The sequence below is a fragment of the Perca flavescens genome, chromosome 7 (assembly GCF_004354835.1).
Source record: "Perca flavescens isolate YP-PL-M2 chromosome 7, PFLA_1.0, whole genome shotgun sequence".
NCBI lineage: Eukaryota > Metazoa > Chordata > Actinopteri > Perciformes > Percidae > Perca > Perca flavescens.
In genome coordinates this window covers 33,873,918-34,018,096 of record NC_041337.1, presented here as the reverse complement: position 1 = coordinate 34,018,096, position 144,179 = coordinate 33,873,918, and the positions used below count along the sequence as shown (strand labels likewise).

Genomic DNA, 144,179 nt, shown 5'->3' with positions numbered 1-144,179 from the left:
CTTCAGATACAGTATTAGGGGACCACTAAGGCCTATATAAAAGAGACTTCAGATACAGTATTAGGGGACCACTAAGGCCTATATAAAAGAGACTTCAGATACAGTATTAGGGGACCACTAAGGTCTATATAAAAGAGACTTCAGATACAGTATTAGGGGACCACTAAGGTCTATATAAAAGAGACTTCAGATATAGTATTAGGGGACCACTAAGGTCTATATAAAAGAGACTTCAGATACAGTATTAGGGGACCACTAAGGTCTATATAAAAGAGACTTCAGATACAGTATTAGGGGACCACTAAGGCCTATATAAAAGAGACTTCAGATACAGTATTAGGGGACCACTAAGGTCTATATAAAAGAGACTTCAGATACAGTATTAGGGGACCACTAAGGTCTATATAAAAGACACTTCAGATACAGTATTAGGGGACCACTAAGGTCTATATAAAAGAGACTTCAGATACAGTATTAGGGGACCACTAAGGTATATATAAAAGAGACTTCAGATACAGTATTAGTGGACCACTAAGGTCTATATAAAAGCATCCAAAGAGCACCATGTCATGGGACCTTTAATTACTGAAATCTGGGATTGCAGCAAAGAAGAGGCAAAAAGCACGATCAAAACCAGACAGACACAATGATCAGAAAATGTGTTTGGTAGAGCAGAAGTAGGCAAACGGTGAAATGACAACCTGGCCTACTGTACTACTTACTGTAGTTGTTAGCCCACACAATATGCTCACTTTCAGTTTTTAGATAATCTGGATAAACTGTTGGCTTGGTTATAATCTGACTCAATGGATGCACACTGCTGGGATAAAACCTGACATCTGGCGATTCTTTCACATGCCAGATGTGCCCTCCCCGTCCGCTGTGTCCGCCGTCAGGGCTCAGCTCCGCTCAGCGGTTTTGATTGGTTTAAAGTAATACACGGTTTGCAGCACGAAACCTTCCTGTAAAACTGAAAACTAACTAAGATAAAACAAAAACTAAACTAAAATTCAAAACTATTAGCCTGATACAATTTGGCTGCCTTTGTTATTGTGATGACATCAAACCCTGTCGCTCTCTTAAAACTGATGTACTAATGTGCAAATACATTGTGGGAGAAACAGGATTACATTTCATACCACAAAATAAAGAAGCATATTCACTAAACAGAGAATATGTTCATATTGACCCTAGCCACACTGTTCACTGACGATGCATTTCAGTGGGGTTTTTTTTCTACAGTATCTCCCCTTGTCAACTGATTGAATTTGATAAAGCGAATGCTGACTTTAAGCATCAGACAGAAACGCTTATTCAACGTTTACATGCATTAAAGCTAGTTCTTAATGATAAGAAAACTAAATATATATTTTTTTTTAACAGAACCCGTAAGCCTGGACCTTCCCTGCCTCAGCTCCACACATTACAAGTCAGGCCAATAGAATTAGTTTCCTCGTACAAATATCTGGGATTTATATTGGCGAAAGACATGTCTTTTAAATTTCATATTGAGCAGTTACTCACTAAATTGAAATTAAAGTTGGGCTTTTACCGCTTCACACAGAAAGTCAAGAAAAAGTTGGTTCAATCTACCTTTTTGCCAATTTTAGACTATGGAGATGTGTTTTACAGACACTCCACAAAGACCCTGTTGAAATGAGGAAAAAAGGGAAGTTCTCTGCGCTTCTGCAGACCACAACAATCCAATGCAACAACAGTATAAAATAGCAAAGAATTGCCGGTGCAACACAAATGTCTTCTTACTTGATGGTTTTATTTCTTAAGGTACATAACGGTGACTAACGTTTTGATGTAAGATTACATCTTCATCAGAGTCCTTGAAACGTTAGTCACTGTTATGTACCTCAAGAAATAAAACTATCAAGTAAGAAGACATCTGTGTTGCACCGGCAATGTTTTGCTATTTTACCCTGTTGAAATCTTTGGATTCTGTGTATCATTCGGCACTGAGATTTATAACCCATGCAAAGTACTACCCATCACTTTGCATTATATGAAATGGTAGGTTGGCCCTCACTCAACACAAGAAGGCTCAAACATTGGTTGTCCTTTGTGTACAAATCAATAACTGGACAAACTCCTTCATATTTAACTACACTTTTAACATCTAGTAGATCTGAACACAATCTAAAATCAAGTAGGTACATACTTTATGATGTTCCACAAACTAAAACAGAGTTTGGTAAAACTGCTTGTAGTTACATGCTACTTCATGGAATGAGTTGCGAAATCACCTAAAACTGCAGGTTTTTATTTCACATACTGAATTCAAGTCCTACCTACATCAAATATACCAACATGTCTGCGCTTGTTTTTAAAATGTGATTTTCTGTTTTTTATTTCTTATTGCTGTCCATCCCTGTTTGTCTGTTACTTGTTGTCTGTTAAAGTGTATTCTTCTTGGCCAGGGCTCACTTGTAAAAGAGATTTTAATCTCAATGTAATTTTAAAATCTTTGTAACCCTTAACGTGTAAAACTGAACAGAGTTTGGAAGGTGATGGGCCAGAAACTTGGGCCAAAAGATGAAATTGTACAAAAGTGAGATACTGTATCCCTTGAGGTCTCTCTTTGCTGCTTCCCTTTTTCAGCTGAGTAATGTGGCCTGCCTCAGAGCTTTTGGTGTTGCTATCTGTTAACGCACAGAGCAGCACAGGGCCAATTAACGTGTGGCTGCTGGAGCTGGGGGATTACAGAGAGGAACGTAAATGCAGTCTGGCTTGTGTATAAAAAGGATTGTCAGCATTGAGGAGTCATTAAGACAATATATCACGTTCCGCTGTAGTAATAAGGACAGTGGGTCTACTTAGGGTAGCAGCATAGGAGCAGAGGTCGACAAATGTGATATATCTGTTCATTTTAAGTCGGTTTGAAGATGTGAGAGCAGCAGCAGGTTCACAGGAAACAGTTTGCAACGCTAATTCAAATTAAACCGTCCTCTGCAGAACTCCTGCTCTGGATGGAGTTGAAGAGTGAAGCAAATTACCTATGAGCCAGCAGAGATTTGTTTAATCATTTCAAAGCCCAGGACAAATGAGCTAGCATCGGTAGCCATGCTGGGGGGAGAGGGGGTTGAAGTGTCAACACAGAACAACAAATGCAAATCAGCTGCGTGATGGCTCCTGTAGTTTGCGGACTGCGGTCTGTTCCCCGGCTCAGAGCAACCTGACAGCTCAGCTTGAGGCAACGGGAGCCATTGGAAATAACATGGCTGTGTCTTGCCACTAGAGTTTAACAGTTTGTATCTGTTGAATGCTTAATTATTAGGATTACATTATTACAATGGGTTCAAGTTAAGGGCTGAAAGTGAAAATTACGGGTGCATTGGGTAGCTCACCTGCGGTCCTTTGCTGCATGTCGTTCCCCCTCTCTCTCCCCTTTCGTGTCTAAGCTGTCCTGTCAAAAATAAAGGCCTAAAATCATCATCCATACGATCAAATCTCCATCCAGCTCTGCCCCTGCTGATAGTGAATATGACCAATATCAGGTTGATGTATTGCTTACTGAGATAATGAGTGTGTTTTAGTGATGAGCTCAGAGAGACGTGGTCAGACACATCACTGCTCGCAGTGTATGCAATGTGTCATTATGAGAGCATTAAACAAACTCCCACCCTAATGATGTGCCTTCATCATCATCATCGGGTATGTGCTTTTCATATGCACGCATCTCTTACCTCCCATTCGCTCTTCCGGCACATTATGTAAATCGCTTATCTGTTTACTTCACAGCAGACAAACACATTTAGTTCACTGGCAGAACAAAAGGAACAAAAAGTGATTACGGGACGAAGAAGGATTCCAAAATATCTGAATATTCCTTTGATGTTTAATGCGGCGGAGAGTGCATCGTCACGCCTAAGAAGGTATCTGCATCTTGCCTCTGAATGTTTCAAGTTTTCTAAAGAAGTCTTGACAAAAGGCCGGTGAAATAAGGGGGGGAAAGGGAGCAGCAGCATCCTGAGCACCATTCAGGCATCTGTGATGTCTCTGTCTGAGAGCTTTGTGTTCGACACACAGCAACGACTGAATAAATAATGTAACTCTTCCAGGAGTCGTATTGTACGTAACGATCACAATAACGACATCCAGAGTTATAAAATGCTGAACGTGGCGTTTGCGCTCGCTGGGCAAAGTGTGCAGGAATCAAATTGTTCAAATATTAAACAGCACCGGGAAAGTGGGGTTTAGTAAGTGTTTAGTAAAACATTAAGGCAGGATGAGGCAGTCGGTGAAAGAAAACAAGAATCTAATCGAGCGAATGCATCATGAAGAGAGATTCAACGGATGATACCATCCTGCTCTCAGGTAGGACCTGAAGATGTCAGGGTTAGGGTTAGGGTTAGGGTTAGAGGGTAGTCTATAGTGATGATGTTTTATTTCCAGGGTTGTTCAGGTGCCGTGGGAAATTGCGCCAGATGTCCCTCATTTCGGCCAGATGTCCGTCACCTTCCTCTTTCTTTGTGTTGGCGTTCTAACCTGCGGTGGATTTGTGAGGACTATGGTTAACTGCTCCTCAGATCTCTGCAGGGTAAATCCAGACAGCTAGCTTGACTATCTGTCCAATCAGAGTTTTCTGTTGCGATACTAAAACAACTTTTGAATGTACACATGTTCGTCCTGCGCTAAGCACCGCCCATGACAATTGTGATTGGTTTAAAGAAAAGCCAATAAACCAGAGCACGTTCTTCTGCCATGCTGGAATGCTGTGTGGACTAGCCAGACCCTCCTCCGCAGCGCTGCGGAGGAAGGTCTGCCAATGCGAGACTACTCTGAAGCTTATCCCCGTCGCTCTCCTACTCGCGCTACCACACGCATGCATAAATCCTCACAACGGCATAGGCCACTTGCGTAGGCCACTTACGTTAGCTACGGCGTAGGCTCTGCGTATAGGCGCCTGTCTCTTTCAGCTCCTAATGTAATAATCCCATCCAATCCAATCTGAGTTTTCTGTTAAGATGACTAAAACTTTTGAATGTACATATGTTCCACCAAAACAAGTTCCTTCCCGAGGCTATTTAAAGTTTTTGTTTTCTTCCCATGTGGCCCAAAATAGTCCCGAATACTTGTATTTCCATTAACATGCTTGGACAATTGGTAGTTTGGAGTAACTCGTATCGCAGGCAGCTTGAGTGAAACTGTAATGTGATTTTGCTCCTGAAATTGACATTACTGTCATAGTGAGGGGATGCAATTGCTGAGCTGTTATAACTGAACAGAGCTCCACGCCATTATAAAGGCTCATTTTATCCTCCTACTTCCTCCTAATTAAATTTCCAGGAACATTTAGGGTTCCACTGCAATAACACTAATTTCTTCACTTGCTGTTTCTGTCTTTCTTTCCTTTGCTTTCCACCTCTCGTCACACGCGCGCGCGCACACACACACACACACCCATAAACCATTAAAATCCATAAACACACTAATGCTGTCTACCGTTAGTTAATAATTAGTGGGGCACGTCTGAAGCCCGTGGTGGAATCAGCTGCTAATCTGTTCCCATTGACTGAGCTGAGAAAGCAAATTAAGCAGCTAATGAGCACCAGGACATCATTCAAATGACTGTGATCAATCTCGGCGGACCAACAGCAGTCAGCACGCTGCACGCACACTCACACTCAACAGTGATGGACAAAAACAGAAGCATCGTGGATGGTATTGTGACGAAGCTCAAACATTAAGGGGCATTAAGGGACGACCCAGTCTCACTGCAGTTGGTGAAATGGTCACGATATTTTTATCGTGACCATGATTATCGTGATTTTTATTTTTATTTTGATTTAATCTATTGATTAAATAGATTTAATGCAAATTTTTTTAGGGGTGGCCAGCATGAAAATGTAAAGTAATGTATTTCAATGGGAAGCATAGTTCGTGATCACAGCAGGACTAGGGTAGCGAGTAATATGAAATGCCGAAAATCCACGGAGGTTGGTCGGGGTGGTGGGTGGGTCAGACAAGACAGGGTTTTCACCCCGGAGACCGGGGATATTGGGGCCCGCGTGTGGCGTTTTGTTTCCCCGTTGTTGTATTCCCAATCACAACCAGTAATGTTATTGTCGCGCGTCCCCCACAGCCGTCTCCCGGCATGTGAGGTGTCCTTTCCCCGTTCTTCTTTTCCTAAACCCAACCTACGTATTGATGGTTCCCATTTCGTGCTGGCAACCACGAAAACCCCCCCCGAGATAAATGTGTTCTTGTACACAAATCAATAGATTACACAAATCAATAGATTAAAAATAACGTGACAATTTCACAAACTGCCGTGAGGGCATGTTGGAAAAGAGGGTAAATTAATGTTTTGACTGCCCATTTTCTGAATGAGAATGATTTTCTGTTTGCTTTTACATGACCGAAATACATTTTAAAGAAAGAACTAAGAAAGTGACAGGGTAGTGTTGTCTCAAATCTATTTATAAAAAAAAAATTGTGTGCATTACATTTCAATCAGGAATAGTCTCGGATTGCCAGACCTTCTTTCACAGCGCTGCGGAGGAGGGTCTGGCTAGTCCACACACTATTCCAGGATGGGAAAAAAACGTGCTCTAGTTTATTGGCATTTCTTTAAACCAATAGCAATCTTTTATTGGGCGGCGCTTAGCATCGGTCGGAGCCACGGTACTGCAAAATAGCCTCGGGAAGGAACTTGTTTTGGTGGAACATCAAAATTCAAAAGTTGTTTTAGTCGTGCAACAGAAAACTCAGATTGGACAGATGAAGGACAATGCACAGCTCCTTAGCAGTACCGGAGTTAGCTATGAGCTAATTTTCATAGATAGTCTAGCTAGCTGTCTGGATTTACCCTGCAGAGATCTGAGGAGCAGTTAACCATAGTCCTCAGAAATCCACCGGAGTTTATTGTAAAATGCCAACACAAAGAAAGCGGAAGGTGACGGACATCTGGGCAAAATGAGGGACATCTGGCGCAATTTTCAGAGCAGGATGGTATCATCCGTGGAATCTCTCGTCATGATGCCCAGAGCAATCCTGGAAGTGGAATGTCGTCGATTTAGAATAAATCAGGAGAGACCTTATAGTTAACAATCATTTTATTACAAGGGTCTGTGGCGATTGGACCCCATCATGACGTGGTATATTTAGGGGGTTAGTGATGTCGTGATTAAATAAGAATATCCCACCCCCCTCGGGTTCTAGACACTGGTGGGTGTGGTGGTGAAGAGAGACCTGGATGATGGGATGTGGAGCAGTACTGGGCACTGACATGATGCTGACTGGAGGTGAAGGGGGGGGTTGGAAGGTCACATCCGCTCAGACTGAAATGATAACTGACGGCAGCAGACAGGAGAACGGATTTGAAGTTTAACGGAGACGATATGATAGGCTAAGGGAGATCGTGGCAAATCTGGTTGGACTCGTGATCGCCCACAGATTAGAAGCTGGAGAGAGAGAGAGAGAGAGAGAGAGGGAGGCAGAGAGAAGGAGGCAGAGAGAGATGAGAAGAAACGAGTGTGGACAAAATGTAAATTTTGTCAGAATTTCAACCGGATTATGCAAACTGAAGATTCCATTTTCCTCACTTCTCCGGAGCACCTATGCACATAACTCATCCCTCCAGTATCTCTCTTTAGCACACACACACGCACACGCACACATGCACACACACACACACACACACACGCACATGCACACATGCACACACACACAAACACACACACACACACACACACACACACACACACACAAATATAGACTCTCATTTTCACGCTCATCTACTCCAAACTTCCGGAACTATAAGTGGAGTTGTTGTCTCACTAATAGAGAGGATTTATTTAAAACTCACTGCACGCACACACACACACACACACACACACACACACACACACACACACACACACACACACACACACACACACACACACAGATACAGAGGAATTCATATCAGGTGCTTGTCATGTCAGTGGAAAACACAGCTGACAGTATCTGACCTCACATGCACGGACGAGAAAAACAAAAAGCTAGAGAGGAAGAAGTCAGTTTGAGTCTGATGGATGGACCCTTGTGAAAGTAAAAGCATCTTTTCATATCTTCTTTTCCCGGCACATACACTGTTGAAATGTGAATTGCTACTACATCTAAAAAAAAGATGAGAGTGGAAGAAGAGTTAGACCAGATATTAAAACAATAAGTCCAAGTAGATTCACTGTATTTCAGACAGCTGACGTAAGTTGTAGTTTCCAGTTTGCGGCTACATGAGCAGGCAGGTGGGGAAGATTTTCTGATGGGTACAATCTGGATGGAGACCTTTTATAATTCCACTTTATGAACTTTACTTTGTACGTTTTAGAACTACTGCGTCAGACATGTTGGAGCGCTTGCCACAGCATCAGAGCAGTGCCAGAGATCAGAGAATCAATAATCCATTTGGTGTTTGTCCGCAATTCTGTTGCATTTGCTCTAAAAAATGAAATATTAAACTTTTTAATTATGTGTCTTACTCTAAGGTTAAGTTTGTACTTAGAGCTGTTGAAAAAAAGGTCTGAGGGCATTTTCCCACATCTTCTTAAATTGACCTTTTCAAGGTATTTGTATATAACTGATCCCTGTGTGTTCCATATCAAAATGTTCAGAACAAACTCAGCTTTCCATATAGTATAGTTTCCACATTTTTTTCTAGAGGAATGTGTAAAGAGTTAATTTGGTGCTAAAGCTGAAACGTTGATATGGCTTTTTGAAATGTCCTCAAATCTCTTTTGAAAACAAACCGTTTTGGTGCTTGAAATGAGTTTACCAAAGTCTTAGGTTATATGTGATTGAATTAGTAAATAAATCTCTGAAATGAAATTTTGTAATACCGCTTTTTGAGTAGTTTTGTCAAACATTGTTTGGATGCGCCGTTGCGTCTTTCGTCCTCAGAGGGTTAACGTACCTGAAACATGAAGTAGGAAGAGCCAGTGTCGGTGGTGAACGTCCAGCTCATTTTGTAAAATGTTGGCTGACAGTTGGAGCACTTCCAAGGTATTGGATCGACATAAAAGTCTCCTGAATTACCATTAGAAAAGCAACAACAGGAAACAACTGGAAAATATGTGCTTCTTTTGTACAAAACAACATATTTCCAGTAGACAACTGACAGCAGGCACATCCGGACACTAATGAGCAGGCCTATGTGCCGGGGCTGAGCCCCGGAGAGCCCCGACCCAATTTAACCACTGATTATAATAATATATGAATATGTTCTTTTGCTACCGTTAGATATTTACACAGATAAAAGACATATTTAGCATCACTGAGACTAGTTTTGTTAGGGTGTTGGTGAATGTTAGCTGACGTTAGCTTCTCTGTGTTGCCAGATCTTGCGAGAGTTTGTTCCCGAGACAGAAACAGGTCTCAAACTAAGTCACAAACTTAATTTTCTCCTGATGTGTCCATCTGAAAAATGCCTTGTGCCTCTGTCTGTGTCAGAATGTTCTGGAGATATGTGGCTTGTGACAAATGGGTCCAATATTTACTTTGGTGACCATGTGGCGAAAGAATTGCTCATAATCTGTGTTCACGTTCATTTCTCCCGATTGAATCAATACACTCAGGACCTGCCGCTAGTCTCCTAAAGAGGCATGGCGGTGGAGAAACCCACGGGACACACAGACAGGGGGCCCTATCTTACACCCGGCGCAGCGCAGTGCAAAGGCTGACACAAGTATTTAAAATATAGCAAATGCACCTGTGCTAATCTGTGCACCCATGGGCGTGCTGGTCTTACAGGGAGTTGTGTTCAGGTGCATTCTGGGCGTGCTGGTCTTACAGGGAGGTGTGTTCAGGTGCATTCTGGCTGTGCTGGTCTTACAGGGAGGTGTGTTCAGGTGCATTCTGGCTGTGCTGGTCTTACAGGGAGGTGTGTTCAGGTGCATTCTGGGCGTGCTGGTCTTACAGGGAGGTGTGTTCAGGTGAATTGTGGGCGTATTGCTATCTTGAGGCAGCGGGAAGTGATCGCACCATTGACCAACAAAAACCTGGTCTAAAGTCAAAACCTTTCATTCCTTTTAACAAATCCTCCATCATAATATGCTTGTTACACACACAGGGACGCACAGCAGCACACACACATGCAGAAGCTTACAAATAAAAATATTACGGTGCAAATCCTCCATCATAATAGCAATGCGCCAAGGTCCAAACAACATTTTTTTTCTGCCGTCAAACTAGCAAAAGTGAATTTGGACACGCCCTAAACGCACCTGCGCCATGGGCTTCACGCCGTGCGCTTAGATCGTTAAAATAGGTCCCAGGAAGTTACTCTGAGTTGGGGTGTCTCGCTTCTAAACCGTCACTGCTCTTTCTACACTTTGCTATTAATCTGTTTTACGCCTCAAACTGGCTTCTTTTCCACAGCAGCTAAGACTCATGGGTACTGTAGTATTTGGGGCCATCTGGCATGCCAAACTGAAACAAAAAACATGATTTCTCAGAAGACAGGCTTCCATTTCTTTTTTGTCACTTATCCAGGGTCTGGATCCCGTTGGCAGCAGGATTCATTACCCATACATTAGTCTCATTTTTCATCCAAACAAACACACACATTAGCATATGCCAGAGCTAGTTTTAGAAGCTGTTAGATAAGATAACCCCATGGAATCAGCTATTTGGGGAATAAAGAGCTATTTAAATTTGCAGCCTGTGTAGCTTCAGATGTCAGACAGCAGTATGAGGCCTTTCTGGGACACTGTTGGAAAAAAAAAAGTCTGTCCCCGAAGAGAACATACTCATTATTTCCCCCAGAATTACCCTTAGATTGAATCACATGCATGATCAAAATTCACCGCCACACTCTCGGTGTGTGTGTGTGTGTGTGTGTGTGTGTGTGTGTGTGTGTGACACCATGCAGAAGAAGGATGTAGAATCTACATCAAGTCAGTGATACTTGTGCTCAGTGGTGGAATGTAACCAAGTACATTTACCCAAGTACTGTACTGTACAAGTACTGTACAAATTTGTACTTTACCTGAGTCTTTTCTTTTCATGCCACTTTCTAGTTCTACTCCGCTACATTTCAGAGAGAGAAATATTGTTCTTTTTACTACAGCTTAGTTACTAGTTACTTTACTAATTAAGATTGTTGGTCACAAAACACATGTAGTTAATAAAATATGATGCTTTATTATAAATTAAACCACCGTACAATATAACGGCCTACAAGTCCAGCTGAACTGATTAAACCATTAAACACACAGCTGTTTGGATCCTTTACACTTTCTAAAATTGGAGGATTTTTCTGCATCGAGTACTTTCACTTTCTTGCTTATGGAACACAGCAGATTTCTACTACATGTTTACTCAATGAATAACAGACTTTAAACATGTTTGACATAAGCATGTTGTACCAGTGTTTAAGCCATGCTAACTGAAGCTTTTGAAAGCGTTAACAGTTCTAATTTCCAGACTTTATTTCTGTAGGACACACAGACGGACACAGCTGGCAGTGTGTACTCAGCAGAGGGCACTGTGTGATACGGAGAAGAGCTCTGGAGTTCAGCAGACTGTCAGGCAGCACATTTCCTTCCATCAGCGTTCGCCCTCCATTCTCAGCAGTCTCATTTGGAGCAGTTTCTGTATTTGTTGGTCCAGTGTTTGGTTCCCTGCAGTTGATACCAGTAATAGAAGTATTTTAGTAGTTCAGGGATTCTACAGCTTATACCAAGTCAAATAAAATTTTCTTTTTTTATCTATTTTACTTTATTTATTTCTTCAGTTTCAAAATCAGTGCTGACAGTTTTGTTGTCATTACTCAGTCCCTCCAGAAAACGCGATTATGCGATCGCATAATTCAACGCATAATCAGCCAAAGTCTGCATATTTATTTATATAAATTGTCGATTTCCGCGCAAAATATGTGGGCCTTGCATGATTTCATAATCCCCGCATTTGCGTTGCAAAAAAGTCCCATAATATATCTTAGCAGAAAGTTGAAAAATGTTGCGTTTACTTCACACAAAAGCAGCCGTTTTCCCCTGTTGCCATGGGAACGTTATGAAGTGATGTAATTACGCGACGTGAACATCATTGAAAAGCAGGGTGTTGGGGGGGAATCAGTTTTTTTTTTCTTTTTCATCAAGTTTATGCAGTTTTTGCAAGTTCCTGCAATTTCATCGCATAAAATTGCATAAATATCCCGCATATTCCATTGCATTTTTTAAGAAAACGTGCCACATAATCAAGGATTTTTGCTCGCAATAATCACAAAAAAACTATGCACTATAGCTATAATGTGCAACTCAATTTATAGTGTGTATGTGTGTGTGTGTGTGTGTGTGTGTGTGTGTGTGTGTGAGGTAGAGCGACGGCAGATAACTGTCGGGGACCGTGCGGCCCTCAAATGTCTGCCTTGTCTGCCTTTTTTTTTATTTGGTCTGGCTGAATAATAGCTGTTCCTCCCTTTTTATTATCCAATTCACTGCACACTACAAATTCACTCACTGCATGAAAACACAAGCTGCATCTCATTGCTCTTAAATTGCCTCCTTGAGTCCTCCACTTGCCTCCCTTCCTCACGTCTTAGTCCCCTCCCACCGAGGAGGTACGGGAGAGACGCGAGGAAAGAGGAAACGAGCAAATGTGTTTTTAGAGGGATGGGACGTCCTTTCCTCTGAAGCGTATCACATGAATACGTCAGCTGTTTGGGCGGAGTTAGCAACTCCATCAGCTGCACGGCTTCTGGGGAATGCCGTTCTCGTGTATCCTCGGCTATATCTCCTCGGTGATCCCTCCTCGATGCTCGGCCCTTCACCGAGGAGCGACAGAACAACTTCCGGTTGGGCCGAGGACAGAGGAGTCAAGGAGCTATTAAATAAGGGCCATGAGATGCAGACAGAGTCACCAGGGCAGCGTTTTGAGTGATGGGCTGCACTTATCACTGACACTTTCCAGAGACTGACCAATCATCGCAGAGGAGGTGACAGTTAAAACCTGCCTGACATTATTTTCCTTCGTCACTCAAACTGTTAAGCACTGACAAGAACCAAAAAGGGAGCAAGATGTTTAACTCCACAATAATGTAACAACGCATGTTTCACTAAGTCAAATTTAAGACTTTTTTAAGACCTTTTTAAGACCATTATGAATGAAATTTAAGACCTATATCAAAAAAAAAAAAAAATTTTATATAGATAAAAACAAAAACAAAGTCAGAGTCCGGAAACAATGTCTGAAAGAATTCCCCGATATCCTCATTGGCATTATAGGTGTCTAGAGTGGCTGCAATATAAGTTGCATATTGGTCTCATTTGTAGTCGTAATACAGATAATTATAATTGGACTAGCAAAAGAAACAACTACAACACCACAGCATGAAAAAAGAACATTGTAAAGCGCTGCAGGACCATTTCAATGAGCATCAGAGGTAGGGAAATTAAGACACAATACAGCAGGGGCGCATCTACCAGGGTGGCATAGGGTGGCAAATGCTTTGCTACCCCTGTTGCGACACCCGTTGGCAGCAACAAATTTTTTAGTTTACGAGCACGAATCTTCAATGTCCGTTTGCTTCCCCTCTCACACATCTGCCACTCATCACCTGTGTCTCACCTTAATTCCTTTCCTGTGATAATGCCCCTTACATACTTCTATCTCCTATATTAAGTGAGATCACATTGTATGGTCACTTATTCCTAATATGAACTGTTTCACATGAAACCTCAAATGCAGGACATTGATTGAAGTTTGTCTGGATGAGTTTGCAAATGGCAGCCTGTGCCCTTTTGTAGTGTGTACATACCATTTCTCATCACACTGTGATAACTGATTAAATTCAGTATATATATCGTCTGCAATATGTTGACACCCCTCAAAAATTTCTGCCCCCCTCTCGCCACCCCATAAATATTTTTCTAGACATGCCCCTGCAATAAAGAGAATTTAAGACTTTTCAAGACCCCGCGGAAACCGTGTAATATAAAACAATGCATCACAAGACATCTGCTGACACGGCAGCCAGTCACTTACGCTGCCACTTCGACAAACACTTACCTAAAGAGAACAGCTTAGCCCAAAGATTCATAAATAACCATCCACGCTAATGTGAATTTACATAGGACACACTTAGGGGCAGCGTATGTTTAGCTAGCTGTCCAACAGCATTAGAACTGCGCGCATGAAATTAATTTGACAGTTTTGCTTATCAGCCAGTTATCAGGCCTCAGTAGCCACGCATACACAAACACACACTCCAGTGCATAAATACTTCAAGGGGGAGGAACGGTTCGTTCCCGAGGCCCCGAGGTCATGTTCTATGAAGACTGGTGAAGATTTTTCCAGGGCGCTCACACGAGCGCACGCCCACATGCACACATGAAGGGATGCATATGGATTGGAGCACTGCCAATACATTGTAATTATCTAATAGTGTTTTCCAGTAATATCCTCAAAGTGTTTTATTTTTACACGACATATAGGGAAACCTTTGATGTAATTGATCCGAGAAACAGAACCGATCTGAGGGAACGTTGCATCGCAGTGAAGGGAATCCGTTTATGGATAACGATCTCAACAGCGAAACCAAAGAATCTAAAAAAAAACAAAAACATATTTAAAGCTAACTGTCAGCTGGTGGAAATGGCAGAGTTTGAGACGGAGGCTCAACCAGCGCCCGCGAGCATGGTAATATGGCGGAGCGAGCTAGAGAGTGACGGAAGAGAGGGCGGAATGGAATATCTGCATGAAGTGAGTCGGTTCCTACAGAATAAGCCTGTTACATTAGCAGAGTGTTACGTTTTGGGGGTTTATGTTGCTAATATAGTTTACGCTTTCATGTGTATTTAAGGTGTGCCATTTAGGGTTAGCCGACCCTGAACGTGTTTAGGAAGCTTTCTTCGTTCTGGACAATCCAGTTCTCCCCGTTCCCTCATAGGCTGTAAAATTTCAGCATTCAAAATTTTACACGACGTTTACTTAGGATGAAGTATTTTTACTTTGTGCTACTGCTACTCTTAAGTAAGTAGCTTAAGTAAAGGATCTGGATACATATACTATCCAATCACTCATCTTATCCTAAGCGTGCAGCTTGCTGCATCATTAAGCCGAAACAGAAGACTGAATCATTTATGAATTGTTTTTTGATGGAATCCTCCCAGCCGACATACAACATGCTAATTCTACATGATACGGGGGACCTCGTTTGCATCCTGCTGTATGTGATGTGTGTGTCTTGTCGCTTGTCAGTGCTTCTGTCTTACAGCACATATTCAATCGCCTGACATTTTTTCCGTAATGAAAGTGTTTGTGTTCGATCAATTTGACCCTCAATCTAACCCTGGAAAATGTGCTTTTCCATTTGCTTTAGGCCACCTGCTCTTTACACACACACACACACACACACACACACACACACACACACACACACACACACACACACACATTTTATAAGTTACGGAGGACACAGCTGGCCCCACCACTCATTCAGCTGAGGTTATTAACTTCCACTCTCTCTTCCGTCCCCACTCGTAACAGACAGTTTGCTGAACAGGTCAAACCCTCTCCCAAAAAGACATTTTTAGATTAAAGGGCTAGGTCTCCATCCCCAGCCAGGAATGTTTTTATGCAAATTATAATTTAGGCCTAGAAATAGAAAGACTTAACGGAAATGGCAAATTTCACTGACATTTCCTCAGACTTGCCAATTAATTTCACACTAGATGAATAAAGATAGAGGTTTTCCTGAGGGCGAGTTTTTCCTCGCCACTTTTGCACTGAATGCTTGCTCTTGGGGGAATTACTGGAATTGTTGGGTCTTTGTAAATTATGGAGTGTGGTCTAGACATACTCTATCTGTAAAGTGTCTTGAGATAACTCTTGTTATGAATTTATACTATAAATATAATTGAATTTAATTGAATTAAAGCAACACTAACTTTTAGCTGCAGTTGTAGTTCCAATGAGACGACCTCGTCTCATTGGAACTACAACTCGCGTTGGGTAGCGCGAGTTGTAGGTCCAATGACAGAACCTGTAGGGCTAAAAGTTACAGAGTGTTGCTTTAACATTGGTAAGAAAAACAAGAAAAGATTATCTGAGCTGCCGCTCTTATTATTAATATTCTTATGTGGAGCTGTAACAATTCCAAATTTCACTGTCCAATTAATTGTCTCCGAAATAATTGCGATTGACGATATAATTGTCTATTTCAGTCAAATTTAAAAATATTAATTTATTTATTACTAGGATACATCTTTTGTTATAGACCTAATGCAATAACATGGATACACAGCCTATGAAGTAAACAACGCCTCTTTATTATCATAAAACATTTTTTTCAAACTGTATCCCCCCTTATCATTTTTGTTGTTATGAACGTATATAGGGCCAAATACCAACAACTAACAATTGAAATAATAATAAAAATACATAGTCCGACCAATAATCACTTATATAATTACAATTAAGCGTATCTAAACAAAATCAACAAGTACCAGTCATACGCATTAAGACCTTATCTAATGTAAGTAATTGCAGTTAAACAGAAGAAGCTGCTATTATGTAAAAAATTAAATAAAATCACAATTAGACAATTATGTAGTAATTGTTACAGGCCTTTTCTCATGCCATTTCGAAAATCCACTCACATTTGAGTGAGTCTTTGACGGGAACTGAGCCATCAGTGGTGTTTTCGGTTTGTGTGCGACCTCCCCATGTGAGTCAATCAGTCAATATTCTGCTCGGTTTCACTTGTAGAAGAAAACGTGGGCTCAAAAGAAATAGAAACAGGCTCTCTGGTGACCTAACAGTGGGTTGTTAGTTTCTGCGAGTGTCTCGAATTTCTCATCAGGCTTCACCAGTGGCTTTTTGTTCTCCCACACCTCTAGAAACCAGTGGCTATAGATCGTTGTTGTTCCCTCTGTTGTTGCTCTGCGGCGATGTTATCAATCCAATGCTTTTACAAGAGTTCAGGAGATAACCTGCTGCACTGCCAGATAATGGACAAGGTGGCACAGGTGACCCAGAAGTGATACAAATAGTTGCCATGAGGCTCACGGGCTCACATTGTTGGTTTCTAACCTTTCTTGTTCCTGCACATGACCATGTTTCCACAGCCTTCAACTTGCAACAGTGGCTGCAACGCATTGTAATGAATGAATGTAGGATATTGTACGAAAACGTATGCACACAAATTCTTCTGAAATCGGACGAAATTAGGCGACTGCCGGCTGGTCACGTGACGTCGGCTACAGAGCTCTGTAAGCTGTCGGTCGCATCAGTGGCAGTTGGTAGTTGAGTTTAGCCGCCAATAGGTTACTTTTAGCCGGGTACAGAGCTCCGCGAGATGGTCCTTTAAGGGGCCGGGGCAGTTGAGTTTAGCCGACAAAAGGTGAGAGTCATGCGGAGACGACTTTAGGAACCAAAAGGACTCTTAAGTTTAGGAAAAAGATTGTGGTTTGGATTTAAAAGGGTCAGGGGTAGAGGTGAAAGTTTCTCGGGTTAGTCCTTTGTTTTCCCCGGGAAGCGAACTCTGCTACCCTGCTCGAAAGGGCTGTGTTTTATGACCCACCCATCCTGACCTCATCCCTACATGGTCCACAGTGTTCTTATACAGAGTCATTGTGGTGCTGACAGAAAAACTATGTTGAATACAAAAAAAAATGACAGTGCTTTTCGTAGCTATACATACGAATTGTTCATGAGAAAAGTCTCAAACAAGATCCAACTAGAAATGATAATTTCCATTTGTACTCGGAAGTCAGATTTCCGAGCTCGGAACTCGGACAACCTCTGAGTGCCCCGAGCTCAAAATCCAACATGGCTGCTCCATGCATCAACAGTAGTGAAAGCTGTAGTAACATACAGTTACTAGCACTTCTGTCTCACTATCAGTCGTACACACAGTCCGGTCTATTTGTGGACATGTTGCTATAGTGTTCGTATGCACAAAAAACTGCATAATTCAATTCAATTCAATTCAATTTTATTTATAGTATCAAATCATAACAGAGTTATCTCGAGACACTTTACAGATAAAGTAGGTCTAGACCACACTCTATAATTTACAAAGCCCCAACAATTAAAGTAATTCCCTCAAGAGCAAGCATTAGCAGTGACTATTGCGACAGTGGCAAGGAAAAACTCCCTTTTAGTAGGCGGTGTCTGACGGGGCTGGTTGGGGGTGTGATGGCGATAATAGTCGCATTAAAGATAGTGGAACAGTGACTTTCAAGGTAGTCGTTGTAGTTCATGTCACAGCAGGACGTTGCGGGATGAAACGTGGCCCTGCAGAGCATGGGTGGGTGCAGCAGACGCAGCAGGACGCGGCCGGGCGTTTGAAGGGAATGAAGAAGAAACAAAAGGACTCCGGGGAGTAAACTCCCCAGAGCTAGGTTAGTAACAAGCAGTTCTGGGACAGGATGCATATAAAAGGAAATGAATGAAAACATGGATGAGAGGCTGTACTGGCCTGCCTCCCTCTACTCACACTATATTATTGATTATATGATCAATAAATCTGATGACTACGAAGAGAAGCAGGTGGGCCGGGTTAGGCGGACGCTGCAACTCCTCACTTCTTAACTATAAGCTTTATCAAAGAGGAGAGTTTTCAGTTTATTCTTAAATGAGGTGATGGTGTCTGCCCCCCTAAACCAGATTGGGAGCTGGTTCCACAGGAAAGGAGCCTGGTAGCTGAAGGCTCTGGCCCCCAGTCCACTTTTGGAGACTCTAGGAACCACAAGTAACTCTGCATTCTGGGAGCGCAGTGCTCTAGTGGGACAATAAGGTACTAAGAGCTATTCTAGATAGGATGGTGCTTGACCATTTAGGGCTTTGTAGGTCAGGAGAAGGACTTTAAAGTCAATCCTGAGTTTCACAGGAAGCCAATGCAGAGTAGCTAAAACAGGAGAAATATGATCTCTTTTCTTAGTTCTCGTCAGAACACGTGCTGCAGCATTCTGGATCAGCTGGAGAGTCTTAAGGGACTTATTTGAGCAACCTGACAGTAGGGATTTACAATAGTCCAGCCTGGAAGTAACGAATGCATGGACTAGTTTTTCAGCATCATTTTGAGACAGGATATTCCTAATTTTGGCAATGTTATGAAGATGAAAAAAGGCTGTTCTCGATGATTGTTTGAGATGGGCGTTAAAGGATATATCCTGATCAAAAATAACTCCTAGATTTCTGACAGTAGTGCTGGAGGCCAGGACAACACCATCCAGAGTAGCTATATCTTTAGATAATGAAGTTCGGAGGTGTTTAGGGTCCAGCACAATAACTTCAGTTTTGTTACAGTTTAGCATCAGAAAATTATAGGTCATCCAGGATTTTATATCTTTAATACATGCTTGAAGTTTAGCTAACTGACTTGTTTCGTCTGGTTTGATTGATAAGTATAATTGGGTGTCGTCCGCATAGCAGTGATAGTTAATTGAGTGTTTCCTAATGATATTACCAAGAGGAAGCATATATAAGGAGAATAAAATTGGTCCAAGCACTGAGCCTTGTGGAACGCCATGTTTAACTTTTGCGTACTTAGAGGATTTATCATTAACATTAACAAATTGAGATCGATCAGAGAATTAAGACTTAAACCAGCTTAGTGCGATTCCTTTAATTCCGACTAAGTGTTCTAATCTCTGTAACAGGATTGTATGGTCAATAGTGTCAAAAGCAGCACTAAGATCTAATAAAACAAGTATGGAGACAAGTCTGCAGCAGTTAGAACGTTGTTAGTAATTTTCACCAGTGCCGTCTCTGTGCTATGATTCTTTCTAAATCCTGATTGAAAGTCTTCAAATAAGCTGTTGCTATGGAGAAAATCACATAACTGATTAGCAACTACTTTCTCAAGGATCTTGGAGAGAAAGGGAAGGTTAGATATAGGTCTATAGTTTGCTAAGACCTCAGGATCGAAGGTGGGTTTTTTCAGAAGAGGTTTTATCACAGCTACTTTAAATGACTGCGGTACATGACCTGTTAATAGAGACATATTGATCATATCTAGTAGAGAGGTGTTAACCACGGGTAATGCTTCTTTGAGTAGGCTAGTTGGGATGGGGTCTAAGAGACAGGTAGATGGCTTTGCTGAAGATACCTTTACCATTAGTTGTTGAAGGTCTATAGGATAAAAACAGTCTAAGTATATGTCAGGTCTAGTCGTTCTTTCTAGCAGTCCTGCGTTGAAAGGTGAACCATTAGAGGTTGAGGGCAAAAGGTGATGAATTTTATCTCTAATTGTTATAATTTTATCATTAAAGAAGCTTATGAAGTCATCACTACTCAGAGCTAGAGGAATAGATGGCTCAGTAAAGCTGTGACTATCTGTCAGCCCGGCTACAGTGCTGAAAAGAAACCTTGGGTTGTTCTTGTTTTCTTCTATTAATGATGAGTAATAGTCTGATCTGGCATGTCTGAGGGCCGTCCTATAGGTTTTCAGACTGTCTTGCCAGTCCAAACGAGACTCTCGCCATTTACTTTCAAGTTTTTGCGAGTTTTGCTTTAATTTACGAGTTTGTTATACCAAGGTGCTTGTTTCCTTTGCTTCATCTATGCGTTGTTATCAACTGGTATTGCTAAAAATAGCTAACCTGGCTAGAGCTAACCCCACAATGAAAAAGCCAACTTGTAAATGGGACGCATTTAACTCGGGGGTGACGTCCTTCCCAGTTCCGGCTTCCGAGTTCCGAGGTAAATGGAACGATTAAAACACTCCCATAGAAAAAAAAGCATGTGTTTCCTGAGTGAAAGTCTTTTATTTTCCCGGAAAAAGTGAACTCCACTCCCCCACTTGAAAGTGCTGTGTTTTATGACCCAACATCCACCCAAACCTCCTACCTATGCTCTCCACAGCGTTCTTATACAGCAGCAGTCACTGTGGTGCATATAGAAAAAGTAAGTTGAATACATACAAATTACAGTGCTTTACTTTTCGTAGCTATATGTACAAATGGTTCATGAGAACAGACTGCTTGTGGCTGAAACAAGATCCAAAGAGAAGAGAAAAAAAATCATCACCTTAGCTCACGTGTCAATTTCAAGGCCCGTGGGCCAAATCCGGCCCCTGGCAGATTTAGATCCGGCCCTCATAACAATTTAGGTTCATAATAAATTGTGGCCCACCTAGTTTTTGTCGCTTTTTATGAATTTTTTGTCACTTTTGTCAACGCTTTTGGCTCTTTTTTTCCAATGTTTCTGCAACTTTTGCCAAAGTTTTTGGCGCGTTGTCCAAATTTTTTCCCTCGCTTTTTTTCGACCTTTTTTTCTTTGATGGCTAAGTTACTTTTTTGGGGCTTTATGTCGACCAAGCTGTAAGTAAGAAGAGTATATGAGACATGCAGGAATACAGTCAAAGATGTTTGACTTTTTCGATTAAATAAAAATGTCAATAAAGTTTAAATTAAACATGTCTGGCCCTTGATGTGATTCTTATTTTCCAGTGGGGCCCTCTGGGAAACTGAGTTTTACACCCCTGCCTTAGCTTTTGTACTAAAAGTTCCCGTCAGTATCATTATCATATCCCCAGTATCAGTATGAATAATTTTTCTACTGTAAAGAAAATGCTGTACAGACAACTATTACCTTTGTGAAATACTTAATTAACCCGTGTAGATATATACGGTACAGAACTTCCAGCTATGGAAAATCTGCATCACTAGCAGTTCTCTTTGTGAGAACTTTCAGATGGAGATTTCCATACCATCAAAGTAATATGGTGACTCTGCAGTTGTGTGCATGTGCAGTTTCTCCATACCTCAGGAACATGTAAGGGGATATACAGATCTGGTGGAGCTCCGTGTTGCAACCCTGTCTCTTACAAAATACACTAATACCCTACTAATTTGCTTTGCTAAATACATTTTGGAAGTAATGGAGGTTGGAAGTTTGTAATTGCTGCGCAGATTACGTCGCTAGCAATGCTTTTTTCAGTTCAGAAAGTCAATGAGAGTGTATGATAAGCTATATTTCTTCTTTAAAAGAGTGAAATGTTGGATGGAGTCTCAAAAAACTTGTAACAGACGTTCATGTTCCCCACAGGATGAACAGTAAAGGGCCATAATCAGGTCAAAATGTTATTTACTATTAATAAAAATCATTCCAATTTCCAATACTGTAGTACTTGAGCGTGACGTTTTTCTACTGTCTTGGACTTGTTGGTATTTGGACTCTGACTTGTCTCGGACTCGGCCATTGGACTCGCCAAAGATTTTAGTTGGTCTCAACTAAGTCCAGAACTTTATACTTTTTTTCTAAAGTAATTTCCTCTTTCAAAACAAAACCATCGATCAAGTGTGCTTGTTCACAAAAACAGTATTGGTTTAATTCAAAATCCATCTAGAACAGGCATTGGTATTGGTCCTCGGTATACGCCTGGCTACGTCATATGCCTCAATCATCGGGCATCAATTATTTTCATTTTGGCCACAGACACAATGTCAGCGAGCACATTGTAATATGGATTCTTCAAGACAAGTAATCAGTTCAAGAATGGGAACATTTCAGTGTTTTTTAGTGACACCTGTGTTGCTTGTCATTTGTTACATTTTCCATCGGCAGTCCAGAATGTTCTTGTTACACCAAAATAAAAATATCAAATATTTAAAGTTGCCCTTCAGCTTGACGTGACTTAAGTGAAAGTGAAATTGTTATACTTAAAGTTAATGATGTGGCCTAATTTGATCCTTTCTTTCTCTGCCTTGACTGTGTCTCATTTGTACTCGGTCTTGACTTGGACTCAAACCTTTTTGGACTCTGTCTTGACTCAGTCTTGACTAGTCCTAGTCTTGGACATAGCTTGGACTTGACAAATGTGGACTTGACTACAGCCCTGCCATTCTCATTAACCTCATTCCTTTGTGTTTAATGCTAGCAAATGTTGGCATGCAACCATGATAAATATGGTAAACGCTACACATCAACATGATACCATTGCCATTATTACCAAGCGGACATGCTGAGGCGATAGCATGGCCGCAAGCTTGTTAAAGATTTATTGTATATCTTTAAGAGGAACCACTGGGCTTGGGGTCAAGTGCCACAGACACATCTTCGCCAATTGTTTTCATCAATGCATTGATGCTGATGCAACATGCACTTGCTCCCTTTCCCCAGCCATGGCCATATTTTTCATAATCTATCTGTCTTACTTCAGTGATAGAGAAAGCTACATGGTACAGGGCCCAGCCCCCAATTACAGCCTTTTAAAGTCCCTCAGGGCCTTAATGCCCAACCCCCACTACCAACCCAAACACATGCAACACACTAAGAGACCATTACACTAGTCCTTACGGACTGCTTCCATGCTCCTCCCATGCAGCTTCTACCGTCAGGGAGTAGTGGTGGTGTCTGTGATGACCCGAGGGTCTGTGCGACACAGGTCCTGTTGCTATACTATACTGTGACTCAGTGGATAGCCACTGTAGCATGCCCGAAGCTCACTCAAGCAGCAGGAGGTGTTGCACGCTACAAAGAAGACACTGTTGGATAAATGAAGCTTGACTTTTGGTTGAAATGCAGGTTGGATTCACCTCTTCTCCTGGGGAGAGATGGGTTATGATTTTGTGGCTTTGTGAAAATCCATGTACAAAGGAGCGGAGCTTTGTTGTTCCCACCTCATGAAACATGCATGAAGTGAGACAATTCTCAATGTATAATAATATCAGGCATTAGATGAACGTTGCTGAAAATATTGTGAATTGTGTTTTGTATTTGAAGTTGATGTATCACGACTGCCATGACACTGTGTGTTTTGTACTGTTGCCACCCCCACGGTTCAGCCAGTATGGGTCATTGTACACACTGTGGGGAGTACCAAGAGATTTAGACTGAAGCTAGTGACAACAGTTACTGACAATTCAGTGTTTCCATCAGAGGTGCATTCTTTGTATGGAAAATCTCTATTAAAACACTGGATATAACCATCCATCCATCATCGTCCGCTTATCAGGGGTCAGGTCGCGGGGGCAGCAGTTCCAACAGGGGACCCCAAACTTCCGTTTCCTTTCCCGAGCCACATTAACCAGCTCTGACTGGGGGATCCCATGGCGTTCCCTGGCCAGGGTGGAGATATAATCCCTCCACCTAGTCCTGGGTCTTCCCAGGCCTCCTCCCAGCTGGAAGTGCCTGGAACACCTACCTAGGGAGGCGCCCAGGGGGCATCCTTACCTGATGCCCAGACCACCTCAACTGGCTCCTTTCAACGCAAAAGACCAGCGGCTTTACTTTCCATGTTTCTGTGTGGTGATCTTGTTTTTAAGTCAAAGTTGAGTTTTGCATTACCCTAGGGTTTAGGACTGCGCAATTAATCCAAGATTAACCAAAACCAACATATGAATTTATAGAAAAGGTTTGAACACATACGGCAAAAACCACAATTTGGCGTTTTTAGTTTGTGTAGCGTTTAAAATGATATCTAGTGGGCTTGACAGTTGTGTAGGTGTGTTTTTGAAGTTAAGACGGAGGCAGGCTAGCTGTTTCCCCCTGATTCCAGCCTTTATGCTAAGCTAGGCTAACCATGGCCTGACGGCAGCTCTGTACTTGAACGTATCTCCCAAACTGTTGCCTTAAAAAGAATATGTATATATAAATGTCAGAGTCATAAATCCACAATTTACGGTTTATTGTTCAGTACAACTTGACAAGCGCTCCACTTGAACTTGCAGAGGTTTATTTAAATTTAAAGTTAAAAAAATAAAAACGACCTCACGTTGTGTCAATCATGCTTTCATGCAGCACAGAAAGATGCTTGCCAAGTGCAACGTATCATTTCATAACTCAGACAGTCTGCTTTCAAGACGGTAGGCTAATATACAGTAGGATGATAATGATGATGAGGAGAATGGAAGATGGGACTTATGAGAACGCAGGCAGAAAAAGAAGTGCAACAGTGTAGTAATGGAGAAGGAGAGCGAGGGCAGCGCAACTCTATCAGGCAGCCGCGGTGCCAAAACACAAGAAGACGCAGGCAGAGAGGACAGGCAGAGAGGTAATATTACTGCCAGCGTAGAGAAGCGAGGGATGAAGTGAGGGAGAAGATCAGAGAGGCAGAGCAACAGCAGAGTCAACATTTTGTATTGTTTTTGTAAAAAATGTCGCAACAGATTAATACGCATCGGACTCAGTGTGGAAGGTTTCTGTGCGTGACACATTTTTAGGAAGACAGACACGAAACAAGGACCTTAACTGTAACGTTTCAATAGTTAAACGCAGAGGTTTAACGTCTCTGCTGTGCTTACTTTCTGTCCTGTGTTTCTTTGCTAGTGTCTCTGATTAACCAAATCTACCAAATTTAGTCTGTGGTCCAACAGGTAAACAAGGTCTCCAACTTAACTTCAGTGAAAGCGTTGACATTTGAACAGGCTCGTAGCCAGGAAATGGGAGGGGGTTCTGTTTTTCAAAAAGGTGGACCTTTTTGCAGTTTTTCCCTAATTTTGTATTTAATTATGAGGTTCAAATACTTCATTTTGTTGTCCTTGGCACAGATTTAACTAAGTTAGTTTTACATTAGACGTTACTTACTGTTATTAACTATGGACCTATGGCAGTCTATTGCCTGTGAAAGCACCAAACATGCATTTAAAGCAACACTAGAGAACTTTTCCCACATATGTCCCCCTACAGGTTGGAAGCGGAATTGTCCATTACATTACATTATGCAAGTTTGCCAGATCGGGTAGCGGATCTGTAGTTCGAATATACTGAACAATGTAATGTAATGTAATGGACAATTCCGCTTCCAGCCTGTAGGGGGACATATGTGGGAAAAGTTCTCTAGTGTTGCTTTAAATGCATGTTTTTGTGCTTTCACAGGCAATAGACTGCCAAAGGTCCATAGTTTAAGTCTGTTTTTCTTTTCTTTTTTGTATAACTGTAAGTATGTGAGTGTCTTTTTACTACCAATAATTTGAATCCCACCCCCTTGCTTTAAGATGAATGCGATGAGTGTGTATCCAGTTGTTCCCTGACCCCGTTTTCTGAGCGCCGCTAAATTGTATGTCCGTGAGTTTTTCTATCCGGAAGTTACTGTAAACAAACACTGTGATTGGGTCTAACTAATTTGAGTATATTTCCAGCCCTACTCTAGAGGCAGACTTTCCTAGAAGTTTTTCTATCATACGTTGAAGGCTGCTTGCTCTCCCGCTGGCCTCAGATCCTTTTTGTTATTTTCTGTCCCTCCCTGTGTTGGCCGACTGCTGGGACAAACCCATCCTGGCTGGTCCTCTCTCTCAAAAAAGCTGTGTTGAATAAAACATGCGCACCCCACGCTGCTGCTCTCTGCTACTTGCAAATCACAGCCACCTTGCCTCCTTCGTGCCGCTCGCATCCCTCTCCTCCTCTCTCTACGCTCTTCTCCTCCTTATCTCAGCAGATGCGTTTCACTCCATTTCCTCTCCGTGCTCCTCCTCCCTTCCAGTTTGCCCTCCCCCCCTTTCTTTCTCTCTCTCTCTCTCTCTCTCTCTCTCTTTTTTTCCCACTTCTCCCTCCCTTCCTCCTCCATCTAATAGCGCTCCTTCTCCCAGGTGATCGGCTTTGAACCGTGGGCGCTTCCCCCTCACTCGTACGAGAGCCGTGAGTGGTTGACTGCACTCAGCGTGCTCCCAAAGCTCTCTGGGCAACACTCAACACTCCCCCCCCCCCCCTCCTCCCCTCCCCTCCTGTCAGTACAGTAGAGGCAGAAGAAGAGGAAGAAGAAGAAGTGTGCCATAACGCACTATTGTCTTTGCTGCTACCCGCCACACTACTGTAGCACATAGAGACAGAGAGGATGGGCTTTCCTGGAGAGACAGGAAGCGAATAGAGGAAGGAAGCGAAGAGGTGGAATAGAAAGAGGAGAGAAGAGCTTAGGTAAGTTTCCTGTCACACCTCGGATGATGACAGCCACAAGGCGAGGCATGCCTGTGACAGTAGCAGCCCTCCAGACAGTAGTTTGGGTGAAGCCAGCCTCTCCGTCCTTGTTTTAGCAGCACATGAAGCTCTTTTTTGGGAATACACCAATGGACGATTCCAGCAATATTCACAGGCTGAGCCCGGAGCAAGGTAAGAAAAAAAGCAAGCGGTCGAGGAATTCACACTTTACTTGCATGCAGTAAAGCTTTGGAAAAAGTAGGCCAGAGGAATTCCTACTCGCTTCAGCCTCCCAACTCGTCTTCTCCATCCCCGAAAAAAAAACCAAATTCAGCCTTCAGTCTGACTTCAGCTCTGTCTTTTGCGTCTGTTCACTTAATCTCCGTTTGGCTGGCTCCTTGGCTTTGTCACCAGCTACACATGCTCTCATTCACTGCTCTCTATGGTGCCTGCGGATACATCTTTCAAAAGAGGCTCCTGCTGCTGAAAAAAATGAATAAAAAATGTGGCTCATGTGTTCACTGAAGCTCTGAGTTTTGTGCTGGGTGTGACTCTTTCGAATGAAACGTGGGTCTTTTAAAGACATCCCATCAAAGACATATTTGTTTTTCACTTGCTCTTAGCTTTTATCTGCTTTTTACTTATCTTGTCTTTTATTTCCCTATACTGCTTTTTAATCTGTTGTTGGTTTAATTCCCTCTCCAAACTTCCACCTTTCTAACTTGACTTTGGGGTTATCGTGTCAGTCGTTTTGTATTAAGTTGAACTGTCGTTTTGTGATTTACTTTTTACTTGTGTAATGTTGTGTTTATCTGTGTCGAGGCAGAATTCAAACCATCTGCCTTTGTAGTAAAGCACTTTGGGTCAACTTATGCTCTTTTAAATGTGCTATATATATATATAAATAAATAAAGTTGACTTGATATCAGCAACCCAAACCTGTTTTAAAGGGGATCACCTGGAAAGGCAGTGGCGCTAATAAGCTCACACCAAAGTACAGTTGCCAAAGTCCCGTTTTATCTTTGTCAGCCACGGCAACGAAGAAAGGATGAGCAGAGATGGCCAGGAGAGAGAACAGAAGGGAAAAGCAGTCAAAAGGCAGTCATCTATCTTTGACAACTCCCCATCAAGGCTTACCAACTCCTCTCCTCCACGCCCTCTCATCCTCCCTCTCATCCTCCCTCCCTCCCATCCTTTGCCAGCATTCCCCCAAGCCCCAGTAACCATAGAGCGAGTCATTAGTGTTAGATCACCTCCGCTAACAGGAGCAGAGCAGCCGAAGAAGAGGCAGTGCCGAGCGCTATAATCACACTTTCACAGAGCCGTACAATACACTGCCGCTCCATGCTGAATGCAGGCTTGTAGCAGTGTCGGCTTTACTTGCATGCACCACTGGCCTGGACCACGGCTATTAATAATAATAATAATAATAATATAATAAGTGTTTTCCCTCTAGTAGTTGGAAGACTTAGGTGCACACATTGTGCACACACCCTCAATTTCTTTTTGACTTTCATAATTAAAAAACGCAATTTCACATCATTTTGGACCATTATTGTTACCAGATCTGTGTCTGAAAAGCTAGAGCAGGTACTACATAAATTACACTCAGAAAGCTTAAAAACTAAACTTGCTAAAGAAGACCACTGGAGACAAGCTACAACCTGATCTGAGACTTTTAGACACATTCATTCGGCTTAAAGGACAATTCCGGAGCAAAATGAACCTAGGGGTTAATAACACACGTGTACCTAGTCGACCGTTCTCTGGGACATGTTTTCATGCTAATCGAATGTGTCTCTAGCTTGAAACAAGCTTGAAACAAGACCTGTATTACAGACTGATCTCATGAAGTGGCGTATGTATGACACGCCAATTCCTATGCCATTATTGGCGTGATCAAGACGCATACTCTCTTTTAAGCGTGTTTATCAACGGCGTTTGGCCTCCATTGACTTACATTACCTTGCGATTGTGTGTGAATTGACGCCGAATCGCGTAGTATGAAAGGGCGAAAAACGGCGTAGGGAGGTTGGTTGGGGTGGAGGAGGATGGGTCAAACACGGGACATTCACCCAGGAGAGTGGAGATTGTGTCCCGCGTGTCACGTTTTCTTCGTGTCCCGCGTGTCCCGTTTCCTTTACACATGTGTTCTTTTCCTAAACCCAACCCTCGTGTGACGTTTCCTAAACGCAACCGTAGCCTCGCGATAACACGCCACGTGGCTTTAGAAAGTGGCGTGTATGTTTACGTTGTAAATGTAAATGTGACGTTGCAGACTGCCGGCGCTGTCTACAGCGTAGACATACACGCGGATAGCTCAAAATGCGTACAGATAACGCGCCACTTGAAAGTGGGCGTGTATGTTTACGCAAAGTCATGGTATCACGTTGTGTATTACCACAGGTAACAAATTGTGCATTTTAAATAAATATAGAATATATCATAGATATATAAATATAGAATATTAGCAGATGTTAAATGATTATTAGTGGGGACTAAAGTATTGCTGTTAATACATTATTAGTGGAGTAAAGGAGACAGTATCATTACAGTTTCCCCCAGTGCATTGCCAGGTTGGTGGCCTTGTAATGTATTTTTAAGATGTTTTTAAACTACAGTTACGGTGGGGCGGCTCGGTTTGAAATACTTTCTAATCTCCATTTAGCTTTTAGCACTGACTTAACGTCCGGCCCTATGGAATCTGCCTTATAGCTTTTTTTAAATTCTAAATTTTGCGATTCTGTCCATGATTCTGTTATCACAGAAACTATTGGCCTTTACTTTAATGCTGCCATCAGGCTGTGACTGGCCCCAGCCGGTCCCTCGTCGAAAAAAAAAGACACTTGCCACCGGGCTAAACTGTTTTTCGGTGGTAAACCCTGCACTAAGGAGCCATTGGGGAACTTAACTGACTTTACGAGGAACCCTCCACAGGCCATTGGCCAGCTCGCCTGCAGGAATATTGATCAGCTATAGGGCCAATATGAGAAAATTCACTTCCCACCTTCCCAGCTTCCCTCCATGCCCTCAGTACACGCTTCATTACCATTACATTTATGGCTGTAAGCCTCTTAGCAGAGTATAAAGCTAGGCCCAATCTGTAAACCGTGTTACGGATCATAAAGAAGATATTACGTGTTATATCTTACTGACAGACCACATGAGATGTGTGATGAGCATGCTTTCATGCCTCCCCCCCCCAGAATTCTCTTAAAATAAGGCTCGCTGCAGGTGGAGGCTGTTTTGACAGGAATTATAATTACTTTTTCTTTGGATGCATGCGAAGGATTTTGCCAAAAGCTTTAGGGGGCAGGAGTTGAATCACTGCCGCTGTCAAGGAAATCTGCTGCTGTTTGATATTAAAGCTACAGCAAAGAAGGCGGGTAGGAACGCAAAGTCAACTTGGTATCACTGGGAACTGGCTGCATAACAACAGACTGAGTCATGTTTCAATATTCTAAGTCACTCTGACCTTCTATTTAACTTTGATGATTACCATGTCTTAAAACATTCAGTCTATCTTCTGATTAATGGATGCTTGTGAGACAACAATTCATGTCGCAAGGTATTTCAAATTAAAAGTGTTTACCACCATGTAAACAAGGATAGACATAGACATATATGCAAAGACAAATATGATCCAGGTTTGTAAGATTTTGAGATAGCTAGACTCCAAAATGTAGATTTATACTAGTTCAATCAGGAGAGACTTGATTGAAGAGTGAAATAAGTTAAGTGAACATGGTGCATCATAGTATGTGAGTCTTTGGCGATTAGACTCCATCGCAATGTTAAATTCTAAGGGGTATAGAGGCCGTGGATTTGTATAGGAATATCCCCCCGATGGAGTCTAGACACTGGTGGAGGTGATAAAGGGATAAAAGAAGCTGGAAGATCCGGATGGATGTGATGTGAAACGGAGCCTCTGATGGAGGAACCCTGGGCGCTGGGAATAATGAGAACTGGAGGTGAACGGGGTGGAGGAGGGTCGCATTGATTTTGCCTGAAATGACAACTGACAGCAGCAGAGAGGAGAACAGATTGGGACCCTATTTTAATGGTCTAAGTGCACATCTGGCGCAGATGCGTTCAGGGCGTGTACGAATCCACTTTTGCTAGTTTAACAGCTAAAAAAAGGGTCTGTTCACCAGGTGCGCATGGTTCAAAAGGGTTGTACTTAGTGTCTTCATTAATTCATAGGTGTGTTTTGGGTGTAACTTGCAATAAACCAATCAGAGTGTCATCTGTCATTCCCTTTAAGAGCCAGGTGTGTTTGGACCTTGGCGCATTGCATGTTTGTGTGCTGCTGTGCACGTCCTTGTGTGTGTGACAAGCATAGTGTGCGAGCGCTGTGCCTAGGCGCAATTTACTCATGCGCTGTTAAAATAACAATGAAATGCTGCGCTATTGACTTTAGACCAGGTTTTTGTTGGTCAATGACGCGATCACTTTCCGTTGCCTCAAGATAGCAATGCGCCCGGAATGCACCTGAACACACCTTCCTGTAAGACCAGCACGCCCATGGGTGCACAGATGGACGCAGGCGCATTTGCTATTTAAATGACGCGGGCGCTAGACGGGAAATTGACAACTGCGTCGGTGTTAAACTAGCAAAGACACTTGTGTTGGACTTTGCGCTGCAAGATAGGGCCTTTAAAGTTTGAATGCAACAATGCGATGGCTCGCAGAGATTGTGGCCAAATCTGGTTGGTTCAACTGAAAGAGTAAACGCCCACATTCAGCTGATGACAATCCAGCTGATTAGGTTGGGGAGAGGAATGTGACGCATAGAAATCTTCCTGAATGAACTTACGCTGAGTTCATAAGGGGGAGTTAAAGCTCATATGAGAGTCCATAATGAACTGGTTCATTTCATTATTAATTACATGGCAAGCTGTACTCTTTAATCAATATTATTGATGAAGTGGAGATTTAATGGTGGAGCTACATACTGTAGCAGGTCAGAGGGTCACCGGAACAATTACGATTGATCCTCTGGGGAGTAAGAATGTCTACAGCATGTCATGGAAATGCAGCAGTTAACAATTTTGCCTTTTGCAAGGCAATGTGTCTGTGTCACATTCTCATTAGGGGCTAAGCCCCCCCTAAAGGTCTGATCCTAGAATTGCCCCTGAGAGAGGATTAGGGCCATGTGAAAAAAGTATTTGAGTTCTGAGTTGAAAGTCAGAATTCTGAGGATAAAGTCATTTTAATTCAGACTTTTTTCTCACAATTCTGACTTTAAACTCAGAACTCAAATACATTCCAATCCTCTTCCGTAATCAAAGAGGGGAATGTTACATTTTAAAAATGTCTTCGCTGGACATAACTAAAATCAACAGTCACCTGCTATTATATTTACATTTCAGGCGTCAGGTACTGGCTAAATTGTGATCACTGCTCATTAACCCTTGTGTTGTCTTCCCGTCGACCATACAACTTTTAGTTTTTCTGGGTTAAAATTTAACGTTTTGGTGCCGATGGTTTTGTCACTTTTTTCGAAATTATTTAATCACAGTTTCCCGATGTTTTTGAAGCTTTTTTTCCAATTTCTATTTCATTTTTTCCGATGTTTTTGTGTGTACTTACTGTGCATTTTTATGGGACATTCTTGTTGTTGTTTTTTTGACATTTTTGTGACTTTTTTCAATTTTCTTTTATAAAAAAAAATCTCAGATGCTATGAAATTGAATAAAACACCCAAATTCTATGAAAGTAGCTGATAATTTATTTTACAAATTTATTTAGAATTTTTTTTTGACAATTTGGTTGAAAGAAACCCACATTTCTGATATAGAAACTTTTAAAAAAAAAGGGTCAAATTTGACCGGAGGACAACAGGAAGGTTAAGACAAACTTCTTTGCTAGGAAGAAAAAACTAATTGGGACATCAGGTCTTTTTTGAAGAAGAAGAAAAAGAAGAAGAACCGTGTAGTGAAGTAACAGCTGTTCTTAAATAATCTGCATTAGCAATACGTTGGATTAATATTGATGGAACACTATCCCTACCCCTCCTTTCAGGAGTTGAGTGTGTATGTGTTATCATATTTTTGTCCAACTGATTGGCTGTGAATGTCATTTAATCATTTTTTTCAAACTCAGAATGTTAACACATCTCCATCCCAAGCAAAAAAAAACAGTCCCCTAAATCCCGCAGATATTTTGTGTGGATCACCGCTGAAAACTGAAGAAAAAAAATCTGCAGATTCCATTTGGGTCTAGAAATGACTTATTTTGTTGCTTACTTTTGAAAGAACATGTTGTGTTGGATAGATGGACATACAGTTAGACACATAATGGATGGAGTGACACACAACTGTCAGTGCAGAAAATTTGATTTAATGGAGAGAAACAGGGCATCAAGGAACCCCAGTCATATCAGAGGTGGATGACAGAAAAACTGAGCCAATCATCTCCATTATTTCTTGTTTACATATTGAGAATAAAAGAGAGTTTGTTTAGCTGTGTCTCATCCCTCTTTCTCTCTCTCTCTCAGCAGATGAGAGTAGGCTTTTAGTTTGGGTCCAAATTATTGAAAAGAACACTTTGTGCATCCGTCTGCATGCATCCTCATGAAATATGGACTGGCAGGACACACTTTTAGATATAAATAAGCTTTTGCTTACAGCTTTATTCCGAGGATTTGTATGTGACAGACGTAATGAGTTAACAATATAACTGGAGAAAATGAAATGAAATCAAAAGCATTCGACATATCCATATCTCCGAAGCTGTGATAGACGTTGTTTGGCGCAGTTAACTTAACATTTTTCCCAAAAAATGAAGACTTACAGAAACCTGTAAAGCTGCGTCCATTTAGTACATGCTTGTCCCCATATCGTAGCTATTTTTTTGCTTCTATTTTCCCAGTTAGCTATATCTGGCTATGTGGGAACATAATGTCCCCATTGTTAATCCTGCCTCCAAAGCTGATTGGTTGATTTGTTCTCCAACCAGTAGAAACAGACAAAATAGATATTCTGAATAAGGCCTTTTACCGCATTTAGCATTTTCTGATTAAGACGTGTGATATGCTGGTATTATTATGGTTTTAGAGGCATCATTGTGATTATGTATACAAAACATTCGGAATCTGTGTCCTTCACCTTCCGCTTTCTTTGTGTTGGTGTTCTAAACTCTGGTTGATTTATGTGGACTATGAGTTTTCTGTTGCACGACTAAAACTACTTTTGAACGTACACATGTTCCATCAAAACAAGTTCCTTCCCGAGGCTATTTTGCAGAGGCACCGCGGCTCTGTCCGGCACTTAGCCCGAGGCGATTTGGATTGGTTTAAAAAAAATGCCAATAAACCAGAGCAGGTTTTTCTCCCATGCCGTAATACTCTGGGGACTAGCCAGACCCTCCTCCGCAGTGCTGTGGAGGTAGGTAAATCCAGACAGCAAGCTAGACTATCTGTCCAATCTGACTTTTCTGTTGCACGACTAAAACAACTTTTGAACGTACGCATGTTACACCAAAACAAGTTCCTTCCCGAGGCTATTTTGCAGAGGCACCTGTCCGCCGCCCAAGACGATTGTGTTTGGTTTAAAGAAATGCCAATAAACCAGAGCACGTTTTTCTGCCATCCCGGAATGCTGTGTGGACTAGCCAGACTCTCCTCCGCTCCGTGGTGTGTGGATGGTCTGGCAAAGCGAGACTAAGCCGACACGTACTCTGTGGAAAAAAAATAACGTGAGAATTTCTGAGATTAAAGTGGTGAATTTGGGAATTGGAATGAATTACTTCTCTGCAATTTTCACACAAGTCATCCAGTGGGCCTGATTGGACCCTTTGGTGGGCCGGTTCTGGCCCACGGGCCGTATGTGTGACACTCCTGGTCTAATAATTTCAGCCGTTATATTGTTGGCTAGTTTAATTTATAATGAAACATGTAAACTACGTGTGTTTTGTGTGCAACAATCTTAATTTGTAAAGTAACTAAAGCTGTCAGATGAATGTAGTGGAGTAAAAAGTCCAATATTTCTTTCTGAAATGTAGCGGAGTAGAAGTAGAAAGTGGCTTGAAAAGAAAAGACTTAAGTAAAGTACAAGTACCTCAACATTTGAACTTAAGTGCAGTACTTGAGTTAATGTACTTACTTACATTCCACCACTGAATTTGAGGTTACATTCAGAGATTCCTGCAGGTAATTAGATAGAAAGTGATCCCAGGTGGCAGCAGATGGGTCTCACCTCGCTGCGTAGGTCAGGGCCGAGTTGTTTCCCGTCAAGCCTCTAGTACACACACTGTTGTTTCATTAGCAGCTATGTGAGAAGAATGCCACGGCAGAATATGAGACGTCTTCCGTGGCCTCAGGGCGCAGCCCCTGCTGAAAGGGATGATGACAAAACCACAGCACAAGGGCTATTATTTAAACTTGGCCTTTCAGCAGGGACTTGTGCATGGCAGCGTTCAGAGGCCTTTGCTTCTTTTTGGTCTTTGATCACAGATGTTGACCCAGAAAGATTAGATTAGAAAGAGATTCCGCCAAAAGGAACAACAAGAGCTCGGGATTAGAATGGAAGCTGCTGTTACGGTGTGGAAACAGTGTCAATATTGGAAGGATTACAAGATGGCAAACGGCCCTCGTTCAGGTACCACTTGAGAGCTTAGATATATAGATAGATAGATAGATAGATATATAGATAGATAGATAGATAGATAGATAGATAGATAGATAGATAGATAGATAGATAGATAGATAGATAGATAGATAGATAGATAAAAAAAGAAAGATGTGATTTATAAAATTGTGATTTCTGACTCAGGTCTGTCTGGAGCAAAGGTTGCACAATTGTTGATACTCATTCGTGGCCCCGTCTCGGTTTAGATGTATCAGATGCGGCTACATTTATAATATGATTTATAGTTATTTAACCAAGATTATTCACATTTTACAAGCATAAATATAGGGACATTTTTTTTATTCATGAATGTAGATATATATATATTTTTTTTTAACCAATGATTCACCTAAATATTTTCTGTTTATACGGCGACTACAATATCAAATGCTTCTGTTTAGATTTAACCCTCTGAGGTAGAGAGACGCACCGGCGCGTCAAAACGTTTGACAAAACTCGTTTGACAAAACTCCTACTCAAAAAGCAATATTATCAAAAATTTCATTTCAGATATTTATTTACTATTTCAATCACATATGTATAACCTAAGACTTTGGTTAAGGCATTTCAAGCACCGAAACAATTCGTACAGCACATCATAAGTTAAAGGTGCACTATGAGTTCCTGCATGACGTCACTTCTGTTGACTTTCAAACAGAGCAAGCTTGCCCCTCCCCCCATGTTTCCGTAACTGTCATCACTAACTATCACTAACCCCCACCCCCTCCCCCAACCATCTTTTCGGTGATCCGCTGGAACGTGGTTCTTTGTATTTTGGTGCACAGCCTGTGCCCCTAGTGTTTGTTTGACGTTTACAACCCCTGTGTTGTCTCCCGAGACCGGGCTGTTTTACGGTGTGTTCAGGGGGCAGGCAGCTAGCGGATCAAGGAGACATGCCTACGATTTGAGACAAAAATTAAATTGCGCTGAAACCATGCAGGAACTCATAGGGCACCTTTAAGGTTTGTTTTCAAAAGACATTTGAGGACTCTAAAAAAGTGAACATCAACGTTTCAGCTTTAGCACCAAATTAGCTCTTTACTCAATCTTCTTTTTTTTTTTACTTATCTTTCTCAGATGAGACATTTCTTCAAAAATCTCAGAGTAATTATTTCAAATGAAAGTTTTCAACATCACAGTGTCGTATAATCTCTACTTAACCCTGTAGCTTTGCCTCAGCCGTACAGCTGCTCCACTGCAGAAAGCCTGTAAATGCCGTTGAGCCACCCAGCGGGCACCAAACGGAATAATTAGAGATTTGAAAAGGCAGCATATGGATAATGCATTTTGGACTGGAACTCTTCATCTGGAACACGTTCCTTCAGCCTTCGGCCATACACATTATTGTAATATTGCAAGTTAATTATTTTCTTTGTGTGATAGTGTTACATGCTGTAGGTGAACGCATGCACAAACAGCTACAAATACATCTTTCATACATTCGGATACACGTCATGCAGTGCCACAGCTGTTGCCTCACAGCTGTGAGTCCAGCCCGTCCTCACACAGAAAACCACCATAAGGGTTTATTATGCAAGCCGCTCATAATTGCTTTTTTGTGGGGCGCCCCGGTAGGTCACCGGGTAGGGTGTGTACCATAAATGCTCAGTCCTAACTGCAGTGGCCAGGTTTTGATTCCGGCCCTGTGGCCTTTGCTGCATGTCTTTCTCTATCCTCTCTGTTTCTGTCTAAGCATAAAAGTAAGTAAGTAACACCTTATCGTAATTTGTTACTTTCCACACCTGATTACGGTCACATATTAAACCGCCACCGTGCGGCAGTAAATACAACGGTCGTACTGTACGGTATGAGGCGTTTTGGAAGTCTTTGGAAATCAACCTTTAATGGCGTTCAGGTTTGAGGATGTGTTGGTGTGTCCGATAATGCGCTGAGGCTCTAGTCTTGGATATTTGTGCAGGGGGAGTCATAACCACTGGTTATTGGTTGTTGCACTGATGCTTCTCTGAGAGCACCTTATCTAGCTGATAAGGAGGCCTTCATAAGTGCAGCCCACGCTCTCTTAATCTGGAGCGGCACTTCAACATGAGGGGGAAAGACAGCTTCTTCTCCGTGTGTGTGGGAAATTCAGTATTGTGTTTCGAGGGTGTCTCAAATTATTTAAAATGTGGATTCATGCATGAAGAGCAGGAGTATTAGAGCGTGCACACTCTTGAGTTCTGTGTGTGTGTGTGTGTGTGAGCATCATCTGTGGTTTTCCCACGTCTCTTTATAGATTCAGCTGCAACAGCAACAAAGAGGTGTCAAATAGTGGGTGTGCTCTTTTTTTGATTTCTTGAGAAAACAATTCCCAGCCTCCACTTCCGAACATCATGAGGCCCCTATGAAAAGCTAATGTCAAAACATTTATTTTGCCATTAGGCGGGGGACTGCCTCCAATGCTTAAAGGCAACAGAAAGCAACGCCTGCTGGTAAAGAACTGCAAATTGATTGATGCATTTGTGAATTGAAATTGCCAAGGCACGTCATTAGCCCTGTGAGTGTATGAAAGCTATCAGAACACAGGGACACTTCTCACAGATGACGGACTGTTTTCCCAGAGCCTCACACACCACAGTGGCTCTGCAGCTCTCATATTCTGTCTTGGTTACTTCCGTACAGTTATTGCACTGCCGTGTGTAGGAGCTGTGAATTTATACTGAGCTGTGCGCTGTTAAGGAACAAGCTGAAATAAACCTTTTTGATTGCTAATGCCTACCATACACTAGAAAACTCTAAAAAGACTAAAGTCTGACACCATCTCACATCTAAAGATGATTTGTCATAATGTGACTGAGTTTTTAGCCACAGACTATAGGATTTGGCACCAGAGCCCCCACGATACAATATTATGTCCCCAGAGGAAAACTTCAGTCGGTGTACAAGTTTGTTCATCTCACTTCTGAAGTGCTGGTCTTACAGGGAGGTGTGTTCAGGTGCATTCTGGGCATATTGCTATCTGGAGACAGCGGGAAGTGATCGCACCATTGACCAACAAAAACCTGGTCTAAAGTCAATAACTCAGCATTTCATTGTTATTTTAACAGAGCATTAGTAAAATGCGCCTAGGCTTATGCACAGTGCGCGCACACTATGCTTGTTACACACACAGGGATGCTCAGCAGCACACACACATGCAAAAGATTACAAATACAAATATTACGGTGCAAATCCTCCATCATAACAGCAATGCTCCGAGGTCCAAACATGCCTGGCTTTTAAAGGGAATGGGAGATGACTCTCTGATTGGTTTATTGCATGTTAAGCCCAAAACACACCTATGAATTAATGAAGACACTAGCAAAAGTGGATTTGTACATGCCCTAAACGCACCTGCACCAGGCGCTTCAAACCGTGCGCTCAGATTGTTAAAATAGGGCCTTTTATATCTTTGGGCTTTTAGCTGATGCATTTATTGATTTCAGTTCTTAGATTATGTCTTTTGGCCTTTAGAAAGTAGACTTCAATATGACAGTTAATAGGTCGGATGTTTTTCATCTGTCTGCAGATCTGAGGCGTCGTGATAACTGAGCTGTGTAAAGCTAAATGAGGTGGGATGAAAAGGGGAATAGAAGTATGTTCATATTTATGATAATGCGTCCTCTGTAGAGCCTTCAAACTGTCTCTACCTGGTCTGACAGCAATAAACAAGAACAGCAACACAAGAAGAGCATGCTCGGACTTGCTAACAGCATCTCTTTTTAGACTCCATGCATGTTTTAAATTATGAAAACCAACTTGTGCCTCCTAATGGCGTTTTTCCATTACACGGTACCTGCTCGACTCGCCTCGACTCTACTCGTCTTTTTTGATTTTCCATTATGAAAAAAAATCTCCCTGGTACCTCTCAAGAGGTACTTTTTTTAGTATCACCTCCGTCAAGGTTCCAAGCGAGCTGAGGCGATACCAAAAGGTGATGTGAAAACTTGCAGACTCCTGATTGGTCGGAGAGAATCGTCTTTAATCACTTCGTCATCATTGCTATAGCGACAGAGGCGGGTGTCCTGAACAAACCCGCCATTTTTAAAAAGTTTAGCAAACAAAATTTGTCTTCTGGCAAACAGCCACATGCCAAGAATCAAAAACAACCCACCTTCGACGTTCTGTGTGTGTGTGTGTGTGTGTCGCGTTAGGTCACGGCAGTTTACTGCGGCGTCGCTAAGACGACTAGCCACGCTCGCCTCACACATGAGGCGGTGCAAAATCTGCAATGGAAAATGGAGAATGCGGCACCACGGCCGAGCCAAGCCGAGTAGAGCTGGTACTAGCAGTGGGTAAGCGCCAGAACAAGCGATTAGGGGTCCCTTGGTTTGGATACAACAGGCTTCAGAACTCTCTTATACATCAGTCTATCTTGTCGATAACCAAATTCAGTTTGCTGCCAATTAAGAATGGATCCGAGCATATCTTGAAACATGTTTCTTTGCCACGGCTTTTGATACGTCTTCATCTTTGTACTATATGTGTAATTGTTATCTAGCTCTGTGTGTGTTTTTTTTTTTTTGGAGCGGAGCTGGTAGGGAACGCAAAATGAATTTCAGTCTGACCTGACAATGGAGTTGTATCGTATTGGGTCGTAAACATCAATGTTCAGCTGAATTTCGCCAAATGTGCTACAGCTGTCAAAGGTTGAAAGAGATTGACTATAAAGGAAGTCTTTCTGCTGCGTCCTGTTAATAGACATCGGGGATCTTGTCAGCTGCCGAGCATGTTTTGGCTTCCCGTTCCTCTCTGACAGTGAAACATATTCTTCAATGCTCGGGTGTGTTTTGCTGTGTGAGGGTGACGAATGTTTCTTCAGCAGACAAAGTGAGCCTCTTGCCTCAGGAGGTTGTAGTGCTTCTTTAGTTCATCTCTCTTTTTTTTTTCTATTTACAGCGAAAATAATACTAAGACTTCATCTGCATCACAGAAAAAAAATGATAACATCCAAATGTATCTAGTCGTTTGGCCTTCTCTGGCAGTGATTATGTGACACCAACCCACAGCTCTTAGTGCGTCAGGTGCTAATGGTATTAGTATTAATGCAAAGGCGGACCAGAAATCATCTAGCTATCACAGAGTTTAGTTTGAACATGGGTTAAACATTGACCATGGCCCATTATTTAAAGCTTTAGTGCGTAACTTTTTGATATTTATGAACGTCAAGCCATTGCCAAATTAGTTGCTTCAAAGCTAATTAAGACTATCAGCTCCACACAACTCTCTCTGGATTTCTCAGTAGGACTACGTTCAGAAGATTGTGTCATCCGATGTGATAATGACCTCTTCTGAAGAGTCCATTATGTTTGTTTTTAATCCTCCGTGTCCTCCTTGGCTACTAGCGTGGAGGAGGGGTGGTGGGGGATCACGGAAGGCTTGCATCATGTGGACGCGCCGACAGTTTTGTTGTCGTTACTTAGAATTCCTCATGGCGGCGACAGCAACGACACACTACAGCTTTAAGTTTGTATCCAAACCCAAAAGGTGCTTTCACACCTCAGCTGTTGGGTCTGTTAAAATAAGGAGTCAAGTCCAACAAAAAGTTGCACTACTGTGCTGAAAATTGTAGCCGAGACAGACATTTGTGAAGCAAATAAACATGAATGGACGGTTGCTAAGTCCATTTCTCTTTGGTGTGTCACTGTAATGAGACAGTCAACAGTACAACTGAACCGCCTCTGGGCATTAGCCATGTTTTATAGGTTTGAAATAAAAAGCTGAATGGAGCCTGACAACACCGTCAGTGAATGCTCTCCCTTTTCTTTCTGAGAACAACGCAACGTTTTATTCAGTGTGTTGTTGACTGCAGATATAATTGGCCACTGAGACGAGTGCTGTTGACTTCTGTTGAATCGCTTCATCTCGCAGAGCACAGCCCATTTGAATACAGCGATGACAGGTTTTTGCAGGCATGAGATGGAAGGAAGGAAAAGCTCTAAAAAAAATGACAAGCAAGAGGGAGGTATATCCGAAAGTCGATTGAAACAGATAAACGTCAAAAGGAAAATCTGTTGGAGTTGTTTACGCCGACGTCTCTTTCCTCTCTTGTTCCTCACCTGTTTCCTCCTTTCTCAGCCTGAGAAAGTGATCTCTGGCTTTTCACAATCCCCTCCCCCGAGGAACCTGATAGATCTGTTAAATCCTCACCTCTTTGATAACCCTGCAGCTCAGATCTTCATCACCTGCTGGATGCTCCTCTCTCTGTTTTATTCTCCCTCCCTTTCCCTTTCCCTTTCACCTGTACAGACTAGAGACGGTGCAATACCATTTTTTCCTTCCCAATACCAATACTGATACCTGAACTTGCATATCGGCCGATACAGAGTACTGGTCCGACACCAGTGTGTTAAAAAATACAAATATTGTATTATGTTTTAGATATAAAGCACTCTTTGTAATACTTAGACAAGCAGAGCCTGTGCCTTTTGTGCGTGTGTGTGTGTGTGCATGTGTGTGTGTGTGTGTGTGTGTGTGTACACTCAGCAGCAAAGGCATTTTCCAGATTGACAACAGGTTTTCAAAGAGAAACCATCCGTGCATGAGCGTGTGCAGGTTATTGTGTGTTTGCGTGCACATTCGATGGTTTTAGGGATTTTGCAGCAGCTAATCTTCTGTATCGACTCCACACCAACACACACTCACACACACACACGCTGCGATGGTTGTCGAGCCCACGCAGAGCTAATCAGCAGGCCTCAGCTTCCTCTGTGCCACTATGCCATCTGGCAGCTTCAGACACACCGGGGTCCTGCTCTTTCATCCAGCGGGACCAAGTCAGCTGAGCCAACAGACACAAATGGTTCCTAGTCACAGTCCCACAGTACAGATGTAGCTATAGAGGGACTACTTCTCCTTACATAGCATTTATTGTTGCGTCTTGCTCAGAAATGTAGGACTTTCTCGCTGAGTGTGAAATTGTCCTTATGATTGCTACTAAGACAATGTAATTTACAGTATGGCCAAGAAGGAACGTATATATATTACTGTAAATATTGGTCCTGGACCAAATATGAACACATAAAATGGAGTATATGCTGTATTTTCTTTTACACATATGGACAAAACAGTATCTTCATCAAATATCTGTTTTTTTTTACATATTTAACATAAACTAAACTAAACTATATGCCAATATATAGCAGAAATATTTGTGTTGTTCATATATGATGTTTATAGGAACACATGTATTTCTCCTGTGAATGTATGGTAAATATGTTTTGTCTTCATATGAATCTGGCAGAGAGGATACAAAGTGAAGGAGGAGGCAAGACAGAGCTTCTCTCTCTCCTTTCTTGTTAAAGTGTGGGCAGCAGAAGAAGTGTCCCCTTTTGTTTTTGTATAATGCACATTTGCTTTAAGAAGACCTAATCCACACTGAGGGAATGTGGGTGGAGACACATGTGCTTGGTGTGTTTACACACACACACACACACACACACACACACACACACACACACACACACACACACACACACACCCCCCACACACACACACACACTAAACACATTCCCCTGCAACTGCAACTCTTTCTAAACACAGCCTCCTCTCTGCAGCCCGTCCTCGTGTGTGTGCAGCTCACGGTGTGATAATTTGGACATTCTGGAGTGTGAATGTGTGTTTTTATTATTATTTCTGGTGGAGGATGAATCCTGATGGCTTTGATCTCCTCCCAACATCTCCTCTCTCACTGTCTTCTGTGTTCTATTACTGTCATCACGTTCATACTTGGGAACTGAGATTTATTGCAAAACTGATTTAAAAATGAAACGGAAACACCTGCGAACCTTGTAAGACATATTTTACGTTTCCATTATTGGGTGACATTATAAAATGGTGAATGGTGCACCCTGTGCATGAACTTTATACAGAAACTGACTGCTGAAACCTTTCATGCAACAAGCAGTAATAATGATAAATGCACAGGGGCATTATAAACTCTGCAGACGGAGCAAGTCTGGACTTAATATGTTCTGCGCCCATGCCGAGGTTGATGTAATATCCCGATCCTGTTATTTATAGCTGGCAAGAGGGAGCTGATCGCTCTCTCCCTCCCGCTCTCTCTCCCTCTCTCTCACACACACATACACACACACACATACACACACACAACAAACTTCTCTTGCTTTATTTCTATTTCTCTTTTTGCTCCGGGAACTTTTGAGACTGAGCATGTTTGCTTTAGAGCTAAATCTCATCTGACTATTGGTGCATCATCTGGGCTGGCTTTCACCTTGAATTGGAATCTCCGTATGAAGTGAGGCTCTTGCCTGGTTCCACCCCTCATAATTATCCCTCACGGCAACGGTCAAGGAGGTGTCTGTGCTGTATCACTTTGGATTCAAAGACAGGGGGCTGTAACCCCTGCAGGTGGTCTTCCATTGTTACATTTCATTATTTCTCCTTCCTGCTGGTTTTGATACAGACTTTCCATCTACCAGGAGGGATTTCATAATTTTTTTAGCCAGCAGAATCCCAAATATCAGACCAAATGATGGAAGGAAAGCAGGTCATTGCAGAGGTATAAAGTGATGTATCATTAAGTAGATATTCCTATATATACTCTGTAGCCCCTGTGGCTACTTAATAAAGTTAGCAGTTCCATAATTTGCACAAAACAAACCATGTTTTCATCGCCATTATCTCATCATATTATTGTCGCTCATTAGCCTTCCTATTTTGGACAACTGCCCAGGCATTTAAATAACTTGGATAACGCTAGTGAATAAACAACTTCTTTGTCTTTGTGGGACATGCTGCTTTTGAATTTATTTAAGGCCAACCTTACTATGATGCTCTTAAGGTGCTTTCAGACAGCGAGCGATTGCACCTTAAAGTACCTTTAAGGGCAGCATTTTACACAAAAAACAAGTTTGGTGTTGTTGAAGCTTTTCAGCACCACGGACAGAGCACTTCACTCAAATCAGCCTAAAGCAGACGCTAACACGCAGCAACAGGTTTCTTTCTGTAAGGGAATAGTAAGTAGGTGACAAAATCCTGAACTGAGATCCCTGAACCCCTCAGAGAGCGTTTCCACTGTACTTCTATGGAGTTATATTAGTATCTTTATTCAAGAGCGCATTCTTTCAATTTGAGAGCATTTTTCACTGATATTACGTTCAGATTTTGTAATAATTTCCCTCAAAACCTTGCTCTCACACTCAAATGGTCATGCTCGCGCTTGGATTTGCTCTGCTTGTGCTCAAACTTTGTGCTCGGACTCAGATATGTTGTTCTGTGGACAGATTTCCTGCTCTCAGCTTTGAACCTTCTCCTCGCACTCAGCCTGATTCTGCGCGCTTGCAAATCTGCTGCTCTCGGATCTCTCCTGCGCGTTTGGATTTTTCTGTGTTACAACAGTATTAAAATTCCACAACCAATAGAATGCCAGGTGTAGTGTTGACCAATGAAATGATCCCTGCCCCGTTGAGGGTGCTTCGTTTTATGTGAGAACATCTGTTGCGGCCCGGCTCCTCTGTAACCATGGGTCTGTAACCCAAGTTTATTTAACCCCGCCGTCCATCGCTTTATTATTAGTATATGTCAATAATGTGCACAGAATGGTCGACGGTCTTTCACCTGCACCCATCAGGAAACGGGAGAAAGCTTTGAAGTGGGACATATCAAGTTACGTAGCTACACAACTATGAGGGTGAGTAACATAAATTAAGCACATAGCATATGGCGCTAGCCTAGCTTGATGTCTGTAAACAAATAGCTTTTCTTTAAATCAGTAGTTTAGCTAGCTAGATTGAACGACATATGACGGACAGTATGTGTGTATTTACAACTGGTATTTAATGACCCCACTTTGTAATTTGTCCTCGTTTGGTTAACCATGTTCCTGGGGATTTGGCTAATTTCAGACATGCTAACATACAGCCTAGCTTGATGTCCGTAAACAAATAGATTTTCTTCATAGTTTAGCTAGATTGAACAACATATGACCGACAGTATGTGTATTTTTCCTCGTTTGGTTAACCTCTCCTTCCTGGAGATTTTGCTAATTTAATGTTAGAGCCAATAGTAAAACCTAAACTGTAATATAACTGAAAGAACACCAGAAACTGGATTGTTTGTGTTCGTTTTTGCATCACTGCTGTGTGTTGTTCATCAGAATTTAGTCTTCATTTCTTCATATAACATTAGTTTGAAAATGATGGATTCATATCAGTCTGTATAAAACGTTGTAATGTTAAGTACAATGTTATCACTATAATAAAAACAGATCTAGAATAATTTGCTCCTTAAATAGCAGTTTTTTTTAATGAATACAAAGCAAACTGAACAGAAAAAACAAGCATTTTCTTTTCTTTTCTTCCAGTTGAGAATGAAGGGCTCGACCAATGCTGCATCATAGCAGCTTAGTCTTATCACCAGCCCATGAAAGCTAGAAGTCACCCTGCTGCTCCAGATCTACCTACTGTATGACTGGCTACAGACTACAACCATCTGCAACATCATCAACAGCTGGAATTAAAGTCTCTTGGGGTCGTATGGGATTCGGTTGTTCTCCATACTGCATCGTACACTATATTATTTTTCGGTTTTGTTATATTAGTAGTCTACAGACAACACTAAGTATCATTACTTAATCACAGTATATATTATTCTGGTGTACACTGTTGATGTGACTCACTGCTATTGATTATACGTCACTTTAGCTTGCTACTACCTCATAACTTTGCCTTAATTGCTCTTGTTTAGTTAATTTATTTTCTACTAGTTATATATACCTCCTATTTAATTCATTTATTCTATAACTTGTGTTGCAATACCTGAATTATCCCTCTTGTGAACACTAGGCTTATCTTATCTTTATTTTAGTTCATATCATAACCCTGCTCACAAACTCACCTGTACCTGGGTCATCAGTTTGCCAATATCAATGTTCCTGCTACAGTAAATCCTACAGGCAAAGTGTACTGCTTCACAGGAGTATGAACCATACGCTTTTTAGGTTATGTGTCAAATATTGTGCAGTTGGTTATGAATTACTTATTGTTTTGACAAGGTAAATTAAAGCTGTTTAACAACCTGCAAGTGTCCACTCTGGTAAATTTAATTATACTGTTTTTAGATTTAGATTACAGAAAATGAAAAACCTATTTGCCTTGATAAGGGTTTTAATTTGTTGCAAGTATGAACATGGCTTTAATAATCTTATTGCTCTGAAAAACCACAATGATTTAAGAAATATCAGTGATACTTAACATTTATTAATTGATTGTTTATATGTGCAGACATTACAGGCACCTATTCATGTAAGCAGAGAACAAAATAGTTTGTTCTCTCTTTTATCACTTGGATTATGCAGGTGATGGTGCAGAAACGGGTGAAGTCCTTGTAGATCTCTGGCACTTTGAGGACAGACCGAACCAGCAACTCTCCACTGTTGTCTTTGTATAGTGTGCTCCTATTTAAAACAAATTGATAGACATCAACACATAAGGTATTAGGTGTACATAGCTTTCTTTAACATCATTACTATCTTACCTTACCTTCTCTTCTCTGCTTTGGATTTGTGGACATCACAGTAATTGTCTCTCCTGGACCTTGTTCTGCACCCTGTGAATTTAAGCAAGAAAGAAATGATAAGTGTATGTAACAGATTTTACAATTAAATTATTATCAGACTTGCCAACGTACTTGGTTTGTGCCACTAATGCCTGCCCTCTGCACACAGGTGAGTACAGGGGGAACCAAACGGGATTTTGGGTTTGGAGTAATGTACTGACTGGAACAACACAGTAGTGTGGTTGTACAACACTGGTCCATGCACACGGTGCAGCTCAACAGGGGTACTTCAGCCCCACCTGGAAGAAGGGAAACTGAAACAAAATACTTGTTTTTTTCTGTTCAATTTGCTTTGTATTGATTTCATAAGGGTAAAAATAAATAACTGCTATTTTAAATAGTGTTTTATTATAGGAGTGGAATTGTACTTACAACTTTCTATACAGATATATATATAATGTTATAAGAATTTAGAACATCTGAAAAACATGCAACAGTGATGTAAAAACTGATACAAACAATCCAGTTTCTTTTGTTTTTCAGTTATATTACAGTTTAGGTTTTACAATTGCCTCTAACATGTCTGAAATTAGCCAAATCCCCAGGAACATGGTTAACCAAACGAGGACAAATTACAAGGTGGGGTCATTAAATACCAGTTGTAAATACACACATACTGTCCGTCATATGTCGTTCAATCTAGCTAGCTAAACTACTGATTTAAAGAAAAGCTATTTGTTTACAGACATCAAGCTAGGCTAGCGCCATATGCTATGTGCTTAATTTATGTTACTCACCCTCATAGTTGTGTAGCTACGTAACTTGATATGTCCCACTTCAAAGCTTTCTCCCGTTTCCTGATGGGTGCAGGTGAAAGACCGTCGACCATTCTGTGCACATTATTGACATATACTAATAATAAAGCGATGGATGGCGGGGTTAAATAAACTTGGGTTACAGACCCATGGTTACAGAGGAGCCGGGCCGCAACAGATGTTCTCACATAAAACGAACGCACCCTCGATCATTTCATTGGTCAACACTACACCTGGCATTCTATTGGTTGTGGAATTTTAATACTGTTGTAACACAGAAAAATCCAAGCGCAGGAGAGATCCCAGAGCAGCAGATTTGCAAGCGCGCAGAATCAGGCTGAGTGCGAGGAGAAGGTTCAAAGCTGAGAGCAGGAAATCTGTCCACAGAACAACATATCTGAGTCCGAGCACAAAGTTTGAGCACAAGCAGAGCAAATCCAAGCGCGAGCATGACCATTTGAGTGTGAGAGCAAGGTTTTGAGGGAAATTATTACAAAATCTGAACGTAATATCAGTGAAAAATGCTCTCAAATTGAAAGAATGCGCTCTTGAATAAAGATACTAATATTTGTTTATTTATTTGTTTATTTAAAAGGATCCCCATTAGCCGCTGCCGAGACGACAGCTAGTCTTCCTGGGGTCCAAACAATACATACAAAACGTATATGTGAATAATTGCAATCACAATTACTCACAAAAATATCATATATTAATACACATAAAAGAACAAGAAAAAATAACAATACAAAAAGTACTGATTAGAATAATAGTAAAATAATACAAACAACATAGCACGTTATACAACAACTCTCAGCCAATCAGACAATATTATGATGTTGAAAACAAATATAGTCTTAGTCTTTTTTTAAAACCAGTTTTTCCCTTGATATCCCGAACCCCAACTGGAAGATTGTTCCAAAACACAATTGACCTATAAAACACAATATAACTCCATATACTTCCACTTCAACAGTAATCAGACTGGGAGGTCACCAGTGTGTCCAATTTAATGGTCAAGAGCCTATGCCCTCTCACTGATTGAATGATATCTTTATCTTTATTTTGGACAATCTAAAAAAACAAAAACATAAACAAAATAAACACAACAAAAGTAAAAAGAAATAATTATTGAAGAAAAAAACCTTCAATGTAACACTTTTCAAGTATCCCCAGTTTTCACCATAAAGAAATCACAATCAATAAAATAAACCAAACAGACCTGTCTCCAAATAATACATATATTCCACTCTAATTCACGTCCTACTTTACAAGCCAACAAGAAAAAAAAAGAACAAAAAGCAATCACCATTAAAATCAGTGAGGTCTTCACTCTCCTTCCGCACTTCTATACTTTTCAAAAATTCTTTTAAACATACTTACACTTTGTTTCAAAATCTCCAGAATATTCCACAAAACCACCCCACAAATTCAAAATACACATATTTTTGAGTTTGGTAGAAGCGTACTGCTGTTTCAAATTGAATCCCCACTTAAGTTATAAATGTGAACAGTTGATTGCATGACTGCAGAAGCAGTTATTACTTTCACAAACCAAACACAATGTAACGGGAAATTTCTGCGTGTAAAATTAGCCACCTTTTTTTCTACTTTTCACTGGCCTTTCTATACCTAATGGTCATACAGTCTTCTTTGCCGTGTGGGGTTATAACTTGGTATTTTGTCTTGAGGTCCAGTGGTCTTGTGGGTCACTGGTGAGGTCAGCCATTTTAAATTGTGAGAAGCCTGGCTGCTGTGTTGTGGACTAGCTGAAGGCAGGAGATTGATTTGTGGTTGATGCCACTTAGAAGAGAGTTTCAGTAGTCTAGGTGGGAAAATGGATTTAGGTAATTTGGCCAAGTGGAAGTATGTAAATAGAAAATAAAACTGGCCCTAAAATAGAACCCTGCAGTACACCATAGGCTATTTGAGTTGTACAGGAAGAGAAGTTGCATATGGTGACTGGACAGGTTCTGTTAAAAAGGTAAGAATAGGGGTTTTATGGGCAAAATTACATTCTAAAAAGAAAAACTAATTTGACCGCTGACATTTTCCTCCGCATTTCTCCACCAACATGTAATTCATGGCAGTGGAAAAGGCTTTAAACAAGCATTTAGACTATGTTGGGATATACAATTCATATGGCAAATCCAAATAAATACAACAGTTTCATGATGATTTTTGACCTCATGATCTCAGTTTATGTAAAGTCTTCTTGACAACAGATCTGGGACATCAACATTACATTCATGCATTTATTTTTAAATATCAAACATGACAACATAACCCATGAGTTTTTTAATGAGAGTCCAGATAGTTGAGTTGTTATGCAACAGATTGCGAGTTTCTACGACTCATCTCATCTTTGGTATCTCAATGACAAGTCGTTGAAAATTCATATTTATGCCAATTGGTCCAATTTGCAAAAACGACACAGTAAACCCAACTTAGTGTTTAAAACAAGCGTTTGAAAATGTCGGCCATATTGAGTTAGCTAACTAGCTTTTTGGTAGCCTGCTCTTTCTCTTTGATGTCTCTACTCATCGAATTAACGCTAGCTATGTCTCTTGGTTGTAATCTGTATGTTGTTGCATATGACCAAACTCCTTGAAGAATCATGTCAGTTTTATGTTTCCTTGCTTATGTTCATATATGTCTGAGAGAAAATGACTTTAGGAAACTCAATTTGGGGACTGAAATGTCTCGTCCATGACTCGACTGGTCCATCAAGCAGCATTTTGTCAATTACAAAATGAAACATTTGGCCGGCTCACGTTCCTCACTTAGTGCTAGGTCTTATTGTAGAATATTGTGAGTTAGCATGCACGCTATTAAATCTGATGAATGTGTAAGAGGTATACCGAATATAAGAGAGCACCCCAACAGTTCAATTATTGCCTTCAGCAAATGGCTACACAGCAGTGGTGACAAGCAAAGCAAATTGGTGTAATGAATGCATGGGGCCAGAGCAGAGGCTGGTTTGCTGACACAGAATGGGGTCCACGCGGCTCTAGTTTGGATCACTCTACATAATTCTAGGTCAGGCACTTAATTATAGATAACACAGTTGGAAGGTAATGCCGGATTTAATAGTTTTGCTGACAACAACATCCCAAATTGGAAGTTCTTTAAGCTTCAGCGGTGGGCTGATCACATTTGTGTTTGTGGTGATCTGAGACTATTTAAAGTTACAGGCAACTTTTAGGATCATTGCTGTGGCAGGGTGAAATAAAAATAGAATAAGTAATTTTGCTGACCGATTTAGTGACCCCTATTTGTATTACATGTGGTTATTGATGAATCTGTTTGCTCACATAGGCCAACCTGTTGTGTATGGAAGTCAGTGGCTGCCAATGGTAAAATTAAATAATCATCTTATATTTGTCAAAGCACGCACGTACTGCCTGAAAGATCCATTGGCAAATAATTAGCATAGATTTTGTATACTCCTAAGCATAACACTACCATAGGGAAAATGAAATTGAATGTGAAGTGGTCTTATTTTCATTTTCAAATTGGCAGGCAGAGTGTAACGTACACTTGAAAATGAAATGACAAAATGGACTTATCTTTTTGAATTATGTCCTGGTTTAAATTGATGAAATGGAAATAGCCTTTCTTGTGGTCATTTCCATAATGGTTCATTTCCCTAAGAATGAACCTGGCCAGGAATTATTGTAACATGTCATAGCCGTCTCTCTCTCTCCCAACACGTGTCTGTATTTCAACTGTCGCTGTCCAACACCAGCAAATTGACCCTCCTCTTCTAATATATTAGGGCGGGCACTGAATATAGTGGGAAAACGGTAAAATGTCAGGGTTTCCTGCAGAAAATTTGGTGGTAGGGTGTGGGTTGCCATCAGACTGACTTTAAAAAAAAAAAAAAAAAAAAAACATGTGCTATAAAAGTGTTCCTCGCATGGCTCCCATTATCCTCCGTGACACGCTCTCTTCCACTTCGCCTGACAAATCTTCTCCAAAACTAACTATCTCTGAGATAACAGAGCTCAGCCCATAGCTTCACTCACTCAAAGCAGAAAGTGTGCGTGAAATAAAAACAGGACAGATAATTTCACTGTGTTTAGTGTTTAACTAAGCTAACTAACCGTAATAGCGTGTAATGATGAAAAAAACAGAATGGACACAATGGCTGTGTCTCAAAGCCCGGGCAACAGCCGGGACGTTGAGAATCCATGCGCGAGAGGTGATGAGTAGTTCCAGTCACTGCGTCATGTATTCACTTCATTGAAACAAGAGAAGAAAGACTCACTGATGTGAAGGACAGGACAGAGATACATATATAAATGCTCGCTGCTTGCCATATGGCAACAACATAAACTACATATTGCTCCTCATAACCACTGAAAACTCTCAAAAGATCTATCCTAAAGTCCAATTATTATGGACGCTATCTGACATTAAGTGTTTCGGCTTCACATTTTCAGCAGTGCAGCGGAGCAGCTGTGGGTTGACTCTCCACGATTCTCATGGGCTTTATAAGTCGTGAAAAAGCTTAACGTGGTTTAATGTGCCTAAACAACTATCAGTGATCAACAAATTTCTCTCTCATATTGCTCCTCATAATCACTGAAAACTGTCAAAAGATCTAACCCAAAGTCCAATTATAATGGCTGACATTAAGCGTTTTCTGCTTCCTTTGAGATTTCTTTTTGACGACTTAGTTAAGGCGGCAGGCGTGTGTTGCTTAGGCGGCCGCCTTAACTGCAAAGTGCTGCGGGAAACCCTGAATTTAAAGATGTTTCGTGTCGGCTTCAGCATTCCCTGTCCAACAATGTTCATGTTTTACCAGTCATAAAAAAACTCATAAATGTCCAGTGTTAGTGCTGCAGAATTGGTGTTTCACTCCATCTTACATGAAGCTGGTTCAGGGGTTGCTCAGACTGCAGTCTCATTTCACAGAGATGATACAGTTTCTGTAGAGCAGAAATTCCACTGATTGTGATTGTGCATGTGAAGCCTACCCTGGTTTCTGCTGCTGCCTTGCTTTTAACTCTGAGCTTATCACTGACCGCATCTCTTTCCCCATTTGGCTCCCTGAAACCACAGGTAGAGAAGAGTACTAGAACACTGTACTCAAGTAAAAGTACTGTTACTTAAAGGTGCTCTATGCGTTGTCACGCGTCACATACAGCAAACATCTCCTCACTATGCGCTAGCTGCCTGTCCCCTGAACACACTGTAAAAAAACCCGGTCTCTGTAGACAGCCCAGGCTCCACAAACGGCAACCAAAACAAACTGCGCCAACCTGCACCACCAAACATAACAAACAGTGTTCCAGCCAATAACCGACAAGAAGGATTTGGGGGTGGGGGTTGGGGGGTTAGTGCACGGAAGGGAGGGGGAGGGTACAGGATGAGGAGGAGGGAGGGGCCAGCTAGCCTTTGTTTTGTTTGACAATAAAAAAAACGTCAACAAGAAGTGACATCACCCAACATCACTTGCACCTTTAATATACTTTTTTATGATTATTTTTTGGGCATTTTAGGCCTTTATTATATAGGACAGCTGAAGATGTGAAAGAGGAGAGAGAGGGGGAAGGACATGCAGCAGAAGGCCGCAGTTGAACCTGAGGCTGCTGCGACAAGGACTGAGCCTTTGTTCATGGGGCGCACGCTGTACGAGGTGAGCTATCCAGGCGCCCCCCTTAAAATACATTTTAAGCAGGGCTGCACATTATGAGGAAAATATGCAATAACGTTGTTGTAAATCGCGATAACAATATTGCATGCGATAAACAGATATTAGAGTGTACTCAGTTCTGCCTTTCTGTTGCTTTCAGTATTCTGTTAAAATACAACAAATTGTTTGTTGAATTTAAAACAAATGAGCGGTACAGGGTCAGGGATGATACCATGGTAAGCCCTCTGTAGATTATCCCCATTTTCAGCCTATTAGCCATCAGTCCTCTGAAGGCATTACCTACAGTGTGTAGTGTAGGGACACAGCTTGCATTGTCTTTTAATACATTTTAATACTAAAACATTTAGATTCTTTGTTCATTACTGGTGTATGTGTCTGGATTCATCACTAAACTGTGATTTGCTTTCACATTTAAAAAGAATAAAAAACAAAACTTAAAAAAACAGCTAACAATTTGTTATTAAAAAAAAACTATATCTCCCATATTATATATTAATAAAGCTGTCAGCAAATGTACTTACTGTGCTAAATGCAACATACTGTTTTTCAATATTACTTTTACAATTTAAACTGTTTAGCTGTAATCTTTCTAATCTGTCTAAAGAAATATTAAATAAATGATCAGGTTATGTCCCACGGCTGGATTTTCAGGGCTTTTTATGTTGTATTATTGTCAGAATGTGTCAGCTCTGAAAGAGAAACCGTTCCATATTCAGTACCTGGCACCTGGTTGTCAGCAGAGATCCAGGTCCTGAGGCCTGACACTGTTTGGCACCGCTCGACGTGCTCAGTCAGCTTGAAACTTGACCTATTTCAGTCCACAGTTTTACATTTCTTTGGAGGTGGTGTCGTGATGGAGTTTTAGCATCCAGAACAACTTTGGTGAACGTATTGAAGCACAGGCATGATATAATGGTATTGACATTTGAGCCCACAGCAAACTACTGAAAACTGCTCTCTTTGCTCAAGTATGTGTGGTTAAATGATTAACATGCACACTGAGAGAATGAACTATATTTTTCAATCTCTACTGATGATGCTGAGCATCAGTAAAGCAGCCAGAGATCTAGAGTGAGTGCAAGGTAGGGTTAGGCATCGCTTGAGTGTTTTTCTGATACCGGTGCTAAAACGGTGCCTGAAGAATGGCTTGTTTATTGCTAAGGCCATGTGGTCAAATTTAAATGATTTATTAAAAATGTAATTACAGAAACTTATTTCACCAGTCAAATGCTGTTAAACGACAAAAAGAAGAATCACTAGATGGCAGAAGGGTACTTTACAACAACATTGAATGCACCATGAGCTTACGAGGTGCAATTGAACGCACCATGAAGTCCCATGGGCGTTGTTTGTCCGACAACTCAGACTCCGGCAGTGTCCATTGTGTCTCAAAGTGCAGCTAGTCTCCTCTGTGTCTTTAGCTGCAGACTGTTGTACGTCCTGGTGTTGGAATCCTTTTGAGTGAAATACAGCCACTTTTTAGCTGTCAGCATTTTAACTGTGTTTAAGCCAGCTACTAGCTAACGGTAGGCTAATGTTACACGCTGCCAAGTGTAATGTTAACTAGCGTCACATGCAGTGATGCTTCTGTTGTCTGTTACGTCCGTTTTGGAGCACCAGAGGGCAGCAAAGGCAATTAAGTGGCACCGAAATCCACGTTGTCATTCAGTCTGGTAGATGCCTGACATTTTCGGTACCCAACCCTAGTGCAGGGTAATTGATAAAAGGATTGTCTCATGTGGAGCTCGGCTGCGCAGTTGTGGCAATGTTAGAGCTCAGTCTGTCCGGAACCCTCAGAGGAAACACCTTGTGAAATCCAACTAACTCTTCAATCGGCCCTGGAACATAAAAGAAGCTACATCTTTATTAGGCCTTTATCGTGTCCTATCTATGTGCCTCTCGGTCTTTATCTGTGGGTCATTGTATTTCACTCCACACATTTAGCAAATCTCCTAGACCAGGATTACTGCTTCCTAAGGATTTAGGATTTATGTCCGCCCAACACATGTTGCACAGTTACCGTTTGAGTGTTGTGCTTCCGTGTCTTTCCTGCTTTCCATTGACGCTGCCACGATCTCTCTTTCGTGAGAGGCCAGCCGTTTGCAGCACTGCTGATGAATGCTGGCTGAGGGAAGAAATAAAGAAATGACGGCACAGCATGAAGACAAATTGTAGCTTTGGAAACATACCGCTGCATCTTTTTGGTCCTTGAGATGGAAGAATATTGAAGAGCTGGCGGTGCAATAAGCAGGTTTACTGGGGCAATAACATTACAAGATTATTGACCAACTGTTGATACCATTCAGTGACTGAGAGGAATTCTTCTGTTGGCATTTTTTCTGCGGATTTTGCTTTGAAGAAAGGAAACTTCCAATCAAGGGATGCTATTGGTGATACTATATGTGAGTTTTTGTAAGAGTTAGAACAACGGAGGTTAAAGAACATTACCCAAAAATAACTTTTACTCAAAAGTACTTGAGGTAGATGTCTATTTTGCATCCCTTATTTACCCAAAGCTAAATTTTTTTTTTTCTCAAAGGAACTCTTCGTGGGAAGGTCCCCTTGTTTTTTAGGCAGAAACTTGTAATCTTGGGTATGAAATGAACACATCCAAGAGGAGCAGCTTTTTCCCCATCGGCCCAGTGTCTTCGGCCCTGATGTGTTCCACTGCCACGGCCGCTACCGGAGACAAGCCCGGACCTCCAGCTAAAGGGGCTTTCTCCTCAGACGGGGACATGGACAAACAGAAGGAGGGGGCTCAGTGTAAGAGCCAGCAGCAGGCCTCTGTGTCCCACGTAGTGGACGAGTTCTTCTGGATAGGCAGCAGCATTGTGGCATTCTCCAAGTGGAGGCTCGGCTACATGGGTAAGCTTTGTCAGATAACACTGAGTAGAGCTATACTGGTTGGATATCAGAACTATCAGCCTTTTGTGGATGTCAAACAAATAATGAGATGAACTGTATTATCGTCTCCAAACCTGTCTTGCAGTAATGACACCAAGTCCGGGATGCATTTTTACACTTCTTTGTGGTCTGCTTTGTTGTCGTTTTGTGCTACTGGTCAGCAATGGAGACTTAGTTTGCCTGATGGCAGTGTTTGAGGTGAGACAATATTGTTTGTATTTGTTTACAGGGACATGTAATCTTTGTTGTTTATAAGTGAAATGATCTGTCATTCACCTTTATCTGACTGTAGTCTCGCATTGCCAGACCTATCTCCACAGCGCCGCGGAGTAAGGTCTGGCTACACCACAGATACATTCTGGGTTAGAAAAAAATAAACAAAAAACTCTAGGTGGTGCCAAGCTCCGGACGCAGCAACGGGGGCTCTGCAGAATAGTCTCGGGAAGGAACTTGTTTTGGTGGAACATTTGCACCCCGCAAAAGTAAACGCCACACACAATAATAAATGAAGTTAACTGTTGACACAATACAGTAACGTGAGCTATTTAAAATTAGCTGATACATGGTTAAACCGAATTGGCTCTTACCAGGGTATCTCCTTGTGTACTTGGTCCACAACAATCCCACCAATCGCTCCCAAAACATCCCAAAACACCCTAAACATATTCTTTGTAAATCTTTACAATCATTCCCTGAAAGAACCAAGCAGGCCTGACTTGTTGCACAATACAAAATTTCTTCAAAACTTGCCATTTTCAGCGTGTAGCTTGCTAGCTCGAAGACTGTCGTTTCCCGTAGCAAAAGGATTTTGAGAACGGCAACGCACAGAGAGCGAAAGCGGACAGGCAAGGCCTGACATCAGATCATTCGCTAAATAAAATATGAACTAGAGAGGTTGAGAAACCAGTTCTTCTGCCCAAACAGACACCGATTTTTATTGGTCAAATGGTCATTTCTGAAAGTTAAAAGAAAACAACAAAACTTTTTTCATGCATGCGTGCGTGTGTGTAACATATGGCCTGCAGACAATCCCTCTGGGCTTAACCTGGTGCCTTGACCGTAGCTTGCTTGGCCCATAATGTGACGGTGGCAGCAGGACAGCTGCCAGGTTGACACACTCTTATCTTACCTGACCTCAGCCTCGGCTGTGTTTTGGTGAAAGACTGCTTTGTACCTTTGTACCGTCAGCTGTTGTCTGCTTCCAGCTTCAACCCCATTAACCAACCACAGTAGCCGTGGCCTCCAGCAGGGCTAGTAATGCCTGTTCTGTTCTGTACTGGAGTGCAGCATTTCCACATGTTTCCACAAGTTTGTCTTCCAAATTATTTCAAAAAGTGCAAATAGGTCAAAACACACAAGTATAGTGACAATGTGAATAAAGTCTAGTGTAACATCTTTATTGTGAGACCACAGCATTTTGGGTTGTGGCACCCTTTATCAGGGTTATACCAAACTGTCATCTTCTGACTTTTTCCCTTGCCCATGCACCTTGGAAGTAGGTGAAGTTGCCAGAAATAACTACTCTGCAGAGTACAAGTATCCAGATTCCCCAAGTTCAGGACAGGGATATTATTACTCAGATGATCTAGTCACTGTAGTCTAAAACAATTCCAAAATGTACATTTTCATGTGTCTTCCTAATTGTATGTGCATTTTTTTCTAAAGCTTTGGTGGAGTAACAGGCCAAATTATCTCCAGAAACAAGCACTTTTGTTTAGTCATTATCTCTTGATCTTTATCTCGTTAACCAAGCTTGCAGATGGGATCGGAGCTCGTTTTCAGCCATTGGAACATCCAGTTAACATTCAGCGTTCCTCCGCAATGGGCGGCTTCTCCGCATCCACACACACATTTTAAATCTGATGGTGTAACCACGGCAACGAGCCCAGACCCCCACTAGTAAAGAGTGTAGTGTCTTTCAGTGTGTCTCGTGCTCCACTTTTATCTCTCCCTCCCCATCTCTTCAATGTGTTGTACATGTTTATGCTGCAGTTGTGGTCTCTCAGAAACTGTGTGTAAGCAGCATCTGGTTGCTTTATATTTTCCTCTCTCTATTTGTACCTGTCTACTATTTCTACTGCTTACCTGTCTCATAGTTTAGTGTCCTTTTCCCTCTTTTTGTTTGAAATCAAGACGAGTCCATCTTATTTTATATAGCGTTAGGGCTGCACAATTGTGGCCAAAATGATTATCACTATTTACTTTTGATCAATTTTGACATCATGATTATTTATCATGACGATTCATTGGTTTTGGGGACAAAATATTTGCTTCTTCTGCTTTCACTTTCATTTTGTTCTACATTCCTGTCCACATCTTTGCATCAAAATAATTATGTACAGTAGGCTGGGCCCAAATATTCAGCTATTTAGATATTCTTCCGTTGGGTAGGTGTTCGGTTTTTCATTTTAGGAATCAGATATTCTTCCCCCCACCCCCACAATACTGTAGAATAACAGGGCCCTTAGAAATATATGACTTTAATTAAACCGAAAGACACGTGTGGCAGCGCAGTATTTAATTTCAACTCAGCATAAGTCTTTACTGCGTTATGGTGTTATTTACTGTCACGTTTCTAACTTCTTCTCTCTCTCTCTCACACACACACACACACACACACTCACACACATACGCACATGTTAAAACAATTTATGTTCACGTAGAAAATATTCTGTACAAGGACACAAATACTAAATGTGTTGTAGAGTACATTGACAAATTCATGGAGCTGTGACATTTTCACAATACAAAACATAATAGGCCTGCTCAGTTCTTAGAGATATAAGAAGCAGCATCTCCGCCAATGATAGAGACACCACAGTACTTTGCAAGCCTTTCAGCCTCCTTTTTTTCAGCCATCTGAAGTTGTTGAAGCCCTCTTAGACACGACCGAGCTGCGAGTGTGCCCTAGGCTACCGAATAAGAGAACAAGTAGCCTGCAACCTATAACCAGCTCAAAGATGGCACTTAGGAGTGGTTTGTCTTTAATGACCCTGGTCATAAAGGCTTCCTCTAGGCTAAAATCTAAGGTGCGGGCTACTTTTAGAACAAACACTTTTTTTGACTCTTCATTGACCACCACTACATCTGGTGTATTAGCCGAAAGATGGTAACCCAGGTACCTGGGTTACAATTGCAGAGATGAAACATGAAAGGTTTGACACTGGACTGCTTGTACATTCTCACTGAGGGTGGAAAACGGTTTGATATGTCCTTTTACCATGAGGTCCACTATTCTGTCATGATGTGCTATGTAGATTCCTTTGTAAGCATAAAAAGCCATTCAAAATGTGTGACATGTTTTCAGTGATCTGTTCTGTGGTGTGACGCAAACAAGGAGGAGCCTGAGTAGCAGGCAACCACATACAGTAGAAATAGAAAGGTTTAGTCTGGATGGAAGGGCCTGTAGTCTATTAAGGAATGAAGTGGAGACAGAATGTTAACTATAATAACTGTAACCATAACGATCCACACTGCTGAGCGATAACGTTCTGCGACGTCGAGCATGCACTGCAGCTCCAGCTGATAATAATTCATAATATACAGCAGACGTTGCGACGTAAGATTACAGGAACGTCTGTAGTAATATCCTATTGCTCGACTAAGGGGTCGTCGTCTGATGATTCGAATAGTCGACTTTTCAGGGGGCAGCCCAAGTGGAGTGTACCACCTCCTGAGGCCTAAGCATCAACTGTGTGTCCCAAACTACTGGACTATAGGTTAATTGATTACACCGGCCTTTATTATCCAGGCTTAATCAGCCTTCCATAGGCTATGCCTATCCTTTCCAATGATCCACATGCATTTCTTCTAGCACTTAGCCTACTGCTAAATGGGTGCTGGTCTTCGTTTGTGTGTAGAATCTCCCTGAGTTATTGGTTCATGGCTTGCATTGACATTTAATATTTGAAAAATTATTTTTTGCAGTTAGAGTATCGTGCAGCAGTGGATATTTATTCAATATATTCAAAACATTTTCAGTTGCTCTACGCAGTTTTATTGTTTGGCTGATTGACCTGCACTGTAAAAGTGGGCTACAGTGTTCGGTAGCCAGTAGTTGATAAGGCGAAAGTCCGCGTAGGGAGGTTGGTCGGGGTGGTGGATGGGTCAGAAAACACAGGACTTTCACCCCGGAGACCGGGGATCGCGCCCCCCGTGTGGCAGTACCTTTGTCCCGCGTGTTGCAGTTCCTTTGTCGGCGTGTCCCGCGTGTGACGGTTCCTTTCCTCGTTCTTTTTTTTTCCTAACCCCAACCGTCTCGTTATAGTGGCGTTTCATTTCCCCGTTGTGGTGTTTCCTTTCCCCGTTGTTGTGTGCCCCTGCGCGGGTGGATCGCGAATGGCGGCCCGTCCCCTTGTTTTGGCCGGCGTGTGGCGCCTCATTTCCCCGTTGTCGCGTCCCCCAGAGCAGGTTCGAAAAGCGTGACCTGTACACGCTCAAAAGTCGTTGCATATACACGAAAAAAACGTCAAAATCGTAACACACGAATTTATGAATCAAAATAACGTGACTATTACACGACCTGGCGTGAGACCGGCATCCGTGAGTAAATTGTGTTCAAGGCAACCACAAACCGGAGTGTGTTCCATGTTGAAACAAGTTTCTTCGGTTGCAGTTCGATTCATCTCGCTGTTCTAGTGAAGTCAAATGTGTGTGCAACACGGAAAAAGGGCCATGCTGCTTTGTTCTAAACTTATCTCCACTTAGTCAAAGAATCGGATATCCTGATCGTTTCCTTGTCAGTAGAGATGTTGGATTGACAGTGGAGCTCTCTGGCTCCATGTTGAACTCTGGACATAGACAGCGATGGCAGCAGATGTAAATATTGGCCAGGAGACAGTTTTGTGTGTGTGCACCTTACTGTATATTTGACAGGAGGAGAAGGATGACATACGTTTTCAGCAGTGTGCCATCCTGACCAGAGAGCCTGCAGAGTCTGGATGCTCTCATTCCAACCAAACTTGACAGCAGCTCATTTCATGGATAACTGCCTACTGTCTGGCTGAAGGAGTGCTGATCCATAACTCTGCCGCTGAGCATCAGGCGCTGCAATCAGCCAGCAGCTACAGAAATAACTCTTGCACTTAAAATCAACAAAAAGCTGGTCCCCTGTTGCATTTATGTTACGTCCAAGAGTTCTAGCTGTAAAATCATTAAGGTTTAATTGGTTATGGATGATATCCCTTTACCCACATTGAAACCAATCTTAAATAGAATTGATTATTGGTTTGTTCAGGTTTTTTTGTGTTATGGCTCATGTACAAATTCACTGAATGATTTTACAAACCATATTTAATTTACAGTTATGGATGTAATTGACGTTTTGAAATTTGGTGCTACAATATTAATCGCAGGACGTTGTATCTAGGCTAATCAGTGCCGTGTAGGACTGGGTATTTGAAATGTTTCAATACTCGTACGGTTAGTAATTTTATTTTTATATACCTTGTTACAGAGGAATATAAACATATTCTTTAAATGTAGTAATGCACACATGCAGGAGCATTATATTGCACATGGTTTAGCATGTGTTTGTGCAATGACTGTTTGTGTTTCCAGACCAATTTTGGTTGTATAATGTCAGCACACAGTTTGGTACAGCCCAATTTGGCACTTTTGTTCGCTGTCTCTGCAACCTGGAAACATAGCGCTCCCAAACGATGAATCTAAACAACATCTTATACTCTTCCAACTCTTAATTTTAATACCTAATTTGTGTTCACCATACCCACAGCGCTTGCTATAAAATCAACTAAAGTGAAACCAACTAGCATGATTTAGCTCCCAGACAACACTTGAAGCTTCCCAGGTGGACATTGTAATTTTTAGAATTTACCGTAGGTTCAGCATGTGATAATCCAAAGACCTAATTAGAGTGTATTCGGTCAGAGGTTTTCAAACTGTAAGGCTTTTTAGGTAGGCTTTTTAGGGCGTTGCGGGTGAATTGCAGAAGAGGCAGGGAGAGACGTGAGGCAAAGACACTGTGTGAGGTGTAAGGGGCAGGTGCATGCAGGTTTTCTGAAAAGACAGGAAGTAAGTTATTTTAATTTGACCATTCACCAACACTGTCAGCAGTTGGAGCTGCAGTACTGGCTGTGACACACTGGTAATGGAGGCTATTAAGGTACTTTAAAGCCCTCAGCCCTTGCCATTAGACCCAAATGATAAAATAATGAAATCACCTATCATAACTATGCAGATGACACCCATATTAACCTTGTTGTGCTGCCAAGTCACTACAGTCCCATGAATTTTTCCCCCAATGCTACATCAGGAACATGTGGGGAATTCCAAAGCCGTTTGTCCATCAGACTTCTGAAGACACATACTCAAAAAGCCAGTCAGAAATCATGGCTTAATCACAGACTTGGAGCTAAATGTTAATTGCCACAATCTGCACTGGCCTCCAGTGTGTCATAAGGTAGAGTTTAAAGTGCTGCTGCGTTTCTTTCAATCTCTCAACGGTTTAGGTACCCATCTTGTACAGTCTAATGAATTCTCTTTAGCAGTCTGCTAACTATTCCCAGAGTTCAAACTATGGAGAAGCAGATTGTATTTACATACTCAACAAAGATGCAACAATCATGAGTAGATAGACGCAAGACTCGCTCCAACTTTGACTACCTTTTACATTCACCTTTACTACTTTTGACTGAACCTCATATCTCTCATAATTAGCTACTATGCACCTGCATCTTTACTTTTTTTATGTGTTAATTTATCAATTTTAATGTTTTTAAAATGCTGTAGGCCGTGTTCCCTTTTTGTTTTCAACGCACAATGTAAGACACTTTGTATTGCCTTTGGAATTTTCCTTGCCTTTACTTTTCCAATAAGTTGTGTAGTCGTTGAATATGATGCCTTTTACACAGTGTTTGTCTTTACTAAGATGAGCCTATTATGCCCAAAATGATGTCTTGAACCTACAGAATGCTACACACAGAGCACACTGTAAGAAAGCAGTGTTGTGTTTCCATATATTAGCCTATCATTGACCTGGCGCTGGTGTGGTTGAGTTGTGCACTTTGCTGATATGGACCTGAGCAGGATTTCGATAGCAGAGGTTAGAAGAACAGAACTGATCTACATTAACAATCCCCTGGGGATGGGCTTTCCCACAGCCAGGCCAAATCAATAAGAGCAATCCATCACTGCTGGTTTACTTACTCACACAGCAGTTATTGGGGATGTTGCATTCAGGTCAAAATGAGATCCAGGTTTAAACTCATTATTGTCGCTCATCATTTGAAACTGACAAGGTTCCATTGTTGGTGTTTTTTGTGAACTGTCTTTGTTGATAATCCGCCTCATCAAAAACAGGAATTCCTTTGGTATTGATACATTGGACATGTTTAAAGAGGTCAGAAGACTTGTAGAATAAAGCACAAGGGTCTGGCAATAAAGTTGTTCTTTATACTGCTGGTATTGCTGGAGTTTTGACCTACATGGAATCTTATTTTAGTACCACAAAGAAATCAGGGCACATCAAAAACACGAACAGTGCTGTTATTTAAATCAGATCGGTTTACCTCAGTCATCCCTGAATTCCACCAGGAGCGTCTGTGCTACATTCCGGCGGATTCAAGGCCGCCGCGAGAAAAAGCCGCCACTCAAGACAATGCTTACACTCACCAGCCGCAATGCAGCGCATCCCATAACCTTGCGAGAAGCAGCTCTCCACTCCGCTAAAAATACGCTCCAGGTCCATTTTTGACGCGAGCTGCGGGGTCTTCAACAGGGAGTGGAAGGGCTGGAGTTGGGCAGGCAAAACGCTCCGCTTCGGACTCTTCCGGTGTGGTACGACACATGGAGGACAACGGAACAACACCGGACTGCAGTGCATCCGCATCTGGTGAAATTTCGGGGTCAGTGTCAGCAGTCACTAGACCCCAGTTAATGCAAGCTCAGGACATGCTCCATCTTGCCCCATCCATTTTTTGATAAATTCAACATAATGTACATTTCCACAGCACAAAGTCCATTACTACAACAACAGAGTCAGGTCACACTCGCCACTCTGCTGCTCTCACTTTCTCTTTTTAACACAAATACTGTCACTAATATTCGCTATTGTTTTCCTGCATAGTTGGCCAGTTACTGTGCCACTTGCACATGTTAGTGCACGTCAGCGCACGGGTCCACTACGTGACAAACCCTATGGAGCGTACCACGTGTGTGCATATTTCAACAGAGTGACAGTGTGAAGGAATAGATAGAGATAACAAAATGGAAGGAATCAGAGAAGCGAAAGAAAAGTTGTGTCCTGTTCTCTTTATTTATTTATTTTATACTGTCCAACCAGTAGAACATGTCCTGTTCTGGTCCTTATTTATTTATTCATGTTGGACCAGTCCAATATGACTGTCAGTTGAAATAAACCTTGTGTTGTAAGAAAATTTGTTATGAATCTAATTTGATGCGTTTTCCCATAACGTTTGTGATTATCCATATGTTTAAAAATATCAAAATTAATATCTATATTACAATATTCATAATTGATATCGCAATATCACATTTTGTCAATATTGTGCAACACTACTGAATAGATTTATATCATGGGGAGATTTAAATCTGTCAACTGTCAGACATTCTGTGCCAATGTTAGCTGTCCTTTCAACATACTATATCGGTGCATTAAAATGTCTGTTTTTTTGCAAATTTTGCTGGGTTAACCACAAATAGCCATTCCTCTGTGATTATGTGTAGATGTTCATGCCATAAACAGTTTCTCTATTCGACTCAACAGAAATGAGCAGTACTATTAGTAGTAGTAGTAGTACCCTGGTCTTAATGTTTCCTTATTTGAATACCAGCTTTTATTGGAAACTTGAGTCCTATCTCAAGGCTGAGTTGTGTAAAGCAGCAGACATGTTGAATTTCATGTGTGTCAGTGATCTGCTAACCTTATTTAAAAATGCTGGCGTGCTGAGTTGGCCTAATTCCCTGCATGTTGCGGGGAAATAGTTTGATAGGATGTGACAGACACTTGATAATTGATATTATGGCCACATAGGGTGTAACCGCAGCCCAGGGGCACGTGGCTGTCCACACCATTAGCTTCCTGTGGCGGAAGTGTCAGATTCTCTCCCAAAATAATGGCAAGGACACAACGAGGCTCGGCTGTATTTTCAGTGGCACCATTCCCTATTTTTGCATATGCCCGTTATTCTCTACAGTAGGTGCTGTTTGTTGGGTAACACTTTATAATAATATCGTTATTGAATTGTAAATTCATAGTTAATTCAGCTTTAGTTAATTGTGTTTTTACTGTTACTGTTTCCTGTAACAAATGATGATTTATAATGTTTACTAATTGTAAACCACCAAAGATGCTTTACAACATATTTATTAAACAAGGTATTATAATCATCAGTTGCAACTAGGGCTGGGCAATATATATTGATATAATATCGATATCGTGATATGAGACTAGATATCGTCTTAGATTTTGGATATATTTTTGGATAAATATATATATATTTAAAGGCTGCATTAACGTAAAGTGATGAACTTACCAGACTGTTGTAACTGTTCTATTATTTGCCTTTTCCCAACTTAGACATCATGTTCACATTACTGATGATTATTTATCTAAAAGTGTAAGATATCTAAGTGTGAAGATATTTTGTTAAAGCACCAATTGTCAACCCTAGAAAATCGCCGCAATATCAATATCGAGGTATTTGGTTAAGACTATCGTGATACCTGATTTTCTCCCTATAGCCCAGCCCTAGTTGCAACTTTATAGGAGCCATCCAAATAATGTTTAACGGTTTACAAATCATCTGCAAGAATAATTTGTTAAAATAACCAATTATAGCATTACTAATAATTAGTAAACATAATTAAGTGTCATTTAATTTGTTGTTAACAGTAAAATAAGTATTAACTTTTTTTTTTAGGCAGCTTTATTTGTATAGCACATTTCAGCAACAAGGCAATTCAAAGTGCTTTACATGAAACATGAAACATTAAAAACAGTTAGAAAACAATTAAAAACAATTTCAAAGCATTAAAACAATTAACAACAATTTAAGATCATTAAAAGACAAGAATAAAATGTACAGTGCAGTATAAGAATTTTAAAGAAAGATCAGTTAAAAATAGGTTATTTAAAGAAAGGCAACATTAAAAAGATATGTCTTCAGCCTGGATTTAAAAGAACTGAGAGTTGCAGCGGACCTACAGTTTTCTGGGAGTTTGTTCCAGATATGTGGAGCATAAAAACTGAATGCTGCTTCCCCTTGTTTAGTTCTGACTCTGGGTAGACCTGTCCCAGACGACTTGAGAGGTCTGGTTGGGTCATAATGTAGTAGCAGATCAGTAATGTATTTTGGCCCTAAACTGTTTAGTGATTTATAAACCAGTAAAAGTATTTTGAAATCAATTCTTTGAGGCACTGGAAGCCAGTGTAGAGACTTCAGTACTGGAGTGATGTGATCCACTTTCTTGGTTTTAGTGAGGACTCAAGCAGCAGCGTTTTGAATCAGCTGCAGCTGTCTGATTGATTTTTTAGGGAGACCTGTAAAGACACCGTTACAGTAGTCAAGTCTACTGAAGATAAAAGCATGGACAAGTTTTTCCAGATCCTGCTGAGACATAAGTCCTTTAACCCTTGAAATATTTTGAAGGTGATAATAGGCTGATTTTTTAATTATGTTAATGTGGCTTTTAAAATTCAGGTCTGAGTCCATGACTACACCAAGATTTCTGGCTTTGTCTGTTGTTTTTAACATTGTCGTTTGAAGCTGAGCGCTGACTTTCAATCGTTCCTCTTTTGCTCCAAAAACAACCACCTCCGTTTTTTCTTCATTTAATTTAAGAAAGTTCTGGCACATCCAGTCATTAATCTGTTGAATGCACTTATTTAATTGTTGTATTGGGCTATAGTTCCCTGGCGATAAGGTTATGTAAATTTGTGTGTCATCCGCATAACTATGGTAACTTATTTTCTTGTTTTCCATAATCTGAGCAAGTGGAAGCATGTAGATGTTGAACAGAAGAGGCCCCAGAACTGAGCCTTGGGGAACTCCGCACGTCATATTTGTATGCTCAGATGTATAATTACCTATAGACACAAAGTAGTCCCTATTCTTTAAATAGGATTCAAACCACTTTAGTACTGAGCCAGAAAGACCAACCCAGTTTTCCAATCGGTCAAGCAATATGTCATGGTCTACCGTATCAAATGCAGCACTGAGATCAAGTACTAAGACTGAAATTTTGCCATTATCTGTGTGGATGTCATTAAAGACTTTAACAAGAGCCGTCTCGGTGCTGTGGTGTGGTCGAAAACCTGACTGGAAGGCATCAAAACTGTTGTTTAGCGATAAGAAAAAGTTGAGTTGTTGAAAAACCACTTTTTCTATGATTTTACTTAAAAATGGAAGGTTTGATATTGGCCTATAGTTGCTCATTAGTGTCATGTCTAGATTGTTCTTTTTTAGGAGTGGCTTGATGACTGCAGTTTTCAGGGCCTGTGGGAAGATACCTGAGAGCAGAGACGTGTTTACAATCTGTAGAAGATCAGAAGCCAAACAATTCGAATAATTTTTGAAAACACCCGTTGGTAGAATATCAAGGCAACAGGAGGAGGTTTTCAGATGTTGTATAATGTCCTCCAGGTTTTTAAGGTTGATCGTATGAAATTGTGTCATGTTGGAATTTGTTTTGCGTGCACACTGTGACAACACATATCCTGTACTTGATATGGAAGCACTGACTGTTTGTCTAATTTTCTGAATTTTGTCTGTGAAGAAGGAGGCAAAGGCATTGTAGCCTTGGTAGACAATAGTTCAGATGCTACTGGTACTGGAGGGTTTGTTAATCTATCAACAGTAGCAAACAAAGCACGTGAATTATTATTGTTTCTGGCGATAATGTCAGATTATAAAGTGTTAATTATTTCAGTTTGTTGGGGCCACCATAGAAATCCCTCGCATCGAAAGAGGTTTTTATTGATTTTTGCTGTTGTTTTTTTGTCATAGTCCACAGTGTGCAGTAGAGGTCTTTATTAAAGGGCTTTTTGTGGAGAAATTGCCTCTCGGCTGTCGTCTGTCTTCTCTTCTTTCTCTTCCTCCCACGAGACAAGCAAAACCCTGTCAGCGGTGACGGCCAAATCCAATGCATTTGCTTTGCTTTGTGGTCGTGTGAGTGTATAAGTAAATAAGTGTGTTTAGCGTGAGAGCCCAGATGGAATTTTGTGACAATGCGCACACACACACACACACACACACACACACACACACACACACACACACACACACACACATTGACAGAGAGACAGACACCCTCTTGAATGAAAACTGTTACTGTCTGTAACACACTTTTTCTCAATTGCAGTGCACACTCCAGTGGTTTCCCTTTTTGACAACTTTCCAACCTTTTTTTTCTTCTTTTTTTCCCTCCTTCTGTCTCCAGTGGAGAAATGCATGACTTCCATGCAGATGGGGACCCAGATGGTGAAGCTCCGCGGAGGCTCCAAGGGACTGGTGCGGTTCTTCTATCTGGACGAACACAAGTCCTGCATCCGCTGGAGGCCGTCGCGCAAGAATGAAAAGGCCAAGAGTGAGTTTTTTCCTCCTGTTACAGTCGCAGGGGAACAGCATTTCTAGTGTGTCTTGCTCCTGTAGTTCAAAGTAGTCATGGTTCAAACTTCGGGAAAGCCGTGTGTGCCATATTTCATGTGACAGGCAAGGGCTCATTGAATGTTGCTAGGCATATCATAAAGATATTTCTTAATCTGAATCTCCATATGTCATCCTTCTGACTGGAGTCAATGTAACAACCCACTTGGCCTGTTCGGGCATCATCGTATCATAAATGACGTTATCCTTCTCTTGCCTAGGCATGGGCCGGTTACCGGTTTCAAGGTATACCGCGGTTTTAAAAAGTCACGGTTTCAAAAAGTCACAATGTCAAATGTCAAAATGTTAGCACTAACATTTTCTGTCACCATACCGTTCCTAAGGTATGAGCTGTTTGTTAGGAGTCTGCAAGGACAGAAAGTGCAGTTTAGAAGTCCCTCTCCCTGCCAGCGTGCAGTGTGTTTCAAAATACAATAAATTGTTTTCAATGGAAAGTTTTTTTGTTTATTACCCAGACATTTGAAAAAATAATACATTTAACGCTGTAATTGCAATACCGTAATCCTGTGAAACCGTGATATTTTTACTGAAGGTTATCATAACGTCAGAATGTCGTTATTAAGATCTTAATGCCTTAATAAAATACGTCCCAGTGTTTAGGAATCCTCCACACTGAAAGACAGTCACACTTTACACTGTTTAACGTTATCTGTCAGCATTTTATCCGTATTTAATCCAGGTACTAACTAGCGGTAGGCTAACGTTACCTGCCGTCGAGTGTAGTGTTAACTAGCGTCACGCGCAGTGATGTTTCTGTTGCCTATAACGTCCGTTTCGGAGCATCAGAGAGAAGCGCAGGCATATCAGTGGCACCGAAATCTGCGTTGCTATTCGGTCCGGTAGATCGTCAAGGCACCGGTGCCATATTAACACCGGGTTTCGTTACCCACCCCTAGAACTTTATAGGGAACGACCAAACGAGATTTCGGATACTCACTGAAAACACATCGTTGTGTGACTTGCGTCAGGAGATGCGCCCATTGTTTGTGTGACGGAGGCGGGCGCGCCCAGCATCATGTAAACAAACCAAAACTAAAATACTTCCATTACGTCCCTGAAACAAAGCGAGCACCCGGGAGGATAGTAAAATGTTGTATGTATGTTGCATGTTACATTTCCACTGTTTAGAAACGAAAGTCCGCGCCATTTTTCCTTTTCAGTTTTCACAGTGACTTCTGCTTCTTCTTCTTCTCCTCCGGGAAAACACGGTCGCATTGCATTGTGGTATACGGGAGTAAAATGTAGGGTACATCGCATGTACACTCAAATTAGCTGTGCATTGTGGGAATTTGAACACCACTACAACATTTCTGTGATAGGGAGCGGTTTCAAACACAGCTCCTCCTTTTGTTAGCAAAAAGTAGACATGTTCTGCTGTGTAACTAATGTCACTGTCAGTTTGCTGATTGGATGACTCGTCTGCACTTGTACTACAGTTTCAGCATGTCACAGGGGAATATTTCCATCATTTATTCACAAAAAATAAAACAAGGTAAAGACATCTTGCATCACCTGGAGCCTGTGCCACCATAAGTGGTATCATGAAGCTGGTAGGCAACTGTTGGCTCATTTAATTCTTGCTCCTAAACATTCCCTCAGGGCTGGACGGGTTCTTGCTATTTAGAACTGGACATTTATTTCCCCTGCATACTATCTGCAACGAGCAAACAAAAACTGTTCCCTGCAGTGTTTTAGAATTAAAGAAGGCAAAGGGACTTCGTAGCAGCAGCTCCCAGTATGGCTGAGCGTCTCATGGGGACATTGGGGGGAGGGCTCAGTTTCCTGTTGCTCTCCCTCCTCTGTAGCCCTGGATTTAATAAGCTTCTTAAGTCGACTTAATTATTCATCAGCGTTAATCTGCCCAAACAGTGTCTTACACACACTTGCCACTAAATGGAAATGACAGGGGGTTTGGGGCTTTCTTTAAAGACATTGGAAACTTAATCACGGAATTTATCCTGAATCTTAAACCTTTTTACGGATGGACGAGTAAAACGTGAACACAAATGCTACAATCCAATCTTTTTTCAGCTCATAACGTTTGAGAAACGCCATCAGTTTTGTGTGAAGGTAATGTAAGCTACTTTCACATACCAGAGCGGGGGCAGTCCTCACAGAGCATGACCTTATTTCTCTTAATCTACCCTCCACACACGTCTGATAATCTGAAATTCCAGTTGGAATGACACATTTTCTTATCTTAGCTCTCCACTTGTAGGTATTTGGTCAAGATTGACAGAGTCAGGCCTTCTATTTCCTATACGAATGCATGTTCCCAGCTTTTAGTCACGTCCCAACTGACACAGCCTCACCCTGTGTTTGTCATATGATACCTTGACAGGGCTCAGTCATTGGAGAGGAATACACTGTAGCCTTATTTGGCAGCATATTCCCTGGCACTGTGTCTGATGTTCGCCGACCTTTTAGAGGCTTATCACAGAGCACCCACTGGGACAGACTGACAGACAGGAAGCACTGCAGGCTTCTGGTCTGCTCCTACACTGAGCGGGAGTCCTTTGTGTCTGGCATCACATTTGTCCTTTCTGGCCCAAAAAATATAGCGGACGCGCCACGTGGTATGTTAACACAGAACCATCTGAAAAGCCAGATCATTGGAAACTGTTTGGAAAAGGGCAAAAACCTAGTAGGTGATTGGATGGACCATTTGTCTATGATGTGGGGCTGGGCGATATTTTTGACCAAATAACGATATTGTAGTGTTGACTATTGGTGCTTTCACAACATATTTACACAATGAGATTTTTGATTAATAATCATCAGTAATGTGGATATAATGACTAAGTGGGTAAAGGCAAATAATACAACAGTTACAACAGTCTGGTAAGTTTAGAAAATGACATCACTTTACTGTAATGCAGCCTTTAAAACCAGGAAAAGACAACACTTATGCCATATTACGATATCCAAAATCTAAGTCAATATCTAGTCTCATATCATGATATCGATATATTGCCCAGCTTTACTATGATGCCCACAATTGTTGTTTTGAACAAGCGGTTTCGGCCCACACACACACCTTTACTACCCCCGTAGCTGCCAGTAGCTCCCCACCGGGCGCTGATTGGTTCGGTGAGCTGGTAGTTCAGACACAAACACATTAGTTGAAGCCTGACTAGGTGGATTTCAGCGTGAAATGTGATCCTCCGATTCTCGCGTATATTTTTGGAATTGGAAATGAATTTATTTGAAACAGGGACAATGCACAAATAAAAATTAAACTTGTAATACAAGAGAATATGTCTTTGGCCAGGTTATAGCAACAATTGCTAATTTCCACCTGTAGTCCCTGGGCAGGTATGACAATTATAAAAATAACAATTTTATATTTGATATTGCGAGGATCCAGCTCCCGTGGAAGGTAACAAAAACAACCAACAACCCAAACAGAAATTTAAATTAGACCAATAGAACCAGCCAACATCATACAAGCCAGCCATGTAAAAATACACTCACAGTGAAAGTTAGTTGTTAATTATGTTGGCTATTTTATTGTACTGTTTATTTGTATAGGGACAAGTATGTAGCCTAAACCAATGCCACACACCCCAGCATTTATAGCCCAAGCTAATTTCCAGTGCCCATCCATAGGACCTTTAAAATACATAATATCATGAGACAAACTCTACAATAGGTACGCACATTAAACCAACTAAAACTCAGAACTCCTTACTCAGATTTTTTTAATTAAGTCTTAGTACTGAGAGAAGAAGTCTCTGTAAGTCCACCTCTTATTTTAGTCAAGTTTTGGTTCTGGACATTTTTACCAAAATGTTTTGATTGAGTGATAGATAACAAAACCATACAAATAGTCATGTTTTGTAGACTCGAATGCAGGTATCCTTTGACTGGAGAATTTGCAATGATTGTACTTTGTACTGGGTTATTTCAGTCGATACCCTGAAGATACCTGGTGGAGGAAGTATACAGAGTCTTGTAATACCTATAAAATAAAATCTCTGTTGCAAGTACAAGTCATGCATTCAAAACGTTGCTTACTTAAAAGTATTATTAGCAACATGTACTTTAAGTATTCAATGCAAACCAATGGCAGGAAGAAAAAGAAGCTGTAGCATCCCTTGAGAACGCTGAGGCCATGTCCTCTGGATTTGTGCAAATGTACTCAAAGTCTCCGAAGACAAACTGACATTATTATCCTCAAGCGCCGCCGCCAGCAGCTCATCAAATATTTAGACGTTAGTAGAAGTAGTTGTTGTTATCCCTATCTACCAGATACCTGGTGTATGCTCTTCCATTATGTATAAAAATGCTGCAGTCAGGAGAAGCGTGTGTCCATGTATCTGCAGCTGCAGGGTTTGTGGAGAAAGCCACATGGGAGCGCACACACAGCACAGCAGCAGCATGTTGATGGCATCTTTGACATCCAACATACATACAACTGGCACAAAACCACTAGTTCTTTACCGTCCAGCCCGTGTGTGTGTATGTGTGTCTTTATCACTGCATTACGAACGAGTGTGTATGTCAATAATGTTAGATAGACAGAGATAGATTCGTGTTATGGTTAGCTCCTCCGGGTATGGATAGTTTTTTTTTGGTGGAATGAACCTAGTCTGTAAAATTTCCAAAAACAGCACGCAGGCTGAACAAGAAACAGAAGTACCGATCGTGTGCTGTCGGGGGTGGGGGTGGGGGGGGAACTAATGAATGACTCAAAGCGCTGTCCTCCTGTAAGATGTTATTACCATCTCATAAATGTTGCATCTGAATAAACAAAGCTCTCTGGGCACTGCTCGTTGAGGTGACTATTTTTAATCCTCCATATCATAAAGCCTGAAATAGGATAAAAGAATTTTCATTAAACGGTCCCCATGCTCACAACAATTCACTACTTTTGCCAGAGCCTGGAAATTCTCAAAACCAGTAAAATGCTAAAGACTACAGCAGAATATATGCTGTTTAATAAACTGAGCATTGTTTTTATGGTTTAATTTTCTATCCGCTTTTGAAAGTCCACAAGGCTAGAAACCTGGAGGTCTATTTAAACCACTGGTGGAAGTAGTAGTGAGAAATTTTGCTAAAGCAAAGGTACCAACACCACCATTTAGAAATACTCCTATTATAACTAACCGAGCGCAGCGCAGGTATTCCTCATCACTGCGGTCAAAGGTCAGGGGCAACGAGGTCAAAGTTCTAATAAATTGAACTTTGAGCGCAGCGCTAGAAGGCAATTCTGAACGCTGCAGCATTGCGGTCAAAGGTCAGCGGCAACAAGGTCAAAGTTCAAATAAATAAATAAACTTTGAGCAAATAAATTGAACTTTGAGCGCAGCGCTAGAAGGCACTTCTGAGCGCTGCAGCTCTCCCCGTAGGTAAACACTGGAACAGCCAGCGCAGAGCGGTTTTACCGTGGATCAGGCGGCTTTTACTTTTAAAGTAAACAACTAACTGCGTGTCAATCATTGCTCATGCACAGGCATTCATTCTCCCTCGTGGGGGGAGGGGCTTAGGAGACCGTTTTGGGCTTTAGCAGAAAGGGGGGAGGGACTGAGATGTTGTTGGTGATCAAATTTTTTGGCTAAGCCCTGGATCTTCCCAATCCTACCTACAGCACCTTTAAGCAGTGTTTTACTGTTGTGGCTGGTCTAGGTGCAGCTGGTTTTATATACTGCATACTGTTTCAATCATATTTTATAACAAAACGTTTTGTTTTTGCAGAGTAAATGAAATGTTGTTCAGTAAAAAGTTCAATATTTCCCTCTAAAATATAGTGCAGTAAAGGTAAAAAAAAAAAACGGCATAACATGAAATAATCACGTAAAGTCAAAGTACCACTAAATTGTACAGTACTAAAAGTATTTTGTTCCATTCCACCACTGACTAGCTGACCTCCTGTTTTCCTCTCAACAGTCTCCATCGACTCCCTCCGGGAGGTGTGTGAGGGGAAGCAGTCGGAGATCTTCCAGCGCTACGCCGAGGGCTGCTTCGACCCCAACTGCTGCTTCAGCCTCTACTACGGAGAGCACATGGAGTCCCTGGACCTGGTATCCGGCACTGGGGAGGAGGCACGGACCTGGATCACAGGCCTCAAATATCTGATGGCGGGCATCAGCGATGAGGACAGCCTGGCCAAGAGGCAGCGCACCCGAGACCAATATCCTTCAGTTATACGGCGGGGGCTGGTGATTCAATGGTGGGGTTGGCCATTTTGATTTGAACAGTTCTGATTCCGATTCTTCCTTTGGATTCCAGTTCTTATCGATTCTCTATTCCAATTATTTTAGGGGTGGTGTTTTTTTAAAGGAAAACGGCGACTTATTGGGACTTTAGCTTATTCAACGTATCCCCCAGAGTTACATAAGTCCATACATACCCTTCTCATGATACAATGAATAAGCTAAAGTCCCAAAAAGTCAGCGTGTTCCTTTAATGTAAAATAGAGCCACACTCTACGTAGAGCACCGCTTACTGGGCTCCTTGTCCTCTACAGAAACCCAAACTTGCGCATGTTAAAATAAATACCGCACATATAAACACAAAACGGATTTGCCAGCTCAATCTCGTTGTAACCAAGATATCTGCTGAAAAAAACAATTTTTTACATCGACATATATTGCTCCTGTACGTCCGTGAAAATCACATTTAGCAGCTATTTTCGAGACAGTGAAAGTTAACTTGTGAACTAGTTGGAGAACTTTCATGTGTTCCACTGTGGTTCCTGCATTACTTAGATGAATACAAATGTTTTTAAACCGTTTTTTAAAGCAACAGTAGAGAACTTTTCCCGCTTCGGTCCCCCTACAAGTTGGAAGGGGTTTTGTCCATTACATTAACTACAGATCTGCTACCCAATCTGGCAAACTTGCATAATGTAATTTAATGGACAATTCCGCTTCCAACCTGTAGGGGGACCGAGGCGGAAAAAGTTCCCTAGTGTTGCTTTAATTCAACTCCGGAATGTTGACATAGAAATGGCGGATTGATATTTTAAGTGATGCGCCAGGTGTGCTCAAATGGCTATCTCTAGGTGTGCTGTCACGCTGATTTGAGCACGTTCTAAATTACTAGTTGACCAATCAGATTGTCCGGTCGGATCGGGTTGTTGTATAATATGGAATTGATGATCGGATTCAAAACCAAATTTTCCAAACAATTCCAATTAAAAAAAACTGTAACTTTTTAAACGATTCCTTGTTGGAACAGATTCTCGATGCCCAATCTTATTTGAGGGTGCAACTACCTGTGAAGAATGTCTGTTATATAATCTAATATAATCTTAATAATTTTTTTTTTAAGAAGGGGACAGTGCAAACTAATAAAAGGCATGATACCACATGGGTTAAAAATGCCAGAATTAACCAAAAAAGCTATTATTTCATCTTTGGTCCCCTGTCCTCGATGTTACAAAAGGCATTTTTTTTTAAAAATACAATTTAAAACCAGAAAAGAATGACAACACAAGCAGAGCAGAACTTATCCCAAAACAAGACACAGCACAGAAGCAAAAAGATTAGCAACAAAACAAAGCACCAAGCAGAACAGGATAAGACCAGATAAAACAACAGAGCACAAAGATTCTACACCAAACGCAGCAATAATACTAACGAGGAAATGTCCTGAATCTTCACGCTGCCCTTCCTTAACCCACCGTGTCATCACGTGGCTGAAGCAGACCTTCACCGAGGCCGATAAGAACGGCGACGGCAGCTTGAGCATCAGCGAGGTGCTCCAGCTGCTGCACAAACTCAACGTCAACCTGCCCCGACAGAAGGTCAAACAGATGTTCAAGGTACTGAACCAACGACGGAACCGCATCACGGGCCTCAGAGGGGGTAGTCGACGGTGTAAAAGTTTTGTTTTTAAAAGGTCCCATGGCATGAAAATGTCACTTTATGAGGTTTTTTAACATTAATATGTGTTCCCCCAGCCTGCCTATGGTCCCCCAGTGGCTAGAAATGGTGATATGTGTAAACCGAGCCCTGGGTATCCTGCTCTGCCTTTGAGAAAATGAAAGCTCAGATGGGCTGATCTGGAATCTTATCCTTATGAGGTCATAAGGAGCAAGGTTACCTCCCCTTTCTCTGCTTTGCTCGCCCAGAGAATTTGGCCCACCCATGAGAGAGAGAGAGAGAGAGACATCATGGCTTTCAAACGAGCAAAGTGGCAGTTGGTCAAGGTCGCACCCCCACCCTCCACCTTGCCCAGAATTTGCTCTATTCTTTTTCTTTTTGCTGAAGCAAATTTAAACACTATCTCACAATCATATTGACCAAATGTCACGAATGGTTCCTTCAACTAAATCAGGATGCTGGCTCATCAGTTTAAAAATCCCAATGAATCTGCACAGCGGATGTTTACTTGCAGCTGATGGAACTGGATTGTAATATTTGCTCCTGAAATTGAAGTGTGTCTGTAGTAGAGGCAACATATTGAAATGTTCTCATTTTTCTTTTTTACCTCACCAAACATTTACAGAACATTCTTCAAATCATCAGCTTAGAATCTACAGAAGTTACTTCCGAAGCTGTTGAGCTCCTGATTACAGTTTACAACCAATCACAATGTTTGTTTAAAATAACTTTCAGGTAGAAAACCCCATGTCATTTTACAATTTAACGGTGCTGAGCAAACGGGGACTAGTCATTTCAAAATGAATACATTTCAAAATGAATACATTTAAAATGAATACATTTAAAATGCACGATTGATGCTTGAACGTTTGTTTGGGGATCGTACCTATTGGGCTACAGCCAGAGTTTACCCAACAGTGACATCTCACAGCTAGTCGGACTGCTAGTTTTGGATAGATTTGGTTTATGAAGACACAAGCAAAGTTGCAACCGTATATAAAATAAGCACAGCAGAAACGTCTGCAAAAAGTCGGAACACCTTGTTAAACTATACACATTTGAACGTTACAGTTACAGCGATGACAACAGAAATAAACACGTTTGCCTGATTTCAAATATCTCCCAAACTCAAATCAATGGCCAGTTTTCTACGTACGTCGCAGGGATTCTGTCTACTGTATATTTTTTTACACTCAGAAGACAAAATAATGTAAGTTCTTATGGATGAGACTCTGGGGAAAGAGTCTGCGGAAACATTTCTACAAAGGTCACGCTACGTTGACTGGCAGCTCGTGACATTTGTCAGCTATGAAATAGGTCAAATCAGTTTTATTCATATGTCCACAGATCACAGTCGGAGTCCTTCAGTCTGCGGTTTTGGTTTGTAAGTTTTGAAACCACACTGAGTTCTGCTACCCCAAAACCCAACAGATACCAACAGTCATGTCACCGTCTCTCTGTCCATGTCAATCATCTGCATCAATGGGTTTAATTTGTTCCAAGTAAACGCATAATGCAGAGTAGGAAGACAAACTGATGCGTTGCATTTGCCATGGCACATTAAAGGTCAGTAATGGATGAAATCAAGTAAAAATCTAGCGTGGGCTGTCCATTCGAGTATGTGTCTGAAATTTGGCGGTACTTGTTGGGTTCAGTAAGGTCGAGTCTTAAAGACACAGTACGGGTCTGGTTCGGGTCTCAGTTTAAGGTGATTAAATAATTATTCTATAGTGGAACTATCACAGAGGAAGTTTGAGGTGACTAAAGGTTGTTTTCTTCACTGCTGCCACACAGCCCCCCGACCCTCAACTTATGTTATCGTTGGGTTGTCTGGACAGAGGGTTGAAACGGAGAGAAAAAAAACCCTATTTGCAAATTCAACAGGCTAAGTTGACTTCGTATCTGTGAGTCCGTGTGGAATCTTTAGAGCAACATGGGAAAAAAGTTGATTTTGTTTTTGTATATTAAAACGTTCATTACAATCTACTCTACTCATTATGCTTCGCAAATGTGAAAGTTATCTTAACATTAAAACTTAACTTAAAACTATCAATGGTAAAAATGTCATCAAACCGTACAGCTAATTGGCAGTACACAGTGCAGGCCAGCTCATTAAGACAGTAAAAGAGCTTATCAGGTCACTTGAGACTGCAGTGTGTACTTACCTCACCTGGCAGATTGTGAACTAGAAACCATCTTGCGATGGGATCGCACCAGCTGCGATGCCAAATCAGGCCAGGGGTGTAAAGTAGGGGGGCAATGGCCCCTTCCCTACTTCCTGGCCCCCTACTTTTGGCACCCTTACTCAGAATACACCCATCTTCGCACTCAGTCCTCATTTTGATTGCAACTTCGCACCTGTACATTTTCTCGACTGCATCTGGCACGGTTATATATATAACCGTATATATATATATATATATATATGGCAAAGTACTTAATCTGCCTCTGTGGTAGTCCCACTACAGTAGGTGTTCCCAGGACCACATTTAGCCATGGTGACACACACAAGCACACTCTCTCACACACACACACACACACACACACACACACACACACACACACACACACACACACACACACAGGTAAAAACAATACAAGCGGCACTTTTGCAGGTGGTAATGAGCAGTAAAGACACCTTGACTGATTGCTACTGCTGCAGATGTTGGCAAGCACACGGCTCAGCCACCAACTCTTCCATAGTGGAGGGATTAGCATGCTGCCGTGTTAAGCGTGTTGTCTTAGCCGTCCTCCAACAGAGCAGCTTGCCCATCACTAAGTCCAGCGGCCTGTTATCGGTCACCCATATGGTGCTGCTGGGACACAGATGGCCTCTCGTGTAATTCAGGGCAAACACACCAGGGACCAATCTGGCCCTGTATGCGTCTGTGGACATCCTTGTAGATTTGTGTGTTGACAGTCTCTGGCCGGTTTTGTTTGGCTGAACCATTTTAGAGAAGAGAGGGAGAAACCTGTGGTCTGGACCTCTTTCCCAGTTTGAAGACGTTCACTAATGAGCATGTGCCAGTACCATATATAAGCCGAACACATTTCAGAGCACCTTGCCACAAATGTTTGCATATTAATGAGGATACTTTATGTCTTAGTCCTGTGAAATGCAGAGTTTGCTCATACTGACAGATGTTTCCAATACTTTTCTCCAAGGCATTTATGTCAATGAGGTTAGACAAAATATCAGCCCAACGCAGTGCAATTCAACAGCACCACAAACTCCGATAGACAGAAAGACAGAGTAGTTTATTGATCCAGTGTCACAGCAGCCAAATCACAAACAAATGAGATAGGAAGAAAGAAAATAGAACAAAAACAATGTAAGAATTGTATAGAATACACAAAACAAAAGACAGAAATTAAAAGCAACAACATGATAGTTCCCAGTAAATGCCCTGTACATTTAGTGCAAGTCAAGTACTGATAATCCTATTTATTGGACAGTAAGGTGGAGAATATATTCATCCTCACAGATTCCCGTAGATTAACAACAGATCCAACTGAGACAGTGTGTGCACACAAGAGTCCATATCTCAGTCTGTGAAACACAACCAGCTATGAAATGTTATTCAGTCCACAGAAATGAAACAAGAGAAATATCTGAGTCACCTGGAACGATCATCAGTTCGGTTTCACCAAAACTGAATAAAAGCATCCAACATGAGTCAGTCAGTAGACTGTCAGCAGAAAACTGCTGCTCAAGGATGAACATATTAAGCCTGCAGGGAGAAATGAGCAACCTGATGGAATTACCTGCACTCACTTTTACATGCTGTTATTGTCTTGGATGTAATTTAGTCCAAATAATCGGAAGTTGTTTTTATCCTCAGTGGGTACATTTACAGGATTTTATGATTTCCCTGTGTGTGCACCCGGAGGCCTTACCTCTCCATTGTTCCATTAAGCACAGGGGAAACTTAGAAACACAAGCAGAGTAGAAATACTGAACCTGTCAGCTGTTACTGACTGACCTTTAACCTTTCTGCATTTTAAACAGTGTGTGACTGGCCCCCAGATAATTTCATTCAGTCAAATGACCTTCAATTTTTTTAAAGCTTTAGTGCTTAACTTTTTTATAATAATGAGCGTCCGTTACATTCAAGCCATCGCCAAATGAGTTGCTACAAAGCTAATCGGCTCCACACAACTCTCTCTGTGTTTCTCAGTATGGCTATGTTCACAAGATTGTGGCGTCCAGCGACTTTTACGTGCAGAAGAACTAAACTGAACAAGGTTTCACAGACATGTGACTAACAGAAATGGAAAAATGGGTACCTGAACAAAGTATGGTCAAAATCAAAAGTCACAGTCAGTATCTGGTGTGGCCACCAGCTGCATTAAGTACTGCAGTGCATCGCCTCCTCATGGACTGCACCAGGTTTGCCAGTTCTTTACCCCACTCTTCCACCATGGCACCTGCAAGTTCTTGAACATTCCTGGGGTGCAAGGTTCTCGCCCTTACCCTCCGATCCAACAGGTCCCAGACGTGCTCAATGGGATTGAGATCCGGGCTTTTCACTGGCCATGGCAGAACACTAACATTCCTGTCTTGCAGGAAATCGCGCACAGAACGAGCAGTATGGCTGGTGGCGTTATCACCCTGGAGGTTCATACAGGATGAGCCTGCAGGAAGGGTACCACATGAGGGAGGAGGAGATCTTCCCTGTAACGTTCTGCAACTTTTGATTTTGACCATCCTTTGTTCAGACCCATTTTTCCATTTCTGTTAGTCACGTCTGTGAAACGTTGTTCAGTTTAGTTCTTAGTTGTTGAATTTTGTTGTGTTCATTCAAAGTTTTACGCATGTTAACTTGGCTGAAAATAAAAGCAGATGAAAGTGAGAGGACGTTTCTTTTTTTGCGGAGTATAGTTTTAACCACGTTACAATGTCATTGCTCATTGCAAAGTTCATGATTCAACCAGAAGAGTATCACAGCATAAGTCACAAGAAGTTGGTTGGATGTGATAGCTGGACAGCGAAGAAGTAGGCTTCTCTTTGCTCAATGATTTATCACAGCGGAGACCAGATGTGGAGGAAAAAGCTTTGTAGCAAGAGGAAGCTGCACTTCTAACTGATGAATTAATCTATATTAGCTGTCGAGCTGTAACACAGGGCACACGTCTGCTAACAACTTAAGTGGCTGGGTTCATGCATAATGAATAAGCGTGAATAAGGCTAGATTGATATTTTAGGTCCAATAAAAAAAAAGACTCCGTTCTGCAGCTGTGCTCCCGCTACTTTGTTTTCCTCCTGGGGCTAAGATGTGTCCTGAATACGACGATGTGCTTCTGAAAAAGAATTCCTTCACTTCAGAGAATGAATAAAGATGCAGGTTAACTGGTGATGTGTTTTCATATGTTTATCAGTGTTGGTCACCACTGATTCTTCTGTATGCAAAAGATAATAGCAAAATGAATCTGTATCACTGCAGCCTTGCCATGGCACAGTGCTGCCTGCTCTCTCTCTCTAATAACTCTGAGTAATGCTGTCTGTACAGTATGCATCTGTGCCTGTCACTCAGTCACAACTCGGTGTCTACTAAGTGACATGTATGCAAAACCAACAGCCCAGTCTGGTGACACAAAGTGTTTGTCTTGTGTCTCTGAGTCATTTGGCTTCCTGTGTATGTGCCATATGAGTCAGGCAGAGAACATGGTGGTGACAGTTGGGAGGCTAAATGTGTTAGTGGACAAAGTTTGACTTGAGTATTCAGAATAATGACACCAGCACTTTTGCCCGGTTAGTGGAGGGTACTAATGTCTTCAGTTCGGTCTGTGTGCCGCTAGCTAGAGCCTCGGTTATACTCGTGGCGAGGGCCTCCGTAGATGGACATGCTCAGGATTTGTTTTTAGCAGTGGGGCCAGGTCTGTCCGAACAACAAACTAAATTTACAACGAAATGTATGTATTTTACATAAATGAGTTTTACAAGAAAATAAATTCATAAGGAAACCAAAACCCAAATGACTACATAGACTATTTCCAATTTATATTACATTACTCCGGATTTCCACTGGATGCGTAACGGCTGCGGACCGGCTCCGCTACGTGTCTGCTGCGTGCTCCGCCGTCCGTCGATACCCACAGGGTCCGCATTTGTTGCGGCACGGCTGCGGCCATGACTGACAGCTGTAGTCATGAGGACCCACAAGTTCTCGCGAATTCACGTAGAATAGAACCACAAAACCAACAACAGTTAGTTTCCATTCAGAGGAGTAGAGGGGAAACAGCTCTGTGTAGTGCAGGGAGATATGATCCGCCGTGAGCACGGTGTATTTTATTTAAAAAATTAACCGGATGTTTTATTTTGCTTCTGTGCTCAACTTCCTGTCCCCGCACTGTCTGCCCTGTGCTGAACTGCTGCGGAGCTCTCTCGCGTCCGGCAAAAATAGAAGCTCTGTAGCAGTATCTGCTCCGGAGGGCTACGGACCGCCGGGGCTGGGACGCAGTCGGAGCGCAGCCGTTCTGCAACCGGTGGAAATACACACACTGACTTTAATGGAAACCTAATGACTCCGCCGCCGTTCCGCAGACGTTACGCAGCCGTTCCGCATCCAGTGGAAATCCGGGTTTACACTGATGCACTTAATGTTTCCAGATATTTGATATCAGGACGATGAGCCGACAGAACTGACAAGTTGAACATTATCCAATTAGAACGGACCCGCCGCGGTGACGTTTTTGGTGGAGCTGTTGGTTTAATAGTCAACTCGGAAGAAAGCGAACGTTCTGACAATAAGCTACATCAACACAACAGTATGTGGAGTTAAACTGGACGTGCCCAATAACTTCTGAATAGTTCTACTTGTTGTTAAATTGCAATGTGAGCGGCAGCCAAAGGGGGTGCATTATGTCGGCAGGATAATTTAAAAGGCAACTGCGACTACATTGTGCGTCTTTCCTATTTCTGATACTGTGGCAGCAGAAATTTTGCCATGGCGGGCCGCCACTACAAAATCAACATAGAGGAAACACTGCATTGTACATTGCAGTTTTTTCCGAAATGAAAGAAAATAATCTGTGAGTAAGCAAGAAGTTGTAGAGACGAAGAGAGCAGAAGTAAAGGAAAGCAGACTGGCTGGCAACAGTTGTAAAAATATTCCTGATAAAAAACTAAGTACCATCAAACATTAAATTTATGTAATTATTATCGTTACTGCCGCTTATCTTCAAATGGAAATGACTCTCTGCCTCTTGATGTGGCGAACACTTCTTCTATCTAGGGCTGTTTTTAAGCTTTGACAAAGCAACCTCTCATGGTTTTGCCCACTTATGGTGACGTCCTATTATAGCCTGCGTGGTTATAAGCGAATAGTCTAATGTGTGTGGAGATCTGTATGGTTGTACTGCAGCAGTTTTCATTTTTAGGCGATTCAATGATGGTTAACATGGTGCGGCCGTGCGTAATGCCACGACATTCTGGTGAGGTGCGGCACTGGCTGGCTGAGTCCTCTGATCGGCCACCATCGCCTTTGTTTGTTCAACTGGTGCTTCCGTTCTAGGAGAAAGACGTTTTAGACATGTAATGATCCAATCCATTGGATTGGTATTGGCAGTGATCCTCACCTTATCAAGTGTATCGTCAGGATGTGACCAATCCACATTCAATGTGGTTTGTTCATCCATGTCTTTATGAAATTCAGTGTTTTCACTTCCATTTTACATTAATTCAGTCATTCCAGGCCATCGCTCAATTTCAAGTCCCACAGTAGTCCCTGGTACATTCATTTTATTCTTTACCCAGTGTCAAAACATCTAGGATTTAACATTAACACTGATCTCGCCATATAAACCTATAATAATGAAATTCTTTAGCTGTGTGAAGGTGGGGAGATCTTCAAGCAGGCGACCCAGTGCAGCATTTAATTTGTAGGGGAACTCTGGGATACATCTCCTCTGTTTTTAAATGTCAAGTGTCCTGTCAAATAATAAAAAGCTCATAGAATCCTTTTCACTCGCTGTGGAAGGAGAGCGTCATGTTGGATCTATGCATTGCTCTCTAAGCCCAGTGTGTGTAGTATTCTAAGCTGCTCGGAGGCCAAGCTCCAACTGGCACAGACGTCATTGCCCTGCAGTGAGTGGCTGCCTCCAGTGCTGCTTGGCATATGGAGCCGATTGCAGACCACTTCAGTCAAAAAGAGGCAAGGATTACATGGGTCATGGTGTGACCCCCCTGCGGGGCTCTCGTTTTGTAGTCTGACACAGTCTCTTTCCAGCTTATTACAACGAGACATTCAAACCTATCATTGTGATATGAGATGAAAACAGTTAGGGAAGAACGTACACAAAGATGATAAAGAATTAACATTGAATCAAGCTACGGTTCAACTGTTATTTTAGCAAGGGTAAGGCAGCTTTATTTGTAAAGCATATTTCAGCAACAGGGCAATTCAGAGTGCTTTAAATGGAAATTACGCTAAAAACAAGAAGGGGGAAGTTGACTTTGACTAAAACTCTCGTGGATTAAAAATAGCTGACAAAATGAACACCATATCAATCAAAATCCAATTAAAAGTTGTCATTAAACATCATAGACATAGAGTACATATCTAAATGCCTAGAATAATATTTAATATTATATATAATATAATATATATATATATATATATATATATATATATATATAAAAAGTTATTTATATACATCTGCTGTCAGGGAAGTTGACGTTTTACAGATTATATATATTAGAGATTGCTAATTTCAAAGAGATTACAGTAATTTCCATTTTATACTGAGGTCCAAGTGCAAGAGTAGTGAAAAATCAACAGACTGTCCACCCTGAAAGACTGAATTGCCAGTATCAGTAGTAGTTTTAGGGGATTTTGAAAAAGAAGACATTCAGGAACTCTTCCTTTTCTATTGCACATTTCAATATCTGTATCTTTAGTTTTCTGTACTGTTTGATTTAGCAAACATTTGCAATACTTAGAATGAATTACTGTATTGTACATATTACTTATCTTTTTTAATTGTGTATATATAACTTATCTTTCTTTGTCTTATTTGTACATATTACTTATCTTTATTTTTATATTTTATATATAACTTATATTTTTAATCATTATTTGTATATATTTCTTATCTTTTACATTATACTTGTTGGACGTGTCCTTATTGCACCATGGGTCGGAGAGAAACTTATTTTCAATTGCTCTGTATGTCTGAAACATATTGCAGAATTGACAATAAAGTTGACTTGTTGGGGAAAACTAAGCAACAGTGTTCCTTGTACCCGGTGTGTAGGAGGCGGACACAGATGACAACCAGGGGACTTTGGACTTTGAGGAGTTCTGCTCCTTCTACAAGATGATGTCCACCCGTCGGGATCTGTACCTCCTCATGCTCACCTACAGCAACCACAAAGACCACCTCGACACAGACGACCTGGCCCGCTTCCTGGAGACTGAGCAAAAGGTATCTGCATTTTAGCATTTCAATTTGTGCTAAGATTGACATTGAAAAGTTACTCCACTGATTTATCATTGCACTCCTCTAACATTGTTGGATTCAGGACAGACAGCTTAAAGGACACCTATTATATACTCTTTTCAGATTCATACTTGTATTTTGTGATTATATTAGAACATGTTTACATGCTTTAATATTCAACAAAACACTTAATTTTTCTCATACTGCCCATGGCTGTTGCAGCGGTAGTCACCCTTAGTCTGAAACGCTCTGTTGGAGCGACTGTCTCTTTAAGCCCCCATCCCAAAGAAAGCCCAGTCAGCTCTGATTGGTCAGTGTGCTTCCGCATGTCCCCGAGTCTCTGGAATCTCCTCTGCTGTTGCTGTTGTCCGAGCCTAGTCTCGTATTGCCAGACCTTCCTCCACAGTGCAGCGGAGGACGGTCTGGCTAGTCCACACAGCATTCCGGGAAGGGAGAAAAACGTGCTAGTGTTTATTGGCATTTCTTTAAACCAATCACAATCTTCTTGGGCAGCGCTAAGCAATGGACGGAGCAACAGTGCCTCTGGAAGGAACTTGTTTTGGTGGAACGTGTACGTTCAAAGGCTGTTTGAGTCGTGAAACAGAAAACTCAGATTGGACAAATAGTCTAGCTAGCTGTCTGGATTTACCCTGCAGAGATCTGAGGAGCAGTTAACCATAGTCCTCGTAAAAAAAGAGTTTAGAATGCCAACACAAAGAAAGCGTAAATGAAACTTCGTCGGTACAGATTACTTCGAGCCTAAGGCTGACTGCAATGGAGCCAATAAAGGCTTCTAAACCAAATACTAGCCAACCGGATATGTTTCAGCAGTAATGTGACCTGCAATTGTGGAGAAATTATCAACATTGGCAGCCAAGATTACAGGTTTTCCTGGCGTAACCATGCAGCTACAAAGCTGGGTTAGCTGCTTCAAGTCTTTATGCTAAGCTAGGCTAACCAGGTCTGGGCTCCCGCTGTTTCCTGGAGGAACTTTAATGATTCCCCTTTGTAAATGTTTAAATAAAACTGTATATAATGTGATTTTAAAAAACAGTCTTGACTATTAATATATTATGGATTCCTTGTCAGTTGTATATTTTCTCTTCTAATTCATATCTAAGACACAAAACAGTTGCTCCATTAAAAGGTAATTCATTTTAGGAAAAAACAGACATTATCCTCCCAAGCATGGATATTTCCGTTGCCATCATCCCAATTTACTTGTGTAGTAGTGGCCAACCAGTGAGCATTTAATGCTCAAGACCTTACAGAGGTGCTCTCTGAATACTGAAGCAATCACATTTAAAAGCCCCTCCTGGACGGCTTTAGAAACGTAGGCAGAAGTTTGTGTTCATTCTGCTCTTTCGCAGTTTTGAAAACCCAAAAGGCTCCTTGTTTTAAGCTTCTGCAGGGTGGGTGGTCAAAAGCTTAACGGAGTAGCCACTGGGAAGGGGTGCTTAATTTAAGGGAAATGTGAGGGCCCTACAGGGATATTAGCATTCGTACTTTACCATCACAGCACTTGACATACAATTATAGAGGGTTTATGCATGATGTTCACATCCTCGCTAATTATACCATTGTATGAAAAATAAAAAGTAGCAAATGAGCCTAACAGCTCGTTCTTCTTTAAACACCCAGTGTGCACTTACCTACTGCTAATTTACACTCCAGTAGAGGCTGTTTTAATGTGTAGAAACTGTCACTTCAAAAGCAGAGGGTTCTGTTTGGAAAGCTAGATGTCCGCCCCGCTCAGGTGGGCTGTATTTTTTTTTTCTCCAAATTTAGTAAGCGTTCAGTTTTGTGAAGTGATTTGTTTTGAGATGATGCCAAGATGCAGCAGAGTTGTCTCAGTAACTACAGACTTTGTTGGTATCGGTTTCTTTGTGCCTCAAATAAGAAATACGGCAATGTGAAACACTCCGGGTTGTGTATTCAAGTGTCCGTTCAGAGTGTGGCTGAGGGCTGTGTGTCTTACTGAATCCCTGTGGAACTGGGACTGAAATGTGTTCAACGACAATAGTATCTGTTCCCATGTAGTCTAAAACTAAAATATGTTCCCAATGAGGAAGGTTTAGTTTCACAAGTGAAGAGAACACAATGAGGATGGACCAACTAACACCATGCTTACATTGGTCATTATACTTTATCATCTTTCCATATTATTGAGTATCTAATATATGAACAATAAGTCCTATCCTGTATTATTAATGCACAAACTCTACTAAATATCAAATTGAATTTCATTGATATAGACCAGGGATGGGCAACTGGTGGCCCCCGGCTTGCGTCCTCACTCCAAATCAATTTCCAAATATCAGATTGTTGTCCACCGTTAGAGGGCGCTCCCTCGAAAGGCCAGAAGTTTGTTGCCAAGCAACTGCGGCCTCGTCAGGTTTTGACCGGCAACGGAGGGAAGAGAGACGTGAGCAGCCAAAAAAGAAAACTGGACCAAGAGAATTGTGTCTTCCAGGCAAGATGGGAAACCGATTATCTTTTTATGGAAAAATGTAATGCAAATCTATGTGCCTGGAAACACATCAGAAAGTAGTTGTACCTTTATTGAATGATGATTTTTGTCACTGCACTGAAATAATTCTACATCATTCAGGAATGTGGATGTCTGGTTACTGTGTAATCATCAAATGAATAAAAGTATTACTAAATGCATTTGAATATGTAATAGAGATCCTGGTTAAATAAACTTTAATTACCAGTATATATTTAGTTGTTTTCATTAATTTAGTAGCTATACTTGGCTTGGCTTGGAATGATAAGGGTTACAGTATCCTAACAAGTGTCACAATCAGGCCCTCAGGTACTGAGGATAACATATTTGTGGCCCTCTCTACAGTTGCCCATCCCTGATATAGGCGTTCTGTTAGACTTATGTAGACTTAAACATACATTAAATTCTGAAATAAAAGCTGGCATGTAATCAAAGTCTCAAATAAAATGCCTAAAAGCCGATTAAAGGCCCGTCACAAAGCATTGGTGGTACTCGTTTTTGAGAGAAGAAGAAGAAATTCTCTGACACGTTACATTAAAGTTCAGATAAGTCCTGGTTCCCGATACCCATCCCTACAGTCTTTTATTTCTAAATTAGCTCATCAACATTATTAAAGTGTAAATGAGCATTCAATATATGATGATGTTTGTTGCCATTTTTATGTCCCTGTCTTTGACAGTTTTTTATTTCCGGAGAGGGGCATATCTTTAATTTTTCCGAACTATCTCAGTTTTATATTTGAAGTCTAAGAAGAGATGCTTTGATATTTTTAAAGAACAATTCTTCACCATCCGTGAATGGCTTTCCATGCCTTACTATCTCTTGAGCTGACACAACTAGCAGCAGAAGGGGAATTTGGAGATTAAATCCAGTTCTAAATTAATTTGCTCTGCTTTGCTTTCTTTTCCTCTCATCCCCCAGCCAGATACTTATTTCAGCAAATGCAGCCTGGGAGTGTCTTTCAATACAACTTTTTGTTGTTTGCTAATACAGTATCTTGCCTGCAGATCAAGCATACCAGTAAGTCAGTAGTGTTGGCTATGAAAGCATCTGTCCTTGCACTATTAAATTCTCTATTTTCCTCTGAGACTTTTCTATTTTTTGGAATTGGAATCCATAGCTGGTCTATGGAAACCCAAGACCGCTATGTTGGTTTTGCAAAATTTAGAGGATAAGGCACCGGGCTGTAGATGACACACATTTTCGTGGATGTACATGAGGAATGCAAGAATCACTTTAGGCTGTGATAATATACAAATGTGGAGATATATATATATATATATATATATATATATATATATATATATATATATATAATCTTTTGTCAAAGCCACAGGGACCAACTGGAGAGGGGCTAGGGAGCCGCAGGTTGCCTACCCCTGGCTTATCCACTTATCTATTCTGGGATGGGAGGGGGAGGGGGGGACCCTTTGGGTTGTTTGTATTTCTTTAAACCAATCCCAAGCGTCCTGGGCGGGGGCTAAGCCACGAATGCCTCGCCGGCGCCTTTGCGAAATAGATAGCGGAAGGGCAGGGACATGACTGTACATCTGGTGAGCCAGACTATGTCAAACTCAACAGCACTGACTTGTGTCAAGAGCAATTCAGTATGTCAGGGCTTTACAAAGTGGTTATGTTCAATTATAGGGTTTTCACAAGTAAATTATGATTATATAATCTTATGTGCAACCAAAAATCCACAAAAAATGCTAATTAACGCTAGGGGTGCAAGATATATCGGCTCAATATCGTTATCGCAATATCACTTTGCGCAATATTATATCTAGGGATGCAAGATATATCGACTCAATATCCTTATCGCAATATATCGATATTGCTGCGTCCCGTCCGTTGGCTGTGTGGCTTAGTTGTGTTTTGATTTAGAGAGTGAAACGCTATAATGATCATGTCTCATTGGCCATGTAAATGCACGTCAGCGCACGGGTCCACTACGTGACCAACCCTATGGAGCGTACCACTTGTGTGCACATTTCAACAGAGTGACAGTGTGAGTGAAGGAATAGATAGAGAGACGTACAAAACGGAAGGAATCAGAGAAGCGAAAGAAAAGTTGTGTATTTTACTGTCCAACCAGTAGAACATGTCCTGTTCTGTAGACATGGTCCTTATTTATATATTCATGTTGGACCAGTCCAATATGACCGTCAGTTGAAATAAACCTTGTGTTGTAAGAAAACTTGTTTCATTTTTTATGAATCTATTTTGATGCGTTTTCCCGTAACTTTTTTGTAATTTTACATATGTTTAAAAATATCGAAATTAATATCTATATCACAATAGTCACAATCGCAATATCACATTTTGTCAATATCGTGCAACCCTAATCTTTCAATTCGATTACGATTATCCTGTCAACAAATCGATCCGATTCGGTATCCCCATGCACCACGACGCGTCACTTCCTCAATATTATTTTATATTATGACACACGGTTTTCATCAACAAATTAGAGCGGTCAGATATTTATGAACTCCCCTCTTTATTGTATCTGCTCTTAAAAAAAGAAACTTCCTGAATGTAGCGGAATCTGAACACAGCCGAAAAAAACGGACGAAAATAAAAGCAGCGAGCGGAAAATCAACAAGCAACATCGGTAGGCAATAATCGATTATGGTCTGTCACCGCATCGATGCAGAATCGGCCGCATCGCCATGCATCGATGCAATGAATGATTTCAACACCCCTAGTTAACGCCATGTATGTGTTTACATTAGAGATGGCCCGATACCACTTTTTTGCTTCCCGATACCGATTCCGATACCTGAACTTGCGTATCGGCCGATACCGAGTACCGATCCGATACCAGTGTCTCATATATTTCATTATGTTTTAACAGCTGTATACTACTATCCCTGTATGGATGTGATATGATTTCTATCTTTGTTGTCGGTCTGGCTCAGGTTAAACTCTTTGTGAAACATGAACAAACACAAACAATGAATGCCCCAGAACTTTCTTTTATTCTCCAGTTTGACAGTTATCACGAGTCAGTTATAACGGAAAAAGAACATAAATAAACTACTTTAATGTAGATTTTCTTTAGGGCTTCATTACGTGGTATCGGATCGGTGCATAAACTCCAGTACTTCCCGATACCGATACCAGCGTTTTAGGCAGTATCGGAGCCGATACCATCTCTACTTTACATAACTGTCCACAAAAATGGAAATAAAATTAAAGGATTTCAGCAATATGTCTATGCGCTCTCACATATTTGTTGAAATAGAGAAAGGCTCTGAGAGCGCAGTGTGTGTGCAGTAAGTGTGCCAGTGTTGAGAGCCGGCAGCGGCCTCTGAGCTCTCTGCTGCCCAGCAAGCTTTTCTCGGTGCCAACCCACAGTGAGAAGGGATATGGGCTATCATCTGCTGAGCGTAGGGATTGCCTCTCCACACAGCATTCTCTCATCCAGATATAGTCGAGATGGGTAGTGGTGGACTCCATCCTTTTAGACACTTGCCCAGCTTAGTACTTAAGGAGTGGGCTGGAAACAGATTTTCTAAAATAGAAATAACCCTGTGGGAATAATGTCTCACCAGGTTAGCCAGCCAAAGCCTTGTTCGCTCTCATTGTTCAAACACACTGACCTCTTTGCTCTCCTCTTTGAACTGTTGCCCTCTGGGAGGAGTTCTAGATCTGCCAAAACGCACGCATCCAGATTCAGGGAGCAATTTGCCCATTAAATCACAAAAAAACAATAACCACACTCATCCCCTTATGCTGCACCTGCATTTGCACTTTATGCAATCATGTGCAACGCAAGTAAATTATTAAATTATTTCACTGTTTACTCTAGTTTGAATCTCTTTCCCATCTCCACATTCTCTGATCCATGTTCTTATTGTTTAATGCAGTGGTGGAAGGTAACCAAGTTATCAAGCACTGTACTTAAAGGACAATTCCGGCGCAAAAACGAACCTAGGGGTTATTAACAGATGTCTACCCACTCGATCGTTCTCTGGGACATGTTTTCATGCTAATCGCATGTGTTTGTAGCTTGAAAGAAGCTAGCGCCAACCGCTGATTAGCTTCCAACGCTAGTATAGATAGATAGATAGATAGATAGATAGATAGATAGATAGATAGATTTTCATTGATCCCAAAAAAATGGGAAATAATGGTGTTGCAGCAGCAAAACTATCAGACACACAGCACACATACAGAGTATACATTAAATAATAGGAAACAATATACATTAATAGAGTATTTGTTACAGTGTGGTATTAGTACTTTTACGTTAAGGATCCGAAACCTTCCACCGCTGGTTTAATGTGTGTGTTTTCATGTTTGCACCATAGAGTAGTACCCTTTCATTTTATTATATGTACTCACAATGACAATAAAGTCAATTCGGATTTGACACAGTTTGAGAGGCGAGAACATAGATGGGATGTGATTGATTGTTTGATTGATTAATAGGAGGGGGGGCTTTAAGGGGCAGCTACAATACAAACAGGATGGACAGAAAACATTTATATATAGGGAGCTCTCCTAATTGGATTATCCTTTATTTATCCATAACATCCCCCTAATTCTTCCAAAGGGATTTTCTTCATGAGGAATCTGTGTATTAGTATTCTGTTGCATATACTGTACATAACGTTGTTGCTTGACATGAATTGATGTCACTTTGTAGATGACCAATGTGACCAAGGACCATTGCCTGGAGATTATCAACAAATTTGAGCCGTGCTCTGAGAACCAGAAGCAGGGAGCTTTGGGAATTGATGGTAAGTCCCCTTTAACTTCAGTTCATTACCATTAAGCTCTCTTGTGTTTTTGTATTTTGATTTAACCTTTATTTACAAGGTTTGTGAAGGACTTAGGTACAGGTATTTGGCGGGTGGTTTAGGGGTCCTCCCTCAAATGTTATGTTTTGAAATGTTTAGATGTTTTTGACGGGTTTTTTTGACGTTTTTGTTACTTTTTTGACACCTTTTGTTAAAGTTTTTGACACATATTTAGTTTTTAACGATTTTTTGACACATTTTTCGAAGTTTTTAATCGCTATTTCCGACGCTCTCTACGCTGTTTCCGACATTTTTGTTGCTTTTTTTCAAAATGTTTGTTGCCTTGCTGACATTTTTTGCGCTTTTTCTTCACTTCAGTTCTTCACCATCAAGTTCTGTTGTGTTCCAAATAAACCGAACGCTGGTAGTTTCCTCTAGTGTCATGGAAGTTTTCCATTTTATTAAATAACTCTGTAACTGTATACCGCTATTAAAAGAATTCCCTTTTAGTACTGAATAATAGTGGGATTGTTTTTTAAAATGTTTCCCAGCATGTCAGAATTTTGCAATTTTCCAGCCATTGGGCCTGCTGTGTGTCTGTCTAAGGCGTCCTGTAGCTTTAAGCTTTGAAGAATCTGCAATTTTTTTTTATCATTCTCTGAATATTTCATTTATTTAGCAGATGCTTTTGGCCAAATCGACTCACACTTTAGAGCATGTTCAGTGCTACAGTGCCGTGTGATGTGATTTTATTTTTTTCTTCTTTTTAAAAAGTGAGATGTTGGTGTCATTGAAAGCAGCACAGATTTGAATAAGTAGTCTGTTGCAAAGTCCACAGTCTTTTGGTAATATTGATTGTTTGTAGGTTTCTAATTGATACCGAACGGTTTTCCATATGAATTTAAAAAAGACCTTCTCTCTGACCCACAGCGGACCGCTTTGTCAAGCTACACTTTAGATTACAGAGTAAAATAATAAAGAAAGTTATAGAAAAGGCTTTTAACCTTCTTCCAGGTATTACGAACTACATGCGCAGCCCAGCGGGAGACATCTTCAACTCGGAGCACTACAACGTGAACCAGGACATGAAGCAGCCTCTGTGCAACTACTTCATCGCCTCCTCACACAACACCTACCTGATGGGTGACCAGCTGATGTCACAGTCCAGGGTGGACATGTACGCCTGGGTGCTGCAGGCCGGCTGTCGCTGTGTAGAAGGTCAGTATGGACATGTGGACACACTTACAGTGTGCTCTCACTGTGTACACTGACAGTACTGACAGGCACGGTTTAAGGGAGGGCTAAACAATAGCGTCATTTTTTTTTTTAAAAGCAAGTAGCACTGTTCCCCGAGGGCAATCGCGGCCATTCAAGTCAAAGATTCAGGGGCGCAGCTACCCAGTGTCAGAGGGGTATGCAGCAACAATTTTGGCACAGTCTGAGAACAAGTCTTTTAACATGAATATTTGCAAGCCTCCAAGCACAGACGTCACACTTTAAATCCTACCTGTTGCCTTTCACCATCCACTTATTTACAGCTTTTGTGCTTTTCAGACTGATCTCATGAATTGGCGTATCTATGACACGCCAATTTGTATTCCGTTTTTGCGTGTTATCAAGATGCATAATCGCATTTTTGCGTGTATATCAACGCAAATCGGCCGCCATTGACCTACATTGCGAGTCAATTTCCGTCGGAGCGAGTAGTATAAAGGAACGGGGGATTGAGTAAGGAGGTAGGTTGGGGTGGCAGGACTTTCACCCGGGACAGCCGGGTTCGCGTCCTGCGTGTGGCGATTTTTCAGCCGTTTTTTATTTTTTATTTTTTGTTTTAATAAGCCTTACCCAATGTTTCTTTCCTAAACCCAACCATTTATTGTTTTCCTAAGCGTGTTTTTGTCGTTATTTTCTGTGTTTTTGTAACTGTTTTGTTACTAAAGCCTTTCCCTGTCTTCTTTTCCTAAACCCAATCATTTTATTATTATTATTTTTTTTAACAGGCGTGTGACGTTGTTCTCGCGATAGTACGTCGCGTTCTCGCGATAACACGCAACGTGGTGAGGCCACGTGGTGGGTATGTTTACATCAGCTGTATACAGCGTAGGCATACACGTGGATAGGCATACACGTGGATAGCGTACAATAACAACGCAAAAATGTGATGGGTAGTGCATTTAGGAGGCGAGGTGGGGCGGTGCCGCAGGGGAGAGCCGAGGAAAGTTGAGACCGATTCAACTTCTAGAGAAACAAACTGCCGGTGGCCATCATGTAACCATCAGATTTGTCAGTAGGTTTTAAGGCGGTGTGAGAGTCATGTGGTGGGGGGGGTAAATAACACAACAGGACATCACACAAATGGGCTATTTCAGTGACACTCCCACAGCGCCGCCAATCGCCGGATGATCTTTTTTGCGGGTCTGAACACGCCCTTAGGAATGAATTTAAACCTAGTTTAAATTCATTCTAACCTAAATCTAAATCCTCTTACTGAAGCTGTTTTTATTATAAGGGATTTGGAGAAAAAAATCTTTATAAAAGGGTAGTTGGTTTGGTGGGGAATAAAGATGTCTTAGGTAATAAATATCTTTTTCACTCAGTTAAATACTCTACCTAAACTATGGAGTTTCTACTGGGAAGGGAGCTGCACGAGCAGCAGCTAAAGTTAAAACAACAAAGTGGAAAAAAAAAGATGAACTCCACTTAATTATTCCAAAAATATCAACTCAACTAATCACAGATTTTTTTTTGTATCTTTAGTTAGCTGCTTCATGACCATCATCTTCTCTGTCTTCCCTGTCCACAGTGGACTGTTGGGACGGACAGGACGGTGAGCCCATCGTCCACCACGGCTACACCCTCACCTCCAAGATCCTCTTCAAAGACGTCATCGAGACCATCAACAAGTACGCCTTTGTCAAGAATGAGTACGTTTACACACACACACACACATGCACAGGCACACACAAAGGCAGACAGACACACACACACAGGCACACACAAAGGCAGACAGACACACACACACACACACACAGACATTTTTTTCAAATACGGCGCACTCTCGCCGCATAAATTGCCGATTTCCGCGCAAAATATGCGGGGCTTGCATGATTTCATAATCCCCGCATTTTTGTTGCAAAAAAAGTCACATATATCCATAGACAGTATATAATGGACCAATAGATCCCGTTGCTCTAGACGGAGACCAGTGAAGGATATTAGAAGCACTTTTCCGTTGATGGCCAGCTTTACTGCGCAGCCTCCAACTGAGAGAATGTGACGTGAGCAACGTGTCTGAAAGTTGTAAGTCTTCTGGTAGCTGTGCCAAGAGAAATCTCAATCATTCCCAATCTTACAGATACGGAGAGTGTAGGTGTATGTAAGGAGATAACATGGGCACAGGCTAATTATTGATCACTAACATGCTAGTTAACATTAGTAATTAAACCTAAACAGCTCATGTAAGTCGAAACTGCCTGCGAGCTTCTCCTGTACTATACGGTAATTCCTCTACTATGCGACAGTAAGTCACTTGGTTATGACATAATCGTTAGCTTATATTTACAAAAACGTCTGCTACGGAGCCATAACGTGAGGTACAAGGTAATGAAGCCTTTTATACATTGTCGTGTTTCTTTGGAACTAAACAACGGACAAATAGAGTCTTCAAACATTTCTGATGTAAAGTTATTCGCTGTCAAGTGACGTAAAAAAAAAAATGGCGGTCAGCGGAATGCTAACAGGAGGTGATGGCCAGTTAGCAACAAAATGGCGCCAAAGATGCCTCGAGTTCTGAAGCGAAGCTTACCCCCTTGCATATATCTTAGCAGAAAGTTGAAAAATGTTGCGTTTACTTCACACAAGAGCAGCCATTTTCCCCTGTTGCCATGGGAACGTTATGAAGTGACGTAATTACGCGACGTGAACATCATCGAAAAGCAGGGTGTTGGGAGGGATCGTTTTTTTTTTTTTTTTTCATCAAACTGCAGTTTTTGGAAGTTCCCGCAATTTCATCGCATAAAATTGCATAAATATCCTGCATATTCCATCGCATTTTTTAAGAAAAACGTGCCGCATAATCAAAGATTTTTGCCCGCAACAATCACAAAAAAAACCTGCATTTTTCTGGAAGGACGGCATTGAGTGTGAGTGTGAGAGTGTGTGTGTGTGTCTCTGTGTCTGTCATTAATAACAATGTGACCCCAGCAGTATATGCTGTCAGGACACATCTCAGCGCTGCTGTTGGATTGTAAAACCATGGGGGGAAATGAGGCTTGGAAGGAATACAATTGCAGGGTCAGATGGGTTTAATACGTCTCAGAGCTTCTTTACATCTCAGATGTGATGATGCACTGCGTGTCTGCTTGTAAAAAGGCGGTCCCTAATGGGGTGGGAACGTGTTGGTGTTTAGTCACTGTGTGGCGATGGCGTGCGAGGCGACGCGTGAACATCTTTTCATTTGATCACAGACGATCCAGAATAAATCCACGTGAGCAGAGACAGGCTTGATCTTAAAGTGTACCTGAATGCAGCGCGCTTCTTTGAGGGCTGAGAATTTGCTGCCAACGTGCTAAGCCCGCCTGCCCTGACGTGCGGGGAAGTGCGAGGGCCCCAATCGTCGCTGCTTGCAGCTTTTGTGTATATTTATGATTCAAACCTTTCTTTTTAAATACATTTTCCAACATTTTTATTTGATAGCTACAGGCAGGAGATCCAAGGATAGACAACCTGTTATGTTGGGATTACAGATCTATTTCACACCAAGTTCTAATCCTGTTCCACTGTGTTAATTGCTTGTTCTCCTCTTGCTTTGCGTTGGAAGATATTTGCATAAAGTCGAGCTGTTTCCAGCAGGTTGCAAAACGGCATCCCGTTCCCATTGAATAGCAGTCTATCCATGGCGCCTTTCCCAAAATCTCTGAAAGGTGATAAACTCGGTTGAGATCGGGTCACTGTGAAGAATATGATTGACATCATCGTCACTCTCATCAAACCGCTCAGTGAGCTCTCAGGTCCTGTGTGAAAAGCTGCACTCGTTATCTTCCTTAAATCATTTATTTATGTTTTTCCTTTCATTTGTCACCCGTCTGTACACGCAGACCGTATACAGACGCATCCCTATAATCCAACATAACATCTCGCTCTCACCTGTGCAGATACAGAGACATCGTAACGCACGCAGAGAGAAATGAAAAGCATACACACGGACACCCTCCCACCCACCTCCCCCCCAGAATCCGCATCAGAGGTGATAATCTCCCTCACGTGCACAGAGTCTGGAGTCGGCAGAGAGAAATCTCTATTTTTAGATCCTGTCTCCTCGAGAAAAAAAAATGAAAAAAAAGCACTCGCTTTGTGCGAATGTTCACCCTCGCTGGGTGCTTTTGAAAGCACAATTGTGGAGACGGTATTCCACAGATGATTGGCTAAAAGGGGACAGGGTGAAAGGCTGCGTTCAACGTCAAAGAGCCATCAGATTTTCCAGGGCGCTGTGTAAAAGCAGGCTCTGCAGAGGGCTGACGGGGACACAACTGGCACTTAGACTGGCAGTCCTTACAGCCAGTACAGTAGGTTGTCAATGAGACGGCTGTTGTTTTTCATTGCTGGACCACAGACGCTTCACGCTAACAGAAAATATTGAACATATCGATTGAAATGGTTATCCAGACACGCTCATTTATTAAATGTTCATCTGCAGATAAAACAGAGAATTCATGTTGGGGGGTCTTTTATGTATTGTATTTTTTTTTTCTAAACCAAAGACTTGGTCACAGTCACAAGTGACACAACCATGTCACAAGATGTTGACTGAACCCTCCTGACATGTACATCTACTAGTCTAAAAGCTTTAAAGTTTTAGTGTCCGTGCTAGACAGATACATAACACATTTTCTCTTAGATGATGTGTTGAAAATGAAATTGAACGTGGGCTTCCCTCAAGATTACAGATTCATTACAATGTCAAACACTTAGGGTGATATTCATGAAACCAACTGGCCGAGTTGGAATAACTACTAACGAGACTAACAGGCCACGCTGGCGGCCCTGTGAGGCTGTACTTGAGCTAAATGCTAATGTAAGCATGATGACATGCTTACAACAAACCAAAGTTCAACAGAGATTCACAAAGCATTTAAACACTAAGAGTAGCCCCTCACTCTTACAAAAATTAGGGGCTAAGTGAGTAGGTTAAAGATGAGTTAATAGTTAATCCATGAGCTCACTCAGAGATCCAAACAATCCAGTGAAACCAGAAATGATGGATTGCACTAATATTCAGTTTGCAGCGCAAACTTTGAATTCCTAGCCGTCTGTCAGCTTTATTCATCAAATTAAGAATGTGCTCCTCAGACACTGACACCAATTAGTTCAGCAATTGTACATTGAATATTAACCAACTGCAATGAATACATAAAAAATAAAAATTTGTAATTAAATAGTGAAAAATGGGAAAATGTGCTTGCCAAATTACAATGTAAAAATGTCCACGCGAGTAAGATATATTTTTAAGCAAATAAATATAAATCTGGTTCCTCCTTAAAGAATGTTTTGCCTTTGTTCAAGTATTTTGTCTTGTACTTCATTCCTGCTTGGTGCAACGATGTCATTTTTTTTACAGTGTGTATTTTCTGTACTCATGGTTGAGTCACCAAAAATCTCAATCTTTCAATGAGGACTTACATACCATTCTAAACTGCAGATGTGAAGCTGTGTGCTCTTTTCTCCAATCTGTTGTGTGATTACCTCTCAGATACCCAGTCATCCTGTCCATCGAGAACCACTGCAGTGTTCCTCAGCAAAAGAAGATGGCCCAGTACATGATTGAGATCCTGGGGGACAAACTGGACCTGTCCGACATCAGAGCCGATGAGTCTGGACGGCTGCCGTCGCCAGAAACCCTCAAGGGAAAGATCCTCGTCAAGGTATAGAGCCGGAGCGCGTGGGTGTAGCTGAACGGCTTTAAAAGTACAGTTTGGGTGTTTAAAAAGGGACTTACTCTCTTTGGTGAGAGGAGTGAGGCCCCGGGCGATCATTTCAGCTCACCGTTTTATTACCTGGAGTTTGAACCTCACGGAGCAGACTTCAAAGGCAGGAGATAGAGGGCTGATTGAAGTGATGTGATTAGAAAGTGTTTGAATATGACATGTTTGGGGGAAGATGATTAAAAAAAAAACCTTGACTGTAGGAGGGAATAACAAGCTGTTTATGCACTGCGTTTAATAACTGCAGACTGCAGGCTGGCTCATTATCTGGGCACAGTGTCTGTATTATTATAAAACAATATCCTGAGCCCAGCTGATCACCGATAACGTTGATGGCTGCGGGTCAGGAGCAGTTCTGGATAGTCGGCTCCACTTTGCAGCGGAGAGGAGCTCTGTGCTGATAAAAATGTTGCCACACTCATCTATGTCGCCCTCAGCTGATACCGTATGTTTGCAGCACAGGCTGTATATTAAGATGGACGACACGTCTCCACTTCCTCTCGCGCAAATTTGCGTTTCCTAGGATGGCGAAGGAATGTCCCGCCCTACTCGGCCTCGGATTGACTAGTTTTCGTTGCATTCATTGCTTAGATTGGTTAGGTCTAGGCATGACGAGTGAGATTGGTTAGGGTAAGAATACCAGGGTTAGCCAACCAGAGGCAGAGTGAGGCAGAGTAGGGCGGGTCATCGATCTGGATTGATACAGTACAGGCCAAAAGTTTGGACACACCTTCTCATTCAATGTGTTTCTTTATTTTCATGACTATTTACATTGTAGATTCTCACTGCAGGCATCAAAACTATGAATGAACACATATGGAATTATGTACTTAACAGAAAAGTGTGAAAAAACTGCCGAAAAAAAGAATGAATATAATATTGTATTGTGATAAAACGTGATTCACACAGCTACCAACCCGGTCTCACGGCAGTTCGTGTAAATGTCCGCGTTATTCTTAATCTATTGATACGTGTTCACGGAGACGTTTTTTACGTGTAAATGTCATGTTATTTTCTCGGGGAAAGGACGCCGGGAGGCGGCCGAAAAGGACGCTCCATAAGCCGGGAGGCACCCGCGAGACGGCCCGCTGGGGACACCCCACAATAACGGGATGGCGGAGGTTGGGTTTAGGAAAAAACTTACGGGGAAAGGGCGCTTTAAGCGCCGGGAGACGCACCACAGTAACACGCGGGACAAAATGCCACACGCAGGGACACCATTCCCCGGAAACAAAGCGCCGCACGAGGGACGCGATCCCCGCTCGCCCGGGTGAAAGTCCTGTGTTTGACCCATCCTCCCTACGTTTGACCAACCTCCCTACGCGGATTTTTGGCTTTTTATATTACTCCCTACCATTTTTGTGCTGTGGCCACAAAATATGCTTCCCATTGAAATACATTACTTTACATTTTCGTGTTGTCCACCACGTAAAAACCGACAAAAACGTCTCCGTGAACACGTATCAATAGATTCAAATAACGTCACATTTACACGAACTTCCATGAGACCGGGCTGAATGTACACATAAGAACCCCCGACTTAATTGTGGAAAAGTAAAACCGTTGCTCTCCGTGTAGTTGCAGTGGTCATAAACATCACGTTTCGTCACGTTTCCCTTCGTTCTCCGCCGAATGGACCTTAAAATTCCCCCAGAAGTCGTACCGTCTGTGGTCCGTGTGAAAGCTCAGCTGATGTAAACCATTTGTCCAGGTCGGCACTGTGGCGGAGTTTGTCACGTAAGCCATTAAAGCGAGGCCAGTCTAACCAACAGAGGCCTGTTGATGAGCAGCAGCAGTCCTCTGTTAGCAGCGGAGGGAACAGTGTCGAGGTTAATGAAGCTTTATTGATGCCAGATGCTCTCACTGAAGAGAAGGCCCCCCCCCCTGCCAACACCTTGCATGGTGAGGACTGCCCTGCCAGCTGTTACACCACCACTACTACCTGTGTGTACCCTCAGCACAGTGTTGGATGGCACCGCTAGTTAAGCGTGAGGAGCACTGATGTTCAGCACCAGGGTCAGACAGTATCGGCAGATAGGAATGATAATTCAATCAAAATAATGATAAGACATTTATTTTATATAGTGTTTTAAAAGGTACTCAGAGGCACTTTACAAGGTAAAAGCAAAGAAAAACAATAGCAAGATCAGTATACAAATATCAATAAAAACTAGAGATAAAGGCCAAAACTCGTCCACGTTGACTAGCGCCCCCCTAAGGGCCGATCTTCACCAAATTTGGTACAGACCCCCAGAGCGTCACAAGTAATGCAAAATGACATAGAAACAAGATGAAACTGCTAGGTCAGACTGATCTCATGAAGTGGCGTATGTATGACACGCCAATTCGTATGCCATTTTGGCGTGTTATCAAGACGCATAATCGCTTTTAGCATTTTTATCAACGCAATTCGCCCGCCATTGACCTACATTACAAGTGAATGTTCGGTAGCGAGTAGTATAAAGGGATGTAGGGCTTTTTACACGCGTGACGTTGTTCTTGCGATAGTACGTCACGTTCTCGCGATAACACGCAACGTGGCGACGCCACGTGGTGGGTGTGTTTACATTTGTTGTATACAGCGTAGACATACACGTGGATAGCTGAAAAATGCGTACAGATAACACGCCACTTGGCTTTAGGAAAGTGGCGCATATGTTTACGCAAAGTCGTGATGCCACGTTGGCTTTTGAAGTTAGCAAGTGATGTGGGAAGTCTCAGGGGTTGGGGGATAGAGTTCTAGAGGGAGGGGGCAGCAATGAAAAAAAAAAAAAGCCCTGTACCCCAGGTTCGGTGCTCAGGGCGGGTGGGAGGGGAAAGATAGGTTGGCATAACCACGGGACAAACTACCTCGCTCGTTCATAATCCACGGCTCAGGCGGTGAGAGTGGGCCCAGCTGTTACCAAAATATCGGCAAATTTTCTTCACTGTTGCGTCTCTTCCTCTTATCTCCCTCCTCCCCACTGAGGCCTGCTAATGAGAATTAAAGAGCGTGTAACAGGTAAATGGACCAGGTTCCCCCGTGGCTTTACTAGCTACTAAATCCTCTGCAAGGCTTTGCCACTCTGGTCCTCTGGAGGAAGATACTTTCAAAACAGCCATAATAAGGACACCAGGAATGGCCCATCTAACCTCATTTTCATGACCCACAAACAGATAAATAATTGTTGCAGCTGTTTATCATATTGTGAAGTAGGGCTGGGTATCACCACTGATTTCTCAAATTGATTGGATTCCGATGCATAAGGTCCCGATTAGGGTTGCACGATATTGACAAAATGTGATACTGCGATATCATTTAAGAATATTGCGATATAGATATTGATTTCGATATTTTTAAACGTATGTAAAATTACGAAAGTTATGGGAAAACGCATCAAAATAACAACTTGTTTTATCATAACAAATGAAACAAGTTTTCTTACAACACAAGGTTTATTTTAACTGACGGTCATATTGGACCGGTCCAAGATGAATATATAAATAAGGACCATGTCTACAGAACAGGACATGTTCTACTGGTTGGACAGTATAAAATATATAAATAAAGAGAACAGGACACAACTTTTCTTTCTCTTCTCTGATTCCTTCCGTTTTGTTGTCTCTATCTATTTCTTCACACTGTCACTGTCGGAATATGCACAGACATGGTACAGGTATAGGGGTATAGGGTTTGTCACGTAGTGGACCCGTGCACTGACATGTGCAAGTGGCACGGTAACTGGCCAATGAGACATGATCATTACAGCGTTTCAAGCGGGCTCTAAATCAAACACAACTAAGCCATGATATCGCGATAACGATATTGCCGATTCAATTACATTTTGGATTCAAAGTCGATGGTGGGATATTTCAGTTGCAAAACCAATTTTGCTTGGATATTTAAAAAAGAAAAGAAAGGATTCTACAATTGTACAAGGTTCCCTCTAACCTGCTGCATTATTAAAAGTATTAATGTTTACATTAAGAATTGACCCCAAGGCAGTTACATTAATGTACTTTTTATTTACCATGAACACATAATAAAGTGCAGCTCTACAGACTCTCCAGTCAGCGAGTATTGAGTGACATTTCATTCAGATACCTTGAGGTAAATGGTCGAGGGAACCTTTTTTAAAATGACCATGCCAGTTTTTCTTTGGAGCGTTATTTAACCCCCCTTCCCAACAGGCAAGCTGACATGACATGGCTCGTACCAATGGATTTCTTAGGTCTTCTAGTTGTATCTGCATACAGAGACATTCTGGATTTTATGAATCAATACTGGATCATTCAAATGACAATTGATTTTTTTTTTTTAAAGGTCCCATGACATGGTGCTCTTTGGATGCTTTTATATAGGCCTTAGTGGTCCCCTAATATTGTATCTGAAGTCTCTGTTATATAGACCTTAGTGGTCCCCTAATACTGTATCTGAAGTCTCTTTTATATAGGCCTTAGTGGTCCCCTAATACTGTATCTGAAGTCTCTTTTATATACACCTTAGTGGTCCTCTAATACTGTATCTGAAGTCTCTTTTATATAGAACTTAGTGGTCCCCTAATACTGTATCTGAAGTCTCTTTTATATAGGTCTCAGTGGTCCCCTAATACTGTATCTGAAGTCTCTTTTATATAGGCCTCAGTGGTCCCCTAATACTGTATCTAAAGTCTCTTTTATATAGACCTTAGTGGTCCCCTAATACTGTATCTGAAGTCTCTTTTATATAGACCTTAGTGGTACCCTAATACTGTATCTGAAGTCTCTTTTATATAGGTCTCAGTGGTCCCCTAATACTGTATCTGAAGTCTCTTTTATATAGGCCTCAGTGGTCCCCTAATACTGTATCTAAAGTCTCTTTTATATAGACCTTAGTGGTCCCCTAATACTGTATCTGAAGTCTCTTTTATATAGACCTTAGTGGTACCCTAATACTGTATCTGAAGTCTCTTTTATATAGGTCTCAGTGGTCCCCTAATACTGTATCTGAAGTCTCTTTTATATAGACCTTAGTGGTCCCCTAATACTGTATCTGAAGTCTCTTTTATATAGACCTTAGTGGTCCCCTAATACTGTATCTGAAGTCTCTTTTATATAGACCTTAGTGGTCCCCTAATACTGTATCTGAAGTCTCTTTTATATAGACCTTAGTGGTACCCTAATACTGTATCTGAAGTCTCTTTTATATAGGTCTCAGTGGTCCCCTAATACTGTATCTGAAGTCTCTTTTATATAGACCTTAGTGGTCCCCTAATACTGTATCTGAAGTCTCTTTTATATAGACCTTAGTGGTCCCCTAATACTGTATCTGAAGTCTCTTTTATATAGGTCTCAGTGGTCCCCTAATACTGTATCTGAAGTCTCTTTTATATAGACCTTAGTGTTTCCCTAATACTGTATCTGAAGTCTCTTTTATATAGACCTTAGTGGTACCCTAATACTGTATCTGAAGTCTCTTTTATATAGGTCTCAGTGGTCCCCTAATACTGTATCTGAAGTCTCTTTTATATAGACCTTAGTGGTCCCCTAATACTGTATCTGAAGTCGCTTTTATATAGGCCATAGTGGTCCCCTAATACTGTATCTGAAGTCTCTTTTATATAGGCCTCAGTGGTCCCCTAATACTGTATCTAAAGTCTCTTTTATATAGACCTTAGTGGTCCCCTAATACTGTATCTGAAGTCTCTTTTATATAGACCTTAGTGTTTCCCTAATACTGTATCTGAAGTCTCTTTTATATAGACCTTAGTGGTCCCCTAATACTGTATCTGAAGTCTCTTTTATATAGGTCTCAGTGGTCCCCTAATACTGTATCTGAAGTCTCTTTTATATAGACCTTAGTGGTCCCCTAATACTGTATCTGAAGTCTCTTTTATATAGACCTTAGTGGTCCCCTAATACTGTATCTGAAGTCTCTTTTATATTGACCTTAGTGGTCCCCTAATACTGTATCTGAAGTCTCTTTTATATAGACCTTAGTGGTACCCTAATACTGTATCTGAAGTCTCTTTTATATAGGTCTCAGTGGTCCCCTAATACTGTATCTGAAGTCCCTTTTATATAGACCTTAGTGGTCCCCTAATACTGTATCTGAAGTCTCTTTTATATAGACCTTAGTGGTCCCCTAATACTGTATCTGAAGTCTCTTTTATATAGACCTTAGTGGTCCCCCCTAATACTGTATCTGAAGTCTCTTTTATATAGGTCTCAGTGGTCCCCTAATACTGTATCTGAAGTCTCTTTTATATAGACCTTAGTGTTTCCCTAATACTGTATCTGAAGTCTCTTTTATATAGACCTTAGTGGTACCCTAATACTGTATCTGAAGTCTCTTTTATATAGGTCTCAGTGGTCCCCTAATACTGTATCTGAAGTCTCTTTTATATAGACCTTAGTGGTCCCCTAATACTGTATCTGAAGTCTCTTTTATATAGACCTTAGTGGTCCCCTAATACTGTATCTGAAGTCCCTTTTATATAGACCTTAGTGGTCCCCTAATACTGTATCTGAAGTCTCTTTTATATAGACCTTAGTGGTCCCCTAATACTGTATCTGAAGTCTCTTTTATATAGACCTTAGTGGTCCCCTAATACTGTATCTGAAGTCTCTTTTATATAGACCTTAGTGGTCCCCTAATACTGTATCTGAAGTCCCTTTCCCAAAATTCAGCCTTGGTGCAGAATCACAGCCACTAGAGCCAGTCCCACAATGAGCTTTCCTTAGGATGTGCCATTTCGTGCCATTCCGTGTCTGTTGCTATTGAGGGAGAGAGGGGGGAGGCAAGGTGAAGGATGGGGGTGTGGCCTTGACCCACTGCCACTTTGCTCGTTTGAAAGCCATGATGTCTCTCTCTCTCATGGGTGGGCCAAATTCTCTGGGCGGGCAAAGCAGAGAAAGGGGAGGTAACGCATATTAATGTTAAAAAGCCTCATAAAGTGACATTTTCATGCCATGGGACCTTTAACTCGGCCCTAATGTAACTTGTTCTTTGCTCCACCAGGGGAAGAAACTGCCTCCCAACATCGATGAGAATGCAGAAGAGGGAGACGTGTCGGACGAGGACAGCGCTGATGAGATGGAGGACGACTGCAAGCTGATGAATGGAGATGTATGTGCCTTTTTATTTGGTCTTTTGCTCCACATTAACCACATAGCCACACGTGTCCCTTCGATCTACCAGAGTTACAGGCAGGCTTTGTGTGCCTTTTGTCCAGCAGATAAAATGTGAACCGTGTGTGTGTATTTCCTGTTCTCGATGCTTCGTGTTTAAACTAAGCACTGTTGATTGTGTGAGCGTTCTCCTCTCCTGTCTTTGTTCCTTAAGTGCATCTCGTATATTGTTATCTCTGCTTTTTGCGGCTGTCTCTTTCTTTCTGTGTTCCTATTTGTTCTCATTTCCTGCTCTTCTCTTTTGTCCCTTCTTCTTCTTCTCTTTAACTGTCGCTCGCTTCTTTCAAAGTGGAAGGTACTGTATACAAAGCTCATTCTCAACCACCTCAGGAATGTCACCCAGTCATCTGCCATTCTTTCTCATCCTACCTGTGAAAGTTTAAAGTGGTCGGCCCCAAAACACTTTGCAATATTGCATCTCTAAGATGCTCTGTGTAAAGATTCTTTATCTGGAACCAGGCATGCACATCGATAGGTGTCTTGTAGATCCTAAAACTAGTGGAAACAATGTCAGTCATAAGCAGTACTTTAACAATATTCAGCGCTGTTGGTGCCAGGATCAGCCATTTTTTCCCTTTCAGCTTGGCAGGGTTTAAACTGCAGCTACAGGATGCCCAATGTTTCAAGTGGGATAATTATATGAATATTGCAATCCAGGCTCTGTGGAACTAATTCCTTTTGTATCTATTATCATTTAATTTTCTGAAAAACAGTCATGGAATAGGAGCAGCCGCCAGATGTTTAAATTAAGTTCTTGGTGCGGATTTTATTGAGAACATTTTAAGATGGACCAATGGGGCCAGTGGTTAACACACCCGGACCAACATTGCTAGGACAAACTAATGTTGTTGTAATTATTTTATTTATTATTACCTATTGGAACTAATGATATTTTAATGAAAGCTGTTATCATGAATATGTTAAGTTCAAACACTGGCAGCATCTGTGGGCTTTTTGTTGACTTTAATGAACTAATGCACTGACAAAATAATATTTTAAGCACTGAGGCTTCATGCGTTGTCCACATTTTATTCAAAACCATTGCAAAAACTATCTTGAAAGTATTCAGTATCTGCCCAAAATCTATTTCCGTCAGGGTGGAAAAACCTCAGAAACAACCACATTTCTTGTTTGACAGCGAAAAATGAAAACCATAATACTTTACACACAGAATAGTGTGTGCAATCTGGTTTAAAGGTAACATTTATCAATTCTACAATAAATATATAATCCCCCTGCATCATAGCCATCATATCAGAAGGACAGCACTGAGTGGACTGCAATCTCCCTGAATGAAAGCCTATATGTTCAGTTTTGACACACCTGCACTGAGCACTTAAAACTCTTCATGGAGCATGTTGCTGTTGCTTGTGGTCTGAGTCCAGACCGAAGTGGGTCATAGATACACTCTGCCACCATGTGGCTGAACTGAGCATGTGCATATTATCCCCCCACCCCACCCCCACTGAGGCATTGAGCAGTGTTTCATCTCTCAATGAGGACATCTTTCATCTATTCCACTTCATCCTCCTGAGTAAGGATGTCCCACTGCCATTCATTCCATTACTAAAAGGTCCATTCATCAACCAGTCTGGGAGCTTCTGCATTATGTAACACAATGTCTTAATGAAATGTGAGTTCTGGTAGGATCCTGCAGGATTTGTTTTTCTTCTTAGTCTGGTCAGAGCACGGTAAGTAGGCCTGTAAAAACTATTACATAATTGTCTAATTGTCTTTTTTCTTCTTCTTTGTTTAACCGCAATTAATTGCTAACATTAGCTAAGATCTTAAGGCGTGTGACTGGTAATTGCTGTTGTTGTTTAGATATGCCAAATTGTAATTATATAAGTGATTATTGGACTATATATTTTATTTTAAATATTTTATTATTATTTCAACTGTTACTTGTCGGCACTTGGCCCTATACACGTTTATAGCAACAGAGATGATGGGGGGGGGGTGTACAGTTAGAAAATAACTTTTATGATAATAAAGAGGCATTGTTTACTTCATAGGCTGTGTATTTAAGTTATTATATTATCTGGGTCACATGACAGTGATATAACCATAAGATGTATCCTGGAATTCATTCAAAACTTTAATTTGTTTAAAAAAGTAGTACATTGATAAATCTTTTAAATTATGACTGAAAGAGACAACTATTTGTACAGCAACATTTGAAATAGTTAGAGCTCTAACGGTAAGAGATAATTATCCAAACTTTCTTCTACAGTAGGACCTGAGATAAAGCCAGGCGACCCATTGGCTCAGTTCAATGATTATAAAAACACATATTTCCTCGCCTACCTTTAGTGATATGCACGCTAGGGCTGCAAGATATGAGGAAAATATGCAATAAAGTTGTTGTTGAATATGGCGATAACGACATTACCTGCAATAAATAAACAGATATTAAAGTGTAGCCAGTTCTGCCTTTCTGCTGCTTTCGGTAGTCTGCTAAAATCCAACAAATGGCCAAGGGAACTTTATCAGGATGTATATATCCTGGATCCATGAAATAACTGGCCTTTAAAAATAAAAATCTGCCTTCCTCTATGGGAATTTAACATAGAGGTATGTATACTTATGCCCCCTGTATTTTAAGGAAGAACATTTATTTATTTACGATACATTATTCATTCACAAAGAAAATTGGTGTCCTTAAAGGTTGGATTTTTCCTAATCTTTTTAATTAAGCCATTAAGACCAATTTCCAAAAGATTACTTTTTTATTCCTCTTTTTAGTCAACTTTAGCATGGGTTCATAAACTTATGAGTGCCACTGTATAAACACAAAACTACCTTGCTAGCTCAATCTTGTTGTAACAAAGACATTTTTTTTTCCATTGACGGATTTAGCTACTCGTCCGCGAACTTCACATGTAGGCTAGTTTTTTAGTTAGCGCTGTGTGACCGACTCAACGGCACTGAAGACACACCTTTAAGCGGATGGCCCTGTTGTAATGAAAATGGCGTGCTGGGCCGACGCGCCGAGCCAAGCCAGTATGTGCAGAAAGTAAAAGACTCGTTGGAGATCCAGAAATCAGAAGCGAAAGGCCTCCCTCGTCTCTGCTCACATAATGTTCCACGCAACTTCCGACCTAGTGTCAACATTATGAGACAGTTTTATAAAATGCAGTTGCCTACTAATAACATCTGCAGTTGTGGAGCACACAAACGTGTCACGTTTTCACATGAAAACATGTAAAGAATGACCAATAACTCCCAGCAGACAGAGCGAAAGTTACTCTCACCTCTTGTGTCTTGGGTCACATATATCGTCCTCATTCTGTGTGTAACCGTTCCATCCTCCTACAGACCTCAGCCAACAGGAAGCAGGTGGAGAACATGGCCAAGAAAAAGCTGGACAACCTGATGAAGGAGTCCAAGATCCGAGACCGGGAAGACCCAGACAGCTTCACCATCGCAGCCCTCCCTCCTGCTGGGAAGCCCACAGACAAAAGTGGCACTAAGGTAAACACAGATAGTTCCTGATCTTACTTTTTTTTCATTTCAAAACATATATATGGATAAATAATGTTGTTTTGCTGACTTTCTGTGGGGAAAAAAAGAGAAAGTCAGCTTTTTCTTTGAACTTGCTCATTTACCAGTTCAGTTCAAAGCCCTGAGCAAGCTGTGACTGTGTATGAGCATATGCATAGCAATATGAATGCATTATTTGGATAAAAGCAGATATTGCACTTTGAACAGATGCTTTACTTTATTTTCCAGATCAACTTTGAAATATATACATAAAAATGCCCAAACAACCGTACCGGTTTCTCTGTCCATAGATCCACTGAGATAAACAGTCACTGCTTATATCTTTACATCTTGCCTCGTAATCTCTCAATTCACTCTTTATCTTCACAGTGTAGGTAGTTTTAAGTTCATCTGTTCATCTTCAATAACTTCGGAGTAAATCATCCATTTGCACCAGATATGCTGTCTGTGCTGGACACTGCATAGCTTGACACTTGACTTGTGTTATTTGACCCTATTTTCTGATATTAAAGTGTAGTGATTTGAAAGAAATTTTATCCTTGCCAGGATATAAACCAACTTCATTTTCACGTGGACTTCTTCCCTTTACAATCTTCAGTATTTCAAAAAAGAATGCAATATGGCCCAGTGAGCCGACTACTGACACATTTACATACTTTACTTTTTGCTGCTTTGCTTTAATTTAAGGTTTATTTAAAGGTCAAATACAGATTGTGTTTTTGAGTTTGATTAAAGGTCCCATGGCATGAAAATTTCACTTCATGAGGTTTTATAAACATTAAAGTGCCCATATTAAGAAAAAATATGGGCTGTGTCTCTGGTGCTTCCACACACAAAAAATCCATCCATGCTGTTTTGAGTGAGATACGGTTTCTGAATGTGTCCTGCCTTCAGTCTTCTGGGCTAGCTGTTCAAAATCGGCTGGCTAACCACAACCGTTACAACCGTCAGAAGCGTTAGCGTTAGCATGCTAATGCTAATGCTAACGCTAATGCTAACGCTAGCATGCTACGTCGTTCTCAATAGAAAAGCACTGCTACAACACACACAAGTTCACCATAATCTACAAAAGAACTACTTCCATGTGCGCCCTCATTTAGAAATCTCCCAGCTAATCCTGCCTTGTAACTGACCAAAGTTGGAGAAACAGCCTTTCTTTTACTGTCTCTAGAGTTAGCAGGCTGACATTCTCTACATCTGAGCTACTGAGCATGTGCGAATGCAATCAAAGATAGTACTGAAGAAGAAGATGAAAAGAGGTCTCACTCTGTAGCTAAAACACAGACCAGGTGAAAAGAGGATCTGCAGCAGTGAGAGAGAGTTGTGCAGTACAACAACAAGATGGTGTTTTTTGAAAATTAAACTATGTAAACCTATTCTGGTACAACCTTAAAATACAGTTATGAACCTGAAAATGAGCATAATATGGGCGCTTTAATATGCGTTCCCCCCAGCCTGCCTATGGTCCCCCAGTGGCTAGAAATGGAGATAGGTGTAAACCGAGCCCTGGGTATCCTGCTCTGCCTTTGAGAAAATGAAAGCTCAGATGGGCCGATCTGGAATCTTCTCCTTATGACGTCATAAGGAGCAAGGTTACCTCCCCTTTCTCTGCTTTGCCCACCCAGAGAATTTGGCCCACCCATGAGAGAGAGACATCATGGCTTTCAGACGAGCAAAGCATGGCAGTTGGTCAAGGCCACACCCCCACCCTCCACCTTGCTCCCCCCCTCTCTCTTCCTCAATAGCTACAGACACAGAAATGGCACATCCTAAGGAAAGCTCATTGTGGGACTGGCTCTAGTGGCTGTGATTCTGCACCAACGATGAATTTTGGGAAAGTGACAGATACAGTATTAGGGGACCACTAAGGTCTATATAAAAGAGACTTCAGATACAGTATTAGGGGACCACTATGGCCTATATAAAAGCGACTTCAGATACAGTATTAGGGGACCACTAAGGTCTATATAAAAGAGACTTCAGATACAGTATTAGGGGACCACCATGGCCTATATAAAAGAGACTTCAGATACAGTATTAGGGGACCACTAAGGTCTATATAAAAGAGACTTCATAAACAGTATTAGGGGACCACTATGGCCTATATAAAAGAGACGTCAGATACAGTATTAGGGGACCACTATGGCCTATATAAAAGCGACTTCAGATACAGTATTAGGGGACCACTAAGGTCTATATAAAAGAGACTTCATAAACAGTATTAGGGGACCACTATGGCCTATATAAAAGAGACTTCAGATACAGTATTAGGGGACCACTATGGCCTATATAAAAGCGACTTCAGATACAGTATTAGGGGACCACTAAGGTCTATATAAAAGAGACTTCAGATACAGTATTAGGGGACCACTAAGGTCTATATAAAAGAGACTTCAGATACAGTATTAGGGGACCACTAAGGTCTATATAAAAGAGACTTCAGATACAGTATTAGGGGACCACTAACGTCTATATAAAAGAGACTTCAGATACAGTATTAGGGGACCACTAAGGTCTATATAAAAGAGACTTCAGATACAGTATTAGGGGACCACCATGGCCTATATAAAAGAGACTTCAGATACAGTATTAGGGGACCACTAAGGTCTATATAAAAGAGACTTCATAAACAGTATTAGGGGACCACTATGGCCTATATAAAAGAGACTTCAGATACAGTATTAGGGGACCACTATGGCCTATATAAAAGCGACTTCAGATACAGTATTAGGGGACCACCATGGCCTATATAAAAGAGACTTCAGATACAGTATTAGGGGACCACTAAGGTCTATATAAAAGAGACTTCATAAACAGTATTAGGGGACCACTATGGCCTATATAAAAGAGACGTCAGATACAGTATTAGGGGACCACTAAGGTCTATATAAAAGCAACTTCAGATACCGTATTAGGGGACCACTAAGGTCTATATAAAAGAGACTTCAGATACAGTATTAGGGGACCACTATGGCCTATATAAAAGCAACTTCAGATACAGTATTAGGGGACCACTAAGGTCTATATAAAAGAGACTTCAGATACAGTATTAGGGGACCACCATGGCCTATATAAAAGAGACTTCAGATACAGTATTAGGGGACCACTAAGGTCTATATAAAAGAGACTTCATAAACAGTATTAGGGGACCACTATGGCCTATATAAAAGAGACGTCAGATACAGTATTAGGGGACCACTATGGCCTATATAAAAGCGACTTCAGATACAGTATTAGGGGACCACTATGGCCTATATAAAAGCGACTTCAGATACAGTATTAGGGGACCACTATGGCCTATATAAAAGAGACTTCAGATACAGTATTAGGGGACCACTATGGCCTATATAAAAGCGACTTCAGATACAGTATTAGGGGACCACTAAGGTCTATATAAAAGAGACTTCAGATACAGTATTAGGGGACCACTAAGGTCTATATAAAAGAGACTTCAGATACAGTATTAGGGGACCACTAAGGTCTATATAAAAGAGACTTCAGATACAGTATTAGGGGACCACTAAGGTCTATATAAAAGAGACTTCAGATACAGTATTAGGGGACCACTAAGGTCTATACAAAAGAGACTTCAGATACAGTATTAGGGGACCACCATGGCCTATATAAAAGAGACTTCAGATACAGTATTAGGGGACCACTAAGGTCTATATAAAAGAGACTTCATAAACAGTATTAGGGGACAACTATGGCCTATATAAAAGAGACTTCAGATACAGTATTAGGGGACCACTATGGCCTATATAAAAGAGACTTCAGATACAGTATTAGGGGACCACCATGGCCTATATAAAAGAGACTTCAGATACAGTATTAGGGGACCACTAAGGTCTATATAAAAGAGACTTCATAAACAGTATTAGGGGACCACTATGGCCTATATAAAAGAGACGTCAGATACAGTATTAGGGGACCACTAAGGTCTATATAAAAGCGACTTCAGATACCGTATTAGGGGACCACTAAGGTCTATATAAAAGAGACTTCAGATACAGTATTAGGGGACCACTATGGCCTATATAAAAGCGACTTCAGATACAGTATTAGGGGACCACTAAGGTCTATATAAAAGAGACTTCAGATACAGTATTAGGGGACCACTATGGCTTATATAAAAGAGACTTCAGATACAGTATTAGTGGACCACTAAGGTCTATATAAAAGAGACTTCAGATACAGTATTAGGGGACCACTGAGGCATCCAAAAGCAGCATCCAAAAAGCAGCATGTCATAGGACCTTAAATTTAGGTACACAGCTCAATTATGTCATTTTGTATTTTGTAAAGTCTGAATACATATACAGTAGAAATGCAAATATGTTTGTGAATTTTAGCCTAGTTATATTTAGCACTTTTCATGACGTTATAGTGGCCTATTAGTGGTGTGAATGTGTGAAAAGCTATAAATGTGAGGTAGAGGAAAGAGTGTGGAGCTTGTGGTTGCTCATTTTCCCCAAAGAAATGTGTTTCTTTCAATCGGCCCTCTCAGTCCACTCTAAATCTTTTCCAATACTCAGCCTATTAGCATGGAAATACCTCTTTCACAGTGAAATAGTACTTCACATGCAATTAGGATCCTTGAGCTTCTTTATGTATTTTTCCAAAACCAAACTAGCCCTCCATATTTATCCTGAATAGTTTTCTTCTTTTATTGCCTCATTTTTTTAATGGCTCTTCTCAATTGTCTTGGTTTCTTGTGCTGCGTGATGAAGCAACGGCACATTTAATTTAATCTTACTGTAGTTCAAAGAAAACGGTTATTTGGGGGATTTGTGTCTAAGAGCAACCTGTTTGAATTTTATTGTTCAACTCATCCAAAAAATATATATAGACAACACAAACACACCTCAGGGAGATTAACAGGAGGCAAACTAATCAGTATTATTTCTCATTATCATCACGTTACAAATCTCAAAAATGTTTTCCTAACAAAAACATGCTAAGTGTGTCCTCTGCTGTCAGGATAAGAGTGAGGACGGGACGGACACAGGGGACGAGGCTAATCCCTGCAGCAACAAGCGTACAGGGCGCTCCTTCATGGGCAGCTTCTCTAAACGCAAGGTTGGCCTTTTTATTCCTCCTCTCTCTGTTTTGCTCTCCGTCTTTCAAAGTCTGTATATCTACCCAATCTTCCATGTGTGATCAGAACATAGACAAAAAATCTGCTTTCCAGTAGAGCCTGACCCGACCGATAAAGGATTTTTAAGGCCGATATCGATACAAATATTTGGTGATTTAAAAATACGATATTCCGATATATCGGCCAATATATATTTAAAAAAAAAATCCAGAAACGCGTAATTTCCCTAACATTAGTTATTTATAGTTATTTATGAGTCCTCACTAAAATAATATGATAATGCAGTTTAAAAATAAACTTGTTTGTTTTATTGTCACAACAGAACAGAGGAACATCAAAATATATTAAAGTTCTGATAAATAAAATGTATAAAAATACAAACTTAAGATATGAAACTTAAAGTCCTTTAAACAAAAACAATAAAAAAAGAAATCAAAGAGTTGCCAACAGAGACGTTGTAGAGTGCCCTCTGGTGGACAAACTATGCAACACCAACACTCATAACATGGTTGAAGGGTGTTTTGTCCATTTTTATTTAGTTTTTTAAATATTCATTTAGCATAATCATTTATTTGTCATTATAAATGATTCTGATAAATTAATATTTAAAAAATGAAAAAAATAAAAAAATTTAAAAATCATTTATCGGCAATTATAAATACTGATACCGATGGTTTGGAAAATGCCTAATATTGGCCGATAATATCAGCCCAGCGATATATGGGTCGGACTCTACTTTCCCATATTGACGGTGCTGTGTCAGCGCTGCAGTATGGTCTAGCTACACCGCCTGTTTATTCCGGTATAGGGGGAAAACACTCTGGCTTGTTTCTATTTGTTTAAACCAATCACAACCGTCCTGGGCAGCTCTAAGCCCTGGGGGCGGAGATAGCGTGCCGGATGTCAGGCTTTTTTCAATGTACATCTGTTGAGCCAGACTAACATTTAATCACAAGGTGTTTCCCGTTAATTTGGTTTGAAAAGAGCAATGTAAACCAGACGTCTTGCCCTTTTTACACATGAAGAGAGCTCTGCTCCGATGTTCTTTGGTACCTCCCTTGTTCATAACTCTTTTTCTTCTGCAGAAAAAGGCTAGCAAGCTGAAGAAGACCTCGAGCTTTGAAGACACAGATACAGACCAAGAGAGTGCAAGTAGCACCTCCCGTGCCCCCTTGCACCACAGCAAGTATGCCCCCCCCCCCCCCCCCCCCCCACACACACACACACACACACACACACCCCTCTAGTAGAGCATGTTATACAGACATATGAGTGTGTTGTCATCTCCTAAAGACCTGATGTTAACGGGAAAGTATGTCGTCATCAGCTTTGATGTTTATTATTCCATTTATACATTTTCTGTTTTTTTTTAAGATTATTTTTTGGGGGTTTTCCACCATTACTTTGATAGGACAGCTAGGTGAGAAAGGAGAGAGAGAGAGGGGGAAGACATGCAGGAAATCGTCACAGGTTTGAGCCCTGGACCTCTGCGTCGAGGCATAAACCTCTCAGTATATGTGCACCTGCTCTACCCACTGACCCAACCCGGCCACGCACTTATTCATATTATCATATGATATAATGGATAGGTGTTCATAGCTACATTTCAGGATTGCAATGCAACAAAAAATAACAAATTTTGTCATGAAGTTGTGTACCGGTATATATAAGCACTGTTGTACTTTCTTATGTTATCTGCCTGCTTAATTCCCCTACATGTGTTTACTCCATTGAGCTTTGAGCTTTGTTGGCCTTACAGAAAGAAGAAGACCATGAAGTTATCCAGGGCTCTGTCTGATCTGGTCAAATACACATGCTCTGTGGGTCTCTATGACATCGAGGCACAAGGTGAGCACAGTTAGCTTTACTCAAACTACTGCTGAGAGAGATATATGGTAACTTTATATATGGTAACTTTTAATAAAGAGTGATTTTTTGATTAAGGTACAGCCTGCCCTTTAATATTGCAGATAAAATATAGATAAAATATAATATTTGACAATCAAAAGCAGGATCGGTGGTTCCCCCGTTGTTTTTTTTCTTCTCTATCCTCCCCCACATACTTGTGCACGTCCGAAGGAAAACATGAATTGTACCTTTGAACTGATATATTTAGTCTATCAGCAGTTTGGGATGCCACTGTGAGGTCATTTTCGCCAGTGACATCACCGGTGATACTGATTACACCGCAAACGCACCACAGCTAAGCATCTCCGAATCTCCGGTTAAGCGTTTACCCAGAAGCACTGCTAATTTCCCTTCGGCGCCCATGTTAACTCTACATATACGTATGAATATGATGTTAACCAACTGGGCGGCTCAGACCGTAGCTCCGCACTCAGCTCGCAATCTAGTTTCTGGTCTATTTTACCCTCGAGACGCGAGTGAATCTGGCAAGATAACACACTGCTAATCTATTACAGACAATATAAAGATATTAAATATATTATGATATAAATGATTGGTTTCTGCACTTTTGCTTTTGACACCAAATCCTCCGCCAACGGTCTCGTCAGGTGATGAGTTAAGTCCGACTCCTGCTTCTATGCTGCTGAACGGATCGGAGCTGGCACTTTCACATGCGCTGATACGCCAAAATGAACTAAATGGGTTTTATTTTTTATTTTTTTTAAAGCGAAACCGCATGGGGGCTGTGTAATGTGATCTGTTTAGCCGATCGTGTAACAGCGACTACCACAGCAAGCTGTTTAAATCTTCATAAGTTGGTGTCAGCTTAACCCTGCTCGATAACATTTGAAGTTAATTGGAGTTTACGAGCCTGATGAAGAAAACTGAGAGGTCTTTGTGTTGCGCCTGGCAGACAAATGCAGCTGGCAGGTGTCGTCGCTCAGTGAGACCAAAGCCCACCAGGTGATGCAGCAGAAAGCTGCGTCCTTCATCCAGTTCAACCAGCGACAGCTCTCCCGCATCTACCCGTCCTCTTACCGCGTGGACTCGTCCAACTTCAACCCCCAGCCCTTCTGGAGCGCCGGCTGTCAGCTTGGTAGGAACTTGACCCAACCCACCGTGTGGTTCATGATCACTGTACTGAGAGTAGGGCCTGGCAATATATCTATATCAACATCGATATATGAGGCTAGACATTAGGGGTGTACGATTCAGAAAATGTCACGATTCGTTTCCGATTTTTTAGGCACACGATTCGATTCAGTATCGATTTTCGATTCCAAAACTATTCTTGATTAAAAGAATGATTCAGAGTATGTAAATGTAGTTACTTTTCCCATATATATATATATATATATATATATACACAGTACAGGCCAAAAGTTTGGACACACCTTCTCATTCAATGCGTTTTCTTTATTTTCAGGACTATTTACATTGTAGATTCTCACTGAAGGCATCAAAACTATGAATGAACACATATGGAATTATATACTTAAAAAATTGTGTGAAATAACTGAAAACATGTCTTATATTTTAGATTCTTCAAAGTAGCCACCCTTTGCTTTTTTTGGTAACTCTGCAAACCCTTGGTGTTCTCTCAATGAGCTTCATGAGGTAGTCACCTGAAATGGTTTTCACTTCACAGGTGTGCTTTGTCAGGGTTAATTAGTGGAATTTTTTCCCTTATTAATAAAAAAGCAAAGGGTGGCTACTATGAAGAATCTAAAATATAAGACATGTTGTCAGATATTTCACATTTTTTTGTTAAGTACATAATTCCATATGTGTTCATTTATAGTTTTGATGCCTTCAGTGAGAATCTACAATGTAAATAGTCATGAAAATAAAAGGAAATGCATTTGAATGACAAGGTGTGTCCAAACTTTTGGCCTGTACTGTATATATATATCTTATACATCCCTTAGATTTTTTTATTTAGTTTATTTAGTATCTTTTATTGTCCATATTATTCATGTGGATTTCTTATTTGTTATTTTAACATCCTGTTATGATGTATGTGTATGCTTTGTGTGATGTCTGTATGCTACTGGGACCTTGAATTTCCCCTTGGGGATCAATAAAGTATCTAATTATCCATCTAATATGAATCGATTTTTGGAATTACATGAATCGATTTTGAATCGGTAGAGCTTGAATCGCGATTCGAATATGAATCGATTTTTTTTGCACACATCGATGTATTTGGTCAAAAATATCGTGATATTAGATTTTTTTCCATATAGCCAGCTCTACTTCAAAGTGGTCAGACATGATCCATGCTGCTGCCACTGCTATTATTAATTCTGCCATTCTTCCAAGACTGAAGACTTGTTTTTTGTCAATCAGCTGCTGCGTTTTTCTCTTCCCACAGTTAGCCAGCACAGCGCATTAAAGGAAAACATCTTGCCTGTGCTGACAATAATGAGGTGAACTGCTTTGATTTCAGTTGCACTCAACTACCAGTCGGAGGGCCGGGTCCTCCAGCTTAACAGAGCCAAATTTTACAGCAATGGCAACTGTGGCTACATCCTCAAGCCTGCCTGCATGTGTGAAGGTCAGTATATGGGAAAGGATTCATTACTAGGGCTGGGTACTGAACTCAATACTAAAATATCCTCAGGGAAGAGGACGCCCCTGCCATGCACAGTCCACCACAGGCACCGCTGGAGGTGCGACAGGCCAAAAGCCCAGCAGAAAGAACACCTTGCTGTAATGAATGATGGAGGCACCGACCGAATTGCCTCCATAGAATTGTGCATTGAAAAAGATTCCTCACCATTCAAAACCCAGTTTCAATACCTAAGGAGTAAATCTCATCAGCCTCAGTGAGCCAATAAGCATGCAGCAGGCTTCTGCCAAGATCTATTGATGTCTGTGATTGGCTGTCTAACGTTACACGTTGTAGAGGCACGCAGGAAAAAGAGACGGGGCTCATGTAGTAGGAGCGGAAAAATAAATGAGACGATTTGTGCCGTAATGTGAAATGTTGTAATTTCTTTTTGTTTTATAAAATTGGTATTGAAAAAAAGTATCATTTCAGAACCTGTATCGAATTTTCGGTACCGGTATCGAAACTGTTTGAACGATACCCAGCCCTATTTATTACATAATTTTACTAGGAAATATAGAGATAATTTTTAAAGTAGACCTCAGGAATACTTTAATCTTGTAATTTCAGTTTTGTCAGCCATGTAATCCATTATGTTTAGTGATGCTGCTTATGTTGGTCACGTGTGAGCATTACACTCTTTTTAGAAGATATCTATATTGTCTTATTAGAAGCAGAATTGGGATTTCCGACACAACTTAGCCTACTTCCAAGGTGCATTGAGCCGGGAAAAACCTCTTCAATATAGTTTTATAAATTATTAATAATTTTGTAATATTGATTTCAACTATATGGTATGCTGTACTAAGGTTTTGTTTTTGCAATTTGCAGCTAATGAAATTTGCAACCTCCATTATTATTTAAAAGAGCTGTCAAAATGTATTCCATTGATTGTATTTTGTCTTCTATTTGTTTTAAATGTTGTTTTAAAGGCCTTTCTAAAAATTTGACATGGACTAGCTGATTACAATGGTTATGATAAATTTGGTTATTTTTGGAATTTCCAATTTAATTTGGTACGTGAAGGATCATAAATAAACAGTGGACTTCCTTTCTTCCCATTGCAGGTGCCTTTAACCCCAATCTGGAGGACCCGATGCCGGGCCAGATGAAGAAGCAGCTGGTGTTGAAGATCATCAGTGGACAACAGCTGCCCAAACCCAAAGACTCAATGCTAGGAGACAGGGGAGAGGTAGGACACACACATCTGTAAGACTGGAGTGTCTTTTTAAAGGCAATTAAACATACAGTATTAATATAAACATGAAGATCATTCCTTCCATTGTTGCGGGCAAAAATCCTTCATTATGCGACACCATCCATCCATCTTCGTCCGCTTATCCGGTGTCGGGTCGCGGGGGGAGCAGCTCCAGCAGGGGACCCCAAACTTCCCTTTCCCGAGCAACATTAACCAGCTCCGACTGGGGGATCCCGAGGCGTTCCCAGGCCAGGTTGGAGATATAATCCCTCCACCTAGTCCTGGGTCTTCCCCGAGGCCTCCTCCCAGCTGGACGTGCCTGGAACACCTCCCTAGGGAGGCGCCCAGGGGGCATCCTTACCAGATGCCCGAACCACCTCAACTGGCTCCTTTCGACGCAAAGGAGCAGCGGCTCTACTCCGAGCTCCTCACGGATGACTGAGCTTCTCACCCTATCTCTAAGGGAGACGCCAGCCACCCTCCTGAGGAAACCCATTTCGCCGCTTGTACCCTGGATCTCGCTCTTTCGGTCATGACCCAGCCTTCATGACCATAGGTGAGGGTAGGAACGAAAACTGACCGGTAGATCGAGAGCTTTGCCTTCTGGCTCAGCTCTCTTTTTTCGTCCACAACGGTGCGATAGATTGAATGCAATACCGCACCCGCTGCGCCGATTCTCCGACCAATCTCCCGCCCCATTGTCCCCTCACTCGCGAACAAAACCCCAAGGTACTTGAACTCCTTCACTTGGGGTAAGGACTCATTCCCTACCTGGAGAAGGCATTCCATCGGTTTCCTGCTGAGAACCATGGCCTCCGATTTAGAGGTGCTGATCCTCATCCCAACCGCTTCACACTCGGTTGCGAACCGATCCAGTGAGTGCTGAAGGTCGCAGGCCGATGATGCCATCAGGACCACATCATCTGCAAAGAGCAGCGATGAGATCCCCAGCCCACCAAACTGCAACCCCTCCCCACCCCGACTACGCCTCGATATCCTGTCCATAAATATTACAAACAGGATTGGTGACAAAGCGCAGCCCTGGCGGAGGCCAACCCTCACCTGAAACGAGTCCGACTTACTACCGAGAACCCGGACACAGCTCTCACTTTGGTCATACAGAGATTGGATGGCCCTGAGTAGAGACCCCTCACCCCATACTCCCGCAGCACCTCCCACAGTATCTCCCGGGGACCCGGTCATACGCCTTCTCCAAATCCACAAAACACATGTAGACCCGGTTGGGCATACTCCCAGGCTCCCTCCAGGATCCTTGCGAGAGTGAAGAGCTGGTCCGTTGTTCCACGACCAGGACGGAATCCGCATTGTTCCTCCTCAACCCGAGGTTCGACTATCGGCCGAACCCTCCTTTCCAGCACCTTGGAGTAGACTTTACCAGGGAGGCTGAGAAGTGTGATACCCCTATAATTGGCACACACCCTCTGGTCCCCCTTTTTAAAAGAGGAACCACCACCCCAGTCTGCCACTCCTTTGGCACCGTCCCCAGACTTCCACGCAATGTTGAAGAGGCGTGTCAACCAGGACAACCCCTCCACACCCAGAGCCTTGAGCATTTCTGGACGGATCTCATCAATCCCCGGGGCTTTGCCACTGTGTAGTTGTTTGACTACATCAGTGACTTCCGCCTGGGAAATCGACGACAATCCCCGTTATCCTCCAGCTCTGCCTCTAACATAGAGGGCGATTAGTCGGATTCAGGAGTTCCTCAAAGTGCTCCCTCCACCGCCCCTATTACCTCCTCAGTGGAGGTCAACAGTGTCCCATCCTTACTGTACACAGCTTGATGGTTCCCCGCTTCCCCCTCCTGAGGTGGCGAACAGTTTTCCAGAAACACTTTGGTGCCAGAAACCTTTCCATGTCTTCTCCAAACTTCTCCCACACCCGCAGCTTTGCCTCTTTCAAGAGGCCAGCCCTTCCCCCATGTCTTCCTCCAATAACATATCCCTCCCCTTCTTCAGTCGGAGCTTTGACCACTGGTGTCCACCACTCTGGGTACCAGGCACCTAAGATCCTAAGACCACAGCATCAGCAATGGAAACTTTGAACATTGTCCACTGGTTCAATGCCCCCAGCCTCCACAGGGATGCATAGACAATCCATGAGGTGTGAGTTGAAAGTCTGACAGGGGCCTCCTCCAGACAACCCAACAACCCGCACTACACGTTTGGGCTTACCAGGTCTGTCCAGAGTCTTCCCCACCCCCTGACCCAACTCACCACCAGATGGTGATCGGTTGACAGCTCTGCCCCTCCCCCGAGTGTCCAAAAAACATACGGCCTCAATCAGATGAAACCTCATTGAGGTGTCTCTCCAGGTACACTTATGAGCATCCCTGCCATGGTGTTCGTTATAGACAATCCATGACTAGCACAGAAGTCCAACAACAAACAACCACTCTGGTTTAGATCAGGAGGCCCCTCCCAATCACGCCTCTCCAGGTGTCTCCATCATTGCAGAAACAATGGAGTCCCCCACTGGAGCCCCATGCAGGACTCCAGTCAAGGTCTCCAAGAAGGCCGAATACTCCGAACTCCTGTTTGGTGCATATGCACAAACAACAGTCAGAGTTTTCCCCCACAACCCGCAGGCGTGGGGAGGCGACCCTCTCGTCCACCGGGTAAACTCCAACACAGCGCGCCAGCCGGGGCTTGTGAGTATCCCCACACCCGCCCGGCGCCTCACACCCTGGGCAACTCCGGAGAAGAAAAGAGTCCAACCCCTATCCAGGAGTATGGTTCCAGAACCGAGACTGTGCGTGAGGTAAGCCCCACCAGATCTAACCGTAGCGCTCACCTCCCGCACCAGTTCCGGCTCCTTCCCCACAGAGAGGTGACGTTCCACGTCCCCAGAGCCAGCGTCTGCCGCCCGGGTCTGGTCCGTCGAGGCCCCTGACCTTCACTGCCACCCATGTGGCATCGCACCCGCACCTGTCATTATGCGACACGTTTTCTTAAAAAATGCGATGGAATATGCGGGATATTTATGTAATTTTATGCGATGAAATTGCGCAAACTTGCCAAAACTGCGGTTTTATGAAAAAGAGACAAAAAAGTGACTCGGAATGGGTCCTGTTTCAAGGCTGACTCCATGGCAACCTGCTGTGCATCGCAATGACAATCGTGCGGACTGAGAAAACCAGATTACGGGGGCCAGACGTAGCTTGACTACTCAGGCCTACATACACACAAACTCTTACATATATACAGATATGCAATCACCCCCCACCCCCAATCCAGCGCCTTCACCGCTTCTACCCTCAGTGAGGCGGGCGGGTCTGTGACCAGCACCTTTGTTTGGCTGCAGGACCAGATGTCTGCTTGCCTGTGCTGGACTACCTTAGGAGTGCAATGATAAATCAGGGGGATTTTCTTTTAATACATTCTCTAGGGAAAGCAATAAAGTGGGCTTTTACAAAGGGCTTTGTGAAGGAACATAGCAGTGTGTCAAGTTCACACCTTCACTGAATGGGGATCAGATTGTTTCACAGTTTAAAAACTGCCAAACCACCGGGATATATTGTGGTCATTGAAGGTCTTGGAGTAAGTGGTTAGTACAAGGCGATAACTTAATGCTGTGTAACGTCTTTCTGTCAGATCATTGATCCCTTCGTGGAGGTGGAGATTATCGGCCTGCCAGTGGACTGCTGCAAGGAGCAGACCAGAGTGGTGGACGATAACGGTGAGTTGATGGAGAGGTGAATTACTCCGGCTCACTGTCTTCATAAACGTCAGATACTTTGTGATCTAGTCTGCCTGTTGCCATAAAAATGCCCTGTAGTGATTTAGTCATAGTAAATAAATCCCTAATGCAGAGAAAATAAACAATTTATTTCATTTATTATGTTCATGACAAATACTTTTTGCTTGCAAGTCTACATTAATCTAGTGTTGACCCAAGGCTGGTGTGCTTTAGGGATGCTTCCATAATACCAGCCAATGCATGACTCAACTAAAAGTGAAAGCAGTAAGATTTCTCTGGTGGGCCAGCCATGTAACCCAGGTTTTTCATAATAGAGTTTTACCTTAATCAGGCTACAATCCAGTCAACATAATTACATTATCCACCCAAAACCAAGCTATTTATGGAACAATTTTTAAGTGGTTGGAATGTGTTTTATACTGTACAAGAATAAAAGTGAATGAGGGCTGATATGTTCAGACGTGCTGACTACGTGCAGATACCAGCAGGAGTTACAGTGACGAGGATGGGGGGGAGATATAAACAGGCTTTTTTATATCTTAGATTTTTCTCCTTCCATCAGCAGCTGATGCCATAAATTGCCCCTTCCTCCTTGCAGCCATACATGTATATGTTGTACAGATAATGTATCATCTAATTTCTCATGCCCACTTAAAAAGTTGTGAGGGCCTGCTAACCAGGTGAGACCATCCAGTCTGCATCTCAACTTTTGGCTATCAGAAAAAAATCTGTATTTACATTTCTCAGTCAGAGGTTAAACAGGCTTGAACCTTTCAGCCCAAGAGGGCAGCACTATTCTGTTTCTCAGCCTAGTGTCAAGTTACTCTTTAAACTGTGGGATTTTAGAGCAAAATCTATGAATTTGCGTGGAATCACTGGCCAGTGCTGGCTATAGATACTTGTTCTCGCAGACTATTGACTGCTTTCTGTGAACTGAGCCATGTCCTGGTTTTTGCATGAGGAGAGCTGTGGTTTGTTGTGGTTTACCTTTGACACATGATTAATGTATGTATGTGCTGGTTAGAGCAATGCATTGGTTGAATGTGACGTGTGTGTGTGTGTGTGTGTGTGTGTGTTTTTGTGCGTGTGCGTGCGTGTGCTTTCTGTATAGGTTCAGATCTATAATTGATGAGCTCAGCACGAAGAGACATACACAGGCAGCACCTCTCAGTCTGCACACATACACACACACTGAATAATTGATGAGTGCTGAGCTTGTTCTTTGACTGTCCTGGACCGTCCACTCTCTCTCTCCTCTGTCTCTATCACTCATTCGCTCCCTCTGTATTTATCTGCCTAACTTCTCCTCTCTTCTTGTTCTTTGTGACACTCTTTGTCCTGCCGTCTCTCTTAATTTTTCTTGCTCTTCCTCTGTCCTCCCTCTGCCCATCCCTGCCCCGATTCCCTCCTCCCCCCCGCCTCTCTCCGGACGGTCCCGCAGGGTTCAACCCGATGTGGGAGGAGACTCTGGTGTTCACGGTCCACATGCCGGAGCTCGCCCTGGTGCGTTTCCTCGTGTGGGATCATGACCCCATTGGCCAGGACTTCATCGGCCAGCGCACCATCTCCTTCAACAGCATGGTTCCAGGTAAGTCAGGGTGAAGCACCTGCTTTTAGAGGGAAGTGATGGCTACCCTCCACCTCACCCTTGTCTTCCACAGACCATGTCTCCTCTAAAAGCCTTCGTTTTGCATTGTGTCTCTCATGTTCCGGTGAGAAGTTAGAGGGTGAGGTGGAGGTTGATTTAAAGACAGGTGTGGAACATTGTTGCCATTCTTTAATATGATTTAAATGATGCAGCTTTATCTGATAGATTCATTTCAAAAATGATTAGTGCTACATTGGCCAAATATCAGAAATGGTTCTGAGTCCGGTACTGTTAGGCTCATTAATTTACATGTTTCATAGCAAATGCATAATTCATACTAAAGATTTCCTAATCCAATTCTCAAGATCATTGGACAGGTTACATTAACTTGAATATGCTCTATACAGCTGTGTCATATAGGTTGAAGTATTAGCTTTGGCTCATATTGTCAGATACCCAATATTAAATGACTCAACAAAACTTTATCTTTACCGGGACCACCAAATCCCATACCGATCAAACGCAGTAAAATAGCTCACTGGCAATGTCTGTCTCTATTTGTAGCTCAAACACTGGAGAACTATTGGCCTGAACTAAGAGGAGAAGCCACACGGCAGTGGCATGTACAGGCTTTACAAGCAGCCAAGTGTCCAATCCATACAGACTCCGACTTTTGCAACTAAAACATTCTTTGGATGGCAAATGCTTTTATTTTTAAGTTAATTGAGTCATGTTTTTGTATAGCTAGAGATTATTATTTTGATTTTGATTTACATTCCAGAGAAAGTTGTTATTCATGCAGCATTTTACAGATTTCAGTTGGAGGTCTCATTAGGATTAATGGAAACCGAGAGCTAAGGGTCATCTGCGTATAAACTGCTGCACTCGGCTTAGTATCAAGCCTCGAGGGACACCATACCTTAAAGTATTAAGATTACCTGTTATCTAGTGGCTTGCTTGTTAGAAACTTGTTTGTTGTCTATGTTATAGAGATTAAACATCAACAATAGAATACGCTTGTTTCACTGCTGATTGATACAACATGTATTTATCTGTAAACTTTTCTATCTGCTCTGTTATGTTTGACTCACTGATATTGTGGTCTATTTGATGTGTGTGTGTGTTTCTGCATGTGTGTAGGTTATCGCCATGTGTACTTGGAAGGTATGGAGGAGGCTTCAATCTTTGTTCATGTAGCTGTGAATGACATCACTGGTAAGGTAGGTACCCCTGAGGAAGCTACCTGAAAACGTGTAAAAAATGTGTTACCTCTTAAAGTTACGATGGCGGGCCCTGCCGACATTTTGTCTTTCCGAGGCTGTAGAGGGCTCAGGTTTAAAGTCAGAATGAGGATATTGGTATTAAGGATGCACCGTTCTGACTTTTTCAGTCCCGATACCGATGCCTGGGCTTTGTGTATCTGTCGATACCCGGTACTGATCCGATACCGTTGTTGAATTAATAATACACTGTATACCTTCCACCTTATACCTTCCTTCCACCATGTGGAAGAGACTAAAGGCACCAGACTTTCCTAACTAAGAGAAAATAACATAGATGTAACGTGTTGAATTCTTAGTTATTTGTACACTCAACTCTTCCAGCATGCAACACGCCTGCGACAGAGGGGAAAAAAACTAACAAAACTGGATCTGCTGGTAGATCTGTTCATTTTTCTGATCCCCGATCCAGCTATTTTGTCAATATCAGGACCGATATCCGATCTTAATATCAGATCGTTGCACCCCTAATTGGTATTATATGAAACTAGAAGATGTAAGGATGGTACGCTCCACAGTTAGGCTACATTTTGGAAAGGGAAAAACTGTCATGGCCCTTTTCAATGGGGTCCCTTGACCTCTCACACAAACATATCTGAATGGCAATGGATTATATTGGTACCACAACTTTCCCCTTTACAGACATGCCCACTTTACGCTCATCCCATGCAGTTTGGGGCAAACACCATGCAGTCTTTCTCATGCAGTACAAATGTAATTTCCACCTACTCTAAAAAGGTATATTTGAATATTTCTGCTTACTTGGGTCCCTAAACAGTCTTGGAGTTGCATAAATTGGGTACGACTGGAAAACTGAGACTCTTAAGGATTGAAGGAACCACCTTGTATTCAAGTGTAATTATGTTAGTCCCCATAGTAGCCATTGTAGAGTGTAACCATTTGAAACTTGAACTCACTGTTGTAGGATAATCACAACTTAATGAAATGTTACAACCACAAACTACAGACTGAGGGCATTCAGCATGTATAGCTTTCTTAGGTATATTGACAATAAGGGGGTTTTCTGAGTGGTTTCCAAAACAGAAGTGCTTGCCATCCAATCACGGAAAAACGCAGTTCTTACAGAAATCTCCAAATGTCAACGGTTTTTCATACCAAATCACAACATGGATGTTTCTCAATGTCTTAGTGTCTTAATGTGGTATTTCGGAGGAAGTTTTAACCATTTTTGCTAATTTTTGAGCGGTAAAAATAACATCTCTATTACATTTATCACCAAATCTGTGAAACAAATGGTATCAACCCCAAACTTGCTGCAGCAATGTTTTGTTCTGTTTTGTAAGTGGGACATTTTACAGCGTAAAAAATTAACTTGTCAGTACTCTCTGGTGGACAACCTTTGTAATGGAGACAATGTTTCTAAATTACCTCAAACTTATCTTTGGCATTACAATATATCTGCAAGTATCCAATAATGGCTGATGTATCGGCCCGGTGGATTCATTGATGGCTTAGATTGTCAATAAATGTTCAAGCAAAGATGGTCAGCACTGTTCCGGTATCCTCAATCAGAGGAAGGCTTGGAAACAACATGGACTGTATCAAGTATCTAAAAATAATTCTAAATGGTTCAGGAAGCAACAAAAACTAGATGATCTGCTATGTGGTCTGTATGATTTGTTCACTGATGGCTGCAGGGCTTTCTATTAGTGGACGGGCAGGACTGATGGTAATCATGTGTTTTTCCACACATCATTTTCCTGTGACAGAAGAAGTTCTTGTTAAATGTCTAAGTGCAACCAGCCGTACAAAAGTTTTAAATTCAATGTAAAATTGGAAGTTTATATGTTTAAGTCAGAAACTGAAACTGAAAGAATATTTACAGTACAAATCGGATGCCAGTGTTCGGTACTTGATTGTAATACACTACCGTCAGCAGCAAAAAAAAGACTGCCCTATGCCTTTTATGGCAACATTCTTGAAAAACAACTAAGAAATAAAAAAGAAATATTAAGGCCAGACATTGTTGTTCATTAACTTTAAACCCAAAGGGAAATTGATGTGCGGTGTGCGCACAAAATTGAACAATCGCAATCAAAACACAATACAAGACAAAGCCCACACATGGTAATACCCAACACCAGTTGCAGCATATATGGTTTAATAGAGTTATATGAAAATATATGTGTTTCACTAACTTTGTGTCAATAGTTGGTGTTTGTCCCTTTCGTATGTCCCTGCGACCAATGCCAGCTTCATACAGAATTAGTTTTCCCACTTTGGTGTTGAAAAACTTGAGTGGCCTGCACAGAGGCTCCACTAACACCTTTGGGATGAACTGAAACGCTGACTCAGCACAGATTTCAGCATAAACCATTGCTCAGCGGAATAGAAAGTGTTGCTGTAGCAGATGTATTGACTGTTTGTATTATTACTGTTTTATCTGTCTCAAAATGTTACTCTTAGGTCATGAATAATGTAGTTGCTGCTATCACCACACAAACTTTGATTTTATTTCCCGTTGACCCTTTATTTTCAATGCACTCAGCTGTCTCCAACCATGCTATAAATGACCGCTCTGTTTTTCACATTGTCCTTACTTTGAACTTCCTCTTTCTCAGCTGTTGCTGTGTGCCGCCTGTTGTGATTTCTCTCTTGCCTCCCCCCCACCCCAGCCATTTTTTCTCTCTTTCATCCTCCCGCTTCTCTGATTTTCGCTCTCTTCCTGTGTCTGTTTGTGATTTCAGTGGACCCCTCTATTTCCAAACGCTCCATTTAGAGGCAGAACATTTTTAGGAGCCTTGAAGCTTCCACTCAAAACTCAGGTGTAGTGAGACCCAGTCGGCATCTTGCATGAACCCCCCACCCCCACCCCACCCCCTACACAAAGACACACATACAGCCCCCTCTTGTCAGCCAACTATGCAAGCATAAAAAACTGCAACTCATGCCTCACATGAGTTATGAAGGCTTGATCTGCCTGCATTTTCATTAATGTCCCCTGCCCCTGCCCCCCAAGTAGATCCAAAGTCATCAACCTACAAAGAGTTGGATAGAGGAGAGGGGGATGTGAGTCAGGAAATCTGCCTGGCTGCAGTGACTCTTTGTAACTCTCTGGTCTTTTTTTGGCTGAGAGCATTTTGTCCTCTGGATTTTTTTCAGTGTGCTGCACTGCAGGGGTATTCAGTTCCAGTGCCTTTGAGGACATGTCTTATTCTAGTTATCTCTTCCCTTGTTTTTTAATCATTTTGTCTGCTACTTCTTTTCTCTTCCCTAGGAAAACACTGCGTACTAGAGACATTTTTCTTGACAGTGGTGTATTGTCAGATTCTTTTTTTTGTTTATTTCCTATACTGTACATCATTTTTATTTTTTTATTTTTATCATAGCATTTCAGCATATCAGGGCATTGTCTCATTAAAGTTGAAGGGAACAGTCTGACCTTTTAGAAAATATGCATTTGCCGTGTTACCCACACTGTAGACTCCCCAGGCATTATTCGAATTTAGATTATGGGTTTAGATCGCAACTGCACCCACAGGCTTTTAGTCCAGTTCTTTTGTAATTTTTACATTAGCTCATTGCATAATGGTGTGTGTCTAACATTTGCTGCATTATAATCAAATTCTTATTCTTAAAGCATACTACTGTAGGTTGCTAAGCTACGCCCCTTGAGTATACCTGCCAACATCCACTGTAGCTGGAGATGTAGCACTGGTTGGATGATGGTAACTTTTTAGGAAATAGCTCAGAATATAAATGTTATCTCAAGCAGCGTGGCTCTACATATAGAGACCCATCAGGATGTTGGTCCAAAACATAAAACCTGAATCAAATATCTTGGCAACGATTGGATGGGTTGCTGTAAACATTGGTAAAAGTATTCATTGGAGCTGTTGGAACATGTATTGGGGATGTTGGAACACCCTGCCTCCAGTTTTTGACCTAAGCTAGGCTAAACATGTCTTGACTTATCTCAGTACTAGATGAACAGTGGTAAAACAACAATACCTAACTTTCCATCTTGGATAGACAAGTCTTTTTCCCATAATGTTGGGCTTCTGTTTTTAAGGTGAAAGGTTTTGCAGGCCAAAGGCACCTCAGGCAGCAGTACATAATATACTGATTCTCCTGATTTAATATTTCTATGTTCAGTTTAGCCTAAATTTCCCTTTTTTTTCCCCAAATACTACTTTTCTTTGTAATCTGTCTTTTTGTCCTTACTGTTGCTTTCAAGGTGATCGTTTTCGAGTAAGCAATTCACCACAATGGTCTTCAACAGTCAGACTATTTGGATCTACTTCTTTCACATTGTTTTGACACTTTTGATAACACGTAATGGCAAAGATTATAGTAGGTAATATAATACGATGCCTTGTTCCACTAAAGGTCCAATGCCATTTACAAGATTGTCTGTCAATGTGTGTTTCACAATCACTGATGTCATTGTCTGAATGTCCTCATCACTGTCATCCTTTTTGCCCCAGTCTTCGTGATGTTTGACCATTACCATACAGCACCTAAAGGCACAGCAAAAAAAAAAGTGAAGCAAATAAACAATTTGAAGGCCAGCTTTAATACCGCTAATTCTTTTTTCAGTCACCTCTTTATATTTGTTATGCACAAAAAATGTTAGTAGGAATCTGGATTTTTCTTCATCTTAAAGCCACTATTTTCAGAAATTCTATGTGATTATAGCATCTTAATTATTCTGTTGGCCTAGTTTTTTTATGTGAAAATTAGTAACATTTAACCCATTACTGCTGTTCTAGTTGTCAGCACCACAATGGGGAATTTTCAATGCCTAGACACAGTGGTCATTGTAGTCACTGTATTTAGTTGTAGAGGCAAACAGAGCATGGGCTGCTCTTTGTGTGTTTAACTTTGACAGGTAGCTTCAAGCACGTGTTGCTTTACTAATCATTTACTAATGGGACTAAAGTTGCTGTATACAGATAAGAAGGTGCTCAAAATGACAGACTAACATTTTGAATCCAAGTGGAATTCAAAGCTAGGCCGCATGGATTACGGCTTAATGATCATTAATTAAAGAGTATGAGTGATCATTCACGTGTTATTACAGGAAATGTCTTAGGTAAATGGATAATGGTTTGAAAGCATGCTCACTGTTCAAAAACTGCACATGTTTAATTGCAATAATGCAGTGTGGACTAGTGCCACATGCATTATGGCAAACGTTGTTCTTGTATGACCTCTCTGTAATTTATTCATTTTGGTTTAAGATTCATTGTGTGTTTGACAATGAGGTTTTGTTGTGTTTTTGTCAGGCCAGAGCAGCCACCGGTATAAAAGGGCTGTTTCACAGAAACCCAAAGCAGTCTTCCCTGGACAGCCATGCTGCTGCGCAGCGCAGCCGTAAGCACCCGTTCGGTGCCCACCTCCTGCGCCGCACTGCCAGCGCACCAACCAAAGGCCAGCCCAAAATCAAGAAGGGCTTCCCAGAGAACGCCGTCGACACCAAAGACTACAGCTCAGAGGGTGCTAGTGAAGAACGAGAGTCCGAGGACAGGGACAAGGCCTCTGCCGCCACCTCTAACCAGCCCACACCACCACAAAGCCGCAACAGCGGATCTCTGGCATCCCACCAAGCCAAGGACCCCTGGGAGCGTCCTGACACTAATGGGGCTATTCACCCTGAGGAGGGTAAAGGTAAGAGCCCTCATTTTGCTCAGAGAAGACCCACGACTGAGCCTCTGAAAAGGGCCAGTCGGCACCGCTTTCATGACCCACTGGATGCGAGGCCAGGGGTGTTTGCCCGCGTCGCACTTAATAGCTCGGGCAGGGTGGGGATGTCGTCAAACTGTATCACATGTGTGATCGGCTCCAAGGAGAGTCCAGAGGCTGAAAGAAAGGGTCAGGTGAATAAAAGGCAGGGATGCAAGTCCGAAATAGCAGATGAGGAGAGACAGGAGAGAAGTAACCCCGCCTCCTCGACCAAGAGCCAAGATCAGCTAGAGCCTGTAACTAAACCCCAGTCCCTTGCTGCCCAGACAGAGGCACAGCAGTCTCCTCCCCTCCCCGAGTCATGCGCGGAGGCCCAGGTTCAGTGTTCACCCAAGGCTCTCCTCAAGTCTATCCCCTTCCCTAGATCCAAAGCCAGGCAAACTCTGGGTGCCCAGCACATCCGGCATCAGCCTGACGCATCACAGAGGAACGCCCGATCCTGCAGCGTTCCCCGAAGACGTTCCCTCAACGCTTTAAAACCAGCGCGCAGCTTCACACCAGACTGCAGGACCAACCTCCGTTGGCAGCAGACAACAACCCCCAACTATGGCGCTGTATGCAGCTCAACCTTTGCCACGCTCACAAACGGCAATGCAAACGAAGGTCTGTCACTCAGTGACAGTAGCAGCTGTGAAAGCTTTGGCAGTCTGAGTAGCTTGGAGTCGCCTCCGATGCTGCCTCCATGTTCTGTGCTCGACAGCCGCAAGAGAGCTGTAGGCACCCTGCAGCGCGAGATGAACGCCCTCTTTGCCCAGAAAATGGAAGAGTTGCGCCATAAGTCCCCCATGTTCTTCGCTGGTAAGATGATTGTGAGGCAGCATTAGCAAAAACCCGGTAGCTGCTGTGTAGTGGCTGTAGAGGTCCTGTAGACTTCCAGTTAGCCCCCATACAAGATTATTACTGTCAGACAAATCCCAGTGTACCTATAGGTAAGATGCACCTTGTCATCCCACGTGTCCCTGATAGTTTGTTGCCATGCCATTGGTCCATCGGCCTATTATTCAGAACTCCCAGTAGTCCACAAAATGTCCCATTGGACCGGAAGTCCCATTAGTCCAACAGCCCGTTACACTGGTTTTCCGAAAATACTCCCTCTCCCTGGAGTTTTTTTCCTCCTAATATATTATTGAAATTTGAGTGATCATTTTAACCCAAACTGTGACCTTTCCCTAAACAAGTTTTTTTCTAGCCAAACCTTAACAACAGCGTCGTTACACCATTCAACCTAATTGCTTTTTAAGAAGCACGTCAAAATACACTAAGATGTTCAGGGAAAAGGACAACAGAGGTAACCTAATCACAGTTGAAGACTTAATTTTCCTTGTCGTTATTCATTAAAAATGTGAATTCACTGATCAAACCCCCCACATTCAGTCAAAATGTATCATATTTCACAACGCACAACTCTGATTTAATGAATGCATTTGCATTGAATGCAAGAATTGCAATGACATGCTTACTGGCGGTGTTTTGGGATGTCAAACAGTAACATAATTACACATCCTACTTTAGTTTATTTGACTTTGTTCCCAGAAGAGCTGTTAAAGGTCCTATCAGCCTAAATGAAAAGTCTTTCTTTGGGAGTCATACAAAGACATCTGTAATGACTTAAGGAGTATTATCTGTGTGACCCAGATCTGTTAATGGAGTACAGAAAGTAGTACTGGACTTCCAACTACTCCAGTGTGTATTTTCCGGAACAATGGGCACGTCGAAAAAGTGGGCTCTTGCTTTTGGGATAGCGGTCCGCCCTACTAATGTTCTTCGGTTCCAGTGGGACATTTTCTGGGGTTTTCGGAATACTGGCCGACGAACCAATGTTCACACTAGTTTGAGGACAAATCTAAACTCCCAGGCATTTCTTTTCATTATTATCAGTTAGAGTTCAATTCTAGCTGCTGTAGTGTAGTGTAGTGTAGTGTGTAATCACCGATTCCTTTTTTAATCAGTTGATTTTAATTTTTGATTTTCTCCTCCATTTGCTGTTGTCTATGCCTTTTTAAAATACTGTTTCTGATATTACCCCCATGCTTGACAGACGAGGGAAGTGGTAAGTTTTTAACCTGGACAATAATAGAATTAGTTTCAACTTTGATTATATAATCCAATTATTTTGATGCATATCGTCTTAAGCAACATAATTACCGAAAACTTCCCCCTGCAGCCGGCTACCACAAGCAGTACAACAGTTTTCCAAACTCTTTGGTACAGGCTGTATAATTCAGTACAACCTGTGAACCGAATGAATGACAAATAATAACGTAAGTCTGGTTCTGGGCCTGTGTGTGTATAGACAAAAGTGTGAGCTCCACCTGGAAAGCTTTGACAGTATGTTAGGTGTTATGTTAGCTAAATTATGCTAGTTATCAAGGGTTATCTGTAAACTCCTCTTTGGCTTACACTTACAAAAAAATATATAAATAAATAAGGCCTTAAAATTACATATTACTTCTGTAAATTAAGTCATACTTTTTTTTTTTTTTCTTACACTGACTCTTATTCTCAGTGAGAAATATTCATGGTGACATTACAGTTCAAACTTATAAAAGCCGATACCGGTTAGGGTATACACTGCATTATTGGGCTGCATTATACTGAAAATGTATTCTAATATGTTGTCTCCTTTATATATTTATATGGAGGAGCTAAATAAATATCAATATAATGCAGCAACGTGACATCCTTAAGTGTAGCAGTTTACATTCTATATAAGTGTTGACATGGACAGTATTTTGAGGAAAGGATCTACAACAACTGGCTGAGCACTGGAAGTCACAAGGCACTACATCTGTGGTGAAAACCCCACTTCCTCCTTCACGTGACATATTTCAGAGGGAGTCCAGTTCCTGCTGAACACCAGCTGCTCTACCCAAACCCACTCCCCTTCAGCCTCTCGCAGTTTATCACGTGATGGTCATCTGTGTTTTTAGTATCAGAATGGATCTAGCGGGGATAACCAAGTATGTTTAGGGAGTTGAATTTCAGTTTTCTGGCCTCGTTACAATAGCTGATGTGTGCTGACATCTGTTAGTCATATGATGACGGCACAGATACTGTACATGTTAGTAAGTCATACGATAAACCTCTGTCTTAGCAGCTTTACCTGTCGCCTTTCTTTTCGGTGTAAAATAAAATGCTGTGATGTTTGTTCTCATGTCGATTTGGAGATCAATTTGCGATAACTTCTTTCTCTGTCCTGTAAGCTGTTTCCTTGCCTCCATTCTCCCTCTTCTTTCCAGTTTTGCTAAACTCCTTTTTCCTCTTTGTCCCTTTTGCACGCTCTCTCTGTTACTAGTGCAGAATTGAGGGGATGACCAGAGCCAGGTAAACCGCTCAATGCATGTAAGCTTTAAATACATCCTGTGCACCTTCACTTCACCCATCAGTCTCTGTGTCTCACCAGCCTGCTTCTCTCATGTGTCTCCCATATGTCACAGCTGTGGGGGGTTGGCAGATGTTTCAAATCCATACTCTTCTCCATTTTCACATACTCTTGAAATTGCACTGACTCAAAATGACATCAGTGGAAGGGTCGAGAGCACCATGTAAGCTTTCTCTGTTCAGATCATTGGACAGGGGTGCATTTCCAGACACTCACTGTGGGCGAGAGGAAAACAAGTCATGACAACTTTGTATTGTGCATAGAATCTTATCACTTGTCACTGTCTTGTGGCCTGTACATTGTTCCTTTTTTTCCATAATAATACCATTGTACTCTCCCTGTAAATTGCTGAGATCTGGGAACACAATGACATCACTTAAAAGAAGTCTTATAGGTGAAAAAACACATTTTAAACTGATTTTTTTGAAGAGAAAATGAACATGAATTGGAATGTTGTAAGCACATACAGTACAGTTATCATTTTTACAGCCAGAAGGCTTTCCGTAACCATAAAGGACATTAATGACAGCTCTTTGTTGTCTGTTTTTCCACAGATTGTTCCGCAGTGCAGAGACCAGCTTCTACACTTAACTCTGAAAATGCCAGAAACACACGCATCATCCGTTCTGTCTCCACTCCAGAAAACAGCCTGTCTTCAAATCACTTCTCATCTACTCCACTGCACTCACCATCCACAGCAATAAATGCAAGCTCTCCATTGAAAGCTCCTTCAAACGGGGTGGTATACGGTCCTATCAATGTGAGCGGAAACCCTAAGAAACCTCCTGCCTCCAGAACCACGTCACTCCCTATGACGAACCCTGCTGAGAACACTGTCCCATCGCAGTGTGGTCAAGACACCCAGACTAATAGAGGCACTCATTCATTCATGGAGCACACACCAAACCAGAGGCAAAACCAAGAAACTCTGTCGGAAAAGAAAAATTATGCAGCAGGGTTAAGGTCTGAGCCCAGAGTGGAGCCTCCTGCTGCACCAGTATCCACTGGAACCCCGCCGGTCCCTGCAGCTCAGACAGGCCAGGCCAGGAGAGCACTGTTTAGCAATCTTCCATCGCACGCACCAGTAAGAAGAACAAAAAGTTTGGGCCACGTTCTGGTGGCTGTAGCCTCATCTGGGCAGGCCCAGTCGGCAGTGCCAGAGGTCTGCACGGACGCTACCATGAACGATCGCCTTTGGAGCAAGCTGGAGCCAAGCAGCCACCGAGACAGCATGTCCTCCTCCTCGAGCATCTCTTCCAGCGACACCGTCATTGACCTGTCCCTGCCTAACCTGGCCAGGAAGAGCGTCAGCAGCCTGCCCACAGCCAGCGGCACCTGCGACCCCCACTGGGTCAACTGTCGTCGCTCAGCATTAGTCGCCTACGACGCGCTGCGAGTCAGCAAGAGCAAGTCGATCCCCAATCTTCAGGAAGGCGAGTGCCACAAAGATGAGCTTAAGCCCCGCCCCCTGCAGCCCCCCCAGGATGTTGCTGTGGACTCACCCAGCAGACTGACTCAGAGGAGGCATACCTGGAGCCGGCTCTACATGGAAGGGCTCAAGCAGTCATCGGCCAGCAGGCCTTCCCCTGCGCCTACAACCCCAACAGCTACAGCCTCCATGTCCAAAAGCCTTGGCGATCTGACATCTGACGACATTTCCTGTAACTTTGACAGCAAGTACCGCAGCATCAGCCGCAGCTTCATCGTCAGGCCAACCAGGGAGCAGCTCCGCAGGGGCAGCCCGCAGAAGTCTCGGTCGCCCAGCTACCTCACAGAGCAACTACGGAAGCTGACTGATGTGGAGCCCCTGACTGCGAGCGACTTTGCCCCGGAAAACAGGCCGAACGAGTCACAGGAGGAGTTTGTGGATGAGACCCTGATGCGAAGGACCTCCTCGAGGAGCCAAAGCAGGGTGCGCTACATTGCAAACAGGGCCAAGAAGGCCCAGGAAAGGCAGAAGCTCCAGAGCCTGGCCCAGGGCAGAAGTGCAAGCTTTAGCCTTACTGGTATCATCGGCAGCGGAAGTATTGCTAGCCCCATTGAGGAGCGGGGGAACCCCGAAGGCGCGTGTTGCGTGGCCCAGAGTCCCTGCACCAGCCTGGACTTGCTGGGTCAGCTCACCCCCCTAGAAACCCCCTCCCCGAGACAGTCCCAGTCCTCCCCAGACCCTGAAAACAGTGACGTCTTTTTCATGCTCAAACTCTAAGAACTGGCTGACTTGGTGTGAGAGCTAGACACTTGGAATACAGTCCAGTTTTTCTTTTTTAGAAAAAGTTGCATATCTTGCAGAATATCTCACAAATTATTTCAACATCTCGCAGAAAACTGTGCTCCGCTGAATTAGTGATCCATGAACAATCAGTTCTACATCTAGAGGTTGTGCAAGATCAATTTTTTTAACATGTGCATTCAGAAAACATTGTCCTGAAGCTGCTGGACAGCAGTTCTTCTCCAAGCAACCTCTACTGCTCTGCCATCTGTTTGCTCCAAATGTTAGATACATGCCAGAATGTATTTAGTGAAAGATACCGTTTTTATATAGCTGTTTATGTTGACCATGTTTAACTTTTTTTTGTGTAACATTACATGAGTGTACAGTAGCAACAGATCCCAACTGGAGGACAGGATATTAAATGACCCACCCTGTTTATCTACATGAACTTTTATGGTATATTTTAACTGAGTTTAAAATTAAATACTTCATGCCAAGGCTTTATCAGCCCATCCATACATCAGCAATATTTAGAAAATGATGGCATGGGATCTTATTAAAGTTTGTTTGACAGCTTGATGCTTAAAGCGGAGGCTGGTCTCATGTCTTTGCTGAAAAAAAAAGGAATTATCACAATACTGGATAAAATGTCTTGATTTTTTTGTATTCTTTGTGTAGTGGTTACATTGTTATTGGACCAAACTGCCAATATTTCGCAAACCTTCATGATTTGTGGCATGTCACAGCACTGAGATGATGTACTTTAAAGCAATGCTAGAGTACTCCAATCCTTTATTTCATTTGACTGCATGTCTTTTATGCACTGTAATGTTTATCCTAAGGCTGTGTTTTATTTTACAAAGACTTTTTATATAAAGATTTGTTAATACTCTATACTCTGATGAATCGTCTGACGTTGGTCCAAACAGCATCATGTCTGAAACCCTGCGTTCTCATTGGTCTGTGGTACTAATACAAAATGAAAAAGATCTGTATCGAAGCACGCTTATTTATCCACCCGCTGTACTGTTTGCACTGCCCGTGCCAGTTGTTTGTGCACATTTTTAGGGACAATATTTAATTCAAGACAATGTGTAATTATGACCTGAATAAATCTCAAATTAATATTATTGGACATTTCACAGCTCATTTATTTCACTTACACTTAATCTACCAACAGCTGTCTTGGTTCTGAGACAAAGACAAGTTGTTAAACCAATGAAACTGAGCTTTATACAAGCTGACATGTAAAGCCCTTTGGCCTTGATTTTGGCAGGGTCTGCTCACTGCTCTAATTTGGACTCTGCTTGGGTCTGTGTTTACCAGCCATCACCTCTCTCAACTTCTCTGGCAAAAAAATAACCAAGACCCCCTGCAGGGAGGAAGAATGTTCCCGAACAAGGACTTGAGGCCGCACAAGAGACGACAAGCTTAATCAGTTGTTAAGGTAGAAAAAAAAACATCTGTTCAGTGTCGCTTGCCACCCAAGAATAGATTATTAGACCACAAAACTATTTACTTCGAATTTCTTAGACCCTAGATTGTTGCGTGTGAAATAAAATCCAGTCATACTTTAAAAGGTTTTGTATTCTGTTTCCTTTGGAATCGAGTTCTTGGCAAAATTGAAACCCATTTGAAAAAGCATGTACGCTCTGGGACACAAATTATCCAGTGAAACGTAATACAATGATAACAATAGTAATAGCACCTTTCTGAAGAAGCAGAACGTGTGTATCGGCTACCTTTGACAACCCCTGTAACCGATGAAGTCTTTTTCTCAGGACACGGATTTGTCAGTCAAAGGTTTGTCCATTGTCATGTCCATGGTTTCCAAAGCTGACGGCCACCTGTGGCGAGCCGTCGGACACTGCCAGGCCTTTTCCTCTGTCTGTTCTCTAAGACTTTGTGAAGCACGACATGCTCATTTAAGCGCCACAGACTCTGCTCCAGCCAGCACACAAACACAAAAGACAGCTTCATTAGGATTCCAAGAAAACCACAGCGTCCCCTTTCTAAAGCCATATTTATCTAGACAATTTGGCACGGCTTGGCCACTCAACTGAAACCTCCAAGCCCTGTAGAGCACTTCAGGCCTGAAAGAATGTTTTTCTCAAAGAGTGAATTTGGCCCCTCCTTTCAGGACAAATTCACTGCCTGTTTTGTCAAGGGTTTTTGCAAATAAATCAATTTAGTTTACTCCTGCTAAAAACAGTAGAAATGTTTCCAACACAAAGACTGTTGGGAATTTCAAGAAAATGACAAGGCCCGAAAGGCCAGAGAAGATATGACTCCAATTAACTTTTGCTCAATCCAGTTCCCACACGGCTGTTGCTAAGGGTATTGACACCAGAACTCAATGATCATACAGAGACAGTAGATTTAAAGTGATGGTTCAGAGTAATTTCACCCTAGGGTCCTTTGCACCACGACCTCAAGCCAAACACCCCCCCAGAAGCTTTTTTCACCTGGGTCGAACATTGGGAGAGTTAGCGTTATCAGCTGAATAGCTTAGTGCAGGGGATAAAAGGTTTGTATCTCGTAAATGACCCCACTAATAATGGGGTGCTAAACTAGTACAAATAGGTTATGTACTCATAAAACGATGGATTGGAAAGTTTGTAAGTACACTAGAAGTTTATGTAAATAACACTTGCCTGCTGGCTTCTGCTCGAGTGCTTAGGGCCGTCTACAAATTACAACACCGGAAAGAGATACAATCAAAATATTTATAATTTAACTTTTTTTTTAAAAGTAAGTGCTGTAGTATAACTAGCAGGAGACAAGTTATAATTGAGGTAAGTTTGGAGACATTGCCTTATTTAATCATTAAATTATTTTTTATATATATTTTTGTTGTATCTCTTTTCGGTGTGGTAATTTGTAGACGGCCCTAAGCGCTCTTACTACCGGTAACAACAGCAGCAACAACAGCAGCAGAGAGCAGAACTCAACAGGCAAGTGTTATTTACATAAACTTCTGGTGTACTTACAAACCTATTTGTACTAGTGTAGAAGTTTGGTATCATTTCGGGCATTATTAGTGGGGTAACTTACGAGATACAAACCTGGATCCATTAGCCCCTGCGCTAAGCTATTCAGCTGATAACGCTAACTCTCCCAATGTTCGACCCAGGTGAAAAAAGCTTCTGGGGGGGTGTTTGGCTCGAGGTCATGGTGCAAAGGACCATAGGGTGAAATTACTCCGAACCATCACTTTAAGTCAATCAATTTAGTAGTTCAGCAATTTGAGTAAATACAAGACACACGTGGGTCCACCACAGAGACAAAGTTTTCCCTAGCTTCGGACAAAAGCATACAGGGTTCAGGTCCACTCAGTCTCTGTCGAATTGTGAACCCCTAATCTAACTGTCCCTCTCTTCTCATCCTTCTTGATGTGGTGTCAACATCCTTCGGTTGCCAGGCAGAAGTGTGTGTTTGTGTGTGTGTGTGTGTGTGTGTGTGTGTGTGTGTGTGTGTGTGTGTTGCTATCTTCATGTACTGCAGCCAAGTGTGAGTCTTCTGTCTGGTTCCACTTCCTCTTCTTCCTTCTCGTAACCTTTTCCCCTCGACTGAACGCACACACACCATCCTAACCACCATCCTGTTGTTTCACTTCTGTGTCTGGTACAAAAACAGTCTACTAACTAATCATACAATCACATTTTTTAAACTATAATAAACTGTTATCGAAGCTTTAAACCAACCCGTCTGTGCTAGTCTATTCATTATACAAGGAATACAATGACTACACACAACTCGCAGCAATGAGCCACACAATATAATAGAAACTTGAATGCTGAGAATATCACATCTAGATTATAGAAATATTTCTACAAGACACAGGACATGTTTTTGTAGAATTTACTTTATTATGAATAAGGACTGGGCAATATATAGATATATCAACTAGATATAGATATTTGAGGCTAGATATCGTCTAGTAATCGTACATATTGGATATCGTAATATCGCAATACGACGCGTGTGAAGTCTTTTCCTGGTTTTAAAGGCTGCATTACGGTCAAGTGATGTCTTTTTCTGAATTTACCAGACGTACTTACTAGCTGTGTATTATTTGCCTTTACCAACTGAATCATTGTATCCACATGACTGATGATTATTCATCATAACTCTCTCATTGTGTCCATATTTTGTGAAAGCACCAATTGTCTATCCTACAATATCTTGTTCTATTGATGTATTTGGTCCAAAATATCGTGAGATTTGATTTTCTACAAATCGCCCAGCTCTTATATGAATTTCTCTAGATTATGTAATTTATGAGTTGAGGGGGTGTTTGAGGAGTCTTAACAGATTCCAAATGTGCTGTGAATTGTTTTTGTGTTTTTTAATAATTTCTTTTATTTATGACCCTGAG

At 41.7% G+C, this 144,179-nt stretch overlaps 1 protein-coding gene and 1 long non-coding RNA gene across 2 annotated transcripts; one reads left to right on the top strand and one right to left on the bottom strand.

Moving 5' to 3' along the window:
- Positions 1–46,775: 46,775 nt before the first annotated feature.
- Positions 46,776–47,085, bottom strand: LOC114558148 (uncharacterized). Its single transcript, XR_003692927.1, has 3 exons — positions 47,046–47,085; positions 46,898–46,964; positions 46,776–46,812 (listed from the first exon to the last, which is right to left on the bottom strand). It is a non-coding gene; the product is annotated as an uncharacterized LOC114558148 (long non-coding RNA).
- A 9,092-nt stretch (positions 47,086–56,177) lies between these two features.
- plch2a (phospholipase C, eta 2a) lies at positions 56,178–140,931 on the top strand. The gene is made up of 22 exons (XM_028582767.1): positions 56,178–56,252; positions 68,712–68,858; positions 74,828–75,071; positions 76,577–76,706; positions 86,023–86,193; positions 93,372–93,465; positions 94,480–94,683; positions 96,269–96,389; positions 100,214–100,385; positions 107,425–107,532; positions 110,913–111,068; positions 116,079–116,177; positions 117,282–117,382; positions 117,956–118,044; positions 119,018–119,200; positions 120,554–120,661; positions 121,783–121,907; positions 125,528–125,612; positions 127,075–127,221; positions 128,362–128,441; positions 133,751–134,132; positions 138,144–140,931. The coding sequence occupies exons 1-22, from the start codon at positions 56,249–56,251 to the stop codon at positions 139,793–139,795; spliced, it is 4,602 nt and encodes a 1,533-aa protein (XP_028438568.1). The 5' UTR covers positions 56,178–56,248; the 3' UTR covers positions 139,796–140,931.
- Positions 140,932–144,179: the final 3,248 nt, after the last annotated feature.

Excerpts from the sequence above, each read along its gene's own strand:
- plch2a (XM_028582767.1), top strand. Across the intron at positions 96,390-100,213 it reads TACGCCTTTGTCAAGAATGA|ATACCCAGTCATCCTGTCCA; the intron begins GTACGTTTACAC and ends ATTACCTCTCAG. Across the intron at positions 125,613-127,074 it reads CAGAGTGGTGGACGATAACG|GGTTCAACCCGATGTGGGAG; the intron begins GTGAGTTGATGG and ends ACGGTCCCGCAG.